We start from the raw sequence: 118,544 nt of genomic DNA on the forward strand, positions 1-118,544 counted from the left end.
TAACGATCCCCTATTTTACCGGGCCCGGAAATTACCGGGATTATCGGGCCCGGTAAAGTTTCCCGGTAAGTTGCCCGATAAGTTAACGGGCCCGGAAATTACCGGGACTTTCGAGAAACGGGCCCCTGGGCCGGGTTGTTCGAAAGCTGATTAACGCTAATCTACGATTAAAAGTTAATCGAGGTTTTCATCTCGCTCATTAAAAGCGGTTTTAAAGCCTAATTCAAGCTTAAGGTAAAGAAAAGTCAAGTCAAACCTGAGGGCCAAAAATCTTTTGGAAGAATCTTTACCGATTAGTAATTAATTAAACTTGAATCAAAGTTCACGTTAATCCAGGATAAGCTTAATCGGACTTTGAACAACTGGGCCCTAATTCTAACGTGCTAAAAGAAAAAACAAACAAACAAGCAAACAAAAAAGAAAACTACAAAAACGTTGGAATCGATGTTGAAATGATACTTAAAAATTAATGGAAGGTTTATGATAAATTTTATACAATGTGTAGTTGATTTTGATTGGTTTCAAACGGTTTTCAGTGAACGATTCCGGCGATCAATGAATAGGCACAGATTGATAGCTATGATTTTCGTTTCACGGCTACAAAACTGTGGCAAATCGTAGAAAATCGTGGATAACAGCTTGGAAATCAAGGCAATCAAGACCTTACATAAGAAAACCGTAGTTAATTCTTACTTATGGACAAAATATCAATAACACAGTGTCTCAATCACTATTTCAACGACAACAGTTTGACGACTTTTTAAATTTACGACTGATGTGTAGATAAAATGGCGCACGGGCAAAGTGCAAATATTTCTGGTGTGCTGGTAGATGTTACTCCGCTTCAGATTCTAATCCCAATTAATTCTTCCCATGTTAGCTTTCTTTCCTGTTTTTATTTTCTTTTAATTTTCGAGAAGTCCATTTTCAATAGCTGTTTTCATTTCCGGACAGAATTCACTGCTTCGTTAACCTTAAGTTGCAATGGTAGTTTACATCTTATGGATCTATCTCAGTTTTACATCTATAAAGCTACTGGTAACATCAGTGTAAAGTTCAGACAATATAATCTTAGACGCTTTATAAGAACACTGGTTTATAAGGACAACGAACACTTTTCAGTGAACCTTTTGACGTGCCCTTATGTATATGTAATCGCATGAGGCCAAGTAGAATTAAGGATTAATTTCCACGGGCTTTACATAAAGGGCAACATTTTCTTAAAACTAGCGAGCCACCTCGTAAAACACTCACCCGTGAGCAAAACAAACAAACAAACAATTCACCTGTTTCTTAGCATACAAAAAAGACAAAACGAGAAAAGTTGATTGTTCTGTATAAGTGTAATTAAGAGAAAATATAAGTTTCATTCATGAGCAAACTAAAAACAATTAAACGAAATGTCAGGCATCAACTGAATGACTTTTATTCACCTATACTGTGAAGCTTTCTAAAGCCGGCGACACACCTGGCGATTTTATACGCCGATCGCGGCGGATATGATCGCCAGCGAAAATCGCTTGCGAATTTCGCCCCCGGTTAATGCGGACTCACTTGGCGATTTTTGTGGCCGATTGCGGCGATGTGACAGTTTCGAAAAGTCATGTGATAAAATCTCCCAACCTGATGGGTTGACTTTACTGGCGATCGTAGCAATAAACGTAGAAAATTGCGGGAACGGGCACACTTGGCAAATGCTGGCGAATTTAATGGCCGATATCTAACATGCCAGATATCAGCGATTTTATACGCCGGTCGCGGCGATCGGCGAAAATTGCCAGGTGTGCCCGGTGCAGCGATTGTGGTTTTCCACGATCGCCGCGATCGTGGGTCCAAAGAAGGAACTTGCAGAGTAATTTCTTCTACTGAATTTGACCTGTTCCTTCCTCCCAAACAGCCAAAACAACCAAACAAATCCAACCAAGTTTTTAGGGTCGTAACGAGATATATTTTTCCCCGACTGATCCCACATTTTGGCCTTAAATTTTGATCGCCTGATTCCAAAATCTTTATGAATTTTTATCTCTGATCCCGTGAAAATTAGTTGATCCCTGGGTTCAGCTCAAACTCGGAATCTGGGTCGAACAAACGGCGTATAATTGTTGGTTGATTAAACCTGAATAAACTACAAAATGGGTAAATGAAGTGTCGCTTGAGTTTTTAAACTTAGTCCCAGCATTCACGAAATGGAGAATGACTGAATGACAGTTTGACTCCCGTTAGTTCTTCAAGTTATGATTTCCTATCGGCATAATAGGTTTTCTTTTACTGGTTGACCAACTCAGTTCAGTTGCACAGCTAGTCATAAATCATTATATCTGCTTATCCTAATTGTACTGATCTGAATTTTTTCCGGTTTGGTAACGCTGTGACATAATTGTAAGATGTTACGAGCTCACAGCTGAGATCGAATAAGCTTGAATGTAAAACTGAATGGTGCCTACAAAACGGCTTTAGACATAATTAGTGCATGTAACGCACGATCGAGCTATGAATCCGGCATTCCGTTAGGTTCTTTATCAGAAAGACTAGACGTTTCTCAAAATGAAGTCTTCTGATATTATATATCTTGCCATGAACTATCCGTCCGCACTTGTAAGAAGGAAAACGAGATCTAGATCACCATGAGGTAGTTCTCTTTGAAATAGATAATGGCTAATCTCGTACCCAGATCTCCCACGGTCGACATTCCCGAACCGACTGAGATCTGGGTACGAGATTAGATAATGGCTACCGCGGGGCTTGACCAACGATCTATGAAACTACAGTATTCCACAGAACCAGAATGATTAGATGGTACTTGCCGTACCAGAATGAGAAAATACGAATTTAATTTGGGCAGAGAAAGGAAACCTATAAAAAGATTTTTTTTATGTCTTTCTCGATTTTTAATTTCAATGAGGGGTAAATTTGTTATCAAAATTTTGGATGATTCCCTTGCCGCCTCGTCAGGCTTCTGAGGCTTTATGCATTAAGTTTGATTACTCGGAGGTCTCCGCTACCTTCTCCCTAGCATAATCAGAGCAAGCTTCGTTATTTGCTGTATCTTCTCTTAACACTTCCATTTACCGCTTGATATTCTGCGGAAAGTAATTTGTGTTGAGAGCTTGGATTATGCTTAAGGCTAGCAAGAGACCATCATGATATGGTCTCTTGAGCTTGGTCAGAAATAAAAAATACAATAGTAGTGTACAGTACCAAGTGCAATAACGAGTTCTTTGATAACAGGATTTTGTCTTAAAAAAGACTTCGTCTTTCACTGTCGAAAGGGTATGTATATGTCTCTACAAATGAAGACGTCTTTGTTAAATTTATTATTCAAAGGCCAAGCACCATCCTCGTGTGATAGATTTAGACAGAGGGAAAACGTTGGGAAAAGGCAATAGGCTGATTTAGCAACAGAACGGGAACGTCATTTGAGGACGCGAGAGCTCGCGGAACAGTTTGGATGCGAGTCTATTTCGACTATATATGGGTATTCTTGATGCGCGCGCCGTTGTCAACTGACGTTCCCGTTCTGTCGCTAAATCAGCCAATTGTCCATTGTAAGTCCTTATTCAGCAGTCAAAGACCCAGGCCAATTCGGTAGATAAGTCACTGCAGTTATGTATAGCTCCAACAAACTGAGTCAATCACAGCAGAGAGTCACTGATATATACTAAAAAAAGGGCAACATGGTATGAATATATTTAAGAATTTGGGAAAATATCCACGTTTTGTAGTCAAGCTAGTCCAGCAGGTCGTATTGCATACAGTTTAGAACCGGAACAAAATGTTACTGCAAAAATACATTTGAATTTGTATACGGTGGCGGTTCTTTCCGTCCAATTAAACTGAATTTTGTCATTTTATGATATTTGATTTTCTGTCGGAAAACTTGATCCCTGATCCCCCTGCAACACTACTGATCCCGATCCCACGGCTTGTCTGATCCCAGATCCAACCCCATTTTTTGTCTTTGACAGCTTTTGAAATCTGATCCTATATACCTCGATAAGACCCTGAAGTTTAAGCTTTTGACACAAATAATCTCTTGCTGTTTCTTGTAAGAAAAGAAAGTTCACCTTTGTAGCTTTAGCTGTAGCACTTGATTTCCAAGTATTTTTGGTAGAAACAATTAATCCAGCTTAAAAAGTCAAACTCCAAAGAACCTCAAAAGAAGTCGTTGTTGTCGCGGCAAATGAAGAAACCAAAGAAACCAACAAAATGTAGAAATGACGTGCTCAGCCAATCAGAAGTGAGTAATTTTTTCCCTTGGTGAAAGGAAAATTAAGAAAAAGTGCCCTCTGTTTCGACCAATCAGCATTCAGCAATGTTTACAAAGTTAACTCCCCATATAAACTTCGTGAAGACTTCTCTGCTTTCCTTATATGACGTAGTTATCCGATCCGCGTGACCTCCATGTGAATTCTTTCTCGTCATCACTGCCCCAGGGATCCCATGAGATAGCTAGACGCATGCGCATAGTCAGTGCTTTTCGCGCGCAAATGACCCGCGCAAATCAGTATTTGCACGAGGTTTAGTTATCCGAACAAAATTGACTCTTTTTCGCCTTTTGGTGAATTTTTGGACCTAGTGACTGTCTTCAATCGATTAACCAGTCCATAAACATGGCCACTGGAGGTCTTTCACCGGAAACAGTGAAAGAACGAGTAGAAAAATATCACCCTCCAGAGAATTGCAAGTTCCTATCGCCCACAACAGTTAATGAGGAGATTTGGGATTTGCTGCCACGGCGCAGCAGAACAGTTGACCTAGCTTTCCAGCGGGTACAAGAACCGCTTGTTCAGAGCTTATCAGCTCTGTCTATCTTAGGTGACCAGCTGGTGAAGGATCTTCACGCTGGAACAACGCCAAATACTCGTAAGATTCTTGATCATGTCATGGATAGCATTGCTCTTCTTGCTAATGCGAATTTTAAACTCAACATGAAGCGACGAGAGCCCATAAAACCTGACCTAAATCCCCCTTACACAAGATTATGTAAGGATGAAATTAAACCATCAACGAAGTTGTTTGGTGATGACCTATCAAAGCATTTGAAGGAAATGTCTGGAGCAAAGAAAGCAGGCCGCCAAATGCAGAAATCCTCTGACACTCGAACGTCAAACCATGGTTTCACGAAGGCGGGAAGACAAAAATTTCGCCGCTCAAACTTTAAGCCATATGACAGAACATCAAGTCAGAAAACACCTCAGCAACGTCCTTTTTTAGGATACAGCCGGGCACACAAGAGTGCCCAGAAAAAGGCCAGCCAATCCAACACCAAAGACCAGTAGAAACACAGGTAAGGGAACATCTGCCACCAGCTATTGATAAAGAACATCTATCCCAAATGGTTGTTAATTTCTCAGCTGGACGGCTGAAAGACCATGTAGGAGGTTGGAAGTCACTGACTAGTGACCCTTTCATACTCGATGCTATAAAGCACTATCATATTGAGTTTGGGGAGGATCTCCCTTTTCAGATTTGCAAGCCTAAACAAATGCAATTCTCCCTTTCTGAAAGGGCAATTATCAATGAAGAAATCGCTAAACTACTTAACAAAGGTGTTGTTGAACAGACCCATTGTGTAGAGGGTGACTTTACCTCTACCATATTTGTGCGTCCCAAGAAAGATGGCACTTACAGAATGATCTTAAACCTCAAAGCTCTTAATGAATTTGTATCATATTACCATTTTAAAATGGATAATATTAAAACAGCCCTCAAACTCATGCGTCCAGGGTGCTTTATGGCATCGGTTGACCTAAAAGATGCTTACTATTCAGTTCCTATCGCCACAGGGGATAGGAGATACTTGAAATTCGAGTGGCAAGGTAGCTATTTTCAGTATACTTGCTTGCCCAATAGCCTGGCTTGTGCTCCTCGTTTATTCACAAAAATATTAAAGCCAGTCTATTCTCATGTCAGATCTTAAGGTCATATTTGTATGGGTCATATAGATGACTCATTGCTGTTGGGATATAATTACTCTGCCTGTGCCAAGAATATCCAGGACACTGTTGATACATTCATTAAGTTAGGGTTTGTGATTCACCCAGAAAAGTCAGTCTTGGTACCATCGCAAGAAATGGAATTTCTTGGTTTCTTGTTGAATAGTATAAACATGACAATTCGACTTCCACCTACTAAAGCTGAACGTGTACGGCTAGCTTGCCAGAGTTTATTGCACAAGAGTTACATGTCTATTAGAGAAGTTGCACAGGTTATTGGGTTGATCGTTTCTAGCTTTCCTGGTGTCCAGTTTGGGGAGTTATACTACAGGAACCTAGAAAAGGATAAAATTCTTACCTTGCAGATCAGTAAAGGCAATTATGATTCCCCAATGTATTTGTCAAATGAATCTAGATCAGAGTTAACCTGGTGGGTGAACAATGTAGACTCTTCATTTAAAAAATTAATATTGTTCAGGAAGACCCTGACCTGACCCTTACCACAGATGCCTCCACTAGAGGTTGGGGCGCAGTATTTGGGGTTCAGAAAACTGGTGGTCTTTGGAGTTTAGAAGAACAAGCTTTCCATATTAACTACTTAGAATTGAAAGCAGTGCTCCTGGGTTTGAAGTCTCTCCTCAGCAATGTTCATAACAAACATATAAGGATTCAATCTGACAACACAACAACAGTAGCATATGTCAATAACATGGGGGGCATCAAATCTGTTGAATGTAATGATGTGGCTCAGAAAATTTGGCTGTGGTGTATGGAGAGAGAAATTTGGCTCAGTGCTTGTCACATACCAGGATCTACCAATGTGGAGGCTGACACTGAATCTAGGCAATTTAACAGTTCAACTGAATGGTCTTTAAACCTGGAAGTTTTTTCAGACCTAGATAAAATGTGGGGCCCATTTGAAATAGATTTGTTTGCATCCCGCCTCAATTTTAAAGTTTCTAGTTATGTGTCATGGAAACCAGACCCTGGTGCCAAATATGTCAATGCATTCTTTATGAATTGGAAAGAATACTATTTCTATGCTTTTCCCCCTTTTAGTGTTATAGCAGCATGCTTACAGAAAATAGAGCAGGATCAAGCAACTGGGGTACTTCTAGTTCCTGTTTGGCAGACCCAACCTTGGTTTACCCCTCTCCTTCACTTGCTAGTAGACAACCCTGTTCTTCTTCCACACTCGCGTTGTTTGCTGACACAACCCCACAACCATGCACTGCACCCCCTTCGAAACCAGTTGAAACTGATGGCTTGCAAGCTCTCCGGGAAAGCCTCCAGCAGAGAAGCGTTTCAGACAAGGCTACTGCGATCATCCTCAAATCCTGGTCTGATGGAACACAGAAGCAATATAGACCATACATCAAACAGTGGATTGATTTTTGTAGTAAATGGAAGGCTGATCCCTACAATCCACCTCTGACAGCAGTTTTAGATTTCCTTGTTAGCCTCCATGACAAGGGACTGACTTTAACACCACCATCAATACTGCCAGGAGTGCCATTTCGGCAGTTGCTGTACCTACAAATAACATGACGATTGGCAGCCATCCACTAGTTTCCAGGTTTATGAAAGGTGTATACAAAGCCTCCCCTCCAACCCCTTGTTACCAATCAACCTGGGATTTACAGCCTGTTTTAACTTACCTTTCCTCCCTCAACCCTCCTGAGAAGCTTGACTTGAAATCACTCACTTTAAAGTAGTTTACGCTGGTAGCCTTATTATCCGCACAAAGAGGACAAAGCTTACACATCCTAGACATTGGTTGCATGAAAGAATTGCCTAATAGATTTGAATTCCCGCTCATGGAACATGTGAAACAAAGCAGGCCAGGTTACAGAGCTCCATCTGTTGTCTTACGAGCTTACCCTGCTGATTCGTCACTCTGTGTGTCAACTTACCTGAAAGAATATCTCAAGCGAACCAAACCTCTCAGAGGATCAGAAAGTAAACTTTTTTTTAGCTTCACCAAACCTTACAAACAGGTCTCAAGAGAAACTATTTCCAGATGGATCTGATTAGTAATGGAGTTGGCTGGTGTTGATACCAAAGTCTGCAAACCACACAGTACAAGAGCTGCAGCAACCTCTAAAGCTAAAGCAGCAAGTGTCCCCCTTCATGAAATCCTGCGCACCGCTGGCTGGTCATCCTCAAGGTGCTTTGACCAATTCTACAATAAACCAGTTGAGACTTCCACTTTTGCATCAGCTGTACTTCAGATTGATTAGAACATAGACAGGGATGTTGTCTCTCAGCCCTGATGCTATTATTAGTGACTTAAGTTCAGTGATATACTTCGCTTAGAGACTGCTTACTTCAGCCTTTTGTGCCTCTACATTGTTATTGTTATTCAGTAACTTCATAGAACAATTGTTTGTTTGCATGTTTCTTGTTCTCTGCCCTAATGAGTGGCTTGGAACTTCATGTTACGGAAAAAAAAAATTATTGTCATTATACTTTGGAGATCTTTCCTCATGTGACTGTCTTGGCTTTGAAATCTCATGGGATCCCTGGGGCAGTGATGACGAGATAGAATTGATAAATTAAACGAGACTTACCTGTAAGTTGAAGTTTGATTGGAATTCTATCGAGTCATCAAACTGCACCAAGGGATCACATGCCCACCCTTTATTAGCCCCATTATGTGGGCAATTACTGTTGGACTTTGTTTTACCCACCCTTTATTCCCTATGAGTTTTAACTTGGGGTATTACCTATTTTTGTGTGAGACACTCACATTAGGCTGTGAAAACTGACTATGCGCATGCGTCTAGCTATCTCATGTGATCCCTTGGTGCAGTTTGATGACTCGATAGAATTCCAATCAAACTTCAACTTACAGGTAAGTCTCGTTTAATTTATCAATTTTCCTTTAATTTTTTTTCGGAGTAATACTTTGAAAGCTTTTCCTTCCGGAGGTGTGTGCGCGTACGTTTAGGCAGATGTAGGTAGGGATCGAAATCATTTCTATCTTTTATTTCACAAGGGCCCGCGCGTTCAAGCTTAATGAATAATTTATCTGATTTATAATCCCCCGTTGTCTGCATACAAATGAGGTCTTTCCGATAATCCGATCCACTCAGGTCGAACGTAATTTTAAAAAAGGCTTCAACTTTAACACTTAAAATACGAGACTTAGCTCGAACCCGTAGTGGAATACCCTTGAATTCTGGTCATGTCTTTATTTTACATGTGTCAGAAATTTTGCCTTGTATATAAGCTTAATCTTGTAAACAGTGCAAAACTAACAAAAAAAAAAATATAATCTAATCTATTAAAGGGGGTGTTTACTTGATACCGGCGCGACTTTCATTCCGGCGCGAGTTCATTCCGGTTCCTTCTTGTGGATCTGTATTCGTTTATTATATGATCCGGCCAGCACAAAATCTCATACTGGAGTGTGTCATACCGGTGCGAGTTCACCCCAGTCACTCTACCGAAGCAAGATTCTCATTCCAGTATGAAACTGATTCTGATGTCATGTAAATGCAGTACGACTGTTTGTTCCGGCATGAAATCACTCTCCCAGCAGTCTGGAATGGGTAGCGCACGCATAGTCTTTGACATCCAATCCAAGATGGCATCACCATCACGTTGGCCAACATGAACTGTCCGATCATGTAAACACGGTATGAAATCACAAATTATGTCATACTGGTATGAAACTCGCATGGTGTGAGTTGTCACATGTAAACACGCCCTTTAATCTAATGTAATAAGCTTATCTCTATCTTCTATGGTAGGCACGACCACACTAGATCAACTGCAATTTGGGCGGGAGGGGAGTGCAGAACGCTGTAGTTCCAGTCTGCATAGTTTGGCAGAACTCAACGAGATCTCACAGGCACAGAGGCATGCTCTGAAAGAAATAAGAAGAGGCATTTTCTGAAAACTCACACATGCACTTGCATGATCTGCAGGCTGGATTCACAAAAACCTCCTAATTTAAAATGCATCCTAGTATTGTTTCTTATTGTTAGTCCAACAATAATCTATTGTAATGAAGCAATATATGGGATACATCTTAAGGATGGAACCAACTAATAAAGAAGTATTTTTGCGTGGTTTATGACTGTTTGGGGGAGGTAGATCTCAGCAAGGGCCATTGAAATCCAAAAGGAAAATTGGGGGTAACCACGCATTTTTCAGAGATAATTAAGCAACATTTATTAAAAAAAATAGTAAAATACATTGCAATGCATGGCATTTTTTCCAAATTGAAGCTTTATTATCTCTGAAAAATGCATGGTTATCCCAAATTTTTCTTTTTCTTAGCACTTGCTAAGTTCTGCCTTCTCGGGATAGTTTTGAACCACGCAAAAATGTTTAGAATCTGAATGTATGTGCAGTAACAAAAGTAGGCCATCCTTAAATTAATTTAGGAGGGTTTTATGAATCTAGTCCCTGGTTGGATACCCACCCCTCCCTTAGAGTCTCTTGCCTATCAGGACTTTGCTATTCAAATACTATAATACTTCTTTGAACCTGCAACGTAAAAGCAGGTCAATGAGAAAACCAATGCCTCATCAATCACAATTTTGTCACGCTAAAACCTGTCGATAAGAAAAAATGTTGTTCTAGCAGACATTGGTAGACAATGTCAATTGATTTATACAGCATTTTTTGTCAAGCCTTTTGTTTTTATTAGGAGAAGGGGCAAATCAGATTGAAGAAAGAAAGGGAGCAAACAATGGTTTTTAAAGCGTTATGTCTCCTCGCTATATTACCTCTGGTATCTTCTCAGTATCAACCCACGTGGGATTCGCTGGACTCACGACCCCTCCCCTCCTGGTATGATGAGGCCAAGTTTGGTATTTTCATGCACTGGGGGGTGTACTCAGTACCAAGTTTTGGAACAGAATGGTTCTGGTATTACTGGCGTACTAGGAACCCTGTCTTTGTGGAATTCATGAAGAAGAACTACCCACCTAACTTCCAGTATGCCGATTTTGCACCAATGTTTAAGGCAGAATTTTTTGATCCAGATGTTTGGGCAGAGCTCATAGCCATGTCAGGTGCCAGGTAAGACTGAAAAGTTTGGCTGAAGTGACATGAAAAATGGTAAAATTATACAATAACAAATTTGCCATGGTATATGGAAGGGATATATTTGAATGGTCCCATAAAATTTTCTAGTGCTCACAAAATTTGGCCTTTGCTCGATTTGCTCACAAAAATGAAATGAGTGCTTGCTTCCTCTTGCTTCCAAAATTTTCACAACTGCTAGCATGCTTGAAATTTCGTAAATCATGCTTTGTAGGTGTTTTGGTACAGAAATAAATGTATCTCTGTGTGGTAGTGAACTCCAATGAATACACAACAATAACGTAAGTTAATGCAATAAATTATATATGCCATAACCAGGATCGTGATAACCTGTAAGAGTGTTGCTAATGTGGAGGTGTCACCCAGACTACTAGGCAGCCATTCTAATAAAAATAGTGTCTAGTAAGCTTTGCTGCTAGCAGAAAATTTTTGAAGTGCTCACCGCTCACCAGTTGTATTTTCTAAAAGTGCTTGCTACTCGCAAGACAAATTTGATCACTGCTCATGCTCGCAAAAAATTGCAGTGCCCGCATGCTTGCGAATGCTTGCAAAGACCATTCAATACCGCTTATGGAGGTTCTAGCCTTTCCAATGTAATACCAAATTCATTATTTTTAATTGAACCTTTCGAAAAACAAGAGTACCAATGATTGCGATTGAAAACTCACATAACTTTTGAATAAAATTTGCCATTCAAGTCACAGGAAGAAATAATTAAGAATTTTTGGAACTCACTCCATAGTCTCCCTGGGTCACAGTAGTATTAATATATACAAGAGGTGCAGGTGAAATTATGATAAATTGAGACTGAGCGAGATCAGGTAAGATGAGCTTTATTTTATGCAAGCCAGTATTTTGACTTTCTGATCCTTGCAAAAAAATTGAGGCTCTGAGTTGGTTCTGTGAAAAAAAGTGACACTGAGGTCTGTGGAAGTTGACTAAAATTTGGCAAATAGATAGGGGGTTAGTTTCTAATAAGAACTGAACATGGGAAGAATTAAGTGGGATTCGAATCTACCAGCACACCAGAAATATTTGCACTTTGCCCGTGCGCCATTTTATCTACACATCAGTCCTAAATTTAAAAGTCGTCAAACTGTTCTCGTTGAAATAGTGATTGGGACACTGTGTTATTGATATTTTGTCCATAAGTAAGAACTAACTACGGTTTACTCATGTAAGGTCTTGATTGCCTCGATTTACAAGCTGTTATCCACGATTCTCTACGATTTGCCACAGTTTTGTAGCCGTGAAACGAAAATCATAGCTATCAATCTGTGCCTATTTCATTGATCGCCGGCTGATCGTTCAAAACCGTTTGAAACCAATCAAAATCAACTACACATTATATAAAATTTATCATAAACCTTCAATTAAATTTGCAATTCAAGTATCATGTAAAACATCGATTCCAAGGAGGCGGCGAGGCCCAGTGGTAAGGGCGCCGGACTTGAAATCCAGAGGTCCCGGGTTCAAGTGCGCTTGTAAATAGCCAGCCGGTTTGCCTCCTACCAGTTGGGATTTTTTACATGTTATGTTCGATTTGATTATTTGTTTCCCATTATTTCTGCGTGGAATGCCTGTAAACTAGCTTTGGGTAGCTAAGTGCATTTCCACTATAAACAAAGTATTTATTATTTATTTTTTATTTTAATGTTTTTGTTGTTTTCTTTTTTGTTTGTTTGTTTGTTTGTTTTTTCTTTTAGCGCATTAGAATTAGGGCCCAGTTGTTCAAAGCCCGATTAAGCTTATCCTGGATTAACGTGAACATTGATTCAAGTTTAATTAATTACTAATCGGTAAAGATTCTTCCAAAAGATTTTTGGCCCTCAGGTTTGACTTAGACTTTTCTTTACCTTGAGCTTGAATTAGGCTTTAAAACCGCTTTTAATGACCGAGATGAAAACCTCGATTAACTTTTAATCGTAGATTAGCGTTAATCAGCTTTCGAACAACCCGGCCCAGGAGACAATCTTGGACAATTCAAATGATAAATTAAGACCACCCAACCGCCGGCGCATTTTAATGATGGAAAAATGGCGCGTTTTGCTTTTTGCGTGAATTTATCATTGTTTTTGTTTAATTTCTCTTTTTACTATTCTGTCTGAAGATTGTAGGTAATACGACTCCGCTTAAAACCACTGCATGGGAGGCTACATCGTAAATGTTTTCATCCAAATACCTATTTTGACGAAAATAAATATTCACTGTTTTTTTTTATCTTTTGTTTTATTTTGTTTTGGTTCTTTTGTTGTTGTTGTTGTTGTTGTTCTTTTTTTATCCTATCAATTTGCACGAACGGACTAAAAATATCAAAAATTTTAGCATCCTTCCCACACGCACCACAAACCCAAAACACTATATAGTATTTGCAGCCGTCAACGGGAAATCCGCAGTAATCAACTATTTAAGCCATCTTTCCTAGCTTTCCTTATCTATTTTCTTCAGAACAAACAAAATAACAATGTTCCGCTGATGACTTCGTCTTGACACAAATACGACGACGCACGAACTTTTACGGTAGCGCTATTTGTGGTTTTCGTTTTTTGAGGAAGAGGCGATAGACCCAACACCAACATGAGGAAATTTAGCCATGTTACGGTATATGTACTGAAGCTGAATAATAATTTTGAATCCTTACCAGGAATAACAAGTTTCCGCGTTTTCTACAACAAAACACTCAAGTGCATATGTTTTGAATTCTTTTGTTTCGTTTCTATGACATCTTACAAATCCAATCTCATAGCTGAAAAATTACGAACTGCGATAGCTTCCCCTCAAGTACAATCAGTGCAGACTTTGGCAACATTATCCTAAGACGGGAATAATTTTGTAAAAAGCTGCACACAAAAGTATGACGGCGGTGAACCATCAACGAGCTATCTAAGGAAGGCCGCGTTATTGTAGGAGAAATAAATTTACATTCCAAATGCGACCATTAAAAGTACGAAAATAAAATAAAATTGTGTCGATCTGTCACAGGAGTGATAGGGATGACATGGATCTTTGTCTTACTTTGTGAAATGTAACATAAGCCACAGTCAAATCGCAAGATGCCGATCTTTTTAAGTGAATGTTTCTTTAGTCTCTCTCGTTCTACAGCACCTCGATATCTTCCCTTTAATCAGTCAACAGAAACTTTCGCTATTCCTTCCGTACTGCCACCCTCTTCACAGCTTCGGGTAACTCCCAAGGATTCCTTTTCCTTGCAATTTTTTCGTCCTTTCCTTTCAGTATGGATCATTGCAGTGCACTCTACGATGTGTGAGCGAGCCGGCTGCGAATTTTTCCCGGTAGCAGCTGATGACAGTTTAGTGAGCGACGGAGCCGACATGGATCTTTTGAAAAATGCATTGACCGATTTCAGTTGAGAACAGTCTAAGACAACGGCTTGATCACAGGATGCTCGTTTGGTAAAATGCATGAGATTTACTTCTTCTTGCAGCTCCATAACATTTTCCACTGAACCAAATCGTCCTTTTCGGCTGACAAATCGGACACCAGCGACGGGCGCGGGTTGGTTTGTTCCTGGTTTTCTGATTCTCAAGAGCTCCAACACAGCCTTCTTAAAGCGGCGATCTCCATAGCAGTAAATTAGTGGATTTGCTATCGAGTTGCACTGCATTAGAATCTCCGGCAATCTAAAAGCCCATCTTTTGCCAAGGACCGAAAAACTCCACTCAACAAAAGCATAACTGTTACTGGAAGTAAGGAGATTATCATGACAGCTGTCACCAAGGCCGTCATCGTTGCAACTTTCTTCTTTAATTTTGCTGATATTAGAGAAGTGACCTGGCTAATTTGGCTTAGCTTACGATTGCGAATTCCAAAGTACACCTTGACATAGAAATAAACGATAAGAACCAGGGCACAAACTGTCAAAATAGCACTGACGACAAACCAAGCATCGGTAAAGACGAGCGTATCGTCCTCGTTGACTGCTGTTAGTAATATAACATCTGGAATAACCAGAAATGTGGCTGACACCCAAGCTATTATCACTAGTTTGTTGAGTCGGCTTTTAGTAACGATGCTCTTGTACTCTTTCCATTTTTGTATCGCCACATACCTCTCCCAAGCAATCAATGTCACAAGGAGAAGAGAACTCCAATAAAAAATATGCATCAAGATTAGAGTCACTATCTCTAATACGCAAACATACTCTGGTACAGGGAGCGTTTGGCGGGCAACAAATGAGTCAACAATGGCAGCCAAAGGCATGCATACAGCACCTATTAGAAGGTCTGAGATGGCTATGTTCAATAAAAAAAACATAAGAAAGTCTTTGCAGCTCTTTTCTTAGCCGCAAAGCTATGATCACTAATGCGTTTAAAAACACTATTGTGGGAGAAGCAAGACATACCAAACCGATAACAATCCATAAGGGTGTACTATCGACCACATCTCCCGCTGTAATGTATGTAGCGAAAAACCCCAAACAGAGAAATTCTGACGCTTCAATGGAGGAGTTGGTGGCTGCTTCGGCGTCGTTCGGGTCCATGCTAACCTGACTGAACTTTCTTTGGGTACAGAGTAGCTGGCAATGCACGAAAGTTAACTTTTAACTTCGCGATCCTAACGCTTTTCTCTTTTTATTTGCTAACTTGCGGCTTTATTGAGTGGGCAGTAAAGTCTGGCTTCCTTCCTTTTCTAAAATGGCTTTTTTCTTTTTTCAAAAGGAGCAGGCCGTGGTTTAGAAATTTTTCACATCAGAATGAGTCAAAAACACAAGCGCGGAGAAAGCAGAGTTGTTGATGTAGAAGAAAAGAAGGAAACATTAATTACCTGGCTATTCAATTCGTATAAAATGGTGATATCAAAGATGTTCAATAACAATGATTAAGGGTGCGTTCGATTGACCGTATTCCGGAATAAGAATACATACAATGATTAAATGAAATCCGTCATAAGAGGGTTTTGGTGTTACTGAGGTACAAAATAAAATCGCTCTTAAATATTCATGTGTCAGCGAACGTTTGCAGAAATGTGTCAGTTCCCAAATTTATATTTATTCTTTTTCTTATTCCGGAATACGGTCAATCAAACGCAACCTAAAATGAGTCAAATCTGACAAGAAGGAATTAAAAACATGACCTGAATGTATATATACTGATATATATGTTACTAATATGCCTTACTAGCTAAACATCAATTAAAACTGTGTAAAAGACAAGTGCATGTGTTTAGCACGAAAAATTAAATTCATATTTCGTTTTATCTATATTTCAAAATTCCTACCCAACTACCAGCTATAATAAACCATGTTTAATGGTCTCGTTCCCACAAGTTTCCTATAGCTCAGTGGCTCAAATACTTGGGAAAACAAGTGCTACAGCTACAAAGGAAATTCCTTAAGGCGAACTTTCGTTTCTTACAAGAAACAGCAAGAGATTATTTGTGTCTTGAAAGCTTAAACTTCAGAGTCGTAATGAGGTATATGGGATCATAGATCAAAGGGAAAAATGGGGTTGGATCTGGGATCAGACAAGCCGTGGGATCGGGATCAGTAGTGTTGCAGGGGGATCAGGGATCAAATTTTCCGACAGAAAATCAAATATCATAAAATGACAAAATTCAGTTTAATTGGACGGAAAGAACTGCCACCGTTTACAAATTCAAATGTATTTTTGCAGTAACATTTTGTTCCGGTTCTAAACTTTATGCAATACGAGCTGCTGGACTAGCTTCACTACAAAACGTGGATATTTTCCCGAATTCTTAAATATATTTATACCATGTTGCTCTTTTTTTAGTATGTATCAGTGACTCTCTGCTGTGATTGACTCAGTTTTTTGGAGCTATACATAACTGCAGTGACTTATCTACCGAATTGGTCTGGGTCTTTGACTGCTCAGGTAAATTAAGGCATGGGCCCCCAATTAATCACTCAAAAAGTGAAGGGGGTGGTCTATCTCAGAACACTTTGGCAGTAGAAGGTTGAAACTTTGCCAGATACATATATTGACAAGTTGTGTCAATTTGGTGTTTTTTAATTATGTAAATGTTGTCACGTGACTTTGCACGGCCACAGTTTACTTAAAAAAATGAAAGCAAAAATGGCAACACTTTTCGTTATGAGATATTTAACCTGATTGGTACTAGACAACTTTCAATAAATGCATCTACAAAACTGTGCTTGGCCCCTTTTGAATTTTTAAAAAACTTTTAAAATACACGGATTTTTCGATTAGTACCCAGTCCCCCAAGACAATTATCCCCCTACGTTAGGCCTTTGCTTAAAAAAATCTTAAGAAGGCCAAGCACAGAAGTGATATAATAAACGCCCTTAACATTATTAAAATGATAAATAAATTAAGGACGCAAGAAAAAGTGTTGCCATTTTAAGATAAAGCTTTTTCAGCCGATGGAAGCCACGTGACCTAATTTGCATAATTTAAAAGTACCAAATTACTGCAAATCAATAATGTATGTATCTGTCAAAGTTTCATCTGCCTACATTTAAAGTGTTTAGAGATAGACGGCCCCCACACTTTTTGAGAGAACAATTTTGGGCCCATGCCTTAATTCACGCGAGTGCTGAATAAGGACTTACAATGGACATTGCCCTTTGCCAACGTTCTCCCTCTGTCTAAATCTATCACACGAGGATGGTGCTTGGCCTTTGAATAATAAATTTAACAAAGACGTCTTCATTTGTAGAGACATATACATACCCTTTCGACAGTGAAAGATGAAGTCTTTTTTAAGACAAAATCCTGTTATCAAAGAACTCGTTATTGCACTTGGTGCCGTACTCTACTATTGTATTTTTTTTTTTTTTTATTTCTGACCAAGCTCAAGAGACTGTATATGGTCTCTTGCTAGCCTTAAGCATCATTCACTCCTTTAACAGCTTCTTATAATATCATAAAAAGTTTAATTTCCAAGCTCTCAACACAAATTACTTTCCTCAGAATATCAAGTGGCAAGTGTTAAGAGAAGATACAGCCAATAACGAAGCTTGCTCTGATTGTGCTGGGGAGAAGGTAGCTAAGACGTCCGAGTAACCAAAATTAATGCACAAAGCTTACAAGGCGGCAAGGGAATCGTCCAAAATTTTGATAACAAATTTGCTCCTCATTGAAATTAAATTGTGGAAATCGAGAAAGATATAAAAATCTTTTACAAGTTTCCTTTCTCTGCCAAAATTATATTAGTATTTTCTCTGTGTGGTGCGGCAAGGACCATCTAATCATTCTGGTTCTGTGAAGTACTGTAGTTTCCTAGATCGTTGGTCAAGTCCCGCGGTAGCCATTATCTATTTCAAAGAGACCTCATTGCGATCTCGTTCTCCTACTCAGTTGCAAAAGCGGACGGATAGTTCATGGCAAGATAATGTCAGAAGACTTCATTTTGAGAAACGTTTAGTCTTTCTGATAAGGAACCTAACGGAATGCCGGATCGTGCGTTACGCGAACTAAAGCCTTTTGCGGGCACCTTTTTAGATTCAAGCTTACTCGATCTCAGCTGTGAGCTGGTAACATCTTACAATTATGCCACAGGGTTACCCAACCAGAAAAAATCCAGACCAGTACAAATACTACAAGCAGACAATAAGTTATGACTAGATGTGCGACTGAACTGAGTTGGTCAACCAGTAAAATGGAATAATTATGCCGATAGGAAATCATAACCTGAAGAACTGACGGGAGTCAAACTCCCATTCAGTCGATTCTCCATTTCCGAGGCCGGTTAATGCTGGGACTAAGTTTAAAAACTCAAGCGACACTTCATTTACCCTTTTCTATTCCATTGTTTATTCAGGTTTAATCAACCAACAATTATACGCCGTTTGTTCGACCCAGATTCCGCGTTTGAGCTGAACCCAGGGATCAACTAATTTTCACGGGATCAGGGATAAAGATTTATAAAGATTTTGGAATCAGGGATCACAATTTAAGGACGAAATGTGGGATTAGTCGGGAAAAAATATACTTCGTTGTAAAACGGTGGTGGAGGAGATTAAAGGGCTGACTGGTCAGAGGGGTACTACCGACTGCTGGGCCTCTCAAATGCTGGATGGGAACACCACGACTCTCACCGCTCTCGCTGATTGCTTCAACAATTTCTTCGCGGGATTGACTGCTCATTTTATTCCTCTTGACCTGATGGACTGTGATCTGGATCTTGAGGTCCCCGGGGAGTTCCTAGTAGATCAAAGGGTTGTGTACAAGGCGTTGCGACAGATAAAGCCCAACAAGTCCCCAGGCCCTAGGCCGATTCCAAACAATATCTTAAAGGAGTTTGCAGCGGAATTGTGTCCTGTGCTTACTGACATTTATAACTCGTCGCTAACACAGGGCTACGTTCCAGCTCAATTGAAGGAATCACTGGTCCGGCCCCGGCTGCCCAAAGTGTCGCCTCCCAAGTCTGTGGACAGTGATTTAAGACCGATTACTCTCACTGCTCAAATAGCTAAGATCATGGAAGGTTTCACACTTAGTTCCTTGTATAGCCAGGTCATTGATAACATCGACTTTTTGCAATTTGCTCTTCCGGGAAAATCAACGACACGTGCCTTAATTTACATTTTACATTGTATTTTAGAAGCTCTGGACACTGGGCACTGCTATGCTAGAATCCTATTTACAGACTTTAGCAAAGGGTTCGACCTAGTGGACCATAATGTTCTTTGCTCTGAACTGCGTAATCTTGGTGTACACAATGTTCTAATTACCTGGATCGGTTCGTTTTTGACAAATAGATCGCAGTCGGTTAAAATAGGTAGTGCTACCTCGGGTCATGTTGTGCCAAGGGGTGGTATTCCCCAAGGGACTAAATTGGCCCCCTTACTGTTTGCAACCTAGTTAATAACCTAGCCAGGCAATGGAGGATCAGGGCTAGATACGTAGACGACCTCTCGGTGGTGGAGATTATACCTAGGTGTTCCACCAGTTTTCTGTCTTTCATTGCAAGAGATATTTGCACATATGCTACTGAGCATGGCATGTGCCTCAACCCAGTGAGGTGCAAGGAGATGTTTATTGATTTCTTACACTATAAGCCGCACCATCCTAGCTCCTCCTTTGCAACTTTCTTGGTCCGAAATCGAGCGCGTCCACAAGTATAAGTTGCTTGGTGTGTACCGTAAATGCTCGAATTAGCGCCCAGCTTCAAATAAGCTCCCCGCTTCGAATTAGCGCCCCTCCTAAGGCTCAAAAGCTGTAATAAGCGCCCCCTTCAAATAAGCGCCCCCCCCCCCCCCTTTTTTTTGATGAAAAAGTCTTAAGAACGTTTCGAGTTCGCAAAAAAAAGGTTTTCTATAAAGTTTTTGAATTTTTCTGTTGCAGTTTGGTTTTAAAAAGAAATAAAGGAAGTGTCATTTTGAGGCTAAAAATTGATAAACGAAATAAGCGCACCTCTCTCGGCTAAGAAAATTAAATAAGGGCCCCGGGCGCTAATTCGAGCATTTACGGTATGTTACTGATAATTTATGCTGGAGCACGCACTGCGAGTACATTGTTCAGAGAGCGCGCAAACGCCTGTACGCTCTGCGCTGTTTGAAGAAGTCAGGTGTGAAAAGGGAGCGGTAAGTTCTGGCGTACTCCAGTCTGATCCGTTCAGTGTTGGAATATGTCCCCCCAGTTTGGGCAAATTTGCCGGAATATCTTAGCCTCCTAATTGAGGGTGTGCAGAAAAAAGCCTTAGAGATAATCTTTCCTGGGCTTCCCTACAGGGATGCACCGGTACGCTGTGGTCTTCTTACTCTCTCGGATCGGCGCGCCGCAGCATGCTCTAAGTTTATCCAGCGAGTTCGGGACACTGGCGTCCTCGCTAATTGTGCTACCACAGCGCACAGCTGTGTCCCATGCATATAATCTACGTTCAGCCACCGTCAGAGAGGATCACGCCATGGCCTCTACCAATCGTCTTGACAAATTTATTATACATATAGATATTCTTAGCAAAACGTTTAAATGTTTAATTTTTCATGTTAATGTATATATATATATCATTACCACCCTGACCATTCTTGTAATTTAGCTGTTAAGCTACAAAAAGAGTAATTAAACTGATGATTATTATTATTATTACGACCCTGAAAACTTGGTTGGATTTGTTTGGTCGAAAAACTGAAAACATTCATGGGCGTCACCAAGTGCTTTTACCTCGCTACGCCTTCTTCCAACGAACGATAATCGAACAATAACAGTGCCCTTTTGATAAGAGGAAGGAACAGGTCAAATTCAGTGGAGGAAATTACTCTGCAAGTTCCTTCTTTGGACCCACGATCGCGGCGATCGGCGAAAATCACAATCCCTGCACCGGGCACACAATTTTCGCCGATCGCCGCGATCGAAGTATAAAATAGAAAGATATCTGGTATGTCACATATCGGCAATTAAATTCGCAAGCATTTGCCAAGTGTGCCTGTTCCCGCAATTTTCTACGTTTATTGCTACGAATCGCCAGTAAAGTCAACCCAACGGGTTGGGAGATTTTATTACATGACTTTTCGAAACTGCCACATCGCCGCGATCGGCCACAATAATCGCCAGGTGTGTCCGCATTAATCGGGGGCGAAAATCGCAAGCGGCTTCATTGAGTGGGCAGTAAAGTCTGGCTTCCTTCCTTTTTTAAAATGGGTTTATTATATAAATGCAAATGTGGTAAAAAGCTTGTTTCTTTTTTCAAAAGGAGCAGGCCGTGGTTCAGAAATTTTTCACATCAGAATGAGTCAAAAACACAAGCGCGGAGAAAACAGAGTTGTTGATGTAGATGACAAGAAGGAAACATTAATTACCTGGCTATTCAATTGGTATAAAATGGTGATATCAAAAATGTTTAAATTCCGGAATAAGAATACATACAATGATTACATGAAATCCGTCATAAGAGCTTTTTGGTGTTACTGAGGTACAAAATCGCTCTTAAATTATCATGTGTCAGCGAACGTTTGCAGAAATGTGTTCCCAAATTTATATTTATTCTTTTTCTTATTTCGGAATACGGTCAATCGAACGCAACCTAAAATGAGTCAAATCTGACAAGACGGTATTAAAAACATGACCTGAATGTATATATACTGATATATATGTTACCAATATGCCTTACTAGCTATAAACATTAATTAAAACTGTAAAAAAGACAAGTGCATGTGTTTATCACGTGAAATCAAATTCAGATTTCGTTTAATCTATATTTCAAAATTCCTACCCAACTACCAGCTATGATAAACCTAGTTTAATGGTCTAGCTCCCAAAAGTCTCTTATAGCTCAGTGGAAGAGCATGCGAACAGATCTATGTTCCATTCCTGTTGGGAGAACAGTCGGATTTCCTTTTCACGCGCCCTGTAAGGTTTATATCAGCTTATTATATTTGATTCACAAAAAAATACGCTAAAAAGCAAGGGTGACTTCCAATCTGGGAATTGATTTCCCTACGCGTGAAATAACCCTTGATTTTTATCGTTTGTTTCGAAAGTCACAGCCTTTCTTTTTATTTTGATTGGTAGATTTATCTTACGCTACGGTTTCCTTTTTGCCTTTAACTCCCTTGATCAGAGAAAACAATTGCTGTCAACATTGTAATAAAGTAGTCGTATAATCTCAGATCGCATTCATCCTCGCAGCCCAATAAGAGAAACACCAAGAGGTGTGCATAGTTGTCAACGAAAATCTGATCATTTCACTTAGAGAAATGCTAGTTTTTTCTTCACAATCTAATCCGAATTTCTCAATCGAGTAATACTTTTCTAACAGATATCGGTAACTGAAAAGGGACCACCGGGTACGGGTACCTCTGAGGAGACGGAGAGGATACTAGTTTGTGGGATCGTGCATAAATACAATCAATTGGAATCTTTGTTTAATGATGGTAGTGGCTGGATCAAACGTCTTCAGTCGAAGTCAAGGTAAATTTTCACTAACATCAACTAAGCCTGTGGAAAATTCTGCTCTCAAAATGAGTGGTTATACTATTCAATTCTGATAGCCGACAGTTTTTGCAGCAACGCTGTCTAAATTTTAATTCCGGCTCACTTCTTTTACTATATGCGATTGGCGAAATGATTGATACCCTGTTACTGTACGGACGCCCTTAAGGGAAAAACCTGACCGTATAACGCGGACTCCAAGAGTAAACATCACAGACACATGTTTTTATTGTTTTATCGATACAAAGACTATTTACAGCATACAGTTTAAAAGCAACGGAGCCATGTTTAATGTATCAACTGTAATTTAACTTCAAACTGAAGAGACCTCAAGTTCATTCAAACAATCCGGCTTGCACTAAAATTAATGTTCTCTGAGTGCTTCAAACGCGACTGACAGCGTAATCATTTAAAATAGCTCGGCTGTTACTTGACTGACATTTCCATTTTGCGCTTCAGCCAGACGGGCTGAATACTAGACAACTTATACAGTAGAAACTTATTAATTTACAGTGCACAGATAACCAGTGTTCGTAAAGCGTGGTTAACTTTGTACAAGAGTATGTCAAAAGGTTCACTGAAAAGTGTTCGTTGTCTTTATCAACCGGTGTTCGTATAAAGCCTCTAAGATTGTCTGAACTTTATACTGACGTTACCAGTAGCTTTATAGATCATATTCCATGAGATGTAAACTGCAATCGCACTTTTAAAACTTAACCAAAAGTTACCGCAAAGAAATTCAGTTAGACGGAAATAGTGAATCCTGTGCGGGACTGTTGAAAAGAGTTGTCAAAAAATAAAAGAAAATAAAAACAGAAAAGAAAGCTAAAATGGGAAGAATTAAGTGGGATTCGAACCTGAAGTAATATCTACCAGCACACCAGCAATATTCGCACTATACCCGTGCGCCACTGATTTTATCTACACATTGTTCTAAATTTAAAAGTCGTCAAACTGTTGTCATTGAAAAAGTGATTTGGTTAGTATGTTGTTGATACTTTGTCCATAAAAAAGAACTAACTACGGTTTTCATATTTGAAGGTTTTGATTGCCTCGATTTCCGAGCTGTTATCCACGATTTTCTACAATTTGCCACAGTTTTGTAGCCGTGAAACGAAAATCGTAGCCATCAATCAGTGTCTATTTCATTGATCGCCGGAATCGTTCAAAACCGTTTGAAACCAATCAAAATCAACTACATATTGTATAAAATTTATCGTAAACCGTCAATTAAACGCGCAAATATCATTAAACATCGGTTCCAATGTTCGATAGTCTACTCAGGGAGTTAATATTTCAGTCATTCTCCGTTGTTTCGTATGTCGGACTATAGACTCTATAATTTTTATAAATCAACTCCTGAGAAAAACCACTGATTGTTCACTACACTCTACTGATCACAAAACTCTTCCTACAACTCACGTTAAAACCCAGGAGACAATCTTGGACAATTGAAATGATAAATTCAGACCACCCAACCGCCGGTGCATTTCAATGATGGAAAAATGTCGCATTTTGTTTTATGCGTGAATTCATCATTGATTTGGGGGGAAGTAGTGTTTAATTTCTTTTTTTACTATTCTGTCCAAAATTGTAGGTAGTACGACTCCGCTTAAAACCACTGCATGGGAGGCTACATCTTAAATGTTTTCATTCAAATATCTGTTTTGACGACAAAATTATTCACCGTTTTTTTTTTCAATTTATTTTTTTTTCTGTCAATTAGCCCGAACGGACTAAAATTATCAAAAATGTCAGCATCCTTCCCACATGCACCACAAACCCAAAAAACTATATTGTATCTGCAACCCGGCATAAGTGGTACAGTTTCTTAGCCGTGTGATTACTACGACTAAGTACGGACTTAAATCACTCAGATACGAAGGAGCCAACCTGTGGAATAAACTACCGAATGAATACCGAAAAGCGGACTCTTACAAACTGTTCAAGAAACAGATATTAGATACGGATTTGGCCGGCCGCTACATGTTGTAATCAAATGCTGATATATTTTAAAACATTTTATACAATTTTATACTATATATTCAATAATCTTAGAAACATTGTAAATAGTATCTTTCTCATCTTTTTCAGTATTTTCATTTATCATTTTCATTACTTTTTCCTTTTATTACTATTATTACTATTTTATTTTGTGACTATTCCTGTAAAGTAGATGGTTAGCTAAGTGTTTAGTCACGTTAATAAACTTACTTACTTACTTACTTACTAAGGTTTAGAAATGCGTGAAACAAATCTATATGAAAAAATTCCGAAGTTTCCACCCCGCTGTATTTTGCCACCATATAGAGGTCTTAACGGGAAATAGGTCAAATATTCAGGCCATCTGTCCTAGCTTTCCTTATCTATTTTCATCAGTACAAACAAAATAACAATCTTCCACTGATGACTTCGCCTTGACACAAATACGATGATGCACGAACTTTTACGGTACCGCTATTTGTGGTTTTCGTTTTTTAAGGAAGAGGAGATAGACCCAAGACTATCATGAGAAAATTTAACCCTGTTACCGGGTATATGTACTGAAGCTGAATAATAATTTGGAATCCTCACCAGGAATAATAAGTTTCCGCGTTTTCGAAAACAAAACACAAAAATTCATATGTTTTGTATTTTTTTGTTTCGTTTCTATCACATCTTAAAAATCCGATCTCATAGCTGAAAATTTACGAACTGCAATAGTTTATATTGAGTACAGTCAGTGCAGACTTTGGCAACGTTATCATAATACGGGAATAATTTTGTACAAAACTGCGCACAAAAGTATGACGGTGAACCATCAACGAGCTATCTAAGGAAGGCCGCGTTATTGTAGGAGAAAGAAATTTACATTCCAAATGCGGCCATTAAAAGTAAAAAACTAATAATAAAATTCTGTCGATCTGTCACAGGAGTGATGGAGATGACATGGATCTTTGTCTTACTTTGTGAAATGTAACATAAGCCACATCCAAATCGCAAGATGCCGATCTTTTTAAGTGAATGTTTCTTTAGTCTCTCTCGCTTTGCAGCACCTCGATATCTTCCCTTGAATCAGTCAACAGAAACTTTCGCTATTCCTTCCGTACTGCCACCCTCTTCACAGCTTCGGGTAACTCCATATGATTCCTTTTGCTCGCAATTTTCTCGTCTTTTCCTTTCAGAATGGATCATTGCAGAGCACTCGACGATGTGTGAGCGAGCAGGCTCCGAATCTTTCCCGGTAGCAGCTGATGACAGTTTAGTGAGCGACGGAGCCGACATGGATCTTTTGAAACCTGCATTGCCCGACTTCAGTTGAGAACAGTCTAAGACAACGGCTTGATCACAGGATGCTCGCCTGGTAAAATGCATGAGATTTACTTCTTCTTTCAGCTCCATAACATTTTCCACTGAACCAAATCGTCCTTTTCGGCTGACAAATCGGACACCAGCGACTGGCGCGGGTTGGTTTGTTCCTGGTCTTCTGATTCTCAAGAGCTCCAACACAGCCTTCTTAAAGCGGCGATCTCCATAGCAGTAAATTAGTGGATTCGCTGCTGAGTTCAGCTGCATTAGAATCTCCGGCAATCTCATAGCCCATCTTTTGCGAAGGACTGGAAAAACTCCACTCAACAAAAGCAGAACTGTTACTGGAAGTAAGGAGATTATCATGACAGCTGTCACCAAGGCCGTCATCTTTGCAACTTTCTTCTTTAATTTTGCTGATATGAGAGAAGTGACCTGGCTAATTTGGCTTAGCTTACGATTGCGAATTCCAAAGTACACCTTGACATAGAAATAAACGATAAGAACCAGGGCACAAACTGTCAAAATAGCATTGACGACAAACCACGCCTCGGTAAAATCGAGCCTATTGTCTTCGTTGACTGCTGTTAGTAAAATAACATCTGGAATAACCAGAAATGTGGCTGACACCCAAGCTATTATCACTAGTTTGTTGAGTCGGCTTTTAGTAACGATGCTCTTGTACTCTTTCCATTTTTGTATCGCCACATACCTCTCCCAAGCAATCAATGTCACATGGAGAAGAGAACTCCAATAAAAAATATACATCAAGATTAGAGTCACTATGTCTAATACGCAAATATACTCTGGTACAGGGAGCGTTTGGCGGGCAACAAATGAGTCAACAATGGCAGCCAAAGGCATGCATACAGCGCCTATTAGAAGGTCTGAGATGGCTATGTTCAATAAAAAAACATAAGAAAGTCTTTGCAGCTCTTTTCTTAGCCTCAAAGCTATGATCACTAATGCGTTCAAAAACACTATCATGGGAGAAGCAAGACATACCAAACCGATAACAATCCATAGAGGTGTACTATCGACCACATCTCCCGCTGTAATGTATGTAGCGTACAATCCCAAACAGAAAAATTCTGACGCTTCAATGGAGGAGTTGGTGGCTGCTTCGGCGTCGTTCGGGTCCATGCTAACTCAGTGAACTTTTTTCGGGAACAGAGTAGCTGGCAATGCGCGAAAGTTTCAACTTCTCGATCCTAACGCTTTTCTCCTTTTATTTGCTAACTTGCGGCTTCATTGAGTGGGCAGTAAAGTATGCCTTCCTTCCTTTTTTAAAATGGGTTTATTATATAAATGCAAATGTGGTAAGAAGTTTGTTTCTTTTTTCAAAAGGAGCAGGCCGTGGTTAAGTAATTTTTCACATCAGAATGAGTCAAAAACACAAGCGCGGAGAAAACAGAGTTGTTGATGTAGATGAAAAGAAGGAAACATTAATTACCTGGCTATTCAGTTGGTATAAAATGGTGATATCAAAAATGTTTAAATTCCGGAATAAGAATACATACAATGATTACATGAAATCCGTCATAAGAGGGTTTTGGTGTCTGAGGTACAAAATCGCTCTTAAATTATCATGTGTCAGCGAACGTTTGCAGAAATGTGTTCCCAAATTTTAATTTATTCTTTTTCTTTTTTCTTTTTTCGGAATACAGTCAATCGAACGCAATCTAAAATGAGTAAAATCTCACAAGACGGTGTTAAAACATAATGTGAATGTATATATACTGATATATATGTTACCAATATGCCTTACTAGCTATAAACATCAAACTGTATAAGAGACGTGTGCATGTGTTTATCACGAGAAATCAAATTCAGATTTCGTTTAATCTCAGATCAGCTCATTCATCCTCACAGCCCAACAAGAGAAACACAAATAGGAAAACCGCTTGCTCACTGACCTGTGTATAGTTATTGTCAACGAAAATCTGATCGTTTTACTTGTGAAAACGCTACTTTCCAATCTAATCCGAATTTCTGAGGCGAGTGATACTTTTCAAACAGATATCGGCACAAAAAGGATCACTGGGTACGGGTACCGCGGAGGAGACGGAGAGGATACTAGTTTGTGGGATCGTGTATAAATACTTGTATAAATACATGTACAATAAAACATAGGTGACTTAGACCTGGGGCAAACGTCGAATCTTAGCCGAACTTAATTCGTGGAGCCTATCAATTTTGAAAATAGGCGCATGAATGGTGCGACATTTGCCGCAATTAAGTTCGACTTAAATTAATTTGTTCCACTCCAGCAATAAGTTCGTCTTGCCAAGTCGGATAACGCGACAGTGGTTCGGTGTTTCAGCAAACGCCGTTCTAAACACGCGCTGAACTCAATTCATAAATCATGCAAATTACAAAATAATTGATTCAAATGTGATGGACTGCGCAAACGTCACAAAAACACCGACTCCCCCATCTGCCAAACGCTACTCCTTCCTCCCCTTCCCCCCTTCCCCCCCCCCCCCCCCCCCCGCCCTAACGAGCATGCGCTGTACAAAGACAATTTCGCGACCGGGAATGTCAAGCTATCGAAACTCATTGCTGACATCGTAAAGTGTGATGGAAATACATGTGTTTTTCGTGTTTTCCCTTAAGTATTTCACTGGTTAAAGTTAAAGTATTGTATGGGTATTTGGTGTAAACCGACACTGCTTGTTAGATTGTTCATAATTACATCTGAAGCATTGTCTCGTTTAAATTTTAAGCCGGGAATGAGCAGCCAGTGCCAGTCATACAATGGTCTCAGTACGCTTTAACAAAATAATATAAGACATAACAATTAACGAAAGCTCCTGTGTTTCCAGCTCGTTTGGTGGCCTTTTAAAGATATATTTGTGTAAGCTAATACGGATTGATCCGTTCGGATGCTTTTAGCTGAAACTGTTAAACTTACAGAACGTTTTAAGAGACGTAATCTTATTCCACGAATTTTTAAGTTGTCGCTGGCTTTAGGAAAACGCTAGCTCACCTTATTTGGCATTTTTAACGACATATTCAACTCTTCGAAATCGAAAGGAATTAATTTTTTTCGCTGAAATTTTGCCCAAGAAAAATTTAGTTTTTCTTTTCAACTAAATTCGAATTTCTGAGGCGATTTTATAAAACAAAATCACTTTTCACATCGAAATGAGCGCTTGATCGTGTTGATTCTTATTTAACAATAAAGATATGAAAAATCCCAGATCAAGGCTACTCGTGACCAAATCACAATTCATGGCAAATAATTAATCACATTTCGCGGGGCAAAAAAACATAAGATGTTTCAATCACAAATGGCGCTTATCATGAACGGAAAGGCCGTTATTTTGTTCATTTTAATTTTTCTCTTTAAGTATATCTTACTGGTATGCATAAAACTGATAAGTTCAATAAAGTACAACACAAAGACCTGTAACCATGAAAATATTAGAATGGTCCAGCAAAACATTTGTAAATTGTAAATTGAACTAAAGTCAGAATTTGCTGTTACTCTCTTCTGTCTCAGTCACCAAAAAAAGAGCGCTTATTGGCGTGAGACGTGAGAGCATTTACGCACTGAAAAGGTAGAGATAAAAAAAGCAGGGCCTAGAATATGGGAAGAGAGAGCAGGCGTAATCGGGGGAGGGGGAGAGGAAGCGAGAGAAAGTCCCTTTTTTTTTTCACCCTTTTTCTCGCTCCCCAACCCTCCCCCCTCCCCTTCTCTGATAACGCCTGCTACGTAGGATACGTTAACAACTTTAAGAAAGCTATGATGTTTCGATTTCATATCAAGAAAATAACAACAAAAAGTGAAGAAAAGGGCTTTATTTGAGCGAAAAGAAATCCATCAATGCTCAGCATGAAAAAGGAGTTGACATAATTCCTGGTTCACGCTATCGACATAATGGCATAACAACATGGACATAACGACATAAAGAAAATATTTTTTTTTTCTTTTTATCGTTAGGCTTATGTCATTATGTTATGCTGTTCAAATTTGGGACATAAAACATCAGCATGAATAGAGTATTTTGCATTTTGCGCGACCTCGCCCTTATGTCGTTTTGTGGTTCGTGTGAACCAGGCTTTAGGGCGTCTTCATATGAGCCCGGTAACCCGGCTGGCCCGATAGGCGGGACGAATTTTGTCTTCTGTTCATATGGGAAATTTAATCCTGGTTACCGAGATGAAAACTATCCTAAAGGCCTAAAATACCCGTGGACCTGCGTTCCGACTTAACATAACATTTATTCAGGAAAAACATCCTGAATAGGGAAATCGGGAGGTTAGCCCTGTATGAAAACAATTTCACTGACTTGTCAGCGACCTTACAAGCCATGCTTAGTTAAAATTGTTTCGTCTCGGTCAGTCCCGGTATCCGGGCTGGAGTGTTCACATGGGAAAAATTTCCAGCTCGGTTACCGAGTTCTCGGTCGCAAAAACCGAGATCTCGGTAACCGGGCCAGCCCGCCTTCACATATGAACACATCGAAATTTTTTCAAAGAAAAGAGTGGCGAGGCGAGATCTCGGAAACCGAGCCAGCCCGGTCGACTGGGCTCATATGAAGAGGCCCTAAGTTGACGACCTTTTTCGTCAGATTTCCCTGCAGTTTCTGATTAATTGCTAAAACGGTGCGTAGAAAGACAATTTCCCATGTTTCTTTGGTTAGCGTGAACCACGCATCGACTTTTTATCTAACTGCTTGGCGACAATTAAGCGGTTCGTTTTCTCCATCTTCGTAGCTAGACCCAGAGGTATTCACTTGGGCGCTGCGAAGAAATCGGGGAATATAAAAATTGTCGTTTTATTGACTGGTAATGTGTTGGCTTCAAAGAAAATTGCCATTTTAGTCTCTGTCCTTAGCTATCATTGATTGGCGACAATAGGTTCACGTTGAACGTCATTCGAAGACGTAGTCTGCGTATCAAGGTGGGGCGGAATGAGGTAGTGTACATGAAAACTTCGGCGCGATTAATTGATCGATAAAATGGCTCACCGGAAAGAACATTGGTACTTTAAGGACCCTTCTAGCTAGAAGACAGCAAAGAGGATTAATTTTGTACTAATTGTACAAAATAGGTTAAACTTTCCAAAATGCTCCACCTTTTTGGTTCTGTTTCTTTTTATGTACAAGATGTATCAAGAAAGCATTAGGAAACGTGAACAAAAAATAAAAATTAAGTGTAAAGAAGCTGTTAACTGTTTTCAATTCCGCAGTAAACCAGGCTGTTCCGTTCCGAAAATTACTTGGGGATCAATTCAGGATCAGCGTGAATAAAATTGGAGACCATTTTGGGGGCTGTACAGAACTCAGATTTGCTTTTTCCGCCAAGTATTCCTGTGTCACTTGATTGGCGACAAAAGGTTCGCCTTCTACGTCATCAGAGAGCCAGAAGAGAAATCTGCCCGCCACTACGATTTCTTGAAAAAAAAATAAATAAATAAAAAAAAAACGCGTTGAATGGTGCAATCTACTTCAATCTATTGTGATAAACACTTTTGCGATTTAACTGCTTTTTACTTTTATTTATTTATTTATTTTTTTTTTTTTGCCTTATTAATTAATTATTTAATTATTTTTTGTGCTAGTCACATGTTATCTTTCTGTTATAATGATGGCACAACTGCTTTCCTGGACACGTACTGTAGATTTAATTGTTTTCAGTTAAGTCAGCCCATATTTTAACCAAGATCGCTTTGTTCTTATGGTGTTAGCCGTCTATGTCAGTTTCCATTTGTCAGTATTGATCTCCTCGAATACATAGTTGACGATAAATTTATTCCATCTCTCAGCTGATCGTATTTCTTGAATATTAATCCCTACATTTTAAAATAGAGCAGAGACTATGAAGAAGTCGAAAGCTAGCCCGTTTGTCTCAGCTAATCGTTGGCGACAATAGCCTGCGACCAGTCCAAATCCAGCCGTCGCTCTCCTTTCGCGTTTTTTGATGGAATGGTTTACCAAGGCGAAATCAACAAACGGAAGGATTCAAGAACTTTCACCTTTTTCTCTCGGCGACAGGAAAATGCTAACAAGTGATCGCGTTCAATTTAGCAGCGCTGCTTTTCTTCTTGTGTGGTCGCTGGCTAAGATTGTTTTTCTTTTATTTTTTGCTTCTCGTTTCCGGTGGGAATGTTTTACCAAGCGAAACGCCGAAACAGAGCCTGATCGCATATTAACACATGAAGATTTTTTTTTCAAATACGCACAGCTTAATGAACCTCCAGGAATTTAAGTCGCTTTAATATTTTTGAACACAAATTATTTTTAGATGATTTTATACTCATAATGATATAATGGAAATGTAAGTTGTTCTACATAACTTTTGCACGGAAAAAATGTCACGCACAAAAGTCACATCAGTTGTAACATCCATTGACCCTGAACGTATGTCGATTACCATTCATGAAGTAAGTAGTTTTCCGGCTATGTTTTTGTTGGGTTTTACCCATCTTTGAGTAAAATATTAAACCATTTGGTAAAATTTACAGGGTAAATCATAAATTGTCGTTTAAAAGCAGAGAAAAAATACAAAGCTTTTTGTCCGACAGAAAGACTCTTTATTGTTAAAATGTGGTAAAATACTGAAAAGTAACAAATCTGTACATGCTGCCAACCGACTATGTGTACGCGGCTTTCGAAATAAATGTTGGATTTTATCAACTGCGTTATATCAGTGTAAAGATTGGACTTCGGCAGAGCGTCTCGAATCTTCGACGCTCGAAAAGTCAGCTTCGCAGCTAAAAATAATGTGTTAAAGTCAAAGAAAATGTAAACACAAATCATTTCGGCGTGAAATATTGTTTTCTGTTATATCATTATGTCCTCCAAAAAGTTTGAAAATGTTTGGATTGTTTAGTCTTTGTCGCTGTTATTAGACTGTTATGGGAAACATTTACATACTGAACTGTTCTTTAATAGCCAAAATATCTCGACTGCAACCGGCGAGACAGTTTTCCCGGCTCTTTAGCTGTCGTCATGTGGTATAATTGCGTACTGAGTCGGGGCTTAGGACGGATCAAAACTTGCCTTTAAACTGAGCAAAAAGCTTTCTTCTCGTCGTCTGTGTGCGGAAAACTTGGCCTACCTTCCTTGAATTAAGGTTTAGAAAAAAGTCGTTGCTACAATGATTTTTCAGTTATCATTAGAATAAGTGGTTCTTTTCTACTTTAGATTTTTATCGTTTTCCCCTAGATTCCTTGAACTCCAGTCTGTCGCTCCACATTGACGCGAAATTTTGGAATCCGGTCTAGCAGTCCCCTTCTCTCTGTCGCCAACTTGAAATGATTGACATCTCAAAAATGTTTAAAAGGCGGATTTCTGCTGCTCAGCTTGGCATTCGAGACTTGCTGCAAATTAAGATAGACTGACATCTCGTCCTCTTCAACTATGTATCAAGCATTAATGAAGTCGTTCATCACTCTGTTTTTTGTTTGGCTCACCGTTAGCCTTGCTAAGTCATCCAGTAGTAGAAGATATGGGAAGCTTGACAACTACATGGACAAACTCACTCAAGACCTTGGCATTTTTCAGGAGGAAAACGTCCGTTTTGTCTTCGATCAAGGTACGTTAAAAGCCATCGTTTTTGTGTAACGAATGTTTGTTTTATCAGTTGAGTTGATATAATGTAATATGCCAAAAACTTAGTTTTCGTTTCCTGAACTAAGGTTTGTTTTAATTTAATTTCAGATTTCTTTCGTCGAAACACAAATGCGACAGTCAAAAACAGCCTCAGCACTGTCTTTGATGCCTCGTCTATCGCCAACAGCTTCAAAGTCTATCTGGCCGTGGTTAAATTTCCTGACAGCGAAAAGGTCACTGATATCACCATGGGGAACGAAAACGGAATTAGTTTGGTATCGAACACGCAGGATTTACCAGTAAAGAACACAAGTACCACAGACCTGTACGATGTGTCTCGCGTCTTCGATGATTGGAAACTTCAAGGAAAGAATCCCGCGGGAAAACTGAACATTGTGTTTAACGTTTCAAACTCCCTGCGCACGGAATCGAGAAAGCGGGTTCTTAGGAAGTGGAGATCAATGATCAAGGATAGAGAATGGGCGCAAAGTGGACCAGTTTTTCTCGTTGTTTACTTCAAAGACACAACCAATAACAGACTCTTGACACGCCCAAATCCCAGCGCTAATGAAGCACTTGCCCACAAGCTCCGCACCGGTACTCCATGTACCTGCAGTCGTATCAGTTTCCGCAAGACTTTTGCAGAGCTAGGATTATCGAACAGGTTCGTGAGCCCAAGGGGGTCTGTTGACCTGGGTGTGTGCTGTGGGTCTTGTTCCTCGACTGTTAGCGTGGACTCGCGAGTGAGCTACATGTCTACACACGCGTGGATGCTGGAGCTGGCGCGAGTGAGGGGTTTGACCACCCGGAGGCCACGCTGTGTGCCAATTGAATACAGAGGACTAAGGGTGAGGAAAAACGTTCCTCCTGGTAGTGGAAACTTTGTATACCAGGTGATTTCAGATTTTACAGCTTCAAGGTGTGGATGCCGATGAGGATAAGGAACTGTTCTTTTTGCAAAGACTTCCCTATAAAGTTCGTCCGTTTTTTGAACATTTTGAACGTGTCTCAAACAGATAAAAAGCTTTGATGCTCCTGGAATCCAAAGTTTAAGGTTAGCAAAGCTTGTTAAGCTTACCTAGGTGCCCGCAAGAAATCGGTCGGGATTATTTACACTTTTACAGACATATTTTCATGGTGGTGGCACTTTTGGCAGAGTGGATATGATTGCCAAACAACATTTCGCAATTTCTGTACTTACAAATTTCAGTGCTTAAAATAGCGAGATTTTAACTTAGGGTGCTTTTTCCGGGAGCATCGAAGCTGAGTTTTCTGACTGAGACGAAATTCAAAACTAAAATTACAAGTTGATCTTGTGTGCCCATACAGTCGTTTCAGTCATGAATTTCACCCGTTTGTAGTTAACATGGTTGTTAATGAAGGTTTCAGACTAGTTTCAATTTGTTATCATTTCAATTTGCACATTTTTGAAGCCTGTTGAATACATCCAGCTAGTTATGGAGTTCGGAACAGTATATCGGCAAGACCGATTTACGAAGAAAATATTTCATTTGACTTTTTTCCGTTATTGTGCTGTCACAAAGGTTACAGATCTTTGTATACAAATCATTTGAAGAGAAGTTCTGTGAGTTTTAAATAAAGTTACATTGCAAAGTGCACCATACTGTGTCTTAGGTTGTTTAAAAAGGCGTTAAACTTCATGAAACTTTTTCTTAATTTCAACTTTTGTCTTGGAGAGAAGAACCATTAGCAAGTGTAATATTAAGCAGTTATGTTTTACCTTAAAGCAAGGATAACTGGGGTCGATAACTTTCGAAATTCTAGTATGAAGTTCGCTACGGTAATTATATGTAAGTTAAAAAATAATTCAGTGTTCTTCACAGTAGTATCGATTTCTTTTCTCTCCTTGCAAAAAAAAACCAAAAAAACAATACAAGTTTTCGAATAACAAAACAAGCTCTTACCAGTTACCACTTCATCAAGCCTTAGCAGCGAAACTCTAGTTCGGAAAGTCAAAACGTTAGGCTATAGCTAGTATATTTGGTTATAAATGACATGTCACAACATTTTTAGAAAGTTTACAGAAGTTTAGTCGGGGGAAGGGTGCGTTGGGGGGGGGGCATGGCATGGGGATGAAAGGGGCTTAGCGTCCAGTTCCGGTTTGTACAATCTACTTCCGCTTCCTGTCTCTTCCTTTGTAACACTCACTAGATGGTTACTTAATTAAGGGTCAATCTCGTTCCCAGAGCCCGCGTTACCCTTTTCCACTGGGTAAGGGTAACGCGGGCTCTGGGAACGAAGAGTCGAAAAAGGCCCTCCTTTTGCAATTTCAAATAACTGCAAATAAGCTTACCGATTTTGTTGGAGGGCATCATCGGAGCCGACACTCCTAGGCCTCATCGTATCCAATTTTCTTTTGCCACTGAAAACAAATAAATAGTGGCTGGATGAATACAACGTGTTTTCGTACCGCCATTTTGAATGTCGCAAAATCCTGGGGACGAGGTTGTGCTCTCGGTTTTGAGACCCAGTTGCCACATGGGACGACTAAGAACGCCTGGAACATATCACCCTCGGGCCGTGTTATCCTCATAGGTAGTTTGGGAATCGCGTTGAAAAAGAAACAGTTTGATCGCCAAAGCTAGTCAATCCTGGCATGAAAAGAAAATGGTGAAAACATGAGTGGCCGTGGAAGGGGTAGAGGAGCTCTAGCGAGATGGGAAGCCTCGAAAACGAGCGGCGAAACTAGAGTAGGGTCTTCTTCCACTGTCTTCCCGCGTTCGACAAGAGAAAATTGGGAGGTTGAAATTAAGCAGGAACCAGTTGACAATTCCAGAAGTGAAACACATATAAGAGTCACGCATATAATTGATGTGGAACATTTCTGGGCTCAGACTGGTAAGTTGGATCTACAGTTTATCTACATAATGGCGTAACCAAGACTCAACATCTCGGAACAAAGAATGTCTTTGTCAACCATATCATTAGTATTAAACAACCGCAAAGCGGCATCCTCCGGAAACCTGGCTCTTAGTGCTAAAATTCAAAATTGCCCTATCCTTTCAACCGAGTTATAAATACTCTCACAGCGCACTTCTTTCAACCGATCTGTTTATTCAGGTTATCTTTAAGATGAAAAAATGACCCATATCACCGCTGGTATCCAGGCTAGGGGATGTTAATGAACAATGTGATTGTGTACTGATCACTAGGCTCAATTACCACCCAAATTTTGTGGAAATGAGCCTGGAAAAATTGGACCTAAATGAGTGGTTGAAATTGAGCTTAGTGATCACCTGCCAAGGGCTTACATGTTCTTCTGATTACAGTACAGAGTGTCAAATGTGAACTCTTTCAATTAATTCAGTTGATTTCAAACATATTAGCCAATCAGAATGCATGCGTAGCTTCACGAAGCCAACTAAAAAGATCAAGTAAAGTGGTGGGGTGAGTAGATCACTGCACACTGCTCAAATTTGACTCTCAGTAATAACCATGTTTGGAATGGATTAAATTATAATAAATTATTTAGAAGAGGTCACACTTGACACTGTACTGTAATTAGAAGTAAGCCACGAGAAAGTTATTAGTTGGGCTCAATTGCCACTGCTAAAATTATTGCTTGGAAGTGCAAAATAATTACTATTGAATTTAACTAAATAAATTTGAACTCTTTCCACACAATTGACAGTTTAATTGGAAGAAAGGCAACTAGAGTTAAACCCTGTTTTCAAGTCCATTACAGTAGTGCACTATGAAAAATACAAACATAAAGTGGACTGAAATCTATCAATTACAGTGCACATTCATGAGCTATGATTCCAGCTGCTATGTTTGTTGACTTGAACTCCAGCAGCTGAGTTAACAGCTGAGATGGTGCTAACAGGTCTGATATAAAAATATTTTTCAAATGCTTCATCCATGAAAGGATGGCTAGAATTTAATTATTAAGGCTTGTTTCCGTGATTTTCTTAATGAAATTGAGTGTTACACCTGTACCTGTATCAGCGGGTAGATGCAGTAGTATGAAATGCAAAACATTTCACAGCAATGTTTCAAAGAAATAATTAACCGAACAGAACTAAATTCTGAGGAGAACCTCCCCCCAAAAACCCACAAAATTCCACAGAAATTCCACCCAGATACGAACTTTGCCCAACCTCTGACTGACTGCATGACTGTTATTTATAACTACTGACTACCAATACTAATGTTGTGACCTACATCTATAAGCTTTTGGGTGTCTATATCTCTGAAGATCTTTCATAGAACATTAACACATAGAGCACTATAGTCAAAAAGCCCAACAAGCGTTTGTATGCACTGCACGCGCTTAAGAAGAGTGGCCTCACTATCATGCAGCTAGTGCAAGTGTACTGTAGCATTGTACAATCTGTACTAGAATATGCCTGCCCTGTTTGGGCAGCCCTGCCAAAGTACTTAGATGACACTATAGAATCTGTACAAAAAAGGGCCCTACGCATCATTCTGCCGAACTGTCACTATGACGATGCCCTAATTCAATCTGGCATTACTGCCCTTTCCCAGAGAAGGGAAGAAGCTCTCACAAATTTTATCAAGCGTGACTGCCTGTTGTATCCTGTTCTCAAGCCATTAATTCCTCGTGTGTCATTATTGACAGGCCATACTGCCTCCGATCAGGTAAATGTGTTCTGGTGCACATTGTTTCCAAGACAAAGCGGTTCGCAGATTTCTGCACCATTAAGTATCGAGACCAGTTGTAATCCTTTTCTCTGTTATGTTTTCTCTGTTATTTAACGCTTTTAATCATATTTATGTAATTATTTATTTGACTGTCTTTATACCGTAGTGTCTTGCATTATTGTCACTGACCATCCTTGTAATTCAGCCTTTAGGCTTCAAGAGGGATATCAATAAACTATTAATATTGTGCACAGTAAAACTATCTGTATGCACTGTATCATAGAGCAACACAGGGTGCGTAGCATAACCTGTGAGCCAAGCAAAACTTATAATAGCACGTGAATAAATCAATAAAATATGTATACATATATAAAAGTCATAGTCAAAGTCATAGGTTAGATGTCTGAAAGTTTAAAACTCATACAAATAACTATTCATGGGTGGTCTATCAATCTTGGTATAATATAGCATTATCATTTTACTACTTTGAAAGTTCTTGCAATGTTCAGCATCGCTGATAAAACTGCCCTCTGCATTCTCTCTAAGACTTGAATAGTCTTTCGCCAAACCAGTGATCGCACACTAATCTCTGTCTCTTTCAACCAGCCGCCTAGTATATCCATGATAATATTATATTGGTGCACCTCGCATCCTTTATATTGCTCCTTCAGTTCCCACCTCAAGGGACCATACTTCATGGTTATTATTATTATTATTATTATTATTATTATTATTATTATTATTATGATGATGATGATGATGATGATGATGATGATGATGATGATGATGATGATGATGATTATTATTGTTGTTGTTGGTTAACTCGGTTATTTTCAGTTTAACATCAATATTTCATGTACAGTGTATTTCAATTTTTTAATTTGACTTGTCTTCATTCTGGACTTTTTAGGTAGTTTAGATGAACTAAAACAGTTTGATACCTATATGTTGGCACTGAATTCCTGGTGTAATGAGCAGCAACAGTCCAGTGTCCAGAAAGTTCCTCCGTTTGGCCAGCCAGTGTGTGTAAAACACAGAGACACTTTACAGTGGAGAAGAGCCCAGGTTACTCGGCTCAGCAATGAGTAAGCAGTAATATTTTATTTACTTCTATTATACAAGCTTTACAAAACTATTACTTAACATTACTATCAGTATTTTTTTAATTTTTTTGTCAAGAATTTTAAGAGGCGGAATCATAAGCATGGATGTGTCCTGACCAGCTACAGTGTTAATCCTGCTAGAAAGTTTTGAGAAAGTGTTCAAAAACATCAAAAACTACTCTCAAAGTTTGTAAATTATTCATGAACACAAAGGACAAGTTTCCTCACCTACAGAGTGTTAATAATTATGCAGTGAAACCCAGATAAAGACTAGTTGTGTTTTTGGTCAAATATGCAAAACATGAGTAGTTTGGGAAGTACATGTAGGGTATTCAGACCATCCTTGCTTCCCCCTTCCCACGATAAAGTATGTTTGTACAGTCATACAGTCTACAGTAGAAATCCTTAAAAGGTTTTTCTGAATTCTGCTGTATTGTTTTGTTGTTTTAGTAAGGGTCAATAACAGATGGTTTTGTTTTCTTTTTCAAAAGCATGGTGGACATATTTTACTTAGATTATGGACAATCAGAGTGTGTTTCACTGGACAGACTCTGTAATTCTACTCCTGGAGATGTCTTGTCTCGTCAAGCAATGGCGCAGTATATAACCTTGGAGGGGCTTCGACCTGTAAGTACAAACTGCATGAAGGGCTGAAAGCTACATTATCTGATCAACTTTCTAAAAATCAGTTTTTGCAAGTACTTTAGGCAGCATGATAAGAGTAGAAATCAGCAAGAGCCAAGCTTTCTTGCTTTGGCAGAGACCAATGAAGTCCCACAGTGTGCAGTTAGTGTGAAGTGAGCAGCAAATATTAAACCGTACATCTACAGTAGATAGCAAAAAAATATTGCTAGTTGTCAGGCTTTTATGCAGAGGACTTTAACACCTATGATGGCTGAGTATGTTTGATGGGACCTTGGCATTAACAATAGTGTCAACCATTGCTTGCAGAAGTTTTCAGTTTATTCTGGGTGAACTTTGTACATCAAATTGCAACATGCAACTCAAAACTTAATGACTCAAATATTAGTTTAGTATCAGTCACAGACACACATTCATCACACTGCTGTAAAATCAACATTCAGTTGATGGGGTCTCGTGGCCATGTGAGACTACCGCGCATGGAATGCGTAAATAGTTCTAATCATTCTTAAAATTAATTAGTGAGCCTTTGGGTAACTTTGATTATTATTGATGATCCATTTGTGTTTAATGATTTGGATGATACCTTTTTAATTTGTACAATAGGTTGGTGAAAGCTGGTCCAATGAAGCAAACAAGAGATTTAGTGAGCTTGTTTCTTCCATGAGTGACAAGCTTACAATTCGCTTTTCAGACAACTTCAGGGGAAAACTATATCTAAGGTTAGTTTCCTGCTTAAACAGATAAATGAAATTTCATAAACACAGCCGAGTACATAACCTGCGCTGCAGACGGAATCAACCGTCAGTAAATACCATGCGAATTGGCACCCAAATCCTTGTTCTAGACAACCAACGGCATACCAGGATCTGAGTACATTCTGTAATTGGCCATCGCACAAAGTCACTGCTCGATAGCCCATGACATTGTAGGGGATTTCAAAAGTGACTTGCAGTATTTCATTTCCTACACTGGGGTATCTAGAACAAGGTTTTGTGCACTAATTCACAAACTGTATTAAGCGGGTAGTTGGCTCCATCTGCTGTGCAGTCTTCATATAGTACGTGTATGTAAATCTCCATGAAAAAAAAATAGATTAATTAATATTAAGTAATGACTCAAACCTACATAGCTACCCTTAACTCTGCAGTCAGGTGCCCTACTACTGTGCTAACCTTACCTGGTAGAGGATATTAAGTTATCATTTTATTGACTTTTTGTTTTGACATAGAAACAGTAGTGGACAGAAAGTTGCAGTGAGTGACATACTCATCTCTGAAGGCCTTGCACAGGTACTTACACTGTATCCATCAAGATAGCAATGTTATTTATTTTAGTATACAACATGTTCAGTCATACAGTGCATGTAGGTAATGTTGTATTCAGGCAACAAGCAGTTAACATAGTCAGCAGTAAAATTTAGTTTATTTAAATGAGTGTGAAGCTGTTGAAGGTAAAAGGTAAATACAGGGTTTATTAGAAGCCAGGACCAAGGTACTCAGGCACCCATTTACCCTGAAGAAGGTGCCTACCTTTGGATAAATTTTAAGCCAGTTTAAACAAAACAAATTAATGAGTGGTGCCTGTGTACTTACCACTAACAACCCTCCTACCACAAAAATTAATGAAAACCATGTAAATAAAGTTGTATGTGACATTTTCAGCCGGAGCTTAACTCGGCTCAGTAGCATGAAATCACTTCTCCTGCATACAATGCTAGTCAATCCTGCAGGAGTTAGGATACCCATACCAGTTTTTATTTATTTATTTATTTTTTGCCTGTACCCATTGTTGTATAGCCCTGTGTAGAGAGAGACAATGTGGAGTTATATTCTTGTCTTTTGACTCAGAGAAAACAGCACCACTTAAATTTGGAGAGACCATTCCCTAGCTTTAAACCACCAATTCTATGATCTTTGAGCCAAGGACCAGATTAAAAGTCTGGTGCATTGACCACCAACCAGTACACTTCCACAAGCAACATTATTAATTGGATTACTGGTTAAAAGCTAAGTAATGTTAAAAACATCTTCCATGTACAGTAAAGAAATGAGCTTTGGGCCACCAGACTGTAGCCTTTGTTGGTGGTAGCTAAAACCTTGTTTCTTAAACCAGAGAGCATTTTTTTAGCTTTTTAAGTTAATATGTATAATCCTGGTTTCTCATCCATTAATTTTTTAATATCATAATAATTGGTAATACTTACTGCTATTTTAAAGATAATATGCTACGTGGAGTCCATGGCAGTGTTCCCCCCCCCCCCACCCCCATTTTTGCCCTCTTTTTTTTGTGGGGGGGGGGAGGATGTTCCCAAATGATTCACTGGTACCCACTCGTGACTTGCAGAGTGATAGTATGGATTAATTAATTAATTAATTAACATTTAATCATTAATTTTTATTTCACTGATAAAGATACATCAAGTTTTACATAGTGAATAAAAAAACCAAAGGCGCAAAAATTAACATTTTATGTCTATCAATTACTAATAGCCAGATTATATTAAAACTAAGTCTATTTAAAAGTTAGAGTTTTTAAAGTGCTCAGTATTGCAGTATGGAAAAGTAGGTTTGATCCTTTTAAGCCTAAGTGTAGCTGGATTGATCGTACTGTAGGGAGTGATTGAAATAAAGGGTGATCTTTGTCCTTGCTTAATTTGTTAAAAAAGCGCTTATCTGACTTTTCCAACCAATTTAAAATGGAAACAGGGGAAATAGGTGTACCCCCATTTATGGCAATGATCCAAAACATGGTTAATATTTCTTGTCCAAGGAAACAACTTGACTACCCCAGCTGTAGCATTTGAAACATGCTTTAACATTATTGTTTAGAAAAAACAACAAAAAAATAAACAGTCTGCATGTTCTAAGTCAAAGTTTGGTAACTGTAGGATTAGACCAATCTATGTTTTTGTCAATCATTTGAGCCTTGCGCATTGCATGCTGGGACCATGACTGCTTTTCACTACTCACCATGTTGAAGAAGCATGTCTTGTAATTGAATGCCAAGTGTACAACTCTGATTGCTCGACAAATTCTATGGCAGTAATAAACATGACTATCCGTTTTCTGTTTTATTTTAGAGTTCAGCTGATGGTGTTGGTACAGGATCTTATGAAACAGAGAATAGAAATGATGGTTACAACACAAAGTAATTATGAAATTTTTTTTTTTGTTTTTGTTTTTGTTTTTTTGTGGATGTCTCAAAAAAACGTTTGCTATGCAGTCTAATTTGAATTGGTAATGAGGCACAAGGAATTTTAGTTCAGCAGTATGTACATAAAGTAACATTAATCTCTTTCCCCCCTTTCCACCTTTTCTGCCTGGTTTGATATCTTGCACATGTAAACTTTTACCAAATCACTGCACAGTGACTGTAAAATAGTTACCCCCGCCCTGTAAATTATAGCCGGACTTTTGAAACAGTTCCTTTTTTTTTTCTCTTCACAGATTGTTAAATTCTGAGCAACAAAAAATAATGGACAAACAGTGGAACTTACTGACACACCAGCCACCAGCATCACAACAGCCATTATGGAAAACAAGCAGCGCTTTTGCTACAGATAGGAAAAATGATCATTTCAGCACAGAAAGAAGTGCTTACAGTAACTCATCTTTTGCATCAAAAGAACAAGAATCACTTTCCAGTTTAAGTACATTTGGGAACAAAGTTTTTAGCCCTTCACAGATGTACCATGATGAATCAAACCACAACACGATTGATATTTCATTGAGCAATGTCCCTCTGCCACCCAACCCAAACTTGCTTGCACAGGGAACGGAAAATGATAACCTTGAGACTTTTAACCTGAAGAAAGTTGATCCAGGTCCTGTTGAAGCTCTGCGTATGGCTAGACCTCGTTTGGCAAGTCCAATGGAGTTTCTAAGTCACTCAAAGGGGCAAGACACAGGTCTTTCAAATGGTGAGATAACTGACATACAGCCTGTACATGTACATGTGGTACTGTTGCAGAGAAGTTAAGCAGCTATAAGGTCGAGATAGCATGCAATTTCCTCAAAGATTGCTGTCTGTAGATTAAAAAAAAAAGCTATTGTTCAACCTTATGTATGTCCTATTTGTCAAGATGTTTTATTATCTTAGTGTCTCTGTGGTATACATAGATTTATTTGAAGCGACCATTAAATTGTCTTTTGGTTGTTTTTGCAAAGCAAAATCAGCAAGATCTAGCAATATTAAATGAATTTTTAATAAAACAATTATTCCTCTCATGCTTGTTGGATATGAGATGATTATAGCCAACTCTCGTCAGCTATCTATCATCTCATACCCAACGCGCACTTGTGGAATAATACTGTTAAATATACTGGCTAATTTGTGAAGAAAATTATTTCTGTAAGTAGGAGTTGGAAGAGTAGTTGCCTGGGCTGGCAAAGAGCTGTGGAGAAGAATAGGCGAGAGTGAACTTCAATACAGCTGCAACACTCTACTCTCATGCTTGTTGTCACTTTGTGCCAAATTTTAAACCTTTCTTCGGTGTACAAACCATTTGCCATGAGTGTGATTGAACAGGTCTGCTATAGTCTCCTAGAGTCAATGCCATTTTCCCTGGATTGGATCTTTTTTAGAAATAGGCCACGGTCAAGTACATCTATCAAGAAAGGGCCCACCCTTTGAGTGAGGCTCACTTACTTCAGTGCTGATGTGCCCAGGAAACAGAGACTTAATTGTGCCCAAGTAATGTACCTCCTTGTTGATTTAATTCAATACTAATTTGTTGATTTCCTCTTGTTTTATTTGTACTTTTTAGCTCACTCAGCATTTCTGAAAAATGAATCACCCTCTAAATACCAACCACCTCACATGAGAAATTCACAAACAAAAGTGACTGGCACGACAGCCATGGACAGTGAACACAAGATGGAGAATTTCACCTCATTGCCACAGAGCAACAGCTCATTATTGCAGCAGTATGATCAACAGCCACCATTTACGAACTTTACCTTCAGCCCCAAACTAGGAAGAAGTCATATAGCTGCTCAGTTTCAAACAAATGCAGTGAATAAAGGAGAGCTTCCAACAAATTCACAAACACACCAGCAACAGACTGTGCAAACTTTTGCACAACCAGAATTTCTCAAAATGCAACCATTAAGTGAGACTACTAGAGATAAATCATTGAGAGCTGAGCTGGACTGGAAAATCTGGAAGTTTAAACGGAACGTGAAGAAAGTTCTTGACAAAATGTCGGCAAATAGTGAGGAGGACTATTCACGTGAACTTGAGAAAATAACTGCTGAAAGCAGACTGTCGCAGGAGTTTCCTGGAATTTCAGAGCTTTCCATTATTTTAGAACTGCTTCTTGAAAAAGTCATGGATGGAAGCAAATTTGACAATGTTGCTGTTAGAGTGTGCACAATGCTTGGAGGTAAATTTTTGTTATAGCTGTTTAGTTATACTGTTTAAAGAGAGTTTCCAACATAGAACTATCAGGTGATACGCTGTATTGCTATATGCCTAAGGCTACATGTAGTGGCAGATATATAACATGTGCTGCGATTGGCTAAGAGTGAGATCAGAGCAGGGCATTACCCACCCATAATGCCCACGGCCGATTACGGATTATGCAAATTAGGGTTAGGCTTGAATTGAAAAGCTTTCTTCATTTTAAAAGAAAGCCATATAATAAACAACTTAATATCGTCAGCCTTGCTGTATTGACCGAGCGAATACAGCAAGGCCTTAGTTTGAGATTTTCCCTATAACCTCACTCTCGGTTGTTAAGTAATAAGCCTGCAGAAATTTGATGTTTTTAATAATGGTAATTGAACTAAGTGGAGTGCAAATTACACCATTTTTTTTGCTCTAAATCGCATGGTTTTTTTTTTAGCCCATCAAACTGGAAATAAAATAATATAATAACCAATCATATTTATGACTAACAAGAAGATTACGAACCAAAAAAACTGTGATTTCAAAATAGGTGTACAATAAATTGGTAATTGAACTTCGTGTTGTGTAATTTTGATCTGAAATCATGTTTGTCGTCAATTTCAAATTGAACTCGCGCTGCACAGTCATTTGATTTTTGAAATCACGCGTATGATTTCAGATCAAATTGCACTTCACTTAGTTCAATTACATTACAAATCGCATTGTTGAGAGCTAATCACTGATTGCAATGATCAGTAGTCTTTTTAAAATGGGTGTATTAAAAACAAATATTTTGGCTTATTAATTTTGCTAGTTTTAAGAACATCAAACTTCCAATGGGCAAGTATAAGACCGATTAGTCCTGAGACAGTTCCAAACATTATTGTTTTATTGCTCACAACACCAAAATAATATTATTTTCTTCTGCAAAAAAGACACAGAATGGAATTTTGATATTTCAAGCTCACCTTTAATGCAGAGTGTTCACCTCTTTTAAATTTTTAACTTCCCATATTGATATTGATTCTGGATTGCTCATCATGAGCAAAGATTTTTTTTTTTTTTTTTTTGCTCACTTTTCACTCCTATTACTTACATTCATGTAAGGTTCAGAAGTGTGTAAATCACCTCAGAACCTTGGATTTCATTTTCACTGGCAGGAATCTCATTAAAAGTGTTCAGGTTTTTTAACAGTAAAAATAAACTGCATTGTATTTTAGCTACTTTTTCGGTGTCATCACCTGCTTAATAAAATGTTTTCACTTAATCAAGGCACAGAACAAAATTTGGCCCTTTGCCTTTGTTAAAGGGTGTACTTAGAAATCACACTACCTGGATTAGAAAAAACATCAACTTTTCATTTACTTTCAACACAAATTTACATAATTTTATGATACTACAAAAATAGTTTTATTGATTGTAAGGCACTGATGAAGTGGTTACAGCATTTGAAGTTCAAATCTGATATGATTAATTGGAAAGAGGTTACAAGAAATAGAACAACTGCAGTATGTAACATGATGTTCATTTGTTGTTGTTCTTAGACATGGGTACCCCTGAGCTAAGTGATGTTCTTAGCAAGACAGTGACACAGTGCCAAGACAGCTTAATGGAGGTAAAACAAATCACGGTGCTCCTTTTGTTAACCAGTGTTCTGGAAAATACAAGGATGGATCAACCCACATACAGTCAACAAATCGATGGCAGTTTTCGATGGTCTATACCCTTATGGACCATAAAATGGCATTATAAAATGTTCAAAAATCAAGCGTAACCAAAAGCCGCAGGCGAGCAGTTTCACTGCTGAGTTTTGAACATTTTCCGGCATCATTTTATGTTCCATTAGAGTATAGGCCATAGAAAAATGCTGTTGATTTTTTTTTGTTTTTTTTTTGTTTTTTTTTGTTTTTGTTTTTGTTTTTTGTTTTTTCCAATAACATTCACAATGATTGAGCAGAATTGGCTTTATGTTCCATTGAGAAATCATGTGTGTTACATCTGACCTCATTTTTATTGCCTGTACTCTAATAGACAATAGCTACGAGCCAATCAGTGTGCTTGGGTTTTGATAGTTATTATAAAAATACAGTTGTTGTACACTGTACATAGCATAATGTTTCAAACTATCATTTTTTCTGCTGCCCTTGTTTCACACACACATCCTGTTTTTCCAGGGCATTTGAGCTCCAACTCTTTAATTTTCTCTCTCTTTCAGCAATGCAATATAAGTGATTGCCACAAAAGATGCCACAGATTTTCTTCATTTCTTGGTAGACTCTATCTGGAAGTTTTAACTGAAACTGATTCTACAGGGTAAGCAATATAGATAATAATTATTGTTTCACTTTTTTTGCTTGATCTTGTTCCTTTACAAATGTGCATAAGTGCAAATTGTTAAAAATGAATCCCTAAAATTGGTGGTACAAAAATGAACATGTAAAAATGCATACATGCACAGTGTATATTCAGTTCAGTGTACGCATGTAATTATTAGATACTACTCATGCACCCACTCCTCTGTTCATCCATGCATCCTTCCATCCGTGTCTATTTTTCTGTGGTAAGTACCATGTATTTCATAATCAGGGACAGGATGGAGTCCTATAAAGATTAAAAATTTAAAAGCAAAAGAGAAAAAGCTGTCAATTATGAAGGTCTAGGGTGTGAGTGCCGTATTTCTTTGGACTGTAAGTAACTGAGGGTGGACGTCTTTAACATGTACATGAAAGGTTCTGCACTAGAATGAAACAACACAACACCAGAAGAATCACAGCAACTGCTGTTGTAGAGCCTCTCTGTGATGGAGGGCATACTCTCACCTTGGTAAATGCCAAGATAAATTGGCACTGAAGATGATAATGATGTCCCTTCCACCAATTTATCACAAGATTCTGTCACATAATAAAGACCATCATATACATTATCGCATGACAGAAAACCACTTTCAGTCATTTTAGAAAGGCACTGATATAACAAATTTGGCTGAAATTTTATCCTGATAGGCAGCCATCCAGGATCTTGTGTCTCTAACAGATCAGGTAGCAAAATTGTTCTTACAATACATTGTTTTAATTAATTTTGTATTTTGTTTTGCAGCTTGAAGTCATCTGTAGATGGTATAGTTGCAAACAGTTTACACAATTGGCTATCATTTGACCAGGTAAACTGGGCGCATAAAGATGGCAAAATTCTGTTTGCATCTTCATTGCTCTTTATCCTTTTCCTGAAGATTTGGGAAAATCCAGGAATCCAAGATGGTGGATCTAAGATGGCCACCATTTGACAATTATGATGTAATAACCCCCTCGTGTGACGTCATCAACTCTTGTTACGGACCTCAAACGAGCTATCTTTGGATGTACTATTTATACACCAAGTGTCATTGTGATAGCTTTAGTCACAGAGTATGGAGGGGGTGTACTCCCCCCACTTCACTGGGCCCAGGATATGGGGAAAAAGCTAAAAGTTACTGATCAGCCTGAAAATTTTTGTATGAGAAAGTGCCCAGCACTTGTCTGGGAAATAGAATTGGTATCATCTCAGTTTTTTTTAGCTCATACACTCATTTTAGTGTCTGAATTAAAGACCCATTCATCTGATTATCTTGGGATATTATGTCATTGAGTAAATGGTGTTCCACTGCATTTGTTTTCTCTAACAAAGTATGGTACTTCTAAATGTTGTCAAGTGCAAGGGGGAGAATTATCACAAACGTGTTTTTCTGTACTCAGGGTGAATCGGTGGAAATACACCGGCTTTATGCTGTCTGCCTAAAGAGCTTTTTGAACGTCACAGGACCAACTATCGACCAAACAGAAGGGTCAGTTTGTTGATTAAATTTAAAGTACTTTTTAGTTTTTTCAGGTTAAGAAATCTTGCACTTGCAAAAACAAAATGCCCACAGGATCTTTGAATAACATAACATAACTTTATTATTTATATAGCGCAAAATACATGGCTATATGATCTAATGCACTTTACATTACAATGCTTATAATACTACAATGTTACAGCTTTTAAATAGTCAATAGTGATGCTAGATTAGTTAAAAGTAATGCTAGATTGCTAGCAATAGAGCATTATTTTTATGAAGCAGTGTAGGAACATTGACATAAAACCCTATGCCCCTGAATTTGCTGTTCTTGGCTTTACGAAAATGCTAGCTAACCTTTTTTTTTTTGCATTTTAACGACATATTTTCCCCTTCAATAAGGAAAGGAATTAGTTTTCCAGTGCAAAGAAAAAAAACTCGAGATTTTCTTTACGATTAAATTCGAATTTCTAAGGCGATTCAGGCCATCCGAACAGATATTCACCGAAATGAATTGTTGAGTTCACTGATGTTATGTCTTCCAAATCGCCTCTGAATCATGATATTCGTTTCTCACCTTGTTTTGTTGAGCTTTGTTGCAGTTTTAGCACGACACGTGTCACATTTGAACCTAATTATTTGGCTCTGCTCAGCACAAATCCCCCATAACTTAATGATAAATGGATCCAACGTCACCTGGAAGATCATGACTTCATTCACATGCCAATTAACCTGCACTCTACAAATAGGAAAGAACCGAGTTCTTGCTTAAAGGAACACTTCCCCTTCAAAAGAAAGTGTTTGTTTATTAAAACCTAATATACAGTTGAATTCAATAAAAAGGTTTTAAAAAGCAAAACCTAACAAGTAGTTTGGAGATACAATGCAGGATTTCAGGGATTGAGGTAGATTCCAATTTGTCACATTGAAAATAAATTTTAGTCTGGAACTTTTGGTCCAGAAATCAAAATTGCATTTACACGTCAAAGTTGCTTTAAAAAGTTGGCCGGTGAACGTCAAAGTTAATTCCAGGTTTTGCCAATTTGCTCACCGGAAACAAGTGCACTTCTTAAGTTTGTTGTATAAAATCTAACCAATTCTTTCCTTTCTTGCTTGATTCTCAGGAATGAGATTTCCAGATATTTTGCGACAATCAGGGACCTTGTGCTGTCACAAGATCTTGCAGTGTAAGTAACGTACGCTGTCAAATATTGTAGCAAATTTAATTAGTATAATTGCTCTAAAATTATGAGTCTTTAATTTGAGTAGTAACTCCTAAGTAGCTTTTGTTGGAGTGGTCACACTTAAGGATTTCATGCACAGACTCGAAAGCTAAAACGAATTCGTAGAGTATTATTACAGCGCCAAAGGAAAGTACTGCTCGGTTGCTTTCATTTGAATGGTCACACTTTAGGATTTCATCCACAGACTTGAAGATTAGAAACACCTGGGCATTGTCCACACGTACCCGTTTTCGGTCGTCTTATTTGAAAATGGAGATCTTTTTATCCGGTTAGGACTCGTTCCGTCCACTCCAATGCCAGCAAAAACGATTGAAAACGCTCCAATTACAGAGATTTTCAAAAAGCTGCCCAAAGAGACATTTGAAAACGGAGATGTCTCGTTCACGTGTGGGCTGCAAAGTGGATGAGTTCTTAAACGATTACGCAGTGAATTGAGTGAGCTACACCAACAAGCAGATGCCCTTTCCAGAGAGTTTGACCGTGTGTCTTCTACATCTTACAGGTCGGTTAAAAGCACATTGCTGGATATCTTGCTCTTAAGAGCATCAGGCTGGAACTCGGACGAGCAGGGGACTGGGAATGAATTACCTGAGGATGAAGTGTTGGTCGAGAATGACGTCACAGAAGAGCAGCAACAGGAGGGGACTGGAGACCAGGGTGGCAATGAAGGTATAGAGATATATGAAATTTAATGTGTAGAAATTTGATTTATGATGCAAAATGGGAGTCTTCTTACATGAAAGTTGTGTGAACAATTCAAATGTCATGAAAATGTGGCACCAAATATTTTTCAAAATTTCGCGTTCTCCTCACTTTCTTGATGATCCTTAACATTAGTTTGTAATGGTGTATGTCATTTTTATATGAATGTTATTTCTTGGTTCTGTTTAGAATGGGATCCGTACAGCAGGGTGAAATCAATGCTAAGGAATCTCAAACTGCAGAATTTGCTTCCAAAGTTCTTTGACAACTGCATTCGAGTAAGTTTGAGTTTTGCTTTTGGCTATTGACCCCTAAGCACTGTATCCCTACAAAGAGGTAATTATGAACTAATAAATTGTGAACTAATCCGATATATAGAACGCTCAGTCGGCAATAACTACAGGAAAATATTTGTCTCGTTTCGTTAGACATGCATGTACCTACGAAGGGCCATGGAGGTCACTAAAAATACCGTAAAATTAAGTCCCCTTCTCTAATAACCAGCCCCACCCCCCCCCCCCCCTTCCCCCTGTAACTGTCAGATTCTAGTACGAGTACGAGTACGACTACGAGTTTCTACAATAGACAAAGAGCGCGCGCGGGTGAACCAGTGTCATTTTGGCGGGAAAACGAGATAGCTGTCGTCATTTTACTACGAGTTTTAGTAAGAATCCCGTAGTGGCGAAAACGAGTCCTCGAAACGTAGGTGATCTCGTCTTTATGGAAACACGAAAGGACTTAACTATCATCATTCAAACCAACTGCGTCAAGTTCGTCGTTCGTAAAGAGTGAAATGAAACTTTCTGAGATATATCTGTTCTTAGTACTTCGCTAAAAACTCGAAGTCAAATCTCGTAGTCGTACTCGTACTCATACTAGAATCTAAAGGTCTCTAATGTCATCCCTAATGTCATCCAAGCTTATACTTTTTCTCTATTATCACTAATTCGTTTCAGGACTCTCTGCTGACCGCTGACTGGGAAGAACTGAAGAAAACACTTCAGGTGAGAGTGGCTTTACTGTTTAATTGTACGAGTCAGAAATTCGACTATGATCTCTGCTACTTCCAATAAGTTCTGGAACGTATTACCCTCTTCTGTCAGTACAATAGGAACATTAACCTGTAACAACAGTACTATCGTTACTTTAAGGGAGGGGGGTGAGGGTCTCTATTTTTGGATAGCTGTTAACCCTCAGCTGCTCAGATAACGTCTCCTTACAGTCATTGGATGATTAAACATTCACTTAATGAGAATAAAGGAAGTGATCACCAAAGACAAAATATTTTGATTTTGAAACAATTTCTCTGAACTGGTACCATATATATAGAGAGAGATGACTGGGGAGAATATGCATGTCGATATCGGTGCTTTCCACCGATCAATTCAAATCTTTAACATTCCCCCCCTTCCCCCACCCCAACCCAGCATTTTAACTTTTGAAAATTACAGCGTTCAATTTCCCCCACCCACCCCCCCTCCCCCCTCCTGGGGCCATAAAGCTGTTCAATTGGCCAACCCTTAAGTGCTCCAAGACCTCTCCTTGAGGACAAATTTTCAGCTTCAACCTGCTTTGCAAATAGTATTAATGACACCTTCAAAAACAAAACGATTTTAAAGCCGTTTTGAGTGAGCCATTCGCTCACAAAGCCAAAATCACGTCCTTGAAAAAACTCCCAACAACCAGGATAAACACACGTACGAATCCGCTAGACGAAAAAATACCCGGTTCAAATTCCTCATTCCGATCAAGGGAGTATGCCCGGGGGGGGGGGGGGAATGAAGGTTCGTTGCGCATCAAGGGGTTAAAACGCGTAACGTAAAATGTCCCATGTCATAATTCGAAAACATATACTACAATATTTACTACGAAGATACTCATAAGGTGTTTTCCCTTTAAAATTAAAATAGATTAATGTCAGGCCAGGCAGTTTCTCTGTTTAATAGTTTTTATCAAAGCCTGTTTGTCTTTCTCATACCATTAGCTTCACGGCATAATTAATATTTTAACCCTTTAAGCCCTAACAGTAATCAGCGTCAAATTTCTCCTTGTAATATCAATGCTTATTCAACCCGTGAGGTCATGAGAATGAAGGATATGGTCACCCAAGATGAATTTTCTTGATATTTTAACGTCTCCCCAGTACTTTTATAAGAAAAGTATGGGGACAAGATGGGGTAATTTGTTTTTTGATATTAGGGGTTGAAGGGTAATGAGTAGCCTTCCTTGCTTTCCTTTTACCGAGACCTAGCTGGACATGGACTAGCCGAGAGGCAACTTACCTCTGAGATTTTTACTTTAAGACAGTTGATACTTTCGGGAGGGTCGTTAATTCAGGATTCGATAACGGACATAGCCACTTAATTACAGCACAGTCCACCACCTAAAAAAGGATGGCAAACCTGTGATTTATCGAGAAACAAATGTATGGGTGAGATGTGATATGACTTTAAATCGGGAGATACCAGTGGACGAAAACCTGGACCATTAATTACTTAGTATCGAGCACTGAATTTAAAACGTTTGTTACTCCTCAGGAAGCGGGTTTTCCTCCCGGTGTTATCTTAGAAATCAGAATGTATCTAGACAAAGGTAAGTGTTCTCCTTTTACACTATCAGTATGAGAATTTTCTTGTTCGTCTCACATTCTAGCATACCTGACGATAAAACTCGATGAAGAGCTTAGCCGGATCGAGACCAGCTAGTTGAATAAAATCCTTCAACTTGGAGATGTTTATTCTTTTGAAGAATGCTAGAGAACATCTCCCTGAATCTAAGGAAATTACTTCTGTTTTGCTTCTGTTTTTCACACTGTAGGATTTCCTCCTCAGACATAAAAAGTTAGGATCGACAAACACTGCCAAGGATCGCACCTCAGGACTTCATTCACAGACAACAACAAAAAAACAACATCTATTAAATACAAGAAGATCCTCGCAGTTATTTACGCAACTTAAGCAGTTGCGAAAAGAAAGCCTGAAAAAATTTCAGGCTTGAACGGGATTCGAACCCATGAGCTCTGCGATGCCGGTGCAGTGCTCTACCAACTGAGCTATCAAGCCTATTGGAAGCTGGCATGGGTTCTAATCCCGTTCAAGCCTGAATTTTGTAGAACGACTATTACACTGAGCTCATCATAAGCTCCTTGTACATTTAACGATACGTTTCTCTTGTCGTTTCATCATCTTTCTCATTCGTCGTTTAACTTTTCAAGGTTTATTGGAGAAAGATGTAAAGACGAGTTCACGACCCAGCGCAGACAAGAAGCCGTCACCATCTGCTGATCCCACCCGAGAACGAAAACAAGCCTCAAAATCTCCGTCACCAACCAAAGCGCTCGAACAAAACATTGAAATAAATCAACTGAACCAGGAGCTACAGCAACTTATGCTTGGTGGAAATCAAGACAAGAGGGCGCCGAGAAGAAAATCAAGCCTTGAGAAAGACCCAGCAGAATACGAAGGAACACCGTACAGCAAGGGAGGACCTCGCAAGTTTGTTAGCAGGGCTGAGAGAAGGCGGTCAGCTGAGGGCCCTCTGGACGATTTACCTTACGTGGTAATGGACCCTCTAAGTCATGTGTCTGAAAAGACGGCCCCGTTTCCTTCTGCTCCTGTTGAGCCTGTCAATGTAAGCACCTCTGCAGAAACAAGCCAAGAACAGACTCAGCCTGTGAGTTCCATGTCATACAGTGCTGTGCTCAAAAATACTTCACCTGAAGCGAGTAAAAGCAGTCCAGTCACTGCGAAGCCGGCTAATCAGTCCAAAACGGTTTCACGTCCTCCCCCAGGATTTACCGCCCGCCCGACCCACGGGGGTGACACGACCATGCATATGACGGTGCTAAGTGCCAAACCAAAGAACAGACCTTCAGGGACAATTAGCAACACGCCACGAAACACTCCAACACGAGCTGATGCCAGCATGAACTGGAGGAGTGATGAACGGGAAGACCAAGGGCAAGGGAATATGGGACAACAGCAACAGCCACCACAACATCAACAACAACAACAGCGGCAGTCCGGACATGCAGTCAAATGGCGACGATTTGACGATTTTGTCCAGAGTAAGCCGCAAAGGCCTGACCCTTTCAGTGAGGGTGGCCAAAGAAGAGACATGCCTATCGGGGCTGCGGGTCATGGGAGCTCTGATGAATCGCCGGAACCCCCGCCGGTCGTACAACCACACCGGGCATTTGGCCCCGGGGGGCTGAAGGCGTGTGTAATATGTGGCAGTAAAGAGCATCTACGGTGTAACGACCGCTCAAAAATGTTCTTGGATTGATGAAATTATGAAGACCTTTGCATCCCTTCTGAGTAGGTCTACTGAGCCAAGCGTAACCAAAGCGCAAGGTTTCATAAGCTACTTGTGATAAGTGGACTATTTCTGCAACTGTTCCCTGAATTTTGGAAGATTGTCTGGCCACGGTGTATTCTAGAAATTGGCTTGTGATGGCACAGTAGGACCGCTTCAGAGATTTTCGGGGCTTTTTGTACGAAATGGGACCCGGGATATTTCAGCTTCTTACACAGAACATACGAATTACTGCACCTTTCAATAACATACGCACTATGAAGTTCAATATCCAACCAGCCGTTACACTTTTCACTGCCGTCAATCACTGCAGCGGACCTCTTAGAAAAACAAAAACGTTTGGCTCAGCTGGGTCAAAACGTCACGTTCGTGTGCTGTGATTGGCGGATTTTAATCCCATTTGTCGGTTTCTGTATTTTGAGGTCAACCGGTTGTCGCCGTCATTATGATTAACGACAGTAAAACACTCAAGTCGTTAATTGTGGTTGAAGTTCGGAGACCGTATATGATTGAAAGGCGCAGTAACGATAAATTGGAGGTGTAAACCTTTTGAGATTTGATAGGAACTTTTCATTGGTTGTTTTCATAGCAGATTTATTTACGGTAATCCTGCAATTTAGAATAAACCTTGCAGCCAACTAAAGGGCAAAGTGAAAACAAACGGAGCTTGAAAGTGTCCTTCGAAGCACAATGAACGGTTGCTGAAACTTCCCACTCATGTTAAGTGGCTTATTGTTGGGCCCAAGAGAGTGGCAAATCCTCCTTGTCGTGTCATGAAACAAAAGGAAATAAATCGTTCTCACAAAGGAACCAGATGGAACACTCTTTCCGATCCAAGTGTACAATTATATACATGGTTGACTGCTGTTTGTTACCGCGGTCAAATTCTATTTTCTCTGTGTGCCTATTTCAGTTGATACTTCGCCTGTTTTTCCTTGGAATCATATTTAGTGTCGTCTCCTCTACGAGACGATGACTGCGAGGAGCGAACTCCAAAAATTTAGTTATGATGAAATTGTTTTGAATTACTCGTTGATTTTGGTGTAACCGTTCGTGTATACAGTTCCTATATAATGCGGTTCTAAATTTGATTTTATTCTGGCTATTTGTTAGGAAGTTCAGAACAAGTATCCACGCGTTCTTGTTAATGTTTGTTAATGTTTCTGTCGTGTTTGGGGGGAGAACCACTGAATAACCACTTGTAAAGACAACCACAGCTCTCTGTATTTTTCACTTTTGAACCATCGATAACGAATAAAGAAAGAAAGAGTTTTATCCGTTTGTTAATTACGAATAAAGGAAAAAAATGTACTCTTTATTGCGGTTTTATAATAGGCTTAGAGCGATTTTCATTTGAGTAAATTCTTAGGCATGCGCACTTCACAGGGAAAGATTTGATCCCAACTAACCAATCAAAACGCAAAGTGTGAGAAAGGTACTTACAGGGCGTTGTAAGATGGAACATCGCAAACATGGTACTTGCTCAGTAAAAACCATTCGAATGTAAACGAAAATGGTGAACGGTAGACTAGAGTACATATTTCTTAAGACATAGCGCATTTAACGGTCCATAAGATACAAGTAAAGAAGTTGAAGAATACAGAAATAATTAACGTTCATTTCGTCGTTTTACCTCCCTCTATGAGGTAAGCCTCTCTCGCTTCCCGGCGGGATCCGTTGTTGTTGGGTCGTTGTAATTCCAGAGGAATTGGCCTCATGTCTTCAGCACGTTGAAGCGTGTAGGAACTACTGGTGTGGCATTGGTGTGACCATAGTTAATTAAAGGCAATGGTTATGAAACCTGACAAAGTTCGTTATATGTTTTATTAGCGTTTTTGGCCTTGACCCTGCACAAACAACAATAGATCTCGTAAAGTGTTGGAGCAACTGACTAATAGAAAATGTCCTGTTAATATTCAGCTGTGAACGTTCAAACAAAGGATTGTGCACGGTCGCTGCCGACATAACTTGCAGCACCATTATTGTCATGGTAAGGTTTCATAACCAGTCCCTCAATTAACTATGATGTGACTTAGGAGTGAGTGTGAAAAGTGGAGAAGAGGAGGTATTATTAGGCGAAAGTCAAAATGGCATTACAGTGCGACTACTGTTACCGGGGTCACTTAAAACGAAGCTTAAACAAAACTGGCCAAACAGATTGCAGGACAAGAACAACAAATTTCAATCGAAGCCGACTGAACCAATCACGAGTAGACGGAAAACAACAGTTAAAACCCAAAATTTTGGAATTATTCACCGTTTTTATCATACTGTGATCTGATTGGCCAGTTTAAAGTGACCCCAGTAATAGTAGTGGCACTGGAAAGCATAACCTATAAAAGTTTCAGAAGTACAGCTTCTGTTAAAATCAATATTTCATTGGCAAATTTACACTTGTTTGAGTTGATACTATGGAATGATTCTGTATAAATGTGCTAAATTCGATATTTTGGTCGTAAAATTACACTAGTTTGAGTTCGTACAATGGAATGATTCTGTACAAATGTGGATGTAAAAATGGTTGCTCGCTCAGTTCTTTTTCTTTCCAATCTTCCTTCCTAATTTCTTTCCCTTTTTCTTTTTCTTGCTAGTTGGCCTGAGATGCTTTCGTACCATCGTACCACGCCACCAAGATTGCAGCTGAGAGACGAGAATATCGCAGAATTTAGTTTAGATTAGTTAATTTAGTTTATTTTAGCTATAATAATAATTGAAGTGGCGAGGGCCATTCGGTACACAAGAGGCTAACGGGCTTGGAATCCAACAATTTATTTACTCAAACCGAGGGATTTAGTAAATCCCTAACAGAAAAAGTTACCGGAAAATAAATAAATGAATTAAAGGCGAAAAAGACAAATGAAACCAAAACGGGCGACTGAAAACACTTACCAATTGCTGGATTTAGGTGGGCGAGTGATAAAATGAAACTGTAGTAGATGTTATATAAGACTGAATTTACAGAGAGAATTTACGTATGGTGCGAAAATTGTTCAGCGTGGAACAAAAGTGCTGGATACAATTGCACCGAAAGAGAAACGGGAAATAAGGACTAAAACGTAAAGTGTTAATTAACAAGAACCACAACAATAATAGTATAGCTACGTGGTAATAATCAGAGATTAGGGGAGCGCGTTCGAAAGCACATAAGACTTGTTGTGCAATATTAGTCTATAAACAGTGAAAATGGTGGTGGTGGTGTATAAGTAAGTGTTTGTTGTTGTTCTTGTTGTTGTTGTTACTAGACCCCCACGGCAAACCGTTATGGTTTCCCAAAGGTCAGTAACGCTAGTACCCAGTTATCATCTGGGCGAAAAAATGAAGCAAAGATTCTTGCCCAAGGAAAGAACACGATGACTGCGACTAAATTGCAACTGCTTCATCTCCTAGTATAAAAAAACAACAGTCAGTTGCCATAACAACCAACTCACCTTAACAGCGGCCTTGAGCTTCGCCTCTTCCTGTTTCTTTTTCCTCTGGCCTGTTCCTTAGTAACGCGGTCTTCTATCACAGCCACTTCATATTCAGAGTACTGGGGAAAAAAATTAACAGGGCGATAGATACTGTTATCACAGACACCAGAGTTCAATCTAAGCTTTCCAGTACGACTCACTGATACCCATTTTTATTAAAAACTGTATCATTGTTGAACGCAATTCCAGGGATTTGATTGGCTTAGCGGCCACGGTATATGAACCATTATACCATGCCCGAGAAATAGTTACCATTAATTTGTCTTCTGGTTGTTCTTGCAAAGCAAAATCAGTAGGATCTAGCAATATTTCTTGATTATTTTGAATAAAACAATTATTCCTCTCGCGGTTGTTGGAAACGAGATGATTAGAGCCAACGAGGCGGGCAGTGTACCCAATACACACTTTTGGAATAATTGTTAAATAGAGCTGGGTAGAGAGAGACGATGTGAAGTCGAGGGTATTTATATGATGCCGGCATGGCTCTCAAACCAGTGTGAATTCATCCCGTTTCTGTTTTGTGGCTCTGTATTCGTTACACAACACCCGTCCAAAATTTCTTGCCCCTACAGCGAGTCATAACAGCGGTCAAACGTACAAAACAAGGTCAAGTCCATTAAAGAAAAGATTTTTATTTGGGGACCTCAAAGCTGATAGGTTTTCTGTGAGTCTGCTGTGACTCACCAAAAACGTATAGGCTTTGAGCTGACTCCAAACAAAAACCTTATCTTTAACGGACTTTGACCACGGATAAGAAGCCCTTGAGCACAATGTCCTTTTTAAAGGACGGTGCCTACTTTTATTACTGCCCATACGTTCTGTGCATCTCGTGATATTTCGGGTTTCTTATGGGTGGTGCCTACTAATACAGGGATATTTTTGCGCGGTTTAAAACTATACAGAGAAAGCAGGACTTAGAACTTGGTATCCAAAAACAAAATTCGGGGTAACCATGAAGTTTTCAGAGACAATAAAGCTTCAATTAAGAAAAAAAACGTTATACGCTGCTTTGTACTTTACTGTTGCTTCATTATCTCCATAAAAATGTGCGGTTAACCCCAATTTTCTTTTTGGATTTCAATAGCCCTTGATAAGATCTGTTTTCCCCGCATAGCCATAAACCACACAAAAATACTTCCATAATGGTAGCACCGTCCTTAAATCCAGCACCAATACCTCAGGAGTAGACGCACGAGGCTCAGAGGCTGCAGGTGTTGATGTTGCTACAGGAATCGGAATCTGAGGATCATGAGGCTGACTATGTACCACACACTCCTCAGGCTGATCACGCAGATTCCAACTCCTGTAGGATTCCATTATTGAAATAAGCTCTTGTCGTTTTGGGCGTTCTTTGCTGTTGTTGATGTCGGTGAAGAGAACGCCGGCAGGCCACCACATCGGTTTGCATATCTCTTTTCCCCATCCAGGGCGAGATCTCCCTACACGAAAAACACACCAAAATATATCCAAATCTACATCTACAACAAAACTGAAAATGGCCTGGCATATTTTAACTTTTAGAAACTGTAATTCTATTTGATTTTAAATGCAGTTCCAATGAAAAAAATGTAGGGTTGAAAATGATTGAATTTTGCACGTTAGCAAGACCAATAAGTACAGCACCACCAAAACTGGATCAAATGCAAAACTACCTTTTTTTCATTAAACATTTAAACAATCTTATAAATAACATGTTAATGCGTAACCGTGGTAAATTACTATATCTACAGTAATTCACTGCTAAAAAATAATCATTGCACAGCCTAAAAGACTAATAGTTGTATAAGATCTTCAATCAGTAATACCTCTAGGCTAGGACGTTAATTAAAACAGCAAGGGTATAAGGTTAATCCTGAATGGTAAAAAGTAGCTGCAAAGCACGCTCAATAAAATAAGTTAATCTAAATTACAGTGGAGGTAAAGTGATAAATGGCTGTATGTTAAAGAAGTTAAAACCCCACTCTATATAAAAACATTACCATCTTTCATGACTGCTTTGTGGACCATTTTTCGGAGATTCTGAACCCTGGATAGGGAGAAGTCTTCATTCAGATCACGTGGTGTTAAATCGTCATCTGAATAACTGCCGGCCCTCTCTTCTCCTTCAACTTGTTGTGCTGCACGAAAAATAAAAAAAATTGCAAAATTAAAATCTGTGTATGGCAAGGTAGAAACAAAACGGTATTTATGTGGCTGGCGCGCGGGCGCAGAGCCCCATTGATAAGAGATTTTGGTAAACCCATAGACCTCTTTCATAATGGAGGGCATAATTAGTATTCTTTTATGTGCATGCAAATAAGCCTTCTTGACCTCGCTTTTGAGTGAAAATACTTTTGTTTTTACACATGCCAGCGAGGCCAGTAAGGCTAATTTGAATGCATACAAAAGAATAACAATTAAGCCCTCCATTATGAAAGAGGTCTATGACTGCGGAAAAATTTTGGTTTGGGTTATGACGTCACTGTCCGTACGTCCGCACGTCCGCCCCTCCATGTAAGCTATTGCGAAATGCCACACTCAACCTGTGTGGAAACCCGTTTTTTTTTTTTTTCGGCGGTAAGTTGCTATGAAAAAACTGGAGCTCCGTGTTTAGGCTTGGCCAAATATATATATATATTATTGTCATAAAAACGTTATTTCACACATTGAGCATTTAATGAAAACTAAATAATCCTTACCAGATTGGCTATCGCCAGGTGTTTCAATGTGCCTCAAAAAGGCCCCCTGGACCTGTGGGTCACAGGCGAAGTTTTGTAACTCTGGAACATCTAAATGTAGAATATGCACAATCAAATACATTTTTCAAGGCACTTGCATTCCACGTAACAAAAATTTCACATGAAGTTTAACGTATATACATGTATCTTGTAGTGATCACTGAATTTCTTGGGTATAAACTATAGTGTGAATGTCTGGATGTGTGGAATCGGTGACATATTGATGAATTGCTTCACATTTTCCATACTTCTGACTAACGAACAAAGTAACCTGTTGCAATCCAGAACTTGCCGTTCCTGAACGCCATACAGAGAACTGGCAATTTTGTTCTCATATACCATTCCTTCATCTGAAAGAAAAAAACATCAATCAAACTATCGACAAGTTCAAGCTGTATGAAGCTAAAAACCATTAGCGCTGAAGCCTTTATATAACTACATTTCTTGTCGACAGGCACGGCTTTTATCATTTTTTATCAGACAGTGTAATTCCTGCAAATATCTTCGGATTGTATTATTTAGACAGCTTTACATGGGGTAGGATCACTTATTTTTAATCTGCGTGTCTGAACAGACTTATGCTTTGTTTTATTTGGAAACATTTCATTTTTGTTTAAAGAAAAAAACTCAAAGTGTTTGAATGAGACAGAAAAGAACATTACAATCTCACTAAAAAAATACCAGTATTCAGACAACAATTAAAGCTTGTTATCACTTTCCTCGTTGCAAGGCATTACTATCATTGAAGAAAGTCATAAAGAAAGAGTAGCTACAGTACATCATTTCCACATCAGACCTGCCTGAGCAGTTTGCTTTTGAAATATATTCAATTTTGGATCAAAGGGAAAGACTGCTTGGTTAATCTAAAGAATTAAAATGAGTAAAAGGACTACTTTCTAATAAATAAACTGAAGGGCTGAATTGGTGGGGTGAAGGCACAAAAAATTTAAAAAAGGCCACCTAGCTTATATAAAGTGGTTGGAATTGAATTTCGACCTCACAGTGGCCAATTTGCCATCTATATTTAGGGCAGATTCTCGAGAAATTTCCAATCCAAAAGATATAGCTAATTTCTTTTGTAAATATTTTACTAATATTGGTCCCAATTTAGCTAGCAAAATGCCTGTATCAGAAAAGTCGCATAATTCTTTTTTACCTCCAAAACTAGTTAATTCAATATTTCTAGATGCTGTAAATGAGCAGGATATATTTACGAGCTACCGACCGGTGTCTGTTCTACCAGCATTCTCTAAAATCCTAGAGAGAGTAATGTACAATCGTCTTTTAAGGTTTCTTAATAATCATAACATTCTCTCTGACAATCAGTATGGTTTTCGCAAGCATCACTCCACCGCTTATGCTCTTGCTTGTTTATATGACAAAATCTCTTCCGCCATTGACAATAAGGAATGCACAGTTGGTATTTTTATAGACTTGTCCAAGGCCTTTGACACCATTGATCATAACATTTTGATTTCAAAATTAGAGCATTATGGTGTTCGTGGCATTCCACTTAGATGGTTCGAAAGCTATCTAAGCAATAGACAACAATATGTGGAGTTTAATGGCGTCAGTTCGGAGTCTTGCGAAATTAAGTGCGGGGTGCCTCAGGGTTCTATACTAGGTCCCCTACTTTTCCTACTCTATATAAATGATCTGTGTAACGTGTCGAAGGTCCTGGACTTTATTCTTTTTGCAGATGATACAAACATATTTTTCTCCCACAAAGATTTTGACTTGCTTCCTGGAATCTTGAATTCTGAAATGCTTAAATTAATTCATTGGTGTCGGGAAAACAAACTGTCCATTAACTTTAAAAAAATCAAATTTTATGGTTTTTAGACCACCCCAAAGGAGGCAAACACTTGATATATCTATTCAAATTGACAACAATGCAATTGAACGTGTGAAAGAAACAGTATTTTTAGGTGTTATCCTCGATGAGCATTTGTCATGGAAGCCTCACATTCTTAGTGTTTCTAGAAAAATATCAAAATCAATAGGTATTATTTATAAGTCTAGTTTTTGCCTCCCCAAAACCTCCTTACGTTCCTTGTACTATAGTCTAGTTTACCCTTACTTAATTTATTGTGTCTCTGTGTGGGGATCGACATATCAGTCTCATTTAAATCGCATTATTGTTCTGCAAAAGAAGATAATCAGAATAATATCAAAAGTTTCTTTTGATACTCATAACGGTGTTCTTTTTAAAGAACAGGAGATTTTAAAATTCTCTGACATTTATTTATACCAAATAGGTAAATTTATGTATCTTTTTAAAAGAAGCTTACTTCCAAATTATTTTCGTGATATGTTTACTCTTGCAAGCCAAATACATTCTTATAAAACAAGAAATTCCATCCTTTTCTATATACCTTATTGTCGAACTAATTTTCGAAAATTCTCAATTCGGTTTCAAGGTCCTACGTTTTTCAACTCGCTAAGTCATGAAATTCAAAACGGTGAAAGTATCAGTTTGTTTGGCAAAAGACTTAAAAAATTCCTTCTTTTTAAGTTAAATTGACTCTTTGTTGAGCTACACACCTTTTCTTTACCTTTTCTTTTTTTTTTCTTTCTTTCTTTTTCTCTTCTTTTAAAAAAAAAATAAATAAATAATTGGAATTTTCAATCAGTACCCTTAACTTCTATGGTTTATCCTATAGTTCTAGGAAGCCTATAGTTAATAAGCCCCCGGCTTCTATATAGGCTTCCTAGCCTTTAACCCTTTTAATATTGTAAATAGTTAAGTATGAACATTGTAATAGTAAGAATATTGTGTGTCGTCTATAATGTATTTATGTTGTATTTTTTTTTTGGTTAATGGCAAAATAAACGAGTTGAATTGAATTGAATTTACTGTATCGTTGAGTTGATAAACCCTTGAGAACTTTTCAACCAGTCAAATGATTGATTTATTAATAAAATATCCATCAATAAATCAGACAGTCAATCAATGATCTACCTATGCGTCAGTCAATCAAAAAGCAGATCATATAAAGGTTTCTTACCCTGCTCATTCTTCAATTATATCAAACTAGAATACATTCAGTCAATTTTTCATTAGATTAATTAATTTTTAACATGAAAGCATGTTAGGTAACATGTACAACGGATCATAATTCGAATTAATAACTGAAATAAATATCAAATTAAAACAATTACTTTTATTTCCATTGATTTCATATATCGCCTATCCATATTGTTTCTTTTGTTCGAGTCTTTCTCAAACGCCACCTGCAAAAATAGTAATAAAAAAAAACTAAATATAAGGTCAGAGAGTTTGCAGAGAGAGAAAATTTGCCTGATGCTCCCCCACAATTAATTGGCATAAAGGACTTTAAACAAGAAATTACCCGCTTTTTCCTCGATTCTGTACCACCAGCTGGGCTCTGTTCGTCATCTCTCTGGGCTGCTATCTAAAAAACAAAATAGGGGAACAACACATATAACTTATTTAATAAGTACACAGCTGCAAATAATTTAGAGCGATGTACTGTAGACTCATAAAAACACGAAATTCGTAACTAAGAGTTTCTTTTCTCTCTTTGTTTTTTTTTCCTGTGTAACTTGTCGCATGCTGATTGGCTTAAATGTGAGTAGGGATTTTAGTTCTTTCAGAAGAGCTAGGTGTACGAGTGCTGGTGTTTTGACTGGTACAAAGCCTCATAGGGGAGATTTGTTGTAGACATCAAGTGCCACCGGAACGTTGGTTGGCCGTTGATCGGGAAAATGTCCTTTTGATACGTGTGTTCCATCTCAACTGATTAAACAGAAACTTTTTTGAAGTGAAAACATTGTATATACAGTGTATATGGCCCAGCATTTCACTACTCGAAAAAAGAAAATTTTCCTCTGCGGGATCATAACATTTATTTTAATTTATTTTAATCTAATTTTATTGTATATCGCATTGTAAATGTATTTAATTTTATTGATTATCGCAGGTCCACATCAGCCTCTGCTCGCGTGAATTAAGGAATGGGTCTCGATGGATTTGGAGGGGGTGGTCTATTTTAGAATAAATTGAAAGTACTGGTTTGGAAGTTTGAAAGAGCCATGAATCTGCACAAAGTATTTCATTTTTATTGTCAATGGAGTTGCTGTTGTGTCACTTGACATAACACGCCAAATTTTAAAATTTTATTTTGATTTAAATTTACGACAATTAAAGAAAACGAATGCTAGTTAGGTTACCTTCTATGAATTTGGTCCAAGGCTCTAGGGAACTAATCGGGGTTTTTGGAATTTATTTATTTTTGTCCCGGGTTTTGTTGAACTATGAGGTTTTTAGTTTGGAGAGGGACTGGGGAGAGAGAAAAACACCAAGTAACTACGCAACATTTAAAGTTTTCAAAAAAGCCCAATTAATTTAGGGTAATAACGCCAGCAGTTTAAGTTAAAGGTCATTCACAGAAATTGCCTGATGAGTGTGGTCATCTCTTGGCCATGCGAAACGTACAGAGCTAGCTGTAGCAATAAAGCGATGAATAACCTCTGAAGCCTAGAACTAAATTTTCTGTATCATAAATATGTGAAAAAATGAATGAACGAACGAAAGAAAGAACGGACGGACGGACGGACGAAAGAACGAACGAATAAACGAACGAACGAACCGACGAACGAACGAACGAACGAACGAACGAACGAACGAACGAACGAACGAATGAACGAATGAACGAATGAATGAATGAATGAATGAATGAATGAATGAATGAATGAATGAATGAATGAATGAATGAATGAATGAATGAATGAATGAATGAATGAATGAATGAATGAATGAATGAATGAATGAATGAATGAATGAATGAATGAAGGAACGAAGGAACGAAGGAACGAAAACTTTATTAATGTGTCGTAGCTTCTAGCGTACTAGAATGTACGCTTCTTGGGGACACCAACTACTTTACATTATAAAATATACATACGATTTATCGTTATACAATATGTTAAAAGACACCTAACTACTTCACATTATAAAGAATACATAATGATCGATCAAAACTACTCATAAAAATTATAAAAACTTATAAAAATAAATAAATACGGAATAAGTTGCAACCTAGATCCCAGTGCCTTTTCCCTAGCCTGGGAATTACCCACCTCTTTCCTGTCCTCCATGATGAATTTGTCGATCAGTAAATCGTTCCACTCTAGTCAAATCAATAAAGATCATTGTTTTCCTTAACTCTTCGTTTCGAATACTGAATTGGGTGTACTCTAATATTTTATTTTATCCAGTCCCAGATGCTCCGATTGTCCGATAACTCATTACGCCCCTCCGCTGGCCGGATTGGTATCTAACATAATCATCATTGTTCGAAAGGGAGCAGTTCATTTTCCAATTACCGGGCCCTTTAATGTCGTCAATCCTATTACAGAACTCCATGATAAGAAAATTAATGATGTTTGTATCTTTGTTTGGAGCATAAAAATTGATCAATACATTTATACATTTTGTCTTTAAACAAGAAGTTCTGCTTCAAAGGGGCAACCCCCTCCTTCCTTTTACACGTTTGCGGGTGTGAAAGGCAAATTTAGACGCTCTTGAGTCGTAGTAAAGGCCCGTTTAAACGTTTCAACGTTTGACCAACACACGTTCAACAAAAGTTGAACGGATGTTGGGCAAATGTTAGATGAATCAAGTGTTTAAACAGTTTCAACCAATCCAACATTTTCAAGAACAAAGGAAATGTTGAATCGATGTTGAATGAAACTTTAAATCAATTTAAATTTGATTCAACACGCTTTCAACATTTTTTTTTTTTTGGCATTTTCAACAATATTGAACGACCTGTTCAAACGCCCCCAACATTTTCAACAATATTGAACGACCTGTTCAAACGCCCCCAACATTTTCAACAATATTGAACGACCTGTTCAAACGCCCCCAACATTTTCAACAATATTGAACGACCTGTTCAAACGCCCCCAACATTTTCAACAATATTGAACGACCTGTTCAAACGCCCCCAACATTTTCAACAATATTGAACGACCTGTTCAAACGCCCCCAACATTTTCAACAATATTGAACGACCTGTTCAAACGCCCCCAACATTTGGTTCAACAAAGTGTTGAACGCATGTTGAGGCAAATGTTAAAACTGTTTAAACGGACCTTAAGTTGTTGACTTAAACGTCCCCTGAAAAACTATGCCTCAAAAGTTCAGAATGTCACCACAGTAGTATAAGACATCGGTTTCTAATTCGGTTTAATATATAACAGGATTTATTCCGAAAACTAAGCCAATTTTATTAGTAATGGTTGTAGAAGAAGACGTATGGTATTTGTCAGTTGTTTACGCTGATGGTTGATTGTTAACTGAAGGTGTGAATGGCCCGAGGCCGGACCCCTTTTATACCGCAATTTCTTGTTTAATCTCCGCTTTTAGAATGATTTACCGTTCTAGACGGGAGGGTCCAAGATTTTAGAGTGAATAATACAATGAACACCATTTTTGAGCAGGATTACTAGACCAGACGAATAACGATCTCACCTCCCAATTCATTTTTCCATTGTGTTTCTGCATCTTTTTTAGAGTTGAGTTTTTTGCAAAAGCATAAAATTTGCCTGACACAATACGCGATTTGTGCCCGGTGCAGCGATTGCGATTTTCGCCGATCGCCGCGATCGGCGTATAAAATCGCTGATATCTGGCATGTTGGATATCGGCGATTAAATTCGCCGGCATTCGCCTAGTGTGCCCGTAAGCGCTATTTTCTACTCTCATCGCTGCCAATCGCCAGTAAAGTCAACCAATCAGGATGGACTATTTTATGACATGACTTTTCCAAATGGCGAATAGCAGCGATACGAGGAGCCTGGGAACAAGATTGAAGTGCCACATCGCCGCGATCGGCGAAAGAAGTCGCCAAGTGTGTCCGCATCAATTGCCTAGTGTGTCGCCGGCTTAAGTGTAAATTATTCTTTCTCAAAGTCATTAATAATTCATCAAGAGAAAACAAAGAAAATCGCTACTGTGACCGTGGTTTGGATATGTGTTCTTAATTAACATAACATTTTGCCAACTTTAGCCTTGAATTTCTCCAGGAATTATTGATCATTCGAAAATCACTCGAAAGCGTGTTTCATCAGATATCCAAACACCTCGAGGTCGTTTAAAAAAAACTCGGCTGCGCCTCGTTTTTTCAACCTATTTCTCAGTGTTTGGATATCTGATGAAACACGCTTTCTCGTGTTTGATATATTACTAAAACTACACGAATGACTAGAAACGACATTTGTTTGCTAAACAGAGGCGGATAAAATTTTTAAAAACACTTACCTCGTGTTCCAGATCTAGAATGAACCTTGCACATCAATACAGGCTAGATTTAAATACCGAGGGCGCAGGCCCAGGTTAATGAATCACATATCCACGTGGTTTCAACTGTGGCGTAAAACAATGATAAACACGTTTTTCTTCGCTTTGGTTATAAATAAAACAGTTTTAGGTCGTTATTAATACGGTGGTTAAAATAAAACAATTTTTGGTGGTTATTAATATTTAATGGTGGTTAAAATAAAACAGTTTCTGGTGGTTATTAATATTTAACGGTGGTTAAAATAAAACAGTTTTGGTGGTTATTAACATGGTGGTTAAAATAAAACAGTTTTGGTGGTTATTAACACGGTTGTTAAAATAAAACAGTATTTGGTGGTTTTGCATACGGTGGTTAAAATAAAACAGTTTTCGGTGGTTTTGCATACGGTGGTTAAAATAAAACAGTTTTTGGTGGTTAAAATAAATCCGTTTTTGGTGGTTATTAATGCGGTGGTTAAAATAAAACAGTTTTTGGTGGTTGTCACGAATTATGAGATCAAAACCGGTTCACAAACACTTGACATCTGGAGCCCGTAAGGGTTTCCAAACATCACGTATTGGGCTGTAAAACTAATCAGACTAACTGAAGACAGCCATTCAATGTTTTTCGATCCCATATTTCTTTCCTATTCTGCTCTAAACAAAATATATTTATTCCAGTCAATTAGCCTACGGAACATGTGCAACAAAATTGCATACCATTTCGATGTCGCAGGCAAAAGTAGGGCAAATCAAACTTTAAAGCTCCTTTATCTTCTTAAATGAAGTAGTCGATCAGTAAAATGGAGAAAAACGTGCGACTTTGTTCCTGCCGTGTTGTTTCGGCCGTTTTTCTTTAAACAGCGACGGCTCAAATCAATAAGGCAGTGTTACTCGATATTCACCTAGCTGATCGGGCTGACGCTCACGTGATCCTGAAAACGTGCTAAAAGCTAAAAGAATCTTGCTTTTACTCCCACGTACTTATAATGCACTACCGAAAACTACCGCTTATAAGCTCTGGACTTACACAAATTCGTAAGGGGTTTTAGATGGGCTTATAAACGGGGGGGGGGCTTATAACCGGAATGAAAAAAACGTTTCGAAACGAGCTAAAGCAGTGTTGAACGAAATAATTTTTTCATTTACTAAAGCTTAATTAAAATCCAGTAAATGAAAAACGTCAATTAAAAACTTCAACATTTGGAACAAAAATTAAAATTAACAACACAAACGAAATTAGAGGGGGGCTTATAATTGGATGCATTTTTTGGTTTACAGGTAGATGGGCCTATCACCGGGGGGCTTATAAAAGGCAGTTTACCCATACGCTAACGGGCGTAAAAAACCCGGCCAGGGAAGTTGATCCCGATATCAAAGCATCGATATTGAAACGATAACTATTGGTTGATGAGCTTGAAACTGGCACTCTTCCAGTGATTGCTTTGTGGCTTGCAAATTCATAGGCAATTTCTTAAGTTATTCACGCAATCATATGCCTTCTAACGCGCGTAAAACGTCTTTAAAATAAAAATTGGTTAATGCTGTACTGATAAACATTTGTTAAAAGATGTTTGATCACTGAGTACACAAATTTCGCTTGTTTGAATATTTATAAGCGATTTCCAGTTGCTGCAAGAGCTCTAGTTTCGATAGTTATATATTTTGATATTTTCCCTAGCCCTGATGATGTCTGTTAAAGAGCTTTAGTCATCCACTCTTTCTAACGAGTGAGATACTCATTTTGAAAATAAAGGGATAACTAACACAAATTTCTCGGTTTTTCTAGAAAAGTTCAATGGATTACATTGCAAAATGTATTCACGCGCTCTCACTCTTTTTATCGTGCGTGAAAATTCTCAAGAACTTTCCCCTTTTGATAGAGATACTAAAGCCTAGTTTGTTGAGGTTGGAAATGAGCCGCGAATATCGCGCTAAGTACGTAACCAAGGAAACAAGATACCACAAATGTTACTGCATCTGTTGTTTTTATTGTATGTATTCATCAACCACAATGTTTTCATCATGAAGGTTGAATGAATGATTAATAGCCTAATATTTTTACATTACCAGAGATATTTTCTTTACCCTAAATGATTTGAACTGTATATGTAATCTATGTACACAATTTCATATTTTGTAAACTTATAAAATTTCTCATACAAAAGTGGCTAAAATGTGAATTGCAAAACAAACTAACTGAAAGCCGCTGAACAAATTCATTTTAAGGTTCCTTTTGAACCATTTAACATATACTGTTTGTAGAGAATAAAGGAAAAAGGACCCGGAACAGGCCAGGACAATAGTGGCCAACTGGGTCGACACAGGACACCCAGCATGCAGCAGGGGTGACCAGCACGTCACAGGATACCACACAGTCGATTGTGTATTCGACCTTGTATAAACTGTAGCGTCGCTTCCCAGCCAACCACAATATTCCTGGGACTGTTTCGTTTTGATTTAATAGGAGAAAATGTAACTATTAGCCATAAAAGAAAGTAGTTGGCGTACATTCACGTACTGTTTTTGAACTTTGCTTCCCCGTTCTCGAGTGTACGCAACACTGTTTGCGGGAACAAAATATTTCTGAAAATCGTGTTCTCTTCTCGGAAGCAAATTTGCTTCTGTGACAAACGCATCGTGTGCGATTATACAGTGAAATTGTAAGGAGAACATTAAAATTCGTTACTGTTTGCAGCGCCTATAGACAAAAAATAAAGTTTGAAAATAAGTCTTCACATCTGCGATTCTTATATAGTAATGCATTGTATTCTTATATAGTAATTTTGTTCTGTGTTCATCTATGGAAGTTCCTAACAACCCCCGAACTGCACGAAAATCGGTTGATCAAAAAGACATGCGGTGTTTAAGTTTAAGTCCCTCTGAGACTAAATGATGTGTTCATATTGCGGGTCACTTGTAAGGAGAGGTTTGGCTGTTAATTGCAGCCTTATTTTCCTGTTCGCAATGTACGGATAAGATTGCGTGTTAATCTTAAAGATACAAATCGCCAAGTGGTCAAGAAAAGTGAAGCAAAACTGAAGGAACTGTTTTGGTTTACGTTTTCAGTAAAATTTTCAAAAGGTACATGTGTATGTGTTTCCTACGTGTTTCCTTGCTCACAACTAAAACGATCTAAAACGTTCCTTTCAAGTGAGTTGCCATCGCTTGTCAAAGGCTACGTTTGCATTCGTTTTTGCCGTCCGCATGTCAAATATCCGTTTTCCAACATTACCACTTTTAGCAGCTTTGTTTTGCTTGTTCTTTTCCTGCTTTCAATCTCCGTATTCACAGCATTTTCGTTTGAATCTTCATTTTCAAACCTAAACTATCAAAAACGGATAGTTCCCTTATTTGGAGAGTTCACTAAGTCTCAGAAAGGAAAAACAAAACAAAAACAACAACAAAAAAATTACACCTTCACCATACAGACACTTCGCGGCATATCGAGATTTGACTGCAGTTGTCATGTGACTTCATGTCCTTGTTTGGTCACCCTCTGTTTGGTTAGTCATGCAACACGTGGGTAAACCCAGGCAAGAATTGAAAGACTTGAAAGGTCTGCAGTATATTAAATAACACGTGTGCACTGGTTCACAAATGATAAATCGAGCACGGCATTACAGAAGAATTCAACTTGAACTAAGGACATCTTTTTGAATGAGAGAAACTCGATTGATTTTGTTTGCAATCCCCAAACCATCCGTGCTCCGTTGTATGTTGTCACTTACTAAACTGTAATTTTAGATTTCTTCAATACGTCGTAACTTTTACCAGATGCAAAATATCTTGCATATTATTTTACTCCAGGCCCTCTGAGTGTCCAGGCCTTCATTGCATTGTAATTCTAGCATAGGGTGACCTAGTGTAGTCATGCGTTGCTGAAGACTTTCAACGAATTGATTTTTTTTTTCATTTTCGCTACCAGATATTATGGACTTATTGCCTGCATGCAGAATTTGAAAATCACATGATTGAGGCGCCAGCAATTTCAGCATCAAGGGTCTTGAGACGTTTCAGGATCGTCTCGTTGAGTTTTTTACGATCTCGTTGGGCTTTCTTCAGTGTTAATATTCGTTTCTTTCCCGTGTCCATCATCCTATTAACAAATCAAAGTAATTAGTAAATTGAATGAAGAGACACGTCTACTATAGCCATGGTATTCAAAAATCAACCTAAGTTAAAGATTGAACTTTGGTGCTCTGACTTTGCCCTTAGTGAATAAAGAGCAATGAAGCTCCACAACAAACTTCTTACAAGGTTTTTGTTCGCATGTTTGGACTTTACCGCTAAAACCCCCACCCGAGAGGGGTACTTGGGTTCGAGGCTTGCACTATTCTGTTTTTTTCCTTCTTTTCCTCTCAAGTTTGAAATTCAAGTGAATGTTCAAGGTCATTTTGAGAAATGGAAACGAGTGTGAAAAAACGGTCCCAAAAACTCTTTCTGCCTGCCGCTCCGCTCTCAATCCCGACCCTATCTCAGACCAGAATGTGTCATTTTCCACACCAGTTTTCTGCCTCAATATTTCTGTATTCGTCATTTATCATCTTCGAATGGTATTTACTGGTATTCTCTGCCTCTTTTTCTTTTGAGGATAAAGACATAAACGCGTTCATATACTCGCTTGGCTCTGATAAAACCATACACAGTTTCAGAGCACGTAAAAAAAATTTCAGACCAAAACAGTTCAAACTGCATTGCCTTTGGGCGCACAATGTTAAGGGGTAATTCAGTCATGTGTGAACACACGCCGTAAAAAAGCAGGCCAGTTGTACACGGTTGTAGTTCTTCTGACATAAATTGCAGTAATAGCTAATCATTGGCTACAAAATATTACCAGCTGACAGTACAAACGAGCAGGAACGACAAGCAGTCAGTTGCTTACGTTAAAACAAAAAAACCAAAGAAAGAAAACGCGATTTATTTCCTGGGTCCGTTTCTACCACGACTTGAGAGAACTTAATTACGACAAAAAATTACATGAAATTGCCTTGGTCTGTTGCGATCACCGTTGACCAAGTTCAAACATTGAATAAGCACTCGCCCCATCCCGTATAATTTTTTTACGCTCACTTCAAAATAGTTCTAGATAGCGGATACTATAAATCACACTTAGCTACGTTTTCTGTTTAGAGAAAGAGAGAACACCAAGTAGAGTCGAACCCGGGTCACTGGAGTACCAAGCGGGAACCTTACCATTGATTTTGCTGTTTTTTCTGCTAGATATCCTAACCGCAAGCTGCCTAAGCTACATTGGGCTAACCGCAGATCTCTTTAGGCTAACCGGAGTGTTATTTTGTTAGTTACCAGTCTGTCACGGTAAGTATCCGCCATCTAGACGCGGGCTTAAAAAAAATTGCTGTCCCGTCCCGTCCTGTCCCATCTGTGATATAACACTTACTTCTCAAGAAGTCTTGCTACCACTTGAGGGTTGACTCGACTGTATTTACTGGTGGTGGAGCCATGATCGGCAAAGTACGTGGACCAGTCTTCATTTAACAGCAAATCTACCAACTGAAAGAAACAAACAAATATACACACGCATTATTAATCATTTCCTTCCCAGAGTCAACACTAAGTAAGAGAGCCATTGCCCAGCACTTTCCTGTGGTGCTGTTTATTGCTTTATGTCTGTTATTGCTGTTAAAGCTCAATGTCTTAGTAGTTTGTACTAACAAATTCTTGTTTTCAGCTTTAAAATCAAAGTCGTAATCATTTTCTTGCGTTCGTCTTGCTCCGCCTCGATTAGCTGTAGATATTTGCGGGACAAGCAAGCCTCTAATTATGTTATATTTTTAAAACAAACATTGATTGATTGTGCTACAAAAGGTGGCTCTAACCTTTGGAGACTATGGATGAAATCCTAAAGTGTGGACATTCAAGTAAAAGCACTTTCCTGAGAGAACTATCCTACGGTGCTGTTTACTATGCTGTTCGATGTTGCTATGGTGCTGTTTACTATGCTGCTATATGTTGCCACGGTGATGTTTGTTCTTCATCTACAGTCTACATTTCCAAGATGAAATTCTAGAGAGCTTTTAGATTTTTATTTTGGCAATACTGTGGGGAAAACAGTTCTAAAAGCTCGAATAACCTTCAAGCTGCGCTGGTCATAAAACTGTTTCGAGTCATTAGTCATGTTTACTATACCTGTCTGAGTTCAAGAAACGTCATCTGCAATGTGCCGTCACTTATCCCTTCCACAGGATTCGAGTTGACAAACTCTGAAAAACAAGTTCGACAAAGTTAGATCTTGGAGTGTTTTCCATTTGCAGGTCTTACCGGCCAGTCTGTAAATCGAATGCGTCATTTGAAGGGATGGTGGGCACGGCAAAATCTTGAAGTATATTTACTCCGAAACTGTTACACGCTATTTTGAAGAAATTCGAAGGACTAGGATAAAACTTATCCTTCGAATTGGAACATTCCGTTTACGAACTGCCCGGTATGGCTGGCCAGTTCTAACAATGGAAAGCGCCCTAACTTTTACATTACACTGAAGAAATACCAAACAGCCGAGTGCACGGAAGGGAAAATTATGTGAACCAGAGACCTCGGATGAGGCCAATGACACCTCTGTTGGTTTGTTCAAGAAACGAAAAGAATTTGGGTCAACTTTGCACACGCAATTTTTCTACCCTTCAGTCAGTTGCTTTTCATCTTTCTCAAAATACACTCCTGTACCTCTCCACACTGAATCAGGCAACAGCCATTGTAGTTCTGTATGAGCAAGGTAAGCACAGATCCAAAAGTGATACATGACGACGAAGCTGTTTGAAACCTATTGTAATTGTGTTTATGCAAAGTTAAGTGTTATTCACAGTTAAGCGATCAAGATGAACAGCTAGTGTTGGAGAGCGACAAGCACAAGGTAGCAACAATTCTGGCCAATATTTTCTAGGCCAGTTTCGAAAATAGCGTTGGCAATGTACATTTGTGTTCTGAATATCTATAACCAGTCGCCATATGCTTGCTGGTGCTGTTATTGTGAATTTTTGAAGCCCACCCTCCCCTCTCCCCAAGCAACGTTGATAGCGACTGGAACTGATCATTCGGACTATACATAAACACAGCAACATGACAACATTGCATGGGGTGGGGATAAGGAGGTATTTCGTGTTGAGTTTTGGAAATCGTCCCAACATTTTTGGCTAGGGTTGAAGGTAACAACGATTTTACACAACACTGAGAAGTAGAAAGCGGACCAAGAATAACATGAATCAAGAGCATGCCCTAGGATGGTTCAAATGGAGTGTGATCGGTTTGCGTTAGTATGAGTAAGTATGATAACGTAATGCATAGGCAGGATAATACCTTCACATTTTCTAAGATCCTGGTTGAAGACTTGAAGGCCAAACGCATTCATCTGTTTCACCTGTAGACACAACGAAGCAACTACCAGTTATTGTGAAGCAGACCAACAACGAAATTACAGATCATTTAGTCTGTGACACAGGCATACTGGGAAAAAGAAAATCCAAGTTCTCCCAACAGGAGTCGAACCTAAGATCTTCTGGTAACTAGTTCGAATGCTCTACCACTGAGCTACAGGAGACTCGTGGGAGCTAAGGCCATTTAACTAGGTTCATGTGAAAAGACTTATTCAGGAAAAGACTTGTTGATTATCCCTTGTTTAATTATCGTTTTAAGAATATGTTATTCGCTTTGTTACCCGTGTTACAGTAAGTGTTTTGGTTCTTTGATTGTTGTAGTTTTTCTCACAAGTGTACCAACTGTTTTCATGGTTTGAGATTTAGTCTGTGCATTCTAGTTGGTAGTTAGTTGTTAGTAGCAGCTGAGTACGGTAGCAGGTTTAAGTTGTAATTCTAGTTGAAAGGAACATGCCTAGGCAGAAATTCGTCTCATTAACCTCACTTCCTCAGTGTGGCGGAAAACCGTATAATTTGTAACTTAACTCGAACCAAGAACAACACATGACGGGTGGTAAGGTCAAATCTGGTTGGAGCTTCCTACCATTATCAACAGGTTTTACACACTGCAAAAAGTACAGATTATGGCGAGGTAAATGAACATTCAAGGCTTACCTCTTCATCCAAAAGCATCTCTCTGAGTTTGGTGGCCAGATATTTACAGGAAGACATGCATGCTGTTTGAGCTACGTTGCCCTATGGACACAGACATTTATAAATATATTAATAAACCAAAGAAACAATAACTCCAGAAAATAAATGACGTAGATAGTTTTCATTCAATTACTGAGTGCTCATGAAACGCTTATACCGTATTCAATATTTCATGATACTTTAAAGAATAGCTACATTCAATTTAGCCATGTTCAACGTGGAGGCAATGCCTTTATAGCGGGCGGATTCCCCACATTCCAGCATGTCAAATGCGGAGTACAAGCACTAAAGTAAACGTGAACACCAGCAGACTGGCCTACTTACCGGTAACGGTGAGAAATTTAAAAAAGTGGTGTGAAGATAGTCCAAAAGATCCACTAAATAACTACTGGCGTGTAACCTGGTATTTTCTGGAACCCAGTTATAATTCGCTGAAAACAAACAGACAGAAACTTGAGATTGAGTCAAACTTTATTCTGTCACTGAAGTTACTCTCAACGAACTAACGTCTCCAAGGTATGGATAACACTACACACATGACTGCAAACAAATGATAAATTTCAACAGGTGTCTACTGCTAAAACCCTTAGACATAACACCGCGCATGTCAATACCGAAGTACACTGAATGATAAGTAAGGTATGGACACAGCCTACAATTAATATTTTTATAGCTGCCAATGTTGCAGAGACTAAAATTGGGTACCGAAAGCGATGGGCCTTTTTCGAGTTGCTCCCAACCTCATTATGAGGAAAGCTTTTCATATGAAAATTTGTTTTGTTTGCATATGAATGAAACTAATTTTCACATGTAAAGCTTAACACTTAGCCTCGCTTTCATAGTGAAGTTCCAAGCAACTTGAAAATTTTCTCAACGTTTGCTTTGACTTGCTATACTGTGCTTAGTGATTGGTTATAAGTAACTCGCGCTATTTTCTCAATTAATAAGAAGCAAAACCGAAAGCAATCGTTACTTGCTCGCGCGCGTTCCTTTATAACATTTTGCGTGTGCTTTCGACGTTATATACACACCTAACTCTAAAAATTCCTCTATTTTCATGTTAAGTCTTTCATACACTTGCTGCTCGGTTTCAGCTCTCATGTCCTGTCAGAAAAATACAAACAATAATCTTTTTTATCTTTATTTCTTAAATAAACCACACCAATGGCCCAGAGTCTCCACCAACAGTCAAGACAAGTAAGAGCTGTTCAGAGAGGTGAATCAGGAGAGAAAAATGGTGGCTCCCAACGCTTAAAGGGGACGGTTTGGATGTTACAAAATTTCAATGAATTGTGTCGAAAAAGTTGCTGGGGAACAAGACCTTCGATTCTCTAGCAACCTTTTACATAAAAATTCAAAGTCACCAAAACACACTCTTAAGCACCGGGGATCTCAAAATTGGCCATTTTTATGATTATTTTGTTATGCTCTTTCGATTTGATTGACCCATTTGCAAAGGACCTATTTTACCTAATTTCGTTCCACGTGATCAAGCTTGCAAAACGTGACGCCACAGTCATTACTAAAATATCAATGTGAACGATACCGTAATTAACAGATTAGGAAACGAAACTCAACTGTTGTCCTCTATTTATTCACCAAAGGGTAAACTCTTGGCTTTTTTCCCTCAAATTTTGTTAGAGTTATGATTAATTGGTCACAGGACTTCGTGTCGTCCAATTCTGTCTGTAATCATGCTCGTGATTAAACGAATGTTAATCACTCGTATGATAACAGACCGAATTGAACTCCACTACATGTAAGTCCAATTACTATCATATGTTATCAAATGCTTGATAAAACACACTGGTCATGAGATTATAGAAATGATCACAATAGAAAACATATCTTGATGTTGAAACAAATTCTCCTTACCTTGAACGTGGACAGGCCATAAACCCGAGAAACGTTTGCTATTTCACAGGAGGTGCTGAGGATATAACATGCACATTTACTGGTCACAATAGTTGTCATCATAAATGTAAGCTGTATGTAGTTCATAATCGATGGCAAAAGCACGGTTCTTGACTGGCTGTCAAGCGAAATCTCCTGTTTGCTTGGTTTTGCTAGTCGAACTCAGTAACTGGATTAAGAAAATAAACTATGCAATGCCCTTAAACGAATAAAAACAAACATCCTTTTTTTATCTAAAAATCAGGAACAAATTCAATAGCAATGGTAGCTTCCTATGCTTGCGGCCAGTAACACGTTTTTGCTTCAAACTCTGATTAGTTCATTGCATTATCTCCATTTGTTACGATTGGTCCCTTTAGATTGGGGGGTGGGGGGGGGGGGGGGCTTTAGACAGTCAAGACGATACAAGACCACTCACGTAATAACCCAATGCGACACTCTTTTATTATTATTATTATTATTATTATTATTATTATTATTATTATTATTATTATTATTATTATTATTATTATTATATATATATTTTTTTTTTTTTTTTTTTTGCATTACTATTTAATTGTTGTAAGTACGCCAGTCTAAAACTTATTTCTACTCAAAGACCTCCTCACCCTGTTACAGCTATGACATGTTCTTCCAGATGAGCACAAGCTTCTTCTAAATGAATCGTGTTGATGGATAGTTGAACCAGCTGGTAGGACAAAAAATAATCAGATTCAGGAAGCTAACCAAAATCAGGAAATACACATATGGTGCACTTACACAAAACAACCTTATCATCATCATCATCATAGTCGCCACCAACATCATCATCATCATCAAGTTAGTAAGCCGGTTTGGCATTTCTTCTCTAATACGGTCAAGTCAAAATTGTGGCTGTGTTTAAATCATTTATGCTGAAATTTTCAACTTCATGGTTTGGGTATAAGATATTCAGCTAACCGAGAGTACAGCTAAGACTACATGTAGCAAACCTGAGGAATTGACAAGCCTGTTCTTCTAATAAGTGATATGAAGCAACCTAAAAAAGAAAACAGAATTTATCAATTTTACATTGGATAGCACAAAAGGTTTTAATTATTGATCACTAGATCAATAAATCAATTGATCAATTAAGAAAGCAATCAATGAAGCAATCAATCAATTAGTTAACAAATCAATTGAGAAAGCAAGCAAGCAATAATAATAATAATAATAATAATAATAATATTAGTAATAATAATAATAATAATGTCTTTTTATCATAAGATAAACACACATACACCCTGCATCCTATAACACAAAAATTATGAGTGTAAAAAGCAAGCTACAGTACATGAAATAACAATAATAATTATATAAACAATAAATCGATTAAATAATCAATCAAACAAGCCATTAACCAAGCAAGGAACAAAGATTCAAGCAATCAACCAATTAAACAAGAAATAAATCAGTCCACCAAGGACGCTACAATTAATCAATCAGTTTCCCGATTTTCACTTTTCATTAACACACAACATATAAGAATTAGTACACTTCAAAAACTGACCATTAAGCGTTCTTGTTAGAAGTAAATTTGTTGACTTCCTCACGGAATCCCCAATCTCAGTTTGACTATAAAAGCAAACAAACAAAGAAACAAAACAGCACTTAAACATTGTGCAGTGTTCAAGATTGATCTGTAGAGTAACATGTCTTCACAAAGCCAAAGTTTCTGGAGAAGAGGGTTATCCTCTGTAAGATGATCAAAGTTTTACATGAGGGCACCCTCAGGAAAATTCAGGGAAAACTGATTTGCCAGCTGTTACTAGCTTGCTTGAGCTTCACTCACTATTCCTTTAAGTTTTTTCGCACCCCACCCTCCCTCCCTGGTGGGTATGTACACTGTATAACTTGGTGGTAAGTATTATAGGTTTTTCCTCTAAGCCTCTCAGTGTGACAGGTCCATGGGTGGGGGGCTCGGACTGAGTTGCCATGGTTACCTCCAAGCACCTGGTGAGATGCTACATCCTGCATACCCCCTCACCTTGTAGCACCTAATCCCAAAGCTCAACTCTGGCTATTAGTATAACCTACTCTATGCTGATTTTCAAAATTTATATCTGGTTCACACTATGGTACATATAATCACACAACGGCAAGGCAACACAAAGGGCTACAAATGTAACTAAACACCTTAAGCTGTATTCACCACCACACAACCTGAAGACATAGCAGGCAAAGTGGAAAAATAAATTATAAAGTCACAAGGAAACAACTGATATTTTCTTTCTGTAATTATGTCCATGTTGTGGTGAATATATATGTTGCTAAGCCAACCAGACATCCCTCTTGAATTGTTGACATGACAACCTAGCCTCTTTTGATGCAATGAAAATGCAAATGTCTTCCATTCTAAAGCAGTTGTAGAAAATGGTCTTGAATCAATCAAGTGTAATTACAGTAGCCATTTTGCAAACCCTTATCCGGTATGTTCTAGAGAACATTACTGAAGAAATTGGTGGAAAACAAAGTATGTAGTTGGTCAAAGTGGAATAAAAATACTCATGCACGTTATTTATAATAGCAACCAATAAAACAAACCCTACCTGACATTGAGGTTTGAGTTGAATTTTAAACAGGAATTAATGTAGTTTTTAACCTAAGAAATAAAAGAAGCGGCATTATTGTGTTGTATACCAGAGAGTCATGTAAAGTAAAGGGCATCTTTTCCCTGCCATGACAAGACAGAATCATCTGTACCTCTTTGTAAACTTTGATCATTCCCTCTGAAAATGGCAGCTGCCTTGGAAAGGAATCCTGGAAAGATGAATGGAACCTTAAAATAAATTTTATGGAATAGTTATAATTACCTACTCAAATACAAAAAAGGATAATGAAAAAGTCTAATTTGCAATAACCAAAACTGTACAGCCAGTGCAGAAACTATCTGAAAATGCATGCACTGTTTATTTATAAAATACATGTTAGATGGGAAGGTGATAACTTTCATGTTTCTTTTCCTTCCACCCGCCCCCCGCCCCCCCCCCCCCCCCCACCCTTCCCCAATTCCTTTTACAATGTTGGGGATTGGGAGGTCTGTAAAGAAGCCTCAGAAAATTAAGCATTCAGAATAGCACAACAGGAGTCACTAGAAATTGATTCATGGTCAAACTTTGCCAAAAACAGCTGACTACGGTTGTACAGGTGTAGGTTTAAAACGTCATTCTTATGCTCAGTCTGTACAGTTGCACTTCAATTGGAAGGTTCCTTATGAAAACATTAGACATGAATTTACAGTGTCAATAGATGAATTTCTTTAGTGTGTCTACATGTATGTGTTTCAAGGCTTTTTCCCTTCAATATGTAAAAGCCAAGATGCAGCTGTTTTTACACTCATTGTACTTACATAAATTTATTACACAATACCTGTCCAATTTTTGAATCATCAAAAGGAAAGTCCTTCAGGACAGCATTGTACTCGTCCTCATTCTGACAGCTCACTGGGGCATAATTATCTTCATCAAAAATTTTCCTGTGTAAGGCACAAAAATCAGCAGATGAAGAACATACATTAACAGAAGCATCAAAATAGATCCGCTGAACATAGCACAACAAGACTTTACATACTTGAATATAGCTTCCCAGTCTTTAGATAAAATTTCGTTGTACTGATGCCTAGTAAAGATAAAATCAAAAAAATACTTCCATTAAGTGGGAAAAAATTTTAAAAAAACAAAGAAATTAAATTGACGGATAAATGAAGGAGGAGTCTAAATTGCAACTCCAGTTTTGGGATTAAAAATTTATGAATAGGATGTAGTTTTGGTACCCTGGACATGAAACTGTTCTTGTTTTTTGTTTTTTGTTTTCTTCTTCTTCTCACATGGTATGATAAAGAAATAAAAAACGCGCCGAGTGCATTGTTGAGTTATATAAGCACGCGGGAATTTTTAAGAACACGAGAGAAGTGCAGAGAGGCACGAGCCGTAGGCGAGTGCCTCTCTGTTCTTCTCGAGTGTTCTTAAAAATTCCCAAGTGCTTATATAACTCAACAATGTACGAGGAACAAGTTTTTTATTTCTTTTATAAAATATAAACAATTGCAACTCCTCAGACAAGTGCGAATTTTACTTAATTAACATCAAGTTTCTCCTTACACGAGATAACGCATAATTTAATAGCGCGCGCTCTTGCCAATCACGACACGATCACGACAGGGCACGCGACAGCGCGCGCAATCAAGTAAAAAGTCAAACTGTTTAAATTTTTCGTCACATCGTAAGCAATTCAAGAAGTTAACTCCAAGTCAAGTTTAAGTTTTAAGGTGTTGAGAGAGAAGTTGAAGTTAATTAAAAGTCTGGAAGCATCAGTACAAGAGACTGTTTTTTTGCGAATCGCTGGAGTGACAGCGCATTCTGTCTCTGGATTTCTCAGATTTTTCACAGGCAAAAAATCTGACGTGTGCTCCGTGCATATGTACAATTATAATGCACGCACCATACGTATGCTTCGTGCATTGTGGAGTTATAAAGAACCCAGTTTGACCAATCACAGTGCATGCTTGACCCTGGCTATTTTATAATGTGTAATAGAGCTGGTACCATGTGGATAAGAATGTATGTAAGATGGAAGGTGTACCTAGAATTGCCTGACAAATGAGTTTAAGTGTTTACTTCACAATTGACAAGATGAACTACTTGATTTAACATTGACAAGTATAAATTTTTTTCTTTCTTTTTTTCTTGGGAGGAGCAGATTTTCAAAATTTAAAATTAATTTGCAAACAAGTCTTTTATGGTCACTTCAGTACAGCACTAGAATATCATTTGTTTATTGAAGACATTTTCATATGAGGTGGCTTTTTTCATCTTTGAGAAAAGATAAATCAAAGAGATATTAGAACAAGAACCAAATGCATGTATACTCTCTACATGAATCATTTAAGAGCTCACCTCATTTCAAGAAGGACATCGAAAATTTTATTTACATTAAATCCAAAACCCTGAAAACCAAATAAATGTATCAATCATTCATTTTCAAACTGATGTCAGAAGAAATCTACTTGGAGGGGAAAGGGGTGTTCCTACATATAAAATATAGAGCAGGGTAGGCATTTTTGTTGTTTAGCACAGAGAAGGGAGCAAAATACAGCTGAACACAGTCGGTACAGTGTGTAAGGTAAGTGTTTCTGAGTCCCAGTGGTCCATCCCCCTTATTCCCGCCCATCCCCCCTCCACCCCTTCCCCAGGAGACAAAATCACATCACTATTTTGACATCTGACATTAACAGTTCCAACCTGCCAATGTTTAAATGTTCTATGCAACTCACTTGGTATCTTCAACAAAAGATTGAACAATAAGAAGTAATATAATGTATTATATAAAATGTCCAACTGTAGGTGTCAAAAGTTTTGGCTGCCTGCACAACATAAAATGGCTTTTTGTTGTAAAAATAATCCATGCTATTTAAAAGACAGTGTCTGCGGATGAAATACAGCGGAACCTACCGACAAGGTATGACAAAACCAAACAATGAGCTCCTTTACTTTTAAGAGAAGTGATGGCTCTTCACAATATGCCTGAAACAGAAGATCCTCATTAGACCATAGTTCTGAGGAGTTGGAAGCTGTATCTCAAATTAACAGTGCACAAACTTTGTTCACTATAACATTATATCCTATCTGTTAAGACAGCAGAAGAGTTTAAAGATATTTTGTTTTTACCTGCACAGGCATACCCTGCTCACAGAGATTGCCTTTCTTCTTTGTCATCAAACAGAATTGAACAGCTGTCACCACTTTACAGCTCAATTCTGTTAGACGAGAAAGAAGAAAGACAACCTCTGTGAGCAGGGTAAGACAGGCAATGCAATTTGTTGGAAATTTATTGTGTTACCATCAAGTGACAAAATAAATCACACATGCAGCTCCCTTGCACAGGCAACAGCTGAAAACCTCAGTGAAAACACATCAATAACGCCCCATAATATGGAAATATACATGTACTTTTAAATCGTACTGTAATCAACTTAACCAGCTGCTGTGACCGTTAATCCTTTTTAACTCGTGAATGCGCGTAGCGCAATGAACGAGTTATAGCGATAGTTGACTGTGGACTTGGTTGGTTAGTTGGTCGGTCGGTCGGTCGGTCGGTCGGTTTTGTCGTTAACTTTCGGGCGTGCGCAGTGAATGAGTTTTAAATTCAATTAGTGGAAAAAAACACGCGAACATTTGTTGTTCACAGCGCATCAGGAAATTCTTATTCAATATGTAGAGAATAATTTGACGATCATTTAGTGCAAGAATGGAGATTTTTCGTTCAATCTGAGCAAAGTTACAAGTTTTTTCAGTTTTTCAGAAAGTCCGGGGTCGTAAACTCAATTAGTGAAAAAAAAAAGTGAAAATTTTTTTCACGACGCGTCAGAATTCTCTCATTCATTCTGTAGAGAATAATTTGACAATCATTTTAGTGTAAGAATGGAGATTTTTCGTTGAATCTGAGCAAAGTTATAGGTTTTTTTCGTTTTTTTCTACAGAGTGCGGTTTCTTTTAAGAATTAAAAATAATTTAATTTAGAAATAATTTAATTAGAAAATAATTTAATTTGTCAGTTTTCACGCGAAAGCGGAACGTGCCATGTCACGCATCATTGACGTCGTAAACAAAATTATGCAAATTTCTGGTGAAATGAACACTTTAAGATCTTGTCAGCTTTCATGGAGGTTTCAAAGAGAAAAATGTTTCATTTTCGAAATTTACAACTGGTAATTTATGGGGAAGCAAAAGGACGCGGTCGATAAATAATTCTTATTTAGCAAGAGCTTGTCATAGTTCATTATTTTTACTTGAGGATTACGTGGACTGAACTCCAAAGGAAAAATTTCACGCATTTATGTCGGGCATGAAATGTAATGCGATACTTTGTTGAACAGATTTCCCTTTGTGAGATCGGCTTGCCCTACAGTAATTTTGTAATTTTAATTCCCAAAAAAACTTCACTTGCCCATCGGGCAAGTGATGGTTAGAATCCACTAGCCCGATCGCAAAATCCAGTAGCCCCGGACTATCGGGGACACGAATTTGCATGACGTAGCTGCACATGGCGTGCTTCTATGAACTTTGAATAAAAAAACACGTGATTTTTTTTTAATCGGCGCATCAGAATACAAGAGTACAAGAACAGTTATTTTTCGTTACATAATCGGGCAAAGATATAGTTTCTTTTAGCTTTCAAGGAAATTTCCGTAGCCGTCTAAATTTTAATTGCTATGTGTCATCTGCATTCACGAGTTGGCTCACAGGAGCCTTTGATTGAATAATTGCATCAACTGTATAGCAAAATAACATCAAATAACAAACAGTCTTAATTATCACACTGTACTTTTATCTTACCGATTGTGTACATGTTAAAAGTACGGGTGCAATCTTGGCAGCTGCCATTTCCCAAAGATCATCAACTGTCGTCCTTATAAATTAAACAACAAGACATGCTGTTCCATAATATAAATTTATTTGCAGCATCACCATCATTTTTATGTAATTTTACATGTACAACTAACAAAACATGTGTGCCATAGACTAAAATATGTATGTGTAGAGTAATGATTGTAAAAATCCACTGGGGTTAATGAAACCAGACAGCCAAATGTTTAAGGAATTGAACTAAAAGAGATTGCTGACTGGAAATGACAAGAGAATAATTAATATCCGAATAAAGCCTCGGTATAAAGAAAGAAATGTCAAATGTAAGCTTGGTCATTTATTGTACAATACCTTGTCACTAGTCCTTTAGTTGTGTGCAGAATTATATCCTCAACAACAAAAAACCTTTAGAGCAAAAAAAAAAAATTCAATGTACATAGCAAACAGTAAATGTACCATGACATTACATTGGTAAAGATTATTAGACAAAACAAGTATCACCATTTTTAGTTTTAAAAACAAATGACTCTTGCAGTTATGTATGTAACGTACGCAGGTGTAAAAAGAAAGCCTGAAAAAATAGCAGTTAAACTGACACTGGTGCAGTACTCTACTATGAGTTGGTCATTTTGGGAGTTCATGATTTATAACATACTGTACCCTTCCATCTACCACCATCAGTGATCTCAATAATTTTTTTAGCTGAGGAAACATAATTTATATTTGTATGATGCTTCACTGATACAAAAGACGTGCTTAATATATAAAATTTAATTCAATAACAACCCAAAGAAGGCTATGTTAACACTTTTCTGAGGCTCATCTTCCCACATTTCCTGTCCTCTTAATCATATCTGCCTTCCATTTCTAAAGTCTGGCAACAACAAAAAAAAAACTCACTGTTCCATAAAACAACTCACCCTACAATTTGATGAAAATAAGCTCTGTATGCCTCCAGGTTTCCATCCTATGAGCAAATGAAATGGCTTATGAGTAATTCAACACATATGAAAAAGTAAGTTGCAAAAACACCATTTTCACAGTGTGATTGATGTTGTTTTTATCCACACCCCCAAAAATAAAATCCCTTTGCAGACAGTTGATACAAAAAAAAACAGTTTACAATTTCATAACTGGTTTGAAAAAACAATACACTGGTTTAAGAAAGATCTGAACAAAATAATTATATAAACCACAACACACAATAAATATTTATTTGACCTGAGAATCAACTATGTACACACAGCAAAGGTCATTACAGTACTGACCATATGTGTGATCAGAAATGCACAAAAACAATCATCTCTGGTACATTAAAAATTATTCCCTAACTTGTCCATGACCATTGCATCCCTAAGAATATCAACATCAAAAAATAAGACCTACTCTAGTTCCATGGCTGAGTTCCAAGGCAAGTCGAGCTTGTTTTCTTCTTTGCTTTCTGTAATAGTTCTCAAAGGTTTCTTTTTCTCCCTGGTGACATAAATGCAAACAGAGCTGCTTTGGTAAATGGTACCAGGTACATGCACCTGCGAATGTGAAATTGGCTATGGCAGGTAAAATTTGTGATGGAGCTACTTCTTATTTGTAGTGAATCAAAATGATTGTTCTCTAAATCAATTGTACTTTTTCTGCTTAATATCAAGTAGGACAGAAAAAACTGAAGATTATTATATTCATTTAGTAATTCCATAATGGTACAAAAACAAATCTTTTGATGTAAATGACAAATTGCAATACTCAACTGCCCTCACAGGTACAGTTGTAATGTTGCTTTTATCTAGAAAGACTAGTTAAGAAAGTTTGTAACAACTTACCACAACGGTGAAAATGTACAAACATTTGTAGACAGGAGAAAAATCCACCAAATCTTGGGCAGACTTGTCCAACTCCTACAAACAAATAACAATGAAGCATCAATGACATACATGTACATGTAAAACCAAACTTGTACTAAATGGTCATGACTTCAACTCAACAAGAACAAGATAAGATCTAACCCTTTTATATTTAGAGGAGTTTACTCAAAGCCCTCTCAAAATGTATCAGCAGTCAGGGATTTTGCAGCCAACAGAAGATGACCTGCCTCTTGGTTTGTATTAACTTTCCCCAAGATGCCTTTGGACTTAGCTCTTTCTGCATTCATGTATTACCCCCATTGTGTTATGTACTTGTCTACTAAAAAACATTTTGAGAGGGCTGTACTCAGGAGATTTATGTTTATCAATGTTTATAACTGTTTTAACAGTTATAACTGTTAACAGTTATAACTGTTAATATATAACTGTTTGTTAACTGTTATTAACAGTTGTAACTGTTTTAACAGTTTTTTCTGATCTCTTTCGTCTGTGACGAAAGAGATCAGAAAAAATTGCAATTATTGTTTCACCAACAATTGGTGTTTTAGCTCATGACGACATAAACTGCCCCACATATTGATGACAAACCACGACAAGCATGATTTTGCTACTTAACATATTCTAAACAGTTGCAAAACTATTGTAGTGTCACCAACTGTACTGTGTTCCACAGTGGCCTATATACTACAAATTGTTGTAAATTATACAATATATTTATTTTTGTTACTGAGGTTAGCATAAACATCAAAGCTTCAGCATAAAAACTTAATTCTTGTTTCAGTAATACTCAATTGATTAAACAGATTGAAGAATTTGAGCCGAAAGTATTACCCCTTGGGTGCTGGGCATAACTCTCTTAGCACGCTAATCCTCTCTTAGCTTAATTTTAAGATTGCTTACTTCGTCTTCTCCTTTCTTCTTCAAACCAACCCCAGGCATGAGTGTCAAGTCATTCTTTTGTATTGCCTAAACAATAGAGATTGATCTCCATTCAACAAAAGGAGTTCATGTACCAAAGAGACGACATTCCAAAATCAAATTCATAACATGGAACTTTATCTCTTTGGAACGTGCATCATGAAAAATTAATGTTGATTTGCCATAAATATGCTCCTTATTGCAATAATTAGCTGAGTGTTTTTTTTTTCCTCAAGCAAATCTTTTAAATTTTGCACCAGTTCTAAGCTCTACAAACCACTAGAAAATTAGAGAGATTCATATGGAGAAATTATCCATATCTCAGCTGTGCAACAAGTAGCCGATGTTTGGCAAATTGATGTCTTTTTCTCGTTTTTTTTTTTTGTTTTGTTTTTTTTTTTGTTTTTTTGTTTTTTTTTATGATGCACTTTCCAATTTATCTAACCAAAACCCATGCTTTCAAAAATTCACTTTTTGCCATCAAGTTTAACTTCAGGGCTCAATGCAACAAACGTAATTATGTACTAACAGTTTGAACACATACTGTAATCAAAAAATACCACTCAGGGGTTGGCTATAGGGAACAATAATCCTTTAATAATATTTATTTGGTACAAATGCAAATTTATCTAATAAGTAGACATACCCTGTGCAGTAATTCAAATGAATGACATTATCAGCTTCAAGGAATAATATTTTTTCATTTGTACTTTTAATTAACACCAACCTGTTTCATAGCAATTGAACCCAACTTATCAGAAACCTTCCTGATCTTCTCAAGAAAATCCTGTAACAAAAAGGGCATGCCTCTATCAAATTAAAGTTTCTGCCATATGTTCATTTAACATGTAATATAAATTTATCTAACACTGCCCCTCTCCTCCTACACTAAATTAATACCATAAAAATGAAATCCATTCATTCTTTGGTGGTCAAGTTTAACTTTCGCTCCAACAATAGTTCAAATTTTAAGTACCCGTAAGACTATGGTGTACATTAACTTGGGCTAGCTACAATGTGGGCAACAGTGAGGCTCACATACTGTACATATAAGAGGCCCAGTTACAGCTCACCTTAATTTGCCCACAAACAAAAGCGAGTTCAAATCTACTATCAATAATTATTTTAAAGGTAAGAACAAGACAAACTCAAACAACTGATGTAAATTCTTCATCATCACAGGTGCTTACCCTTAGGTCAGCCATTGATGCCTCTTTGATGTGTTTTCTTAAAACAGGAATACTATCTTGCATGATCTCCGCAAATCTAAATCTACAAATTAAACAGTGAGGTATGACTATTAAGACCTCAATCACAGTAAGGTATGTATAAAGCTGTGCTTGGGCCCCGCACAGCTAGTACACATACATGTACTTAACTCTCGTTTCATTTGAATTGAAGCAAATAGGAGTACACATATTACTGCTCCACCATCAGCATGTGTGGCAAACCACAGGCTGAGTGCTCAGTGGCAAACATGGGGGTCGAGCAGGGTTGTCTCATCCTACCAAAGCTACAGTAACCAAAGAGGGTGGCTAACAACATGAAGTACTATTTGAAAAGGTTTTTAGCAAAGTAGGCAGTTCAGTGCAATGCTCAGTGATTTAAATGATTGTAGGCAGTGTTCTCCCTTTTTTTCAGCACAGCAGGTAAAAGAGCATTTTAAACCGGTGAAGCAATCAGGGAATCACAGCCTTGTTTATTAGGTCTGCTCAGTACATTACATGAAATTGAAATTTGCCCCATTCTTGTCAACTTCAGTGCCGACCTTAAATTAAACCTTAACAGATACAAGTTTTGCCCTCATTGCTAGGTAGCTTGTGTGAGTATTAAATACAATACAAAAGAGTAATGGTTTTCAGAACATTCCTTGTAATTTTCTTGTTGTTCCTGTCGGCTTGTTGCAGCAGTAGCACTTAAGAGCTAACATAGAAAGCAAAACCGGTTTTTGCTTAGCCTTTTTTTCTTTTTCACCTTTGGCATTAGATGTCAAATGAAATTGAACAGCATTTTCATTTACAAGTGTTTTATTCTTTGTCTTAGATTATTCTCTTGCCCTAAAGTCAAAGAAAAATAGACAAAAGCCACCTCCGGGGTATCCTTCCTGTGCTTATATGAAGTGTCACTACAGAATCATCGGTCTTCTCTCAAAACCAAACGAAATTCGCTGCATATTCGTTTTCATCCACGTTCTGGAAGGGGTTTTTTTTGTCAAGGATTCTCTCAAAACGTCGTCTGAAATAGATTTTAAACACTTTTGACCTGAATGTGGAGCATTTCGTGACAAGAGGAAGTTTTCGATCACCACAAGTGATGTTGGTCAATTTAGCAACACCAGTTTTCTGAAGCCGCCAGACAGTTAGGTGGGAAGTTCAAGGAACTGATTTTCCCGCATTGCTTGCAAATCAAACACTTGCAACATCTAAAATTACTTTACCTGTAACTGTTTCCATTCGTGACTTCTTGCCATTGCCAACAGAGAGAAATGAAAACAACGTTCGTTGTCGCTTCATCGTGAAATTGAACATAAACAACTACAGATGCACGTGCAAAGAAGTGACATCTGCCACGATGGAATTGTGGCAGCAAGCCCGCCAAAAATTCGTGGATCTTGCCTTGAAGTTCGAAAGCCACAGATAGTACTCACAAACCATAGCCCGTGCAGTTTATCTAATTTTAATCTGTTTATTTATTCTTTTAAAGGATAAAATACCGATTACGTCGCTGAAACAGCCATATTTTTTTCTTTTACCTGTTGAATTTTCAAGAATTCCAAGGAATTTTAGGCGGTAACGAGTGGTGCTACAGGCGGTAAATTTTACCAGTTACCGCCTGAAAAGGAGAACACTGTTGTAGGTATTATTTTTTTTCTGATGCATCTACAGTTGTACATGGAAATGCAAATATTCCGTGCTTGCCTTTGCCTTCCCCCCCCCCCCTTACCCTGATTTTGTTTTGTGCAGCAATGTTGTGCACAACGAAAGAAATTATAAACAGCGAACAGCAAGCACACATTTCTGAGCCCTGCTTGCTTTGCAAATACATGTACCACTGAAAACAACTGGTTTTGAACATTAAATGTTTGTAAAAAAAAAAGAACAGTCTACGAGTTGACACACACTACACAATGTATAATTATGCGGATGTGCACACATGTTTTCTACTAATTAATGTGTTATAGACATTGTTTTGGGTTTGATTCACTTATCTCTGACCTCTGCATTGATAACATGTTCATGTACATGTATATTGACAATTACCTTTTTATCCTTGGTAGGTACGTGTGTTCAAGCTGTTCCAAAGTTTTTAGGGCAGGGTAGTACCTTGAGAAAAATTTAAAAATAACAATTTGTTATTAATATTTTTATTAAACAATATGACAGAATAAATTATGCTTAGCTGTCAAAATAATGACACCTTTTTGACAAAGAATACAACATACAATAAAAGACTTAAGTCAACAGAAGTAAAGTATTATAAATTGGTGAGGTCACTACTGAGAAGCCCCAGTATGGTAACCTTGGTGTTTGGAGGTCAAAAAAAACTTGACAATTTCAATAACTCAACAGGTTTAATGGCGGTTCAACAATGACAACTACAACGAATCCAAGCACATGGGAAATCACCTGTGAACTACAGTATGACACCATGACAAAAAAACAACACAAAAGTACACATACATGTACAGTGTAGCATGAATCATAACAACATAGTACAGTGTATAAGTTAAACAGTTGATTCTTTATTTGATCACTAATCAAAGGAACTGACCTTCTGTTTTTCATTTGGTCCTTAAGTTTTGCATACATCTCTAAAACTGCAGGAAAATGTATTTATAAGTTATGAACCCCATGAGCTTACTGCTTTGATGAACATTTTTTTTTATTTCTTTACTGGTATAGCAATAACAGCACAGGCCCATAACAAATCAGTGTACATATAACTAAGGAGTCTGTATTAGCCTGTTAGAGGACTAAATCTTTAGATCTAAAAGTCGCAAGGTGGACAACTCTTGCAAGCAACTCTCTGAGGCCAAATTCTGCAGTTCCAGAAAATATCCATACTCCCCCCTCCCCACACCCCCCATCCCTTCAGGAAATTCCAGTTTAGCTTCATACTTTGCTTCTAAAATTTGACTCTTTAGTCCTCCTCCCCCTAGGAATTTCTGATGACCTTCCACGCAGTACCGGTGTTACTTATGAGCTGGTATGTCAGGTTTGCCACCATAAATACATCGGGGAAACATCTAGAAGTGCTTAAACTCGCGGTAAGGAACATTTACGTGCTCTGGAGCAGCGGGAAGAAGGCTCAGTGAATTTCCAGAGGGGTTGAGAGGTCTTAGAAAAATACCTTCTAAGAAAAATTCTACATTTCCTTTTCTATTTAACCCTCTGATTTAGAACTATGAAATAAGCTAAATAACAAAAATTTTAGTGATTGGGGACCGGATTCCCAACAATAGCCTATTGTTAAGGAACCCGGTCCCCAAACACCAAAATTTTAGTTACCGTATTTAGTTGTTACGGTGCTTATTTCACTTCACAAAAAGGGCTAATTTTATTAGCCCTGTCATTTCTTTTTCTGGCATCTCTGGCAACAGTCTTGACACTGTTTTAAATAACGAGTAAAAAGTCAACAAATCAAAAGTGTAGAGATTTACAGTGATTTCAGATATTCAACATTTTTGTCTAAACAATACAAACTATACACGTAGCTGCCACAACTGCTCCAATGGAGGAAAACACCTGAAATGTAATCCCCCTAAAGACTATAATAATCATTACAAGATGCCTGTTACACTGGCATTACGCGTGATGCTGGGGCTGATTCATTTATTCCAACTGTATGCTTCGCCGATTGATAAATCTATCCTTGCTAATGGAATAGTTTGAGTCACGACGATCGCGTTACGTTGTTTCCCTTGCGCGATCCAGACTTTCACTGGAAATTTTTGAAATTCCATTACGATAACATAAGCTTCTCAATGACCTCTTTTCAGTCTCGCGTCGTGGTCTAAGACTGTCAAACAAAGCACGATTCCTTCGCCAGGAACTCACCAATTTCCACCGTTTTAAATGTCGGGTGCTTCTTAGAAGTTATTCTTTTGATTCACCGCTTCAAAATGGTGAAATTTCCGTTTGAAAACGGCAAACTTGAGTCCAGAACATGTTAACGATATGGCGCCAAATTTAATCCGGATCTGATAAATGAATCAAATGATGCTTTGACGTCACACAGGTAGGGGTGAGTGGGTCCCCTCCCTCGCGATATAAGTGACAAAAAAGGATTTTGATTGGCCTTCTTTTGTTGAAGACAATCAGGACAATACATCCCGAGTAGGAGAGGGGATAGTTTAATGAAGAAATTAATGTACACATTTGTAGCTACGAGGAAGAAAAAAAAAAAAAAGAAATCGACCCGTTTTTAGACACGGTATGCCCCCTCAGGGCATCCCGCGTAATTAGTAACTGTTTACCTGGTAAACAAAGACTGAGGGTCTCTATTGCTGATACAATATTCCTTTGAGTTGTACGACAGTTGATGAGATTTTCACACTTGCTTGTAAGCTATCAAAAGGAAAGATATTATAATCAGCTTTTTTGAATTGTTTGAGTCAGTTTGCCTCTAAAAACAGCTTATCAATACGTTTTGCGTCCCTCAGTCCAGAACAATCACAAAACTTATAACACACGAAAAGTAATATGTTGCAGATGTCTTCTATTTGACCTTTAAGCAGAAAGAACAAATGGTTATGCGCAAAGGATATAGGAGATGTCTGCACAGAGAATATTGAGAAGTCACAAATTTGGTCAGAAATGCTATTTCTTTTTTGGAGTTTGTGAATACCATATACTGAGACCCAACTGCCCTACTATGCCTTTTTGTGTTTAATCTATTTGTTTGCAGGTTGAAAGACTTTTTTTGGGAACTCATTACGACACAATATTATTATCATACTCTTAAATGTCTGGCTCATCAGCAATAATTTTAGCAAGGATGGTAAAGTACAGGTACATGTAGATATACAGTACATTACTCATGTTATACCAACAACCCATGTCTCTACTTTGACAAATACTGCAAGCTAATGAACTTGTTTATTTTCCTTTTTTCACCAACCTTACAACACAATGTATTCCTTACAAAGTGAAACTAAGGAAACTGAGAGCACTAGAAATATTTCTGGAATGTTAATTGAATAATTGGGAAAGACAGCCAATCAGATAGGAGGTGTAAAACCCACAAGCTGTAAAAGTAATTATTTTTGAGGTTTGTGGTCTTTTCTTATGGTTTAATTTCACCTCTGATTTGTCAAAGAATGCTAAACATTCCAGACGTACAGTGTAATTCTTAGAATTTTCTTAGCTTTGCTGTAATGGCTACTGTCTAGCGCGAAAATTTTGCAGTAGTTTCATTTTGTGGATTGGCGATTTTTTCGGGGTTTGCGGTTCAAAATGACTGAAATTTCTGGTCAATCTGCAAAAATTAAAACCCACAAAATTTTCATCTTATGCGGTATTATCTTCCACCAACAATATTACTTTGTCCATAATATTTATGTACACACCTCACGCCCTGATTCTTGCATAGCTTCGTTCACTTCCTTCACCTTTATCTGTGTCAAAGAGATAAGTTGTTTAATACTGTATAACCACATGCTTGTGATCATGTGTTTCCACACTTCCACTCCCTTGCTAACCTCAAGCTTAAAACAGCACCATAATACCTTCTGTCAAACTGACTTCTAAGTGAAGGGTTTGATATTTCTTTCATGATTCATAATAGAATGCTCAGGTGCTTACTAGAAAGAAAACAATCAAATAATTAAATCTACAGTGTAACTTCAGTTGCTGGACGGAAACCACTTAATTTCCTTCTGAGCATTGTCCTAATGAGGAAATATGGTCCAAACAAGGGAAAGAAAAAATCTTTTACCTCAGTGTGAGTCACACCCATGAATCCCTAGTTAATGATTACTGATGCCCTACCAACTGAGCTAAGAGGCCAAATGGGGGCAGATTGTGGGTAATTTAGATCATAAATCGCAGCAGAGAAGATGTGACGGGTACATCGTACATAAAATGTTGTATCATGCAGTACTTGTTGTATGACTCAGAAATCAATGTAAATTCATCTGCAGAGAGTAAACCACTTCTTAATTTCCACGAGTTTATTCAATTTGATATCTCAAAACGGTAGGGGTGGCTTTTTGGAAAGGGGGCTCTGAAAAGCAGGTGAGGGGGAAAGGGGCTTAACCCTTTCACCACCCCCAGGAGTGATCAATATGTAATTTTCCCTTACATTTTCAATACATTGTCAACCAGACAGGTGATGAGAATAAAGAAAATCATCAACTAGCTGATATTGTTTGATGTAACACTAAATTCTCTGAACAAACTTTAAAAAGAAATGTATGGCAGTCAGCTAGGAGGATTAACATTCACATCATGGGAGTGAAAGGGTAAATAGACTTTTCCCTGACCATGGCAACCCAGGTAAGAGTCCTAAAGTTATTATTTTTCTTTTTACTGACCTGTAGCCATAAAGAGAGTCAAGGTTTGAGAACCTGCACATTGCCTGCTCCCTCACCCAAACTTCAAACCTCAGTTTAGAGTACCCCAACCTCCCACAAACCCTTCACAGTATGAGAGGTCACAATTGAGGGAACAAAATAACTACTGCTGGTGTCCAGTGTTTGTCCAGCATTTCAGCGGTGCCCTTATATATTATATGCTATACCCCAGGGGTACCAAGGCTGCTGTCTAATAGGAGCCCAGTAGCCTGGGATGCCCAAGAAAATGTTCTGGGTGCCTAAATTTTTTTGCAGCAGTTAACCTAACACTTCGCATGTACCAGACAAGAAAGAGAGTACCACTGGCCAGAGCCCATAACAGTTTACCACAAGGAAATGACTCTCACCCAGTGTCAAACCATACTTATAACATGTCTATAGAACAAGACCAGGCAAGATTTGCGTACAGCTCCATACACTATACATACACTTTGCAACTTAAACTCTATTCAAGCCCACCATTTTTGGAAGAGAGTTGGTATGACAGTGGCCCATTTATAATTACATGGAATGTACAGAGCTGTGTTGATATCTATCACGACCCTTTTTCCATGACTAACAAAACTATTTTCAGACCCATAAAGAAAGTAAAAGGAGGACAGACTGGGAATGCAGGTCTTCATGTAGAGGAATTTTTTACACATTCCTGGGGTAGTATAAAATTACATTTTCGCAGCTTTGTACTAGCAAGACAATGGAATTATTGGTTTAAAGAAACAGTAAAAAGTGAAAAACTTCAAATGACGTTTTTTTTTATTTTATAACAACAAAAAGCCATGTAAATGATATTCGACTATTTGCCAAAAATAATGAATCGAAAGTGCATGTAAATCTCTAGCTAGAGATCGATCGCGGGGTCGCGATGTCAAATCTAAACAAATCATAAAATAATAACACTCCTTGCAGGAAATAAAGTCGTGGGTGAGACAGCAACAGCATATTAAAATACCTTGAGTTTCCGTGCTTCTCCACGCACTTTAAGTAACTCATTCACAGATTCAATGAAGCCTTGATAGTGGTAGTTACACATACGTTCGATGTCCTTGTCGTGAACCCGAATTCGTTCTTCCAGCTTGTCCATAAATTCATTGTGCTTCTCTTCATCGTACACAGCTCTACATCAAAAAGTGAAACAATAAATGCAGTAAAATGAGACACAAAACACCTCCCCATCTTAAAAGCAATCCAAGCCACGATTAGAAAATCTAGAGGTTTATCTGGCGGGATATTTGATGTATGAATGACATTTGCAATATTCACCTCAACGTTGGTCCAAGAAGACCGTCACTCGATTCAATCTCCGCTAAGAGATGCTCCACATGAGAGCTTGATACAGGTTGCTCTGCCGCCATCTCTGTTTCAATGGCTGCTTGTTCAAGCTCAGGTTATATGAGGCTGCAAGGAAACCCAGCCAACTAAAACATCCGCCATTTTGAAATGAAAACCGGGTATGTCTGAGCATGTGCAACAGCTGTTTCCGCTGCCTCGTTTTAGCGCTAGAATGAACCAAGGGTCCTGGGAACGAATCTTACATAAGATTCCCGTGTTGGAAGAAGTCTGCGAACGGGAGACGAACGGGATAGTTGTGGTAATTTTTTTCTTGTGATCTTTTTACTTTAAAGAAGCTTTGAAGCCTGATGTCGGGGAAATCAGTAAATGCTCCAATTGCGGTACCACTTGAAGAAAAGCCAAAAGAGGAGAAGAAGCTCAAGCCGTGCTGTGCGTGTCCAGAAACGAAGAAAGTGCGTGATGCCTGTATTGTCGAACGCGGTGAGGAAAATTGTGGAGAACTTATTGAAGCACACAAAGAGTGTATGAGAAAGATGGGATTCAATATTTGAACTGAAGAAGGATTGACTTAAAATATTCAGTGGTCAGGGATGAAGATTTTTGAATTTGGACACATCTGATGCAATCGGCGTAATTCATACGTCATGTAAGCGTACGTTTGTTCTTCACACATGCAAGAGAAAAATAGAGTGGAAATGACATTGACAAAACACAGTGTATTGTAAATCAAGGAGGCTACAATGTGTTATCGCGACTAATTTACTGGAGTATATGTTTGATTCATTTATTTTGCGTTAATTTTTGCGCATTCTTTGTTTGTACTTTTATGTGTTGTGCAGGGTGACTGTTTCTAGGCTTTTGTAAACAAAGTAAACTGATAAAGATATTTTTCAGTTGAATAATGGATGTTGCTCAGACTTGCTAGATTTTACTCAATACTTAACACCTTTAATATTAGGGGCTTTAAAGTTTCCACAGTCAGAGATAGTGAAAGCTATGGTGTAACTAATTGCGGTATCGCCCTTGTGATGTGAGATTCATGTAAGTACATTACAAAGGTTAAAAACATTTTGTAAAATTCGCAAAGCGCAGTAACAAAAAATCATTAAATTTGTAAATTTTGCAATTTTTGCAGATTTTGTACAATCAGCAGCACCGCACTGATGATGTGAGATAATTTGCATCAAAAAAGGTGAAAAAAATTTGGAAAATTCACAAAGCGCATTAACGAAAAATTTTTCAGTTTTTCAATTTTTGCAAAGCCATAACAAAACATCTAAAAATTTGTAAAACTGGTAATATATGGAAGGCCGTAATGAAAAATTGTAAAATTTGCAATCACACTCAATCCTGGACATAAATGTAAAATTAATAATCTGTATGCTTCAAAAAATCAATGCTTTTTCTTTTTTTTTTTTCTTTTGGCTTGTCAGACCAAAATATGTGTTGTTAGAGTTAGATTATACAAGAAAGAATACAAATTATGCCTAGGCTCTGTTAAGGTGTGGCCCCTTAAAACTCTTCCCTCGGCAATCACTCTTGCTAGGCATGAAAATCAGCTGAAAAACTTACTCCCACCCATGTGCCTCTCGCAGGACAATAGCTTAGGCACCAGGGCGCCATTGCATAAAGCATCTTAACTGGATATTTTCTGCAATCATTTTCTGCATTCATAAGGATTTTCTTCAAGACTATATTGGATCATTTGGGCGAAAGTGGATACGGAACACAACAAAAGTGTGAGAAAATCCTTTGGAGTGCAGGGAACGACTACAGAAAACTCACATCATCTTTAGATGCTTTATGCAACTGGGCCCTGGACATCCAATTTTGTGTGACCATCATGACTCATAGTTGACATATGAAGAGTTTTATGCAAGAGCATAGTAAGTGCATTTTTGCTTTGAAGTTGCTCCAAACAGGCTGTGTGTTTTGTAGGGAACTTAGTTCTGTATTTAGTTTTTGAGAAAAAGGCTAAAAGAAAAAAGTAAGTTAGCTTGGTACATTTCTTTAGAATGTAAGCAACACACACAAAAGAGGAACCAATGCTTAACAGATTTTTTTTTCAGTAACTACCTGGAACACTTTGCTTTAAAATTAAGAGTGAGCTTTTGTGATTGTTTTGATTCACAGCAAATTTAGGGATTTTTATGGAAAAAGTTGCTGGAGTGCAAGGTCTGAGAACATAACAATCTCATCCTCCAGCTGGTCGGGAGAAACGAATGTTTGGTTTTATCAACAGAGCTGATAAGGTAATCTCGCCAGCATAATGAGATTCAATTGCTGATGTTTCAGAGAGTTAACCCTTGGAGAGGGCCAGGCCACATGGTATTAAAATCTCTATGTGATCCTGCCATAAATATGGAAAATAAACTTTGCCTATTTTAAAATTTTATGGTAAGGTTACATGATACAAACCTCCAAAATTTTGGAGATCTTCTTACCACATGACCTGGCTGTCACCTGGGTTTTCCCCCAACCGGCTGCCATCTTGCAAAACAGTGCCGAGAAAGCCCTGTGCGGTGGGGACACAACTGAAGTACCTTTCATTTTGAGATCTGAGTAAAAATGGTAAGGATTTTTTCAGGGACTCTTTCAAACTCACTATGCCAAGCAAAAGAGATGACACTTTGAAATAGTGTTTTTTGGTTCGACGGGAGACCAGAAAAGGGGTAAATTGAAGAAATAGTTCAGTGCTTCGCATTCCAAACGGGAAAAGAGGAATTCCTTTAGAGGTCTCGCGAAAATTCTGGATAGATTTCTCAGAAATTTTGGAGGTCAATTTTCTAATCGGGATTTCCAATTTTTTCGTGTGAATAGGAGGAGGTATATACTTCATGTGAGAATGCCATATATGCATCCAGATATCTACGTTCAGTAAGGCTTGGCCAGAGCCTTGCACGCATGCGCACATCCTATGTTTACAACCAGGAAGTGTGCCAGTTAGCTTGGTACAATTTGCACGTAAGGAAAAGTTGCATAAGAACATCGACAAGAACGTAAATAAAAGGTTGCACTTTTTTAAATCTCAATTTCTAATTGGTTCACTGCATTCATTGACTGTCGTGAACGGTCAGAAACTTTTTTCATAATTATTGAAGGATGGTGTCAGTTCAAGAAGTAGAATTAGCCTTAATCCGTAATCCGATGGAATCGCTAGTTTTCCCGGTGAACTGAATCATCACCTCAGACTTTCGTAAAACAAGAAACATAATGTTTTCTGTTGTCGAAGGACGAAAAGAAAGTGTCGTTTACAGTGGAAAGTCAACAGCTCGTAAACTCGCTGGATGCCAACAACGTTGTCAAAGGTTTGCTTAAGTTTGTTACTGAGCACAATAGCCATTTTTTTCTATAGTCCCTGTATATTTCTTACCATATCTCTCTTAGGCAGGAGACAGACGGCTAGCTGTCTAAAATGATTTTGGAAAAACAAAAATATATATTCGAGGTATATTTTCATATTTTTTTTTTTTCTTTTACAGATGGCTTCAATCTTCAGAAGTGTTAATTGCCTTTTTAAAAGGTACTTTCACATGACTTATCATGCAAAGGTTTTATAACCGCTTTGTAAAAAGTATTTTTAAAAATAGGTGATAGTTTAATCGTTTCGGATTCTTATGCCGAGTTGTTAAGTTGAAGACAATTTTAGGGGACAAAATCCTACGAGTGAGACCTCGGTAGCGATCGAGAGGTGAGGTGGAGTATCCCCTTATCTGCATGGACAATCTAAAAGACAACTATTCCTTGTCCCCCAGATTTACCAAGGCTGTTATTCCTAAAATTATGGGTAGAGTTATCCCTAAACTGAAGCTAAATTGAGTTATTTCCTATAGTATTTTCTTGAAAGAAACATTTCTCCCTAAATTATTTTGTGAGTTTTCCCTAGTCCGTATATACAAAACCCTTATGAGGGTCTTATTACTCGTATTGTATTCCTCCCGAAACAGTTTTGATGCACTTGAATATGGTTGCCAAAATAGGGCATTTCAGTGAACATTGTTCCGTAAACGGAGGTAGTAAAATCGTTTAATAATTATCAAGTAATTATCATTAAATGGATTTTTTTTCATGGCGTGAAAATCAATGATCGGATGCACTGTTTTTCTAAGTGCTAATTCACCAACGCAGCTTACACGCAATAAACAAAATCAATAATTTTTTTGCTTGATCAATGCCTCTGGTTCATTTCGAGTTGTAGCCAACTTAACAGAGGTGAAAAATGAAAGGTTAGCGAACCAAAACAATTTTAAACCATCGAGAAAAAAACTCTAACTTGAACTCCATTTTTCCGATATTGGTCGTTCGACTGTAGATATTTTAAAGCACAAGCACTTTTTAAAACAATCGAAAATAATTGGCGCTGATTACTTCTATTGTAAACAAAAAAGAAAAACAAAAAAGATGCTTTTAAAATGCTCGAAGGAAGCCATTTAGTTTCGTGGATACGAAGTTAACTACCTTAAACAACATTGGTCCTGCCTCGCATTTTCAGTTAGTTTCTTCGGTCATCAGAAGAAATATTCGAACCGGTAAAGTTAGGTAAAGCTTTCTTATTGGAATTTTCTGTTCTTTTCCTCAACCTATTATCTTGTTTAGTGGAAAAAGCCAGTTTCTAGACAACAGCAAAAGTTTTTTTTTTTCGACAACGGGGAGATTTTTGTTGAACTTAACTAAAATGGGAGATTGTGTTTTAACGGCAAACAAGAACTGAAGTAATCATTTACTGTTTTTTTCTTTTTTATATTTCCTCGGAAAGCCTTGCTCCATATCATTTAAGTCATTTTAGCCTTCTTTGGATGTTCATGATCTTCTGGAATTGAAACTTTTTTTGGTCGGTTGACGCATGCTGGTGCGTTCCATTCGAGCTTCGTCTTCAAGGTTCTTTTATTTTATTACCATTCAAGATTCTTTGTTTGTTTAATTTTTTTAGGCTTGCATCTTATATCTCACCTTCCTCACTTCATTGACTACACAGTAACTAAACTTTTCTTAAGCATCAAAATCAGTTTCACCTCGATATGAGGGAGGGGTGTTAGTAGCAAATGCCACTGGTAGCTCGAATTCATTCTGGTTCACAAGTATAAAATCCATATGTTCTAATGTACTGTTGTTTTTCTCTCGAAGACATCATGCAGTTCTTTCTGTTGATGCCACTGATCATCTTTTTTGCCACATTCAAACTCGCCTACGGAGACGAAAACACTTCTGATATCGCCTTAGCCTCGAAAAATGATCAGGAAGTTGCGGTCGAGTCTGAAACCGAGGATGATGAAGAACTGGACGACGAAGCGGCAAAATACAGATGGCTGGCCCCACTGCTATATGATGAAATAGAGAAGCGAGGACGAAAAGGAAGAAACCGAAACCAAAATGCAGGAAATAGCAGTGAAACTTCGGCGGGGTCAAGCGAAGAGGAGGAGGAAGTGGAAAAGGACAGGAAGCCGAAAAATCCAAAAAATAAAGGAAAGAAAAAGAGCAAAGGGAAAAAGAAAGGGAAGAAAAAGAATAAGCAGTTGATAAAAATTACAGAGGAAGGTATGCTTAAACTCTTAATAAATAATAGGAGAACAGTGATAAAAAGGTCGATCGACGGAACTCTTGAAAATCGATGCAAAGTTCAAAGCATTGCAAATTATGCGCTAAATAAAGTTATTTGCTCTTTTTATAACTGAGGCCAGATGTATTAAGAAACAGAACTGCTAAGCTAAACAGCATCTAGGGAGCGCCTTTCTCGAAAGTCCCGCAACTTACCACGTCAGGTATGACTATTTTTTGTTTTTAGATTAATTTGGGTCAGTGACACAAAAAACTGAAGTAACGTGAAATGAGGATCATTTTCCAACTGAGAATTGTTCAGCCGGATGAACATTAATTCCTGAAATTTAGCTTTCAAAATCAACAAAATTGTTGTGTTGACGAGCAAGGTGCAGATAAAATAATTTTGGGATACGAAAAGATATCGGCGTCTTCGAGAAACGGAAGCCAGGATATCAAGAAAGGATTTGCCAGTTCATGAAGTGCTTCGTTATTAGCGGGAGCGCTACTTACACAGACTAAAAAGCCGGCCATCTGCGGCGACCCTAAAAGCTAGAGGGTGGAACGGTGGAATGGCGGAAAATCACCTCAAATCCTAAAAGACGGAACGGCGGAAAATCACCCCAAATAAACTACAACCTAAACCCTTAACCCTACCCTTTACCCTAACCTTACCCTAACCCTAAACCCTAACCCGCTCCCTCTTTTAGGATAAGGGGTGCATGATTTCCGCCATTCCAGCTTCGAGGGTTGCCCGCCATCTGCGTGATTGAAAATTTCCGATGAGTTTACGGTTATCGTCATCCAGATTATAATTAATCCTTCACAGTGAATGAACTGACCATAGACAGTTTTAATCTGAAAGGCACAAATATTTTGGATTAATCTTAATTGACTTATAGCTAGACTGGAAGACAAGTTTCACACAACCGGTAATTTCGGCATAGATTATAGGAGCAATACTAAACTTCGGAGGACAGATGACGTCTCTCTGATATCACTTCAGTGTAAACTATGAAGACCTCTATGAACTATGTGAGGTAAATATTGGGGAAAAATTCACAACTTTCGACCCTAACAGTCAATCAGCAATCTAAAGAAACAATTCTTGCATGGATACACCCTTGTTCTACCCTTAGAGTGTAATAGTATACTAGTTATTTTAACTTCCAAGTAACAAAGGTTAATTAAGTCTGAGGCGTGTTACTTCAACATGAAACCTACAGAAGACTGAAAAAATAGGAAGAATTGCAACCGACAATTTATGTGCATTAGTAATAACGTAAAACAAAAAATGCTAAAATCTCAGTAAAAAAAAGATTACCCTAAGCAGAAGTGCAATAACGGAAACCTTCGTCTACAGGGCAGAAAAGGGGTAATCTCTTGAATAACAGGCTAATTTGAACGTTAACTGAACTCCTCCGTCAGTCACCAAATGCCATGGAATTGTCATCGATTAAATATATTTGGCAAACTCACAACGGACACTGTTCAAAACTGCTTTCGGGAGCTCCCAGAAGCCACGAAAAAAAAACAATAAAATACGCCAAATGAGTTTTTTCAGACCTAATAATTGTAATTTGTGTAGGTTTTTGAGGGAAAATTGTTGTTTAATTTTCGATCGAATTTCAACACCATACAAACTCTTATATTACGCTTTGTTGAACTGTGTGGGTAAGTCGTTTCTTAGAGCCAAGTAGGTAGACGTGTGCGTAAATTAAGATCTGTCATGTTGCTAAGCAACACCCTCTTAACCAGAATAGTAGGCTTAAACGATTCCTGGAGACGGTATTTTAAACTTTTGATGTGATCTGATCGGAGATTTTATAATTAACCCGAGAAAATAAAATGAAACAGACAGCAACGAATGTTCATACTAAGGGAATCAGCCGTATTTGAACATAGGATCACTGCAAGAATCTGTTATATGAAAGGATCGGAACTGGTAATATTTATTAAAAACTGAATCATTGTATAATGCAATTCGAGGGATTTGATTGGCTTAGCGGCCATGGTATATGAGCCATTATATCATGGCCGAGAAATGGCGACCATTTAATTGTCTGCTGGTTACTCTTGGACAGCCAAATCAGTAAGATCTAGCAATATTTCTTGATTGTTTTTAATAAATTAATTATTCCACTTGCGCTTGTTGGAAATGAGATGATTATAGCCAACTCGGCGCTACGCGCCTCGTTGGCTATCTATCATCTCATATCCAACGCGCGCACGTGGAATAATTGTTAAGTAGACCCAAGATAGGATCCTCTCTTGGTAGACGTGCAAGTATGCTTCGCCGGGAAGGACTGGAATCTCGGTCTCCCGATAACGTGATAACCGCTACACAACAGGCGAACCTAAAATGAAAGCGGGCGAAATAGCATAGCTAAATGTCCATATACCCTGAAAAGTACTGATTCAACTGCGATTCTATTTCATATTTTCTCAGAAAAAGTGCTGTGGTTCGATCCTCTGGGATGCTTCAGGGATAAGGGACCGAAGGCATGGAGGTACCCCAACCTTCGTGCAATAAAATACTTAATCGAAAACTTCCGCAGGCGGATCGATAACTGGGCAAACTTCATATACGTCATCACAAACTGTGCCGTGAGAGCCCGAGCCGCCGGATGCAGCTGCTTTGGTATTCAGTTCTATGGTGAATGTTGGTGTGATCCCTTGGCCTGTTCCACTTACCACATCTACAAAAAATCGAGAAAGTGCATTGGAGGCGTTGGTCTTCACTGGGCCAACTTCGTTTACCGAGGGAAATGTGGATCAAGTAATGATGAAGAATTTTTTTAACAATTGACTTCCTGGAGGGTCTCAATGGGAGGATAGCTTTGACAGTTGACGGTTTTAGGGCTTTTGACGATTGACGATTATCAAGGGGAAATTTCTTCCAAGATGAGCTAAAATTAATATTAACTTTTGTGTTTTTTAATATTAACAAATGTGTTCTGGAGGTTGTTTTGTGGTCAGAAACATGTAGTGTACCATTAATGTTTTGAAACAGGAAGTGGAAAAGACAGAAAGTGAGCAGATTTTGGAACATGAAAACCGGTTCACCAGTTGAAACCGATTCTTCGAGAGCCAGAAGTCTGGGATGAGCAGCTGAAATCATGAGTGATTTTTCAGACCTTGAAACCGTTTGACGGCTAATAATAACCGGTTTTTTACGGTTGATGGTAAAATATTGTCCTTTTTTGACGGTTAACGGTTAAATTTTAGGCTGTTTGACGGCTGACGGGTGACCCCACTGAGACCCTGTTCATGGACTTGCGAGAAATAGGTGATCTGAACTGATTTTAAACGTGGTTTTGTATTTGAGTCTGAAATATCGAAGATTGCCGGTATTTTTGGTGTAAATGTTTGAGAAGCTCAGAAAATTTCCACCTTGGATTTTATAGGAAACGACATTCCATTCCCTTAATCTGCCTTATTCTTTAAATTTAAATTTCAACTTAACGATCCGATAAATCAAATTTATTTACAGGAGGCTCTTGTAGTATACGAAAAATTACATCAGTCGAAAGTATCATTTACAATTTTCTGTCTCCGTTATCAAGCTGTTGTTTCTCTTGCTTTCTTTTTCGTGTTTGACTGCTAGTATTACGAAATATATCAGTGAAACACGCGAAAGAGTGCTTCATCTTAAATCAAACACTAAGAAATGGGATGAAAAAATGAGATGCAGTCAGTGAAACAATCTCTGTGGTGTTCTTATAGCTACTCAAACCAAAAATAATTCTAAGAGAAATTCTAAGCAAACTGTCACCAAATTTTATGATAATCGGATCAAATTTCAAAACCTTCTCTCTGTAGATTAAGAATTCGGCTTCAATTACTCTCATTTTGTTCATAGTTTTTGGATGCTGTAAAGATGGTGCTATGCCGGCCCTGGGTCCCAACTATGCAGGATGTCCAGGTGTGTATCTGTGTGTGTTTTAGTGTTAGTCATCCGATACATTAAATGAAATGATTATACGATGTACCACTTTTGGGATGTGCCTAAGAATAACAGTCACAAGTACTGCGCATGCGTACGTCAGGCTATTCATCAAATCAAACGTTTCAACAAATCTTAACTTCATGTAAGACCCAGATCCGCGTCAATTATGTCGCAGATCAGTTTATCAATTTCCTTTTAAGGAAATTTTAAGAAAATATTAAGAAATTAAGCATTTATCAATCAACGTAGTCTAACTGGCATTTCCGAGGACCTATATTTTTTTAAGATCAACTGTTTAGATGCGTCGTCGTGTTTAACACGTTAAAGCAAAATGATTCGAACATGATTCTCAATCTTAGATTGCAGGACGGAAGTGGATTTGGTGTTCGTTATTGACGCCTCAGGGAGCATCGGAATAAACAACTTTAAAATGACAAAACAAATCCTGGTCAACCTAACCCGTCATTTCTCCGTCAGCGCCACGCACGCACGAGTTGGCATCGTAAGATACTCTACAGCACCACGACGAATTTTCAGCTTGCCAAGGTCACAGAGGCTGGGCTTCATGGGGCTCGAGAAGAAACTCATCGGGATGCGTTACACTAGGGGCGGAACAAGGACCGGTGAAGCTCTAATGATGGCTTACAGAATGTTTACGCGTTCTCGTAGAAGGTTTCTTGGTCAAAACGTATACCATAAGCAGGTATTACTTTTACTGCTAACTAAATGGTAATGATCCGGTTAACAAACGGTATGTTTTTCTATCAAAATGGCGTGTTTGGCTGAAAAGCTAGCCGAGTCGGCAAGGTTGGTAAGGATGTTGCTAGACAACAAGGATGTGTCCCCACGGAACAATGCACGTGACTTGGTCACGCCTTTTCCAGCCTACTGATATCAGAAATTTATTGCTACACGCAATGTCCACTGTGGGTCAGCAGCGTCAAGTTGGAGTCCAATTTAACTACAAGTAGTCTCTTGTTTTTTGCACATGCTAGTTGTATAAAACTCCACATCGAACGTTAAAATACTGTTTTTGGCGAATTAAGCGTCCGTCGTTAGCAGTTAAAAGTCCGAAGTTTTTAGTAACTAGCCCCTGAGACTTACTCCAATATGACACATGGAAATAGTTTGCCCTGCATTTCACTCGGAATAAGATGCACCAAATTACAGCGTTTTGAGGAAACATGCCTGTCAACTGGACGCGTAAAGTACTGGAAAAGTAATATTGATTGCATGTATCAAAAACTTCACCCAAAAAACATTTTCAAAATATTGTGCAATCGATTAGTATCGATCTCTCTTCATCCTTAGTCCTTGCCTGCGCTAAGGGTTGGGTGAAATAAGACTAGTCTTGGATGTAATAAAAAACATTTTTTACTCTCAATGTATTAACTCTCCCCTCTCCCCCTCAGGTTTGTATTGTCCTGACCGACGGTCTTACCAACCCAATAGACGTGCCGACACTTAACATTGCCACGAAAGCTCTAAAGCGCATTTCTCACGTGATAGCGGTCGGTGTGGCTGGAAAAGGATACAACGCCGGGGAAAGGCAACAGCAGAGAGACGAGCTGAGTAAGATTGCCAGCAGCTTTGAAGATTTATTTTACGAGGCATCCTTTGAACAGGTCAGGGATCACGTGGATCCGATAGCCAAACGCGCATGCCCTCTGACACCCAAATTAGTGTAAGTACAACAATCATCTGTTAAAAGCTTGTCGAGCCCAAGTTTGCACGTGAGAGGTACTCGCACACAACAGTGATATTTACGGTCGAATTCTTTGTTCATCCCTCAACGTCCTTCGATTTCATTCTCAGACATAATTAATTCCAGTAGACACTTCAATCAATGTGATATTCACATTACTGGTTTCCCATTTCTGCTATCAATGTTGTTCGTCACCTCTGTCATTTGCAAACTTGCATAATCATCAGTATGACGAGGAGAGAAACACGTTACCTGAGCCAACATTTGTGTGGTGAATAGTAATCAGACAAATAAACAGTTAGAATACTACAGAAAGCACTGAGGTTTTACGTAGCCACTAGAACATAAATTAGCGAACGCTTCGAACAAAACTGAGAATTACATACTCATTTAGTACCATTAACCGTTTTAATGGCTTATGTTGTTCATTGTCATTCCGCTACCTGACCCACATTGAGAGGGAGCGTAAACCACAGCTGTCCAGACTTAAGTCTTGAATTTTAATCATGAGTATGGTAATGACGACGACGATGACGACGACGATGATGACGATGATGGCACACAAAAAGAACAGTGAGCTTTACGCACACATTCTACACGTTCTCGCTCTTCTTATCAATTTAAAAAATCAAAATTGAGAGGGCAAGAACAAGAACCAATGGTAGGTATTTCCCATTTAGTGTTTCAGACCACTTTTAAAACACCAAATGAAGGGTTAACCCCCAATGAAAAAAAGAGGGCCTGGGTCTACCCAAGAGGCTCCACGAACTAAGACCTCGTGGTCCCATGATGCTTTTGTGGCTTTTTTCCTTGTGCTTCAAACCAATCGGTAGGTAAGTTTGTATATGCTTACTTTTATGACTCGCTTTTATGATTTCCACTGTGTTTTTCTGACAGTGGGCCTATGTTTTTTTGTTGTTGTTGTTTTTCGTTTTTTTAATTTCTTCTTCTTTTCAGGAGATTGCCCTTTCCATGTATGTCTTCAAGACGTCACAAATCTCAAAAGAGAGATTGTTCGCGGTTGCCATGCATCTTCCCGCCAAACTCGGCTTTTTCTGCGGAGAATCACAATGATCATTCACCGCCAGAGCACTGCAAAGAGAACGGTTCTCTGCAGACGACTGCCAACTCCATCGAAACGCCGTGCTTTCAAAGCCGGGTTAATAGATTCTCGCTCATTTCAGAAATAATTTATTCCGGGCATAAGTGATGTGAACGATGATGATACGTTGTCCATTATGGCGGACATGTCTAACCTGGACTCCTGCCCACCTTGTATGCCTAATGGGGCACCAGTAGAGCCCAATGAGGCACCAGAAAAGCTACATGTAGCATTAGCAGAGTCTTCTAAGACACAAAAGAATACGAAGAATACCGTGCGTCTTGAGATGAACTGTGACGATCACGGCCTTTTTGATCCAGTTGCTAAGTTGGACACCAATTTTCGGGGAAAATTATCTTATCAGCGGTCGCTTGTTATTCTAAATGACTAGGCTATCTCAGATGTGGATTCCCTTCAAACTCCAAAGTTTTATCAGCAGTTGCCTTTAAAAATGAGAAAGTTCGTCGAAGAATTAAATTGAAAAAGAAATGTTTACCGTTCAGAGTGCCCTTTTAAATGCTTCAGGCCCTTTTTGTGGCCTTCATGATGCTATTGAATCTGGTACATCTCCAACTTATGAAGAAATCAAACTTGTTTCGGAGTAAACACTACCTTCTAGGCTAAGCAAGCACTCAACTGTCGATGTTGAGGCGATAGAGGATCGTTGCAGCCATTAATAGTTTTCGAGAATAAACATCGCCGAGTGTCTTAGCCTAATGCGTAAGCTTGGTTATCTGGAGATGACTTCTCTTCCTGTTCCCTCAAACGGCCTCCAAACCCACCGCTACACGTGTTAACAGTTCTATGGAGAATTTTTTTATCTTCTAAATATAACTCCAGTAGAGCATCTTCGAATGCCTCAAAAGCACAATCATATCGAACTACAACGCATCTCGGTCAAAATTAAAAATGGAACTTTTTGTTCCCCAAAGGGACATTAGCCAGACTTTCACACTGCATAGTAGGAAGGAGAACCCTAACATCGGATCCAGAGATTCGTTTTTCTTTTTTCAGGTAACAAGATGCGTTTTTCCAGATCCCTTTTCAAAAATCTCTCCAAGTTACCAAAGCATCAGGTCAGAGGGTAATTCTAATTTCTCAGGAAGTCAATGAATCGCTACACAAAGGAGCTATAAAAATTAATCCTTTATCAAAATGAGAGTTTTACAGTCGTCTGGTCCTTGTTCGTAAAAAGGACAAACCAATGCGTCCTGTGATAGATCTGAGTTCTCTAAACAAGTTCATAATCTAATCAACAAGCACTTCCAGATCAGTGGAAAATTTAAGTTAAAGACTTAGCTTTTGCCAAGTGATTTTATGACCAGTGTATATTTAAAAGACGCATACCCTTCGGTTACCTTTCACGAATGTTCACAAAAGTTCCTTCGTTCATTTGGAAGGGAAACTGCCATCAGTTCAAAGCTCTCTCGTTCGGCCTGTATTCAGCTCCCTGCATGTTGAAACCAGTTGCTGCCTTCCTAAGAAAGAAGTCTTTTCGAGTACTCATATACCTTTTCGATTTTCTTCTTTTAGCTCAATCGTAGGAAGAAGCGATCAGAAATACTCAACTTTGAGTAGCACTCCTTCAGTCCTTAGGTTACACTGTGAACCTCAAGAAATCCTCTCTACCTCCAACACAAGTGATCCCTTTCCTGGGTTTCAATATCCCTTAAAAGCCTATGATAATTTCACTCCCAACAGCAAAAGTGCACAAAATTCCTCACACGACTCTCTAACGTCGCTTTCACAGACATCTTTGCGACCGCCTCTCACATTCTAGGAAGAGACAATGTGTCTGCAGATACAGAGTCGAGGGTATTCAAAGACATGAACGAATAAAAGTTGAATCCAACCGTTAAACAACCCTTTCTGCAGAATTGTTAGGCCGATCTGTTTGCAAGTCGCCTGACTACTGTACTCAGCTCAAGAATTATATCAGCTGGAGGCCCGACCCAGGGGCCATCCACACAGATAACTTTACAATCCACTGGGCTCCCTTGAAGGCTTATATTATATATTTCAACCCCATAACCAAAAAGTACGAGGTGATGGTCGACACTACAGAGATAATTCTTGTTGCTCCAGTATGGCAGGCACAACTCTACTGAGTGGCCGGTTCTGCTGAAACTCCTAATAATCCAACCCGTACTTCTACCGAACAACCCAACCGACCTCAAGAGAGTCCACCCAATGTACCCTCGACTACACTAGGCCATATTTCACATTTCTACCGACGCTTCCAAGCTGCGGGCATTCCGGGAGACGTTGTCAAACTACTTATCGTAGCGACGAGTGCCTCCACATAAAAAACTTATGAATCAAGTTGGAACCTTTAGTGTCGGTGGTGTTCTGGAAGACAAACTGATCCCGTTCATACATCTTTAAATGATATCCCAGTATTGGTGACAGAAGCTTTCAATGAAGGTTAAGCTTACAGATTACTCAATATCCTTTGGTCTCCTATTTTGTCTACTCATATCATTCTTCAATAGATGGATTCTCTGTTGGGCAACATCGGTGTGCCTCTAGGATCCTTAGAGAGATTCTCCGTACACGCCCTCCTAAACCTAGGTACTGACATACCTGGAGCGTTGATATCATCGTTAGATACTTTGGTTCTCTTGGTAAAAAGGAAGTCCCTTTCACTGAAAGGTTTTCCATGAAGTTAGTCACTCTGTTCACATTAACATGTCCTGAAAGGATTTCTGCCCTGGCTACTCTGGATCTCAGACATTGCAGTGTTCATCAAGAAGAGCGTCGTTTAACCTTTCTACTCCTAGCCTAAAAGCAGGTAAACAAGCAGAAGCCTTCTTTGTCCGTTTTGAACAAGGCAAAAACCTATATCCAGTAGAATGATTTCGGTTATATCTCAAGGTAACCATAAATATTCATTTTGTCATTTCGTCCTCTCAACCGGACAGATTGCTCCTCTCCTCATTCGTCCCCACAAGTCCGTCACGTCTACGACTTTAGGACACTTGCTGAGAACCTTTACGAAAGCAGCAGGAATAGACAGTCAAATCTTCAAAGCTCACTCTGTGAGTGGTGCTTCAATGACAATAGCAGCCTTTCTTCCATTTTCAACCATCGTGGCTGTGGCTGATTGGTCTTTCCGTTCAACTTTTAGGACCTTCTATTACAAACTTTTGTTTAACTCAGACTTTGCGATGGGTGTATTATCGTCGAAGTAGATGACTGGTAGTTTTCAACGCTACTTGAAGGCCATGCAGATTAGAAGGGAATCGACAAAGTTTAACAAGAACTCTTTTAATGAACAAAGCACGTTACTCAAACTGAAGAAACAGAATAAGAATGCATCCTTAAACGGAGACTGTGCATAAATACTTGAAGTGATAATTCATATTATATTAACAGACGAAGTGAGAAATACATGAGTTCTTTCCCATACCCCTCCCTATATTTATTCCATTGTCGTCACTAGCCACAGAAGCATTATGGGACCATGAGGTCTTGCATCCTGGGGCCTCTTGGGTAGACCCAGCCCCTATTCCTTTTTCACTGGGTGATATTTACGTACCATAACATCCTTTAACCCCATCCTCGTTCCCAGAACTTTTTTCTCGTAAATTGGGAGGTCTCCCTTTCTCCCCATCCCTCCCCCCAATTTACAAAGGAAAGCCCTGGGAACGAGGTTGTCATGTCCCCCTTCCTAACAATGCAGCTGAAGTGAAGATATATCCGATCTGTCCCAAAGTAACATGGAATATAAGTAGAGACACAGCGGGACTATCAACTCACTTATGATAGCTATAGATTTTACTTTTTTTTTATTTTTTTCAATTACAGGTAACGGTACTTCGCTTGCTGGCGTAAAATGGCATGCTGAAAGTCGTGGGATGAATTTTTGGGTGTTTGGGGAATTTCTTCAAGTGTTTATATCATAAGTAATGTAGAATTGTACAAAGATTTCAGGAAAAGAACAAAAGTTTCAAAACATGTTTCCGGTTAGAGTTTACATTCATCACAATTTATGAAAATTGTTGTCAATTGATGGTAACAGCCAAAGTGAACGTCGAAACATGTCTAAGAGATGTTGTTCTTTTTCTCAATTGTTATGTACAGTGATGTGGAAATAATAAAGACAGGGAGTTTAAAAACAAAATACTTGTGCATTGTGAAGTTTCTTAGCAATAGTATTTATAAGAAATCGAAAAGTCGTTTCTTCTATCTTTGCCAGGTTCCGATCAGTTTTTCGAGCTTGTCCTGGACAATAAATTAAGCGAAGTTTTCATTTCTTTTACTACAAAATGCTGAATTTGAGTATGAAATAATATTTATACCCTTTCCCAAGCCATCGCAAGGAATCGATCGCTGTCAACGGTGGATTAAGTTCCCGCCAAAATTTTGAGGCCGATAATTTTATTAATATAACCACAAACACTGACATCTCTGCACTTCACTGGCCAGGGGGAAAAGGCTCCGACCCCTTGAAAGGGAATTTTACATCACGCGAAGACGTCAAAGCATCGGGTTCAAAGCGTTAAGTTTTATTTCTCCTCGCTCCAGTCTCGCCGTTCTTTGAGCGCACCCTCTCGACTGCTCTCGACAAATCCTCGACTAACCAGAAAGGGACTGCTTGCAGTCTAAAAGCACCAAAACCAAGAGTCATGGGAAACAAACGGACAGGAAAAGAAGATTCTAACTTGCTGCTTCCTTCGACTTCGTACTTGACAAAAATGGTTCACACGTGCGGGTAAATCACTCCTTTTACCTGCTTATTTTAAGCCCCGACAGTTCAACCATCGCTCCAGTTGTTTCACCTCACAGTATAGCTTTCAGGTAACCAGCGATCAGGCGTTCTTTCTTTCGGGGAAGCGCGAAAGTGTGGCAGCGTGAGAGTCGGCGGTCTGGAGAAGGGAAGAAAAAAACAATGCCTGATACAACCGACCATTTCTGAGTTGCTTTGAACCTCATTATGAAAGCGAGGCTAAGTGCAAAGTCTTTGTTATGAAAATTAGTCTCGCTTTCATAGTGAGGTTCACAGCAGCTCGGAAATGGCCTATTACTGCACGAGTCGTCTGCCGTCAGTCCAGAATCTGGATTTTTTTCTAATTGGTCGAAAAACAAAAGATTCTTTCAATCACGTTCCAATTGGTTACATGATTGCATGTTTGACTTCCGGTGTAATTTCAAAATTATGGCTACTGCCGAGGGAAATGTGAACAGCCAATTTTCCGCTGCTCTTACTTCGTCTCTTGGAGAGTTCATCCACAAATCGTGAAAAGATGAGCAGACAGAAAATGCATCAACCTCGTTCCCAGGGTCTCTCATCTTCCCGCCCAAGCGAGAGAGGAGAGACCTCTCTTGGGCGGGAAGATGAGAGACCCTGGGAACGAGGTTGAAAATGCATCCGAAGGATCGTTTGCTTCGAAAAAGATGTTTTAGCCGTACTTTCAAAGGGAGACAGGGAACGTTGACATTTTTGTTTAGGGCCAGCAGTGCTGAACAATGGCTGAGTGATCGACAGAGGAAGGCGTTTAATACGGTGTGGCAATCTTCACTAGACGTAGGGTTTGATGGAGGATTAGATCAACAATTTAATTATGTACATGCAAACTAGTTTTTTAAAATTAATTTAACTATTTACTCCTATTACTAATTAGGTTAGAGTGTTTTTAAATTCAATTGGATCTTATTATTGTAAAGATAGATTTTAGTTTAAACTTAAACCTCCTAGTGTAGTTTTTACTGTTTTAGGAGAACCTCTATGAAGGTAATCGATGAAGTTTCACATAGTCGCAACCTGGTTAGTTTAATACACGATGATAATGTCGACGTTCGAGCTGAAGTTTTCCACGCTCGCATGCAATGAAGCATGAAGATGGCTTCCTCGATAAATGCCTAAAAGTTTGGAAAACGTTAATTTCGAGAGCTCAGCTGTCTCTTTTCGGCTTAGAGAATGCCATTGTGTAGTTTTAGAAATTTTAGAATTAGCATTTAAAATTTCTCTAAGAAATGTGGCTGTTTGAAGCCTCACGCTCGAAGAAAGTTTTCATCACCTTTCATCAACACGGGGAGCTTTCTCATTACTGACAGTTTATTTGTCTTTTTGCTCGGGGTTTAAATTCGATGACGTCATTTGCGCGCTGCGCTATTATTACGAGGGAGCAAATATTAATACATGACCTCTGCACCCAACCGGCTCTTTCTCAGTTCTCTCCACAAGAGGGAGAAATGTCTGGCGGACGTGAGCAATCAAATCAACCGTGACTTGTGCGGCATTGGGTACACAATGTGGGTACCGTAAGCTCACTCAATTTGTTTTTCTTTTTTTCTTTTTTTTTTTTTCTTTTTTTTCATCTGTGAGAAGTTCATTCTTTTTCTCATCTGAATCTGAGAAAAGCTCACTCATTTTTTTTTCTTTTTTATCTGTGAAAAGTTCACTCATTTTCTCATCTGAGAAAAGCTCACTCCTTTTCTCATCTTTGAAAAGTTCACCCATTTCCTCATCTGTGAAAATCTCACTCATTTTCTCATCTGTAAAATTAGCTCACTCATTTTCTCATCTGTGTAAAGCAAACTCATTTTCTCATTTGTGAAAAGCTCACTCATTTTCTCATCTGTGAAAAGCTCACTCATTTTCTCATCTGTGAAAAGCTCACTCATTTTCTCATCTGTGAAAAGCTCGCTCATTTTCTCACCTGTGAAAAGCTCACTCATTTTCTCATCTGTGAAAAGCTCACTCATTTTCTCATCTGTGAAAAGCTCACTCATTTTCTCATCTGTGAAAAGCTCACTCATTTTCTCATCTGTGAAAAGCTCACTCATTTTCTCATCTGTGAAAAGCTCACTCATTTTCTCATCTGTGGAAAGCTCACTCATTTTCTCATCTGTGAAAAGCTCACTCATTTTCTCATCTATGAAAAGCTCACTCATTTTCTCATCTGAGAAAAGCTCACTCATTTTCTCATCTTTGAAAAGTTCACCCATTTTCTCATCTGTGAAAATCTCACTCATTTTCTCATCTTTGAAAAGCTCACTCATTTTCTCATCTGTGTAAAGCAAACTCATTTTCTCATTTGTGAAAAGTGCACTCATTTTCTCATCTTTGAAAAGCTCACTCATTTTTTCATCTGTGAAAAGCTCCCTCATTTTCTCATCTGTGAAAAGCTCACTCATTTTCTCATCTGTGAAAAGCTCACTCATTTTCTCATCTGTGAAAAGCTCCCTCATTTTTCTCATCTGTGAAAAGCTCCCTCATTTTCTCATCTTTGAAAAGCTCACTCATTTTTTCATCTGTGGAAAGCTCACTCATTTTCTCATCTGTGAAAAGCTCACTCATTTTCTCATCTGTGAAAACCTCACTCATTTTCTCGTCTGTGAAAAGCTCACTCATTTTCTCATCTGTGGAAAGCTCACTCATTTTCTCATCTGTGAAAAGCTCACTCATTTTCTCATCTGTGAAAACCTCACTCATTTTCTCGTCTGTGAAAAGCTCACTCATTTTCTCATCTGTGGAAAGCTCACTCATTTTCTCATCTGTGAAAAGCTCACTCATTTTCTCATCTGTGAAAAGCTCACTCATTTTCTCATCTGTGAAAAGCAAACTCATTTTCTCATCTGTGAAAAGCTCACTCATTTTCTCATCTATGAAAAGCTCACTCATTTTCTCATCTGAGAAAAGCTCACTCATTTTCTCATCTTTGAAAAGTTCACCCATTTTCTCATCTGTGAAAATCTCACTCATTTTCTCATCTTTGAAAAGCTCACTCATTTTCTCATCTGTGTAAAGCAAACTCATTTTCTCATTTGTGAAAAGTGCACTCATTTTCTCATCTGTGAAAAGCTCACTCATTTTTTCATCTGTGAAAAGCTCCCTCATTTTCTCATCTGTGAAAAGCTCACTCATTTTCTCATCTGTGAAAAGCTCACTCATTTTCTCATCTGTGAAAAGCTCACTCATTTTCTCATCTGTGGAAAGCTCACTCATTTTCTCATCTGTGAAAAGCTCCCTCATTTTTCTCATCTGTGAAAAGCTCCCTCATTTTCTCATCTTTGAAAAGCTCACTCATTTTTTCATCTGTGGAAAGCTCACTCATTTTCTCATCTGTGAAAAGCTCACTCATTTTCTCATCTGTGAAAACCTCACTCATTTTCTCGTCTGTGAAAAGCTCACTCATTTTCTCATCTGTGGAAAGCTCACTCATTTTCTCATCTGTGAAAAGC

At 38.5% G+C, this 118,544-nt stretch overlaps 6 protein-coding genes and 1 pseudogene across 10 annotated transcripts; 5 read left to right on the forward strand and 2 right to left on the reverse strand.

Annotated features, from left to right (window-relative positions):
- The first annotated feature begins 4,610 nt into the window (after positions 1–4,610).
- LOC146472589 (uncharacterized) lies at positions 4,611–5,550 on the forward strand. The gene has a single exon (XM_085119476.1). The coding sequence runs from the start codon at positions 4,611–4,613 to the stop codon at positions 5,277–5,279; it is 669 nt and encodes a 222-aa protein (XP_084975602.1). The 3' UTR covers positions 5,280–5,550.
- Positions 5,551–6,445: 895 nt separating this feature from the next.
- LOC146472590 (uncharacterized) lies at positions 6,446–8,013 on the forward strand (annotated as a pseudogene).
- A 25,128-nt stretch (positions 8,014–33,141) lies between these two features.
- LOC146472591 (uncharacterized) lies at positions 33,142–35,339 on the forward strand. The gene is made up of 2 exons (XM_085119477.1): positions 33,142–33,703; positions 33,829–35,339. The coding sequence occupies exons 1-2, from the start codon at positions 33,529–33,531 to the stop codon at positions 34,653–34,655; spliced, it is 1,002 nt and encodes a 333-aa protein (XP_084975603.1). The 5' UTR covers positions 33,142–33,528; the 3' UTR covers positions 34,656–35,339.
- An 891-nt stretch (positions 35,340–36,230) lies between these two features.
- LOC146472592 (uncharacterized) lies at positions 36,231–56,359 on the forward strand. 3 transcript variants are annotated; one of them, XM_085119337.1, is made up of 18 exons: positions 36,231–36,579; positions 39,257–39,431; positions 39,941–40,076; positions 40,698–40,813; positions 41,323–41,383; positions 43,174–43,241; positions 43,541–44,013; positions 44,860–45,477; positions 47,027–47,097; positions 47,698–47,795; positions 48,579–48,642; positions 49,214–49,302; positions 50,418–50,480; positions 51,040–51,206; positions 51,429–51,517; positions 52,196–52,243; positions 53,777–53,831; positions 54,454–56,359. In XM_085119337.1, exons 1-18 carry the CDS (start codon positions 36,360–36,362, stop codon positions 55,521–55,523), a joined length of 3,681 nt encoding a protein of 1,226 aa, XP_084975463.1. In that variant the 5' UTR covers positions 36,231–36,359; the 3' UTR covers positions 55,524–56,359. The 3 variants fall into 3 exon arrangements, with proteins under 3 accessions (XP_084975463.1, XP_084975464.1, XP_084975465.1); XM_085119338.1 differs by having other exon boundaries at positions 36,247–36,579; positions 41,329–41,383; XM_085119339.1 differs by lacking the exons at positions 36,231–36,579; positions 39,941–40,076 and having other exon boundaries at positions 39,301–39,431.
- Positions 56,360–56,982: 623 nt separating this feature from the next.
- LOC146472593 (uncharacterized) lies at positions 56,983–69,159 on the reverse strand. Of its 3 annotated transcripts, none has more exons than XM_085119341.1 (10): positions 69,029–69,159; positions 66,844–66,893; positions 65,094–65,156; positions 64,903–64,974; positions 62,012–62,090; positions 61,702–61,791; positions 61,003–61,140; positions 60,200–60,462; positions 58,982–59,082; positions 56,983–58,193 (listed from the first exon to the last, which is right to left on the reverse strand). In XM_085119341.1, exons 1-10 carry the CDS (start codon positions 69,060–69,062, stop codon positions 58,112–58,114), a joined length of 972 nt encoding a protein of 323 aa, XP_084975467.1. In that variant the 5' UTR covers positions 69,063–69,159; the 3' UTR covers positions 56,983–58,111. The 3 variants fall into 3 exon arrangements, with proteins under 3 accessions (XP_084975467.1, XP_084975466.1, XP_084975468.1); XM_085119340.1 differs by having other exon boundaries at positions 65,094–65,152; positions 66,840–66,893; XM_085119342.1 differs by lacking the exons at positions 56,983–58,193; positions 58,982–59,082 and having other exon boundaries at positions 59,769–60,462; positions 65,094–65,152; positions 66,840–66,893.
- A 1,856-nt stretch (positions 69,160–71,015) lies between these two features.
- On the reverse strand, positions 71,016–98,223 carry LOC146472594 (exocyst complex component 6B-like). Its single transcript, XM_085119343.1, has 31 exons — positions 98,037–98,223; positions 97,726–97,891; positions 95,772–95,819; positions 94,680–94,770; positions 92,975–93,020; positions 92,464–92,526; positions 90,394–90,475; positions 89,931–89,990; positions 89,186–89,251; positions 88,244–88,318; positions 87,813–87,899; positions 87,347–87,393; positions 86,778–86,831; positions 86,397–86,469; positions 84,513–84,584; positions 83,958–84,007; positions 82,633–82,680; positions 82,432–82,537; positions 81,766–81,822; positions 81,612–81,664; positions 80,573–80,637; positions 80,016–80,062; positions 79,653–79,732; positions 79,006–79,060; positions 78,162–78,234; positions 77,455–77,561; positions 77,092–77,172; positions 76,361–76,421; positions 75,197–75,270; positions 74,448–74,560; positions 71,016–73,145 (listed from the first exon to the last, which is right to left on the reverse strand). The coding sequence occupies exons 1-31, from the start codon at positions 98,126–98,128 to the stop codon at positions 73,013–73,015; spliced, it is 2,325 nt and encodes a 774-aa protein (XP_084975469.1). The 5' UTR covers positions 98,129–98,223; the 3' UTR covers positions 71,016–73,012.
- A 190-nt stretch (positions 98,224–98,413) lies between these two features.
- Positions 98,414–114,383, forward strand: LOC146472595 (uncharacterized). Its single transcript, XM_085119224.1, has 7 exons — positions 98,414–98,588; positions 103,191–103,601; positions 106,051–106,380; positions 107,464–107,526; positions 107,910–108,253; positions 108,963–109,234; positions 114,165–114,383. The coding sequence occupies exons 1-7, from the start codon at positions 98,414–98,416 to the stop codon at positions 114,166–114,168; spliced, it is 1,599 nt and encodes a 532-aa protein (XP_084975350.1). The 3' UTR covers positions 114,169–114,383.
- The last annotated feature ends 4,161 nt before the right edge of the window (positions 114,384–118,544 follow it).

Source organism: Pavona decussata, unplaced genomic scaffold (assembly GCF_977016875.1).
Source record: "Pavona decussata unplaced genomic scaffold, jaPavDecu1.1 SCAFFOLD_98, whole genome shotgun sequence".
Taxonomy (NCBI): Eukaryota; Metazoa; Cnidaria; class Anthozoa; order Scleractinia; family Agariciidae; genus Pavona; species Pavona decussata.

What these genes read in the sequence shown, in the direction of transcription:
- LOC146472591 (XM_085119477.1), top strand. Translation starts at nt 33,529, where the DNA reads ATGTATCAAGCATTAATGAAGTCGTTCATCACTCTGTTTTTTGTTTGG. An exon ending in CCGTTTTGTCTTCGATCAAG is followed by an intron (nt 33,704 to 33,828) that starts GTACGTTAAAAG and finishes ATTTAATTTCAG; the next exon opens with ATTTCTTTCGTCGAAACACA.
- LOC146472592 (XM_085119337.1), top strand. Translation starts at nt 36,360, where the DNA reads ATGAGTGGCCGTGGAAGGGGTAGAGGAGCTCTAGCGAGATGGGAAGCC. An exon ending in TCTCTGAAGGCCTTGCACAG is followed by an intron (nt 41,384 to 43,173) that starts GTACTTACACTG and finishes GTTTTATTTTAG; the next exon opens with AGTTCAGCTGATGGTGTTGG. An exon ending in AGACACAGGTCTTTCAAATG is followed by an intron (nt 44,014 to 44,859) that starts GTGAGATAACTG and finishes TGTACTTTTTAG; the next exon opens with CTCACTCAGCATTTCTGAAA.
- LOC146472589 (XM_085119476.1), top strand. Translation starts at nt 4,611, where the DNA reads ATGGCCACTGGAGGTCTTTCACCGGAAACAGTGAAAGAACGAGTAGAA.
- LOC146472594 (XM_085119343.1), bottom strand. Translation starts at nt 98,128, where the DNA reads ATGGCGGCAGAGCAACCTGTATCAAGCTCTCATGTGGAGCATCTCTTA. An exon ending in TGTACATTTTCACCGTTGTG is followed by an intron (nt 87,900 to 88,243) that starts GTAAGTTGTTAC and finishes TTATGTCACCAG; the next exon opens with GGAGAAAAAGAAACCTTTGA. An exon ending in CGTTTCTTGAACTCAGACAG is followed by an intron (nt 74,561 to 75,196) that starts GTATAGTAAACA and finishes TGTTTCTTTCAG; the next exon opens with TTGGTAGATTTGCTGTTAAA.
- LOC146472595 (XM_085119224.1), top strand. Translation starts at nt 98,414, where the DNA reads ATGTCGGGGAAATCAGTAAATGCTCCAATTGCGGTACCACTTGAAGAA. An exon ending in TATTGAAGCACACAAAGAGT is followed by an intron (nt 98,589 to 103,190) that starts GTATGAGAAAGA and finishes TTTCTCTCGAAG; the next exon opens with ACATCATGCAGTTCTTTCTG. An exon ending in GATAAAAATTACAGAGGAAG is followed by an intron (nt 103,602 to 106,050) that starts GTATGCTTAAAC and finishes ATATTTTCTCAG; the next exon opens with AAAAAGTGCTGTGGTTCGAT.
- LOC146472593 (XM_085119341.1), bottom strand. Translation starts at nt 69,062, where the DNA reads ATGTGCAAGGTTCATTCTAGATCTGGAACACGAG. An exon ending in CAGAATCGAGGAAAAAGCGG is followed by an intron (nt 64,975 to 65,093) that starts GTAATTTCTTGT and finishes CTATTTTTGCAG; the next exon opens with GTGGCGTTTGAGAAAGACTC. An exon ending in CAAGTTCTGGATTGCAACAG is followed by an intron (nt 61,792 to 62,011) that starts GTTACTTTGTTC and finishes TTCTACATTTAG; the next exon opens with ATGTTCCAGAGTTACAAAAC.